This window comes from Durio zibethinus, chromosome 22 (assembly GCF_047325235.1).
Source record: "Durio zibethinus cultivar Kanyao isolate XHJ-2024 chromosome 22, ASM4732523v1, whole genome shotgun sequence".
Taxonomy (NCBI): Eukaryota; Viridiplantae; Streptophyta; class Magnoliopsida; order Malvales; family Malvaceae; genus Durio; species Durio zibethinus.
Window position 1 is genome coordinate 13,042,305 of NC_143183.1, and position 144,179 is coordinate 13,186,483.

The following is a 144,179-nucleotide window of genomic DNA, read 5'->3' on the forward strand; positions in this document are numbered from 1 at the left end:
GATAACCTCCATATTTGCTAACGAAACACTTCCACTCAGATTGAACCCATTCCGTTAGTAGCCTGTAATGGGTGAAGATCGGGGAGCCTTACTAGTCTATAACAGACGATGATGTAAGAAATAGTTGAGAACCTTTAGACACGTAAATCTTAACCCAGCATATAGTGAGCCGTAAGGTCCAACTTTAGGATAGAGCCATATTGTCCCTTCTATGAGAAAATTACCTAAATTAGGACATTATATATATTCTATTATGCTTGTTCATTCATTTACTCAGTTTTATTTATTCGTTTTATTTACATTATTGATTTATTTTATTGTCTTCAATTTTGTTGCATGCATCATATAGGTACCATATTTCTAGAGGGTATTGTTTTGGACCAATCTTTAGTAAGAAAAACTTTCAGAAAACCTAAAGGATGTCATCCATGTGTAAGAGCTACTTAGAGGTCAAGAGCCATTCAAAAAGTACTCAGAGAAAGGAAAGAGATTGCTTAGTAGATGGTTACATATCAGTGCTACCATAGTCAATGCATATGGATCTCAGTCAGAATAATATATCATAATTGGAAGCCATTTGGAAACAGTGGAGAACAGAGAGAAAAAAATCTTTTTCAAAAAAATACGGGGATGTGGCACTGCTTATGTCAGTGAAGGTTGATGAACAGTTGATGAGAGCCACAATACAGTTCTGGGATCCATCTTATCGATGCTTTATATTCAACCAAGAAAACTTGGCCCCCACGATCGAAGAATATTCTTTTTTACTCCGAATAGAGTTTACCAATCAAGTTAAAATCTATTGGAAAGAGCATAAGACTACCGGATATAGAAAGAAGTTAGCCAAGATCATGCAAGTGGAGGTTAAAGAGATAGACAAGCACAAGAAAGAAAAGAATGGGGTTGAGACCATTCTAGCAGCTTTTCTACTTAAGTACATTAGAAAGTATATTGATACTGATCAAAGGTTGGATGTGTTTGCTTTGGCCGTCTATGGATTGATGATATTCTCTAAGGTTTTATGACATATAAAAACATCAGTGATGGATTTCTTTGAGCAATTAGATAAAGGTATAAACTCTTTACCAACTATTTTGGCAGAGACTATTAGATCACTTAATTTTTGTAGAAGAAATGGTGAAAGACGATTTATAGGGTGTGCTCAATTACTTTTTGTTTGGCTCAGAAGCCATTTTTGAGAAAAAAAAGACATCATTTCGGCCATTTTCCATTCACTTCAGTCCTATCAAGGAGTTTATTGCTAAAAAATGGAGGAAAGATTGGATAAAAAGTCAATGGTTAGCATTTTTTCTGAAGCTCATTAGCAAGGATGTAACATCGAGGGCACCATGGAAGCTTTCGATGGCCATCTTATATAATTGTGGAGATGTGTCATGGGTACCTTTGTTAGGAATATGGAGGGCAGTGAGTTACGCGCCCCTTATGGTTCAAAGACAATATGACTCATGGCAGTTTATCCCTATGACTCATGGACTCAGTTCATTCGAGTTCAATTATGGGACACCCGATTACGTGAAAAAGGTTCGTGAAATCATCAAAGCATGGAAGCAAGTCAACCGAATGAGTCCAGCTAGATTTGTAGATAATGTTGCAGAAGGTTACCTTGCTTGAAAGATAAAAAAGGTTAACGAAATTAAACCTCTACCAGTCGATGTTTCAGAAAAGTTGCCAGCTCTTATTTCAGTACCAGTATTATCAACTTTTGAGATCACTCAATAGGAGTTTGAGATTGAAAAAAAAGGTTAGAGAAAGAAAAGATGGCTATGATGGATCAGGTCAACCAATTAAGATATGATTTGATGATGAGAGATGATGCAGTACAGAAGTTGACTAAAGAACGAAAAGTATTGAAAGAAGATCTACAAAATCTACCTCAAGAAAATAAGAAATTGAGATTGGATAATAGACCTTTGAAGGGATCTAAGAAATATGTGGAAGAATTACGAAATATGGTGGAATATTGAAAGAACAGAGCTCGAGAGAACAAAGAAATAATCTCCACACTCACTAAAGAATAGCATGAATGGAAAGAAAAACTTTCAAGAGCTTCTGAAAAGGTAGCAAGGCACCAAAGAGAAAGCGAAAAGCTAAAAGCTAAACTAAAAAGGGAATAAAGCAAGAACTTCGATTTGCAAAGTGAGAAAAAAGCCTTAGAGCATGAATTAATGAGCTTGGAACTTCAATTAACAAGCAATCAGAGTCACATAGACAAGATTTTAACTGAGTGGCAAAATAGAGAAGATTATTGGCCTCGCACTTGCAATATGAAGGTAGATGCTCGAGAGATGTAGAGAGCAGAAAGTTTAGGAAGGTAACAATACATCGAACATCTGACTACTCAAATCTACAAGGTTGTTCAAAAAGCAAGCAACATGGTTGAAAAGGCGAAAGCACTGGAACGAGAGATTGTACTAATCCAAGGCCACAGTCAAAGATTATTGCATTTTTTGTATGAAACTAGGAAGCAATATGCTCAAGTTAAATATTTTTATGGCTCTAATGCAAGAATGATCGGATGATGTATAAAGACTTCCATGGTTAATGAAAGTTTTTTTTTATTTCGATCGATCCAAGACAGTACCCTAATTTGCATTCCATTCATTTCATGCATTCATTTTCATACTAACAATAATATCAACGACATTATATCATGCGATCTAATTCATGGTTAATAAACTAAGGTTCAAGGATAGCAAAGCCAAAGAACCAAAATTCATCAATTTGCATAGATATAATACTGGTTCTCAAACTCGAGCCATGAAAAAAGAGAACACAGCTAGATTTGAAAGGGTCAAAAGGGCACAAGAGGAAATACAAGAAAGGGTGATGGAAATACAGCAAAGCATCGAAGCACAAATGACTGAATTAAGACAACTGTTGCTTGGTTCAATGAAAAGAAAAAGAGTCGCTGGCGCGTCAAGGACAAGAGATGAGGTTAATATAGAAGAGCCATTATACCCTCCGAAATTCACTCTGCCTCAGGTTCAGGTTCAGGTTCAGGTTCAAGTTTCTCAGGGTATACACATACAACCACCAAGTGCATAACCTTACCCTTATGTCAATCATTCTGCAAATCAACAACCGCCCCACTTGAATACCAATTCGGGACCCACCCCAGTCGATCCCATCATGGTACCAAATCTTGATGACCCTGTTGAATAAGAAAAGTCTCACAAAATGTCAGAACCTGTTATAAATTCAAAAATTCAAGATAAGTATGACCAACTCTAAGAGAGGCTCAAAGCGGTTGAAGGTAATGACTTTTATGGGGTTATTGATGCCAATGAGCTCAGCCTAGTGCCTGACTTGGTTATCCCACCAAAATTCAAAACCCTAAATTTTGAGAAATATGATGGGACAAAGTGTCCTTTTACTCATATCACTATGTTTTGTAGAAAGATGACAGGTCATACCCATAATAACAAACTATTGATACACTGTTTCTAAGATAGTTTGACTGGTTTAGCAGCTAAATGGTATGTGCAATTAGATCAAAGTAGGATCAATTCATAGAAAGACTTGGCCAAAGTTTTTCTTGCCCAGTATAAGCATGTCTTGGGTACAGCTCCTGATAGACTGTCATTGCAAAATATGGAGAAAAAATCGATGGAAACCTTCAAGAAATACGCACATCAATGGAGGGATGTAGCGACCCAGGTTCAACCGCCACTAACGAAAAAAGAGATAACCATGCTATTCATCAATACACTGAAGGCCCCGTATTATGATAGATTGATGGGGAATGCCACAAAAAACTTCTTCGACATGGTAATCTCAAGAGAGATGATAGAGAACGCTATCAAAAGTGGTAAAATTGAAGGGTCTGAAAAGAAGATAGCAACTTTAAAGAAGAAAGAGCAGGAGACACATGCTGTCACTCACAAAAATTTCTCACACCATCTTTTTGTCTCGTATAATCCATATCCCCCTTACTATCCTGCCACAAACCAAATCTTTTAACAACCATACCATTATCGAGCACCCTAACAATCGTTACCCAGACCAAATTTTATCCTTCAATCATCCAATTACACCTCTGCACCTCCAGCTCGACCATTTACCCGACCAACCTACCCAAACAGCAATCAAAGAAACTCACAAATAGTAATAATCGAGAAAGACCTCATTTTGACCCAATTCTCATGTCTTACACTGATTTGTACCTTCAATTAATGAGAGGCCACCTTGTCGCTCCTACTTATGCGAAACTATTGAGACCACTTTACCCAAGTTGGTATGACCATAATGTCAAGTACGATTATCATTACGGAGTTATAGGACACTCTACTGAAAATTACATGGCATTTAAACACAAGGTGCAAGGTTTGATAAATGATAGGCTTTTATCTTTTGATACTAAATTCAAGCCAAGTGTTAGTGGAAACCTTTTGCCAGATCACACCGAAGAAAAAGTCAATATGGTGGGTAAAAAAAAATATGTGAAGATCAAAAGATGCACGAATAAAGTAGAGACCTCTTTTGAACGGGTGTACGACTGTTTATATAAGACGGGCATGATTCAATCGTTATTTTTGGATGACAATGGAAGTCATGAAGACCCTGACCATTTTTGTAAATACCATGAGAAAACAACTGGACATTCGATCCAAAGTTATAAGGTCTTTAAGTAAACATTGCAGAGCTTGATGGATAAAGTCATCATTGAATTCTATGATGAATATGATGGAAATAGTGTGAATACAGTGGGTAACGAGCGTCCTAGCAAGTCTTTTATCCCTAAACCCCTCACTGTTTACTATGATGAAAAACCAGAGCCCCTAACTGAGAAAACTATCTTCTCTCCCAGAACACCAATAACCATTCATGTCCCTAGTCCATTCCCTTATCAGACCAACAAAGCAGCCCTATGGCGATATGATTATGATGTAGTGATATGAGGTCCTAATATGATCTCGAATAATCCAAGCGCGGAGAATACTGCCAACATAACGAGAATAGGAAGAATGACTCGAAATGGTTAAATTTACACTCTTGAAATGTCAGAAAGGGCTAAAAAAAGAAAAGGTAAGATAGGAGAAGAAGACACAAGGAAAAGCCAAGATTCTCAACCGGTGGTAAGCTTAAAAGTTTAAGTTAACAAACCGATATCAGAAAAAGAAGCTTGTGAGTTTCTAAAGATCATCAAACATAGTGAGTACAGTGTGATGGATCAGTTAAATAAACATCAACTCGTATTTCTTTACTGTCTCTATTAATAAATTTTGAGCTGTATAGGAATACTCTGTTGAAAGTGCTCAACCAAGCTTATGTTGAGCATAACATTTCTGTTGAGAAGGTAGATCACATGGTTAAGAATATTATAGCCTCAAATTTTATCACCTTCAATAATGATGAAATACCTCCGGAAGGACGTGGCAGTGTTAAGGTCTTACATGTTACTGTCAAGTGTAAGTCTCACACTATGGCCAAAGTGCTGATTGACAATGGATCATCTATCAATGTTATGCCTCTGACGACATTGTCAAAGCTTCCAGTGGATCCCTCTCACATGTGAAATAGCTATATGATTGTAAGAGCATTTGACGGGACACGAAAAGAGATAATTGGCGATATAGAGATCTCATTACAAATTGGTCTTTGTACCTTCAATGCCATATTTCAAGTAATGGATATAACTCCAGCATATAGTTGTCTACTTGAAAGACTTTGGATTCATATGATCAGAGTTGTACCTTTATTACTACATAAGAAGGTAAAATTCATCATAAAAGGAAAACAAGTCTGTGTGGATAGTGAGGATGACTTGTTGGTAATAAAGACCTTAACAACTCCCTACGTTAAGACAGCAAAAGAAGCAATTGAATGTTTTTTCAAAGCTTTTAAAATAGCAAATGCTACTTATATAAGAGAAGGGTCAAGGATACTGATCCCTCAATTGTCAAAAACTATCAATATGGTGATCAAGCAAACTGCTGGTAAGGGTTGGCGAGTCGAGCAAGGCTTAGAGAAAGCTTTACAAGAAATCACAAGAGCACCATGCTCGATTGAAAACAAAAAAAGATGGAGGTTAGGCTATAAGCCTATAGCTGCTGATAAAAAAATATAATACTGGAGAAAAAAGAAAAAAAATGGCACGCCTCAAAGGATAAAATTCAATTGATGGGAAAATGATGTTCCCTTATTTGTATGAAACCTTCCGTTCAGTCGGGTATATCTATCCTGGGTCGACAGGAATTGAACAAAGAAGACTGGTAATGGGATTAGAGGAAGCTTTCTCACGACTTTAAGTGGAAGCGGATGAAGGAGTCATGCAAGATGAAGAGATCTTTTTTCCTTTTTAGGAGACTCGAAGAATGGGGTACCATTTTTGTTGTCCTTGAACCTTTTAACTTGAAAATTCTAATTGCTTATGCCCAAAAGCATGCGGAGGTTAAGTGTATGGGCTTATTTTCATTATCTTAATAAAATGATGAATACAATGCATTTCACTTACACCATGTTCTCTATTTTTCATTTTTCTTTTCTTTCGTTACCATTCTTTATGCCATTACCAAGATCAATATATATTTCTTTATGATTATACCCATTTTCAGATTTTCTAATAATGAACATTATGGATGACCAAAGCAATAACACCGGGTTTGATTTTGAAAATTTGACTCACATTAGCGAGCTTGATAACGATGATGATTCAAAAGACTATGATTTATCTCATGATTTGCTAAAATGGATGGAACAAGAGAAAAAAATTATAGAACCCCACCAGGAATCAATTGACCCATTAAATTTGAGAGATGGTGACAATAAAAAAGAAGTTAAGATCGGTACTTCACTATCACTGATTGAGAAGTAAAAGTTAATGAATTTACTGCAAGAGTACATAGATGTAATTGCATGGTCTTACCAGGATATGCCAAGACTTAGCATAAAGGTAGTTGAACATAGGCTACCTTTAAAACCAGAATGTCGATCAGTACAACAGAAGTTGAGACGCATGAAGCCAAAAATATTGTTGAAGATAAAAGAAAAAGTAAAAAAGTAATTTGACGCTGGTTTTTTAGAAATAGCCAAGTACCCTGAATGGGTAGCCAATATAGTCCCAGTTCCTAAGAAAGATGGAAAAGTTAGAATGTGTGTGGACTATCGAGATTTAAATAAGGCTAGCCCAAAGGATAATTTTCCATTACCACATATTGATGCCTTTATGGATAACACTGCTAAGCATTCCATTTTTTCATTCATGGATGGGTTCTCTGGCTACAATAAGATCAAAATGGCTCGTGAAGATATGATGAAAACTACATTTGTGACAATATGGAGGGACATTTTGCTATAAAATTATGCCTTTTGGGTTAAAGAATGCTTGTGCCACATATCAAAGAGCGATGGTCACTCTTTTTCATGATATAATGCATAAGGAGATAGATGTATATGTTGATGACATGATAGCTAAGTCTCAAGAAGGGGAAGATCATGTTGTTAATATCAGAAAGCTTTTTGAAAGATTACGAAGATACCAGCTCAAGTTGAATCCAGCCAAATGCACCTTTGGTGTTAAATCTGAAAAATTGTTAAAGTTTATAGTCAGTGAAAGAGGTATAAAAGTAGACCCTGATAAAATTCGAGCCATTCAAAAATTATCAGCACCACACATGTAAAAAGAGGTGAGAGGCTTTTTGGGGTGATTGAATTATATTTCTCGCTTCAGATCCCAACTTACCTCGAAATATGATCCAATCTTTAGGTTGCTTCGTAAAAATAATCCTGGTGAATAGGATGAAAAATGCCAAAATGTATTTAAAAAGATTAAAGAGTATTTGATAAGCCCACCGATGTTGGTTCCACCAGTTGCAGGAAGACCGTTGATTTTATATCTAACGGTTCAAGAAAAATTGATGGGATGTGTATTGGGGTAAAAAGATGAAATTGGCAAAAAAGAGCATGTTATATACTATTTGAGTAAAAAGTTTACAGAGTACGAGACCAAGTACCCCCAAATAAAAAAAATATGTTGTGCCCTGGCTTGGACTACTCGTAGACTCAAACAATACATGCTCTACCATACGACGTGGCTAATATCAAAATTAGATCCTTTCAAGTACATTTTTGAAAAACCATCTTTATCAAACAAGCTAGCGAGATGGCAGATCATGCTCTCAGAATATGATATTGTGTACGTGACACAAAAATCCATAAAAGAGAGTGCAATTGCTGATTTTCTCGTTGATTGAACTACAAAAGATTATAAACCTATGAAGTTTGACTTTTTAGATGAAGATTTAATGGTAATCTTACAGAATGAAGATAAAGAGCCTATAAGAGAAGTATGGAAAATGTTTTTTGATGGGGCATTCAATATAATGGGGCATGGCATTGGAGCAGTGCTAATATCCCCAGAAAGAAATTATTACCCATGTACCACAAGGTTAGATTTCAATTGCACAAATAATATCGTCGAATATGAGGCATGTGTCATGGGGTTACAGATGGCCATTTAAAAGAAAATTGAAACACTAGAGGTATATGAGGATTCTGCCTTGATAATTTATCAACTAAAAGGTGAATGGGAGACCAGGGACTCGAAACTAGTGTTATACCAAAAACACATAGCTGGCTTGAGAAAATATTTTCAAAAGATTCAATTTCAGCATGTTTCTCGAGAAGAAAACCAGATTGCTGATGCCTTGGCCACTTTGGCAACGATGTTTAAGTTAAATAATGGTATGGGAATCCAGCCCATTAGAGTACAAATGAAAGTTTCACCAGCTCACTATTCAAATGTGAAAGAAAAGGTAGATCGACAACCATGGTACTATGACATTGTACAATATATCAAGTATCAAAACTATCCAGAGCAGACTTCAGAAAATGATAAGAGGATCATTAGAAGTTAGTAGCAAGTTTTGTGCTTGATGGAGAAATCCTGTATAAAAAGAGTCGAGATCAGATTTTGCTAAGGTGCATCGATGCTGTGGAAGCAAGAATGATACTTGAAGAAGTACACAAAAAGATTTGTGGAACACATGCTAATGGGCATATGATGGCCAAATAGATCATGAGAGCTGGTTATTACTGGTCTATAATGAAAAATGATTGCATCAGTTATGCTAAAAAGTGTCATAAATGTCAAATTTATGTAGATAAAATTCATTCCCCTTCAGTTCTGTTGCACGTCTTGGCACCATCATGGCCTTTCTTCATGTGGGGAATGGATGTAATCGGACCCATAACCCCTAAAGCTTCAAATAGGCATCGATTTATCTTTGTGGTAGTCGATTATTTTATAAAATCAGTGGAAGCAGTTTGTATACTAGTATTACGCGGTCAATGGTGTGTAAATTTATAAAAAGAGAGATAATATGTCGATATGGTAAGGATTATCTCAGATAATGCTAGCAATTTAAACAATAAAATGATGAAAGAATTGTGTGCACAGTTCAAGATCAAGCATCATCATTTAGCACCATATTGCCTAAAAATGAATGGTGCAATAGAAGCTGCGAATAAGAACATCAAGAGAATATTGGAAAAAATGACTGACACATATAAGGATTGGCATGAAAAATTACCTTTTGCTTTGCTTGCTTATAGAACATCAATCCGAACCTCTACAGGGGCCACCCCGTTTTCACTAGTGTATGAGATAGAAGCTGTACTACCAACTAAAGTAGAAATTCTTTCTCTGAGGGTGTTGATGGAGACAAAATTGGATGAGGCAGAATGGGTTCAAGATCGTTTCAAGCAGTTGAATCTTATTGAAGAGAAAAGGCTTTCAGCACTCAGTTATAGACAAATGTATCAAAGAAGAATCATGCGAGCACATGACAAAAAGATATGACCCCGATGCTTTCGTGAGGGCGAATTGGTTTTGAAAAGGATTTTGCCATATCAGCATGACAATAAAGGAAAATGGATGCCCAACTGGGAAGGTCTATATGTGGTAAAAAAAAGCTTTTTCTGGTGGGGCTCTGATCTTTACCAAAATGGACGGAGATGAATTGCCAAGTCCTGTAAATTCAGATATTGTCAAAAAAATATTTTGCTTAAAGAAAAAGAGAAAAATATATAAAAAAAAATTAAAAAAAGGAAAAAAATGGAAAAAAATGAAAAAAAATGAAAAAAGAAAAAAAATGAGAAAGGAAGTGATTTGGATTGAAAACTCGAAAAGGGCGGTTTGAGTCAAAAGGGGGTCATTTAAGCTAAAAACCTGTAAAAGTAGCTTGAATGAAGATGGAACTCAGAGAAATTTTTTTTCAGAGAACAAAGGAGTGGCACCAAATGGACAAATTGTCACCAGAATTAAAAGATATGACTTTTAGGAGGCAAGTTCTCATTATTCACAGATGTGGGGTAACGATTGGTCATATGAAATCACAGGTGATAAGATCACAAATGTAACGAGTTTTTGGGAAAAGACTTGGTCCGAGTAGGCCGAGGTCGTACAAATGTTCATTATTTAGAGAACTGATATTCGATTTTTGAAATACTTTTGAATAACTGTTCTTTATGTCTCGAAAAGCTTATCTTTCTAAACTCGAAATATCCTATTACTAATCATATTGCACACCCAACTTTGAACCTGAAATCATTGCATTTGTCATTGAAAATTAAGATATTATTAATAAAGTTCATAATAGACTAATGCATCGCTCGAAAAGAGAATGCAATATGAGGATGACAAAAATAGCAACACGAGGGCAAAAAGAATGAAAGGAAATCGATTGATTACTAACGATAAAGAGAAAAAAAAGATAAAGATAAAAAAAAAAAGAGAAAGGGATTTTAGAGCGACTAAAAGTCAGATGGGTTCGTCATGAGACAGAGATTTTTTATCAAAAATTGAAAGAGTCAAAAGGATGAGATTACTAAAAGCGACTTTTAAAGTTTGAAAGAATTGAACCAAAAGTTGAATTAACTTCGATGAAATGCATGATATAATTCGTTGACGACATCTTTATCTTTTCATTCATCACAATAATTACATGCATTACATGCCTCTCGATAAGTTGCGTAGAAGGTTTCTTTATGAGATATCAAGAAGAATCAACATTTTTCTTTCTCAAAACAAAGATGATGGCCTTGAAGATGGTATGTTAGCACAATTTTTAAAATTAAAACGTTTGGTCTATGAAGTACCTAATCTCTTATTTCTCAACTCACAGCTCAGTCTTATATAGTTTCCCAACTTGCGGTCGTCTCAGTCATCTTTATCTTTTAGCTCGTGGTTTAATCTCGATCATTTCATTAATTTCCTGACTTACGATTTAGTCCCAATCATCTTTAATCTTTAACTCGTGATTTAATCCCGATCATTTCATTAATTCTCTGACTTATGGTTCATTCCCAATCGTCTTTAATCTTTGAGTCGTGGTTTAATCTCGGTTATTTCATTCTCTGACTTGCGGTTCAATCCCAGTCATCTTTAATATTTGACTCGTGGTTTAATCTCAGACATTTCATTCTCTGACTTACGGTTCCATTCCAGTCATTTTAAATCTTTGACTCGTGGTTTAATTCTGATCATTTCATTAATTTCTTGACTTGCGTTTAGTCCCAATCATCTTTAATCTTTGGCTCGTGGTTTAATCCCGATCATTTCATTAATTCCCTCGACTTACGGTTCAGTCCTAGTCATCGTTAGTATTTGATTCGTGGTTTAATCCCGATCTTCTTATTCTCTGATTCGCGGTTCAATCCTGATCTCTTTAATTTAAAATTGTAGTTTAATCTCGATTGTTGTTGTTATCTTCTGACTTGTGGTTTAATCCCAGTCTTCTCATTTTTTACTTGTGATTCAACCCAAGTTCAATCCCAATCTTGTTATTCCTTGACTCGCAGTGTCATCCCGATCACTTTCTTTATTATTCGACTTTCGGTGTTGTCTTAATCGATTCTTTGTTTGTCAACACACAATGTCGTTTTCTTTATCACTTGACTTGACCAAAAAATTTTTTTTTTGGATTCTGGACAAAATTGTTGTCTTTATCTTTGCTCTATTACTGATATTATTGATTATCAGTAATGTGCAAAGAAGGACAGCCGTGGACATCAATTTTTGTAGCCGTGGACATCAATTTTTGTCCCAAAATAAAATAAAATAAAAACAAGAATATTACAAAATACGAAATACAAAAAAAATATACAAAATAATACAAAATACAAAACAAAAAAATACAAAAATACAAAAAAAAAGAACAAAAGACAAAAAAAATCAAGGATGGCAGTGGTGCCATCCCTGGCACCACTGTCACCAGACCCTACCCTCCACCCCTTTAATTACTCATTCCGTTAACAAACGTCAAATAAGACAGAAATGAATAAAAGAGGCATAGGGCTCGTGTTTACATCCCATGACCGAGCCCCATGCCCTTCCCTCCAAACACGTATGGCCGAAGCTCTATAAATAGAGCTCCTAGTGAAGCCAAAGGAGACAGAGAAGAAGGAAGGGGAGATTCTGTCAAAATAAAAAAAAAACCATAAAAAAAATCAAACAGTCCTCCCCGCAGGAGGGAACCCAGCGCCGAGAGCCCCTGCACAAAGAAAAATCAAAGTCATTTTCAAAAAAGAAAAAAAAGTCAGAATATAAAAAAAAAAGATCTGACCAAAACTTCACTAGCAGATCTAGGGAAGTGGGGACACTTTTTGGTGAAACGGACCTCAAATTTGAACTCAAGAGGTCGAGGGAACATTTTGATATTTTTTGAGAATTTTTCGATCACCGTCAACAGCGACCATGACCGACAGCGGAGGAACGGTTGGCCGGCCATCTGCGTTTGGTCGAAGAGAAAAAAAATGAGAGAAAAGAAGCTTTTTTTTTTTTTAAGAATAAAAGGAATGAAGAAAAATTTTTTTTTTAACTTTTATATAAACTGTCAATAGCCAAAACGACTTCGTTTCAATAAACGCCCCAAAACGACGTCGTTTAAACCAAGGAGGATCCGCGCGTTAACCCGAACCTGACCCGGGATTCGCGCAACTGACCCGCTAACCCAGCTTCTCTGCGGATCTGAACTGATTTGATCAGACCGAACCGAACTGCACCCTGGATCACCCTAAACTGCACCTCAATCGGCTCAACCGAACCACCGCTGAACCGAGCCTTTTTCGGTCCAACCAAACCGTCGTTGACCGGACCGTTGACCTGTCCGGTTCAGGTAAATAAAAATTTTTTTTTAATTTTTTTATATAATATTATTTTGTTATTTTAAGTATTTTTTTATATGTTTATGCATGATAAGTTTTAAATTTGTTAGGAGAAGTTTTTTTTTTAATTGTTTTAATAATAATAAAATGAAAGTAAGTAAGATAATAATTAAAAATACATATTAAAAATGCTAAAAAAAATTATTATTATTTTTCCTGCTTAGATGTTGGAGGGAATAAAAAATATTTTCTTAAAAAATAATTTCGCCTAGATGTTGGGGAATTATTATTAATAAATTTTCATAAAAAAAATATATAAGAAATTTTTAATTAATTTTCAAAAATTGTTAAAATCGAACTTGCTTCGAAAATCTGTCTAGATGTTGGGGATTTTCAGAGATGTTCATATTTTCTTAAAAAATGAAACCCCTAAAAATCCAAAATCCCTTAAATTCAAACCCCTTAAAATCCGAAACCCCAAAATCCAAAACCCCCAAAATCTGAAATCCTAAACCTTTAAACTCTTGAATCCAAATCTCCAAAATCCGAACACTTAAATTAAAACCCCAAACCTCAAATTTTAAATCGAAACCCCAAAATCTTCAAATTCTAAAATCAAAACCTTAAACCTCTCATATCCTAAAATTCAAGCCTTAAAACCCTCTAAACCTTAAAACCTAACCTTTAAAACCTCTACTCAAGCCTTTACTCAAAACATCCTAAAGATCTTAAGGACACGTGTGAAAATTTCATTTGAAGTAATTTGTTTCTGAATGCCGCCTAGATAATGGGGTATTTAAGAAATTTTACTTCGTTAAGTCTTTTCACACAATTTCTTAATTCGCATTAATAATAAGATTAATGAATAAAAAGTATAATAATAAAATTGGGATCTTAAATATAAACAGTCGCACCTAAGCTCTGCCAAGATGTTGGAAAGTCGGGGTGGTCTCATTATACTTAAGAATCCAACTCTTAAATTGCATTTCATTGTAAATGACATTCATTACCATTCATACGTTAGCATGTTATCATCGATAATTGATTGCATTATTCTCTCTTTAATTTGCTGTTCGATGATAAAATATTTTATAGTAAAAAAAAGGGAATAATACTTAAAAAAAAATCTTTTTGTGATATTATAAAATAAATTAAAAATAACATTCCAAAAGAAATAATTCTTGGTACTCTGCCTAGAAGTTGGAGAGTCACTAACAATTATTTTCTATAAAGATTGTAATTTCATTTTAAGGGTTATTGTGTTAAATCTTAGGCGGAAAGAGTTATTTTAAATTCTGCTTAGATGATGGAGAATTTTAAGATAATTCTTTAACTTAAAGGTTTTCTCAATAGTTCTAAATAAATATTTTAGCAAAATTTTATTTTTTTGAAATGAAAGGAATTAGTGTTAAATTTCAAATTGAAACCATTTTTATCCAACACCGAAAGTAATGCGTAATTAAATAGTACCAATTTTTGAGCGGTGTTGGGGTGCTAATCCTTCCCCATTCGTAACCGACTCCCGAACCCAACCCGTTTTTTTCGCAGACCAAAATTTATCTTTTTGATAAACTTTAAACTCATTTTTATAATTTTATTAAGAAGATAAACTTTTGGGTGGTCAATCACACCTTAACAAAGATTGGTGACGACTCCCTTCTTTTTGTTTCTCTCAATTTTAAAACTCGTTTTACGTCTGGTGGTCCCAAAACCGTTACAATACATGTATGTTTAATTTAATTTTCTGATATATCAAATTAAGATTTTCATGTTATTTCCCCGTAAATGTTTAGTTAAGCTTTTTCTATCAATCATTTCCCTATTATTTGATAGTAAACTATCTTTAAGTTTGTATGTATTTTTTTCACATCAAGCACTTTTTAGGTCCGTGTTCTTTTCATATTATTAATATTCTTTTGGTGTTTTATAAGTTGGTCTTAGATCTTTATTGTCTTGGTAAGTTTTTATTTATATTTATGTCTTTATATATTTTTAGATTTATTATTATTTTAATTTTATCATTATTTATTGATATATATATATATATATATAATTGCGGATCTAGGATTTCAAGTTAGGAGAGACCAAATTAAATAAAAATTGTAATTTGAAAATTTTAACTTAGCGTATAATATGTTATTATGTTATCAAAAGTTATAAAAATTTTAAATAAAATATAGCATTTCATAATGTAATCATAAATAAGATACATAAAAAAATTTACTTATTTAAATAAAAACTATATAACTATTTAAAATACAAAACACTCAAATAATATTAATTAAATTATGCATGACGGTCTTCCATAAAAAAAAAAAATCATTAGACTAAAAAGTTTTAGTAAATTTATTAAGATTTTCTGTCAATAAATATTAATAATTTTCTCATATTTAAAATTAAAAAAAAACTTATAATTTATTATTAATTAATGGTTTTAAAATCAAAAGACATAAATGCAGTGGTCTTATCATAGAAGAAGCTCTAATCATCTTTTGCACTGTCATTGTAATTGACTCTCTAAAAAACAAGAATACACATTTTTTTGCAATAACTATAGCGATTTGTGCTGGGTTCAAGCTTTTAGGAGATAAGATTTGTGTTTTTTTCTGTTCTATTAATCTTAACTTTTTCTTTTTTTTTTTTTTTTGTTAGACATTTTTTAATAATTTTGAAATTTTAACATGGACTATATTAACTAATACATTTATTTTTTTAATTATTTTATGAGAATTAAACTATAAATATTAATATTTTTTACAAATTAATTGGAATTTGATATTTGAATTTTTTTTGTCTTAAATTATTTTTTTAAATTACAAGAAAAAAATATGATTATAATCAAGTATTATACAATTGAACAATCAAACAAGTAAACTAATCAATAAATTAAAATAAAACTAGACAAATAGAACATCAAATTGAAATAAATTCATATATAATAAAGCTTGAACCTAAAATTTCAAAATTTTAAATATTTATAATCACAAAAAATAATTTTTTTATTTTTTAGGAGGCCATTTTTATTTTTTTTAAAGTACGTATAATTTATATACATGATATGCATATCTATCAAAGGGTTTGAAAAATTATGCCCCCCCCCCCCCCCCTCTTTAGGCTCTAACGTGGCTCTATCACCGTGTGTGTGTATATAATATTAAATTATTTTGGATTTGTTTTTAGTTGTATAAATCCAATGATTATAGGTCAGATATAGAGTCTACCACTTTCAATTGAAACTTAAAGGCAAGTTTTTTCTTTATATTTTTAAATAATCCTTCATTAGAAATTAAATAGCCTATCATTGACATTAACATTTATAGAAGAAATCGCCTTCATTGCAAAGCACATGAATTGTTTGTAGTATTTACTAACTGAATTATCATTTTTTTTTTAGTAATTTTTAATGAATTTGGAACAAGCAGTTAACACTGTTAAATTTACAACACAAATATTATTATCACTAGCATGTGCCTCGAATAGATGCAACACTATTCATATATATATATATATATAGTTAAAATTCCATGAGCTAATAAGATGAAACATCCTTCTTGAACTCAAGACACATAAACCAAGCACTTCAATTTTGAGTTAAAACTTACGAAACTTTTCTTTTCGAGGTTAAAATGCCTAAAATACTTCTCATGACTAATATGATAGAACTGTTTGCAAAGGTTTTTAGTGATAAACATGGTTATTTTAAGTTATAGTTTGCAAAAGTTTTGCCTTTATGTTGATTGTTTATATTTAAGTGGTGTTTGATTTAGGTGATGAGTGGAAGAAAGGAATTTTTTCTATATTTTATTTTGCTACTGCATTTTTTCCCTTTTTGGCAGATGTTTTGAAGTGAAATAGGGGTGTGCTTAGATGAGTAAATATGTTGTGAAAAGATAACATGGAAAAATATTTTAAGATTTATGTGAGTTTGCAGTTGACATAATCCTTATTTGGACATGAATCAACATTATCTTTGATTACATTTTACTTCCAACTTTTTTGTAGTTTACCTTGTAGCTTTGTGTAAATAAAATGATTAATTTAAAATTTTAAAAATTATTATTTATAATTAAAAAAATTCAATATTTTAAAATAATTAATTTGATTTAAATATTAAAAATATTAATTTATGTTAGTATTATTATTTATAATATTATTTAATTTATGAATTTTTAATAAATAATCATATATGTATTATATTACAACATACATAATTATCAAAAAAAAAATTATTGACGTGAACATTTACATGAATAATTTCATTTTTCAACATATATAAAAATTTTTAAAATTTCTCTTTATAATGGCACATAACATATTTTCTAATTTTAAATTATTTTTCAATAAAATATTTCATAAATTATTGAATTATCTAAAATTTTTAAAATTTAAAAGAAAAAACAATTTAAATTCCAATGAAATTCTCATTTCTCGTACATCGTCTTATCTCAATTTAAAATCAATTTTAATGTATTTTATTTTTTTCAATTTAACTGTAATTGAAAATGTTAAAGTAGTTTATCGAAATTTAAATGAAAATTTAATTTAAATTTAAAATAATTAAATAGATAAAATTATTTTTTTGTAAGATTTTATTTAAATGTATTTATGGATGAAATAAATGTATTTAAAAAATTATTGGTTATTCAAATCTTTTTAAGATATATTCAAATGAAAATTTTCTAATTATCCAAACTTTTAGATATATTATCATTCTGTATATCAATACTAAAAGACCTAAAGCTTGATTCTTTATCGATTTCCCATTCAACTTATTTCCAAAACTATATTCCATCACCTCAGAGACTTAATAAAATTAGCATTACTCTTTTGATTCCTCTTTCATTTAGGGTTTGGATTTATTTTTTATTTTCTATTTGGTTTAGGTAAGCTCTTTTAGTTTAACTTTGACTTTTTTTTTCATATATTATAATGTATAAAGCTATAAAAGCACATATATTCTTAGATTTTTATTGATATTGTCCGCAGGCCTTTTCTCTTTGCATGAAATAAGTTCCTACTCTATTTAGGTTTCAAGCACACATGAGAGCATGAGTTTATAACCACTTTTGACCGTGTAATTCCTGTTCTTATTGTAGTGCCATACCATCTCATCTTTTGCTCTAATACTACTTAACGGGATAGTTAAAATATCCTCTATTGTTTCTTTGTAAAACATCCTTTCTAACCTTTTTTCATTCCATTGTTGAGTGGTCTCGTTAAAGAGCTCTTTGACCAACCCATCTCTAGGTACCATATTGTCTCTCGGTCTGGAAAAAAAACGCACCCTCCTTTGGAATCCATGGGTCCTCCCAAATCTTGATTTCATTCCCCGATCCCACCCTCCATCTTATACCTTTCCTTAGACACTCACGCCCTATGTATAAGCTCTTTCAAATTTAAAATGGGTATCTACCCAAGTCAGCATCCATAAAGGTGGATTTAGGAAAATACCTCCCTTTTGGAACTTTATATGCTAGAGAGGATGTGTTTTTCACCATTTTCCAACTTCGCTTGGCAAGTAATGCTTACTGATATATCAAATTAAGTTTTTCATGTTATTTCCCCATAAATGTTTAGTTAAGCTTTTTCTATCAATCATTTCCCTATTATTTGATAGTAAACTATTTTAAAGTTTGTATATATATTTTTTTACATCTAGCCACTACAGGAGCTTAGGTCTTTAGTAGCATTTTTTTCAATGTTTAGCGGCGTTTATAAACACCATTAAAAGATTTGTTGCATTTGCAAAAAATGCTACTAAGAGTGTCGGCTATACATATGTCTAGGAAAATAATGGTATTTTTTTTATAAAATGTCACTTTTTAGCAGCGTTTATATCTAAAAAATGCAACTAATTTAATGACGTTTGTATCTGAAAAATGTCGTTAATATGGTGGCGTTTATATCACAAGACTCCACTAAATTAACGGCTTTTTTTTTATAAGAATGCCATTACTTCTAATGGTGTTTTATAGTACAAACATCACTAAATTTAAAATTTAACGACATTCTTGAACACGAATGCCATGAAATTAAGAAATTTACTTTTTTAAAAAAATTTCTTTTAATATTTATTATTTTCATTAACAAAAAATGTTAAAAGAAATAAAAAAAAAACTTAAATTCAGAAATTAAAAATTAATAAATACTTAATTCACATTCAAATATGCATGAAATTAACACAAAGTTTAATAATTAGTATAATAACATTCAAATTATTTTAGTACATTATCCAATAAATTTAAAATGCATAAAATTAATGACTGCATAAATTTGGAAGACTATCATTTGATGAAAGAATTTTTTTCACCTTGGTCACTAGCATACTCAAGAACCTACTGAATAATATCATGCAAGTTTTAACACTTAATAATAAGCTAATTTTTATATTAAAAAATATAAATATTTACTAAATATAATACCCGAGTTGGTGGATCACCGAGATTAGTTCCTGAAAATTGTTATTGCACAAAATTCATAAGATAATTGAATCGATCATGCAACTATTAAAATTTTGTACCCTCTTTGTCCATTCTAGCATGTTTGTTTTCAATTTTGGCACATTCATGTTCTCTTTCTGCTTTTAATTGCTAGAAATATTGTTGCATAGTTTGCAACTCCTTTTTTAATATAAAAGTATCTCGTGAAGATTGACTTGCTGAGAATGTAAGTTGCTAAGAGCTATGTCCATAGTAGGTAGATGGTGTTCGACCTAATCCAAGGCCTCAAACCCATCCATGCATTTATTTTTCAACAATTTCTATGAAAATATGATTTTTTAATTCTTGCATATTAACAAAACCATCAGATGCTACTTTAATCTTAATAGTCATTTTCTCTTTCATTTTTTTCTTTAAATTAATTAGATAAAATTATCAAGTTTAATGATTAATTCATAATATGTTAAAAAAATTAAATATTTACTTTCTATTAAAATATATGTTACAAATTATCACAATTTCTTGTGTTCGACATTCAGGTAAGATATGGTTTTTTTTTTTTTTGTGTTAAGCGAAAAAGTTTCTCACGTCTAATTTTACCACCCATCTCAATCTCCTATATAAAAACATATGTTATTATTAAATACATATCAACCGAAACTTATTCATGCATATTAAGCCTATCAATCAAGTTTAAAATTTTGAATAAGTTTAACATCATGTATTTAATCTATCTAAATTGTTAAAATAGAAATATAACCATAAAATTATATTTTGGCCCTTTAACAACACAAAAGTCTTAAATAAACGTAAACAATAAAAACATTTTGGCCTTTCACACATATCGATCATGGAAACCAAATTCAATTATTTGAAAAAGTTTAATATCATGGAATGAAGCCATCCAAACTGTTAGAATGCATCCAAAAGTTTAATTTGTATTTTTGCCATTAAAAGACAAAAATAGTCTTAAATAGATGTAAACGATAACTTTTTTATACATATCAATCGTAGAAACCAAGTTCAATCATTCGGATAAGTTTAATATCATGTATTGAAGCTATCCAAACCATTAAAATAGAACAATAACAACAATTTTGTATTTTTACCTATTAACGACACAAAAAAGTCCTAAATAGAAATAAACAATAACTTTTTCATATATATCAACCGTACAAACTAAGTTCAATACATTGGATAAGTTTAATATCATGTATTGAAACTATCAAAACTATTAAAACAGAACAATAACTGTTAATTTATATTTTTACCTTTTAACAACACAAAACGTTCATTCATTCAAATAAGTTTAAAATCATAAACTTACTATTTCTTTTTGCTTTCTTGCAAAACTTTTTGATCCATTTGTGTGGCTATATTTCTGTTGCTTTCTACTACCAATCTCAATTTGTTCCCTTTCTTATCATAAAAAATAATTACGTATATGGTAGAAATACAAATATTACCAACTTAAAGCATAAAACACTTTTATTATTTAAAACTAATATTAAAAGTTATAAATTAGTACATCTCCTTTCCTTGAGAACCAAAATCTAACTAATTGTTCATATTGCCAACTAATCACATTATGGGGTAGATTTTCCATTGTGGCCTCTACAATAGTATTTCGATCGAAATACTTGTTCTTCAAATTATGCTTATAGTTTTTCCATTTCTTTCCTAATGACTTAAGCACAAATGAAGTTGGTATTTCAAGTACAAATATTGATTGTAATAATACAATAAGAAAAGTTTGAATCAATAAACCAAATGTAAAATAACTATATTTTTATATGTAATTAATTATACTAATACCTCAATAAAGTTTAATCATCGACCTTAACTTCTGCTGGAATTTTATGCCATGTTTCATAATGAATAGGCAATTTCATTCCATTACGGGCAATCATGCCTAGAAATCCAACCAACAATTGAGCCTTCTCACCAATTGGTTGCCTATCAAAGTTTGTAAACACTACAATACACTTGTTCAAAGATAGTGCAAATAATTCCTTCAAAGCTGTCCGGCCTCTGATCTTTTATTGACGATTGTTATCAACTGTAAAAAATAAAAAGTCAATTTGTAAAACGCCAATACTTTAATCATTATAATCGAATTCTAAATATGGGGTATATGATACATGCATTCAAATTTAAAGCAAAATCAATTGATGGGATACTATCTAAACTTGGACCTCCCATATTGCCAGATCTAATAGCATTTGAAGGGTTAGAAGTGAGTGAGTTAGAATTGATAGTACATTCATTCCCTTCCAAAAGATTCAGTCCATAGCTAATATCAATAGGGCCGTAGATGTTTCTAAACTAATATCTCTTATATGTATTTCTTTCAATTTATTCCTCCCTATTGTAGCTTATCTCCATCATAAAAGCAAATATATAAAAGATATTAGTTTAGAACATATATAAAAACATTGAGAAGTTAAGAAATCATAACCAATGATATATAAAGAATATATTGATTTAATTAAATCAAAAGATAATGTATGATTTACAATACAATAAATATACTATAGCGAATACGATATTAATTACATACATGCATTTATTACATTAGATCTTAAACACTCAAATTACAAACTATAAATAATCCATCATGGTTCATAAATGTCTTCATTAACATCTTCACAGACCCAATGAACAGAAGTACTAAAGATATTTTCATCCAAGTTTTGTTCAAATAAAGGATAACATTCAGTTTCATGTTCAACATCATCTCTGGTATCTAACCTCATATCAAATAAGTCTCTAGGTGTGTTTTGAAGAACAACAAACCAACCCAATTTTTTAGGATCTTCAAAATAAAAAACTTGTTTGACTTGATATGAAAAAATATAAGGTTCATCAATGAGCTATTATCTAGTGTAAATTAATCGAGAAAAATTTGCAAGTGTAAATCCAAATTGATCTTCATAATACTCATCGCACTATTCACATCAGCCCAATCACATCGAAATAAGATAACTTTTCACTTACCATAATAATCCAACTCAATGATGTCATTAATCATACCATAATAGTCAACATTTTCTTTTAAAGGGTTTGTGTCCCTAGCACTAGCATAGCTAGTAGTTGATAGAGTAACAACAACTCTTGAATTTTGTGTACTTTTAAATTTCTCACGGGATTTAATATGAAATCTAAATCCATTGATGATGAAACCTAAATCCATTGATGATGAAACCTTTGTATCGTTTTACAATCATATTCAGACCTTGTGAAAGATACTTTACCTCTTCACTAATAACCCTTCCACTCCAAACCTATAAAGGTGGAATAAATATATATGTTATTAATGTTAGTTATACCGTAAGCATTCTATGTAGATTTCTCATAATGGAAAGCATGGCATTACTTACAGTTGCTTCTCACTATTCATGAAAGTTTTCAGTGAATAACTTATCAAGCTCTCAAGGGTTTGATCATCGATAATGTGCACGAGTTCTCAAATTATTTCTATACTCACTACAAAGCATCATGATAAAGTATTAACAATAACAAAAAAAAGTACAATAAATTATGCTCAATGGAATAAATTATTTCCTTATAAAAAATTTACTAGCGAAACGATTTAATTAAGTCATGATGTAAAAGAACATATCGTTGTGCTTGTGCCCAAGATTTATCATTTAACTCCACCATTTTAGCTTTGCTTATTGGTTGTCCAAAACTTTCAAAAAGATAATTATAGGCAAAATCAGTATGCTGCATACCAATATTTTTCGATGGTCTATTAAATCTTGTTTCAACATCTTTCAAATAATGATAACAAAATGTCATACACTATTTTGTTAAATATCCTTTAGCAATAGAACCTTTCAAATAGCGTTTGTTGTAACAATAAGATTTAACCTCTTTAAAAACCTATGGCATAAAACATTTGTCATATATCTTTTTAACTAGAATGATATGATCAACACTAACAACCTATTCAAGCTATAACAAATAATACCTTTTGATATGATACATCTATCGATAATAAATTAGTCCACTGACTTTTGCTTTATATGAAAGGTGGATAACCAAATGTATCATAATAGTGAAAAAGTTTGGAGGGAAAATCTTCTCTAAATGGCATAAAGTAATTACGGCTTGATCTTCAAGTTTGTCAAGCTCTTTCACATTCAGACATTTCTCACATAGAGCTTTAAATATGTTACTTGATTCAGTTACCAGAAAAGTGACTTGCTTTGACATTGATTAATGTAAAACAATATGAAGTCTTGCATCAAAATATGATAATCATGTGACTTCAATAAAAAAAGTTTTCACTTTTTAAGATTCACACATCTTGATATATTTGACGTATAGCCATTTGAAACTTTGACATTTTTCAAAACCTTGCAAAACACATCTTTCTTAGCTTTAGAAATCCTAAAATAGGCAGGAGGCAATCAATATTTACTATTAGAAAGTAACTTCGGATGAAAGTCAAGGTGAATCTCGATATTAACTAGGTCAAGCTGACTTTTTAAATCATCATTTGATCTTTTATTCACATTAAGAATTGTCCTGATAAAAGTTTTACAAACATTCTTCTCTATGTGCATCAAATCAAGGTTATGACTTAATAAATTATATTCCCAATAAAGCAACTAAAAAAAGATACTTTTTTTCACAACTTAGACTCATCAAGGTCATCTTTTTCATCATCTTCCTCATCACTTTGAACATCAAGATTACCAACTTGAGTATTAGTATCACCAACTTGCGTAATACGAGGCCAAACACTTTTAAATATGTTTCTCACTCATTTTTTTTATACAGTCATTTTTTCATAAATGAAATTGATATCTTTTAATTTTGAAAAGATATTAGACTCATTAATTGGTAAATGCAATCTTCTCAACTTTTTAGTTTCATCAAAGAGATATTTTTAAAATCTAAATCGATGATTATCATCTAACCATCGATGATGTGCCATATAATAGAAATTTCTACCATTAGGTAACCACTTCGAATACGTCTTTGCAGCACAACATAGACAAGCATGACAATCTTTTATACTCTAACCAGATAAATTTATATAAGTAGGAAAATCGTTGATAGTCTATTACAAAACAACACGTATATTGAAGTTCTCTTTTTTTGATGCATTATGGATCTCAACGCTTCCCATAATTGCTTTAACTCTTTAATAAAAGGTTATAAGTAAATGTCTATATTATTACCTGGACCTTCTTCCTTGAGAATTATCATAGATAAGATAAATTACTATTGCTTCATGATAATCCATGGTGGTAATTGTATGAAATTAATACAATTGGCCAAGTACTATAAGAAGTACTCATTATTTTGAATAGGTTGAATCCATCAGATGCTAGTCTAAACATAATATTTCAAGGATCATATGCAAAGTCTGAAAATCTAGAATAAAATGATTTTCATGCCGAAAAATTTACAGGAAGCCTCAATGATCCATCATCTGTTGCTTCTCATGATGCCACATCATTGAATCTATAATTTTGAAAGACATGAAGAGTCATTGAAGTCTTGGTATTAATGAAAAATAGAGTAAAACCTTAACATGCTTCTTTTTTATATAAACTTCATCACCATCCTCATTTAACCTTTCATTGAGATTTTTGTTCACCCAACAAGAAATACCACACAAATGACAAGATTCTTGATTTTTTCTATCACTCCAATACAACATGCAATCATTGGGACAACTATAAATTTTCTCATATCCGAAACCCAAATCCTTGATCATTTTCTTTGATTCCTTACAAGATTTAGGGATTTTTGTAAAAGGAAACATTTCTTTCATAAACTCTAATAATAAAGTCAAAAGAGTTTTTTATCCATCCACATAAGCATTTCAAGTGAAAAAGACAAACACAGAAAAATAACTTCGAATGTTTCAATCCCTCATAAAGTTCTTCATTTATATCCTCAAGCAACCTATAAAACTTTGATGCTTTTCTTTTAGGTTGTTGGGCACCTATACCTATCATATATTCACCAAATTCATTCATTTCAACATTAGACTAATTAAATCCATCATTTTGGGGATACGAATTATGAAAATGTTGGTTATGAATGTTAAAAGACTCTCACAATATGTCTTCAATATCATCTGCTATAAAAGGATCATGTTAGTGTTGGAAAGCCCTTGAAGTTGAAAAAACTCTAATGGAAGACTTTGACGACATAGACTCCCCATAAAAATACCAATTAACATATCCCAAGACAAATTTAATACAAATTAAATGTTCGAAAACAACTTCACGTATTTGCCAATTGATATTAGCACACTTCACATATGGGCATAATATCATATTATCTTCACTTGAATTCTCAAATGCAAAATTAAGAAAATTTTTCACTCCATCTTTGTATTCTTGACTTAATCTTGACTTTGGTATCCAACTTTTATCCATTTAGAACTTGCTACATTTTAGACCAAATTTGTATAAATAATTTATATGAAAACGAACATGTAAAATACTTAAGTTTACTATGTTTTAAACCAAAAATAATAACAAGATCAGTACTTACAAAAGATCATAACTTCTTGTTGTGAAGTATTTTTTTAGCTACCTGATATAAAGCATTTAAAACTCTACTGCTAACCTAAACATTACCCAAGAGTATTTGTAGTTAAGGTTAAAATAAGGTAAAACTGGCTTAGAGGAAACCCAAAAAATGAAGAAAATGAAAGGGAAAGGGAAGTGGATGATGGGTTCTAAATGGGTATTTAAAGATGGTGGGTTTTGAAGAAAAATTTTAAACTAAAAAGAATATTGCAAACTGCAAAAGCTAAAGAAATAGTATAATAAAATAAAAACTAAAGTAAATAACTAAGGAATAATCAAAATAAGGTTCTAAAATATAAAGCTCGAATACTAAAAGTTGAAAGAAAGGGAAAGTAAATTGTAGTTGGTCTGAAAAGAGAAATAGTAGATTAATGAAGATGAAGCTTGAAGTTGGGGATTGGATGCGCTAAGTTTGGGGATAAATTTATTGGAGTTTGTAAGACACACACGTATACATCTGACAAATAAAGGCATTTTCAACAAACAAATACCTTCAATAATCCCCATAATATTTTTAGACAGGATTATTGAAAGCATTTTTAGTATAAAACACCTCTAATAAATAATCTATTGAAAAAATAGACCAGATTATTGAAGGCATTTTCTAAGAAAAATACCTTTAATATTTTTCTCTTAAAATTTTTTTAGGATTATTAAAGGCCTTTTTTAGTAAAAATGCCTTTAATAATCTATTATTGAAGGCATTTCTGGTAGAAAAACACCTTCACTTATTTTTTATCAATGAAGGTAGTTTTTTACCAAAAACGCATTCAATACTCGTCATAAATTTTGCCTATGAGATTATTATTGGCATTTTTTACTACAAACTCCTTCACTAATTTCCTCTAATTTTCAATAACTTATTTATTGAAGGTATTTTTTTGCATAATACGACTTTAATAATCTCATCTTCAAAATTTTTTAAAAAAATTATTGGAGGTATTTTTTTATAAAACACATTTAATAGTCATCGTAATTTTTTTGGTTAGGACTATTGAAAACATTTTTGGCATAAAACACCTATAATAAATAAGGTATTGAAAAAAATAGACTGGATTATTGAAGGTGTTTTCAGAAAAAGCCTTCAATAAATTCCTTTTAAAAATTTTTTGAGATTATTAAAGGTTCTTTTATTAAAAAACACTCTCAATAATCTCGTAGTAAAATTTTAAGAGGATTATTGAAGATATTTTTTACTGCAAACGCCTTCGCTAATTTTTTAAAAATTTTTTAAAAAATTTATTAAAGGTATTTTTTACATAATATGCTTTCAATAATCCTTCCATTTTTATTAGAAAAATATCAGTTAAGGTGATTTTCTACCAAAAACACTTTCAATAATCTCTCTAATTTTTTAAAAAATTTTATTGAAGGCATTTTTTGTATAATAAACCTTCAATAATCCCCTTAAATTTTAACGAAAACATTTTTTAAGTTATTTTTGACTAACTACACCTTCAATAACTCCTCTTCAAAATTTTTAAAAGAAATTATTGGAGGCGTTTTTTTATAAAAGGCATTGAATAATTCTCGTAATATTTTTGGACAAGATTATTTAAGGTATTTTCTAAAAAAAAGCCTTCAATAATTTTCTTTTAAAAAATTTTTCTAGTGGTCCGTGATTTTTTTTCTCTACACTGGAGAGTTTTTTCACGTAAATCTTGGTGTGTGCTTTATTTTTCTTGCGTTTTTTATTATTGATTGTTGTTTATTATTTTTGTATTGTTGTGATTATTGCTTCTGGCGTAACAAGTGGTATTAGAGCTAGGTTTATTTTGAGACATCGATACAGAAGCAACCTAAAATAGAAGTAAATTATGTTTGAGATCATGAAAGGTGATACAGGTTCCATAATAAAATTGACAGCATCAAATTATTCAATTTGAAAGCCTATAATAGAGGATTATCTATATTGCAAAGATTTGTATGAGCCAGTATTGGGTGATTCGGCTAAACTAGCATATATGAAAGATGAAAGCTGGAAGAAGCTAGGTAGAAAGACGTTGGTTACAATAAAAAAATGGGTTAATATCAGCGTGTTCCATCATGTACATAGGAGTCAGATGCTCACATCGTTTGAGAAAAATTGACAGCATTGTATGAGAGAAAAACAAGTATGAATAAAGTTATGCTTGTTAAAAGGCTTGTAACTTTACAGTATAGTGATGGACGATCTGTTACAAAGTACTTTAGTGATTTTTAAGATATATTTAATCAGATGACTACTATGGAGCTTAAGATGGATGATAAAATGAAGGTGTTATTTATTTTGGGTTCATTGCCAGACAGCTGAAATACTCTAGTTGTGACTATTCTTAATTCAGCTCGTAATTATAATATGACATTGGAGATGGTAAATAATAGTATGCTTAATAAAGAAGCAAGGTGAAAAGATGTAGATCTTGAGAATCAAGCTCTGGTCATAGAGAACAGGATAGAAACATTGACAGAGGTTAAAACTCAAAAGGTCGTGGTAAGTCTAAACATAGATCCAAGTCTAGAGGTAAAGTGAAACGTTTCTATTGTGGTAAGACATGTCATATAAAATGAAACTGTAAAATCTTGAAGCAAGAGTGAAAGATGAGAAAGGCAAGAGTTCAAATGATGGCAATATTGCAGCAGTGAATTCAAATAGTGATTCAGTTACTTTGATTTGTACACATGGTGATTGTAATCATATTAATGATCTCGACATTGAGTGGATAGTTGACATAGTAACAGTATATCATTGTGTTCCTAAGAGAGAGTTGTTTACAACTTACAAAGCATGAGACTTTGGTTGTACCAAAATAGAAAACAAGAGTGTGTCACAGATTATTGGGATTGGTGATATTATTGTACAAACTAGTACATGCTGCATGTTGACTTTAAGGGATGTCAGACACATTTCAGATATGAGAATGAACTTACTTGCTATTAATGTCATTGATAAGGAAGGATATGAAAGTCGATAAAAGAATGGACAGTAGAAGCTTCTTAAATGATCTATGATAATTATAAGGGAAAAACTATGTTGCATAATGTATAAGATATAGATGCAATTGAACGGTAACCAGGTAAATGCCGTTGAAAATAATGTTTTAGCAAACTTGTGGCACAGGAAGCTGGCATACATGAGTGAAAAGGGGTTACAGATTTTGGCAAAGCAGTCTCTTATTCCATTGACTAAAGGTATGTCTCTCGATTCATGTGATTATTATTTGTTTGGTAAGCATCATAGAGTTTTTTTTTTCGTAAAAATTCTCAGAGAAAAGAAAATAGATTGGAATTAATTTATCCTAATGTATGTGATCCCATTGAGATTGAGTCATTAGGTGGTAGCAGATATTTTGTTACTTTAATTGATGATGCTTTACGTAAGACTTGGGTGTATATGTTGAAATACAAAAGTCAGGTACTGTAGTATTTTTAAAAATTTCATGCCATGGTTAAAAGGATGACAGGGTTACCCTTGAAGTGTATTCGAATTGATAATGATGGAGAATATACATCTAAAGGCTTTGAAGAGTATTGTTCAAAGCATAGGATCAGGCATGAGATGATAAAATCTAGAACACCATAGCATAATGATATAACTGAAAGAATGAATTGTACCATTATGAAAAAAGTTAGATGTATGTTGAAGATGGTAAAATTACTAAAGCCATTCTAGGGTGAAGCAGTTAACACAGTTTATTATTTACTTAATAGATCACCATCAGTTCTCTTGGGCTTTGATATTCCAGAAAGAGTGTGGATAGAAAAAGATACTTCATACTCTCACTTAAAAGTTTTTGGGTGTAAAACATTTATGCATGTACCAAAAAAGCAAAGATTAAAGCTTGACAATAAAGCTACACAGTGATGTTTATAGGATATGGTGATGAGAAATTTGATTACAGGGTATGGGATCCAATAAAGAAAAAGACAATCAAAAGTAGAGATATGGTCTTTCATGAAAAAGAAACCATAGTAGATCTTGAAAAAAAATGAAAAAACTACACGGGTCACTATTGAGTGTGATGTTTCAACACCAACAGAGATTCTATAAGAAAGAGTCACAAATGATAGAAATGAACAAAAAACAAAACTTCGGAATATGAATGAGCCAGTCACAGTTGGTTATGAGCCAGATGCAATTAATTTGAGTAGGAGGAGCAATTCTCTCTATCTGAGAGTGTTGAGTAGGGAGAGCTACCTTTGGCATCAAGTGATGTAGAGTCTCAACCTAGGAGATCTACTAGAGAGCGTAGGCTATCTATTAGGTATCCAAGTTCAGATTTTATTTTAGTTACCAATGAAAGGGAGTCAAAAAGCTTTCAAGATGTGTAGGCTACTTCGGATAGAGAGCACTGGTTAAAAGCAATGAAAGAAGAGATGAAGTCATTGCGAAAGAATGGTACTTATAATCTTGTTAAACTTTCAAAAAAGAAGAGGCCATTAAAGAATAAATGGATGTTCAAGTTGAAAAAAGATAGTGACAAACTAATGAGGTACAAAGCTTGATTGATAGTAAAAGATTTTTCTTAGAAACCAAACATCGATTTTGATGAGATTTTTACCCCAGTTGTAAAGATGAGTTCTATTCGAGTGGTACTGGATTAACAGCTAGTTTAAATCTTGAGATTAAGCAACTTGATGTTAAAACTGTATTTTTGCATGGTGATTTACAAGAAGACATTTATATGAATCAGCCTGAGGGTTTTGAAGTGAAAAAAAAAGAGCACTTAGTTTGCAAATTAAAGAAAAGCTTGTATGGCTTGAAACAAGCTTCGCGATAGTGGTACAAGAAGTTTGATTCTTTTATGATGAGTCATAGCTATAAAAAAACAGCAGCGAATTCTTATGTGTATGTTAAACAATTCCCTAATGGTAACTTCATTATCTTATTATTAAATGTTGATGATATGTTGATTGTAGGACAAGATGCTAGTATGATTTACAGGTTGAAGGAACAATTGTCTAAGTCTTTTGATATAAAAGATTTAGGTCCAGCAAAGCAGATTCTTGGTATGGACATTATCCAGGATAAGAGAGCTGAAAAGCTGTGGTTGTCACAGGGAAAGTATGTTGAACGAGTGCTTGGTAGATTCAACATGTAACATGCAACATGCTAAATCAATTAGCAGTCCACTTGCCAACCATTTTCATCTAAGTAAAAAATCTTGTCTAGTGTTTAAGAAAAAGCAGCTAGCTATGTCTAGTATTCCTTATTCTTCTACAGTCAGTTCTTTAATATATCTTATGGTCTGTAAAGACCTGACATTACTTATGCAGTTGGTGTAGTGAGCAGATTTTTTTCTAATTCGAGAAAAGTTCACTGGGAAACAGTGAAATGGATTTTTAGATATTTGAGGGGTACCTCAAAAATGTGCTTGACTTATGAAGTTTCACAACTAGTTCTAGAAGGGTTTACTGATGCTGACATGGCAGGCAATCTTGATGGTAGAAAATCTACTTTAGGGTATTTGTTCACTTTTACAGGAGGAGTTGTATCTTAGCAATCTAAGTTACAAAAGTGTATTGCTTTGTCAACTACAGAGGCTGAGTATATTGTAGCAACCGAAGCATGTAAAGAAATACTTTGGATGAAACGTTTTCTTCTTGAATTTGGTTGAATAAAAAAGAGTATGTGATATTTTGTGATAGTCAGAGTGCTTTAGATTTGAGTAAGAATGCCATGTACCATGCTAGAACAAAGCACATTGATGTTAGATATCATTGATTACATTTAGTGATTGAAGAATAGCAGATGCTGTTGAAGAAAGTCCTACTGATAAGAATGTAGCAGATATGTTACTAAGATACTTTCTAGGAAAAAGCTTGAGCTTTGCAATAACTTGGTCGAAATGAGTTCCCTGGCCAAGGTAAGTTTCAAATGAAACTGCTATGGTGATGAATCTCCTCCTAATGGGGCTGGAGGGAGAGATTGTTAGGAAAATGGGGTTTAGCCCCATGTAAGTGGTTTTGGACCAAGTAAAGGCCATGGGCCTTGATCTTTCATTTTACACAAAGCCCTAGCTACTTAATAAAAAAGATGTGGGGTTGTTTTAAGGGGGTGTCGAAAACCAAGCAGAGAAAGAAGAAAAGCCAAAACAAGCAGAGAGAAAAAAAAAAGTGAGAGTTTGTTGAACGAAAGTCAATCCATGGTTCGTTTGAGTCGAAACCTTGTCAGGAGGTTTATGATTTAGAGTTCTACATTCTGAACGGTGAAGATCAGATTTGAAGCTCTCTATGAACAAATCTAGGGTGTATTTGTTGAGTCACTTATTTGGTGAAATTTCTTCAATTGTTTCTCTAGTTGTTGATTAGCTCTAGTTTTAGCTAGAGAAGAACTTTGTATACCTATTATTTGATAGTGAAGATTTTTCTGGTGATCCGTGATTTTTTTCTTCTACACTAAAGGGTTTGTCCACGTAAATCTTGGTGTGTACTTTATTTTTCTTGCTTTTTTTATTATTGATTGTTGTCTATTGCTTCTATATTGTTGTGATTATTACTTCAGGCGCAACATCTCCAGCTTCACTTGGCAAGTAATGCTTGGTTGAAAAAGTACATTTTTTGGAACCCCATGCCTTTCTTATCCTTGCTCTTACACAGCTTCTTCCAAGTTAGCCAATGAATCCCTTTGCCATCGATATCTCGGCCCTACCAATATTTGCTCATTACCATATTTAAATCATGGCACAATCCTTTAGACAAGTAAAAGCAAGACATGCTATAGGTTGACATGGCTTGTAATACTAATTTGATGAACACCTCTTTGCCGCCATTTGAAATCCATTTTTGGCTCTAGTTTCGCACCTTCTTCCGTATCATAATCTCCCTAAAGGCCTTCTTTTTTTCTTTCCCTATAATCATTGGAAGACCTAAGTATTTTTCTAGACTGCTAGTGACTTGTAAGTGAAAAATATCCTTCACTATCTGTTGTTGGTGTATGTTGGTATTCCTGTTAAAGCAAAGGCCTAACTTATCATAGTTAATCTTTTGCCCGGATCCATCTTCATAGACCTTTAGCAAGCCTTCACCATCTCACCATCAACCCGATTTGCTTTAATAAACAAAAGGCTGTCATCGACGAAGAAAAGATGAGTGATCCTTTGTCCGGCAACACTAGCACTAACACCCCTCATGCCACTTTCCAACTGGTCGTTCGCTAGAAGTGCTAATAATCCTTCTGTACATATAAGGAACAGGTAAGGTGATAATGCATCACCTTATTGCAATCTTCTACCAAGCTTGAATAAATTAGTCACCTCCCCGTTGATGATTAAAGTGTAGTTAACAATCCTCATACAGTACATTACCAATGAAATCCATTTTGAACCAAAAACTAGCTTCCCCATAATAGCTTCTATAAAATCCCATTCCACCCTATCGTATGCCGTGCTCATATCCAACTTCAGTGCTCACCACTCAGTATTCCTTGTTCTCATCAATCTCAAAGTATGCAACAATTAATAAGCAACAATAAAATTATCAGTTATCAATGTTCCAAGCACAAATGTACTTTGGTTTTAGCTGATACAAGAGGGCAACACTTCTTTCATCCTATTTGTTAATGCCTTGGCAATTACCTTGTAAAGAACATTACACAAACTTATGGGTCTAAATTGGGTTATTTTTTGGGGATTAACTACTTTTGTTATAAGCACTATATGGGTGTCATTTATTCTTTCCAGACTATGGCCTCCATTCAAGACAGATAAACAAAATCAAACAACTTCCGTATCTATACGGTGCCAGAATTTGTGAAAGAATAAAGTCGGTATCCCATTTGGCCCTAGCGCCTTCATTTGGTGGATTTGCATTACAGCTTCACTATTCTTCCCCTCTATAAAGGTTGCTTGCAAAAAGTTGTTCATTTCCCCAGTTACTTTTAGACTTACGGCAGGTAGGATTTCACCCATATTTGTACACATGTGGGCTCGAAAGATCTCTTTAAAATAGTCTAAGGCTTGTAACTTCACGTGCTCATCTCCTTCCATCCATACTCCATTCTTATATTGCAATCCCATAATCTTATTATTTCTCCTCGTTTTTAAAGCCTGAGCATGGAAAAAACCAGTTTTCTTGTCTCCCTTCTTGAGCCAAATAACCTTGGATCTTTGTTTCCAAGAAATCTCCTTATTTTCCATCAAACTGTTGAGGCTTCTTTTTATCTTTTGTTCCCCCTAAAATTCTTCATCACTTACGCTCTTCCCTTGTATCATTTTAAGTTCTTTGTTTAACCTTTCCATCTCCACATGCATGTTTTTAAAACTCCCCGTGGCCTACCTCCTTAAGTCACCCATCACCAAATCCATCTTTTGTGTTATTCCAACATACATCTCTTGATCTCACCTTCCACCCATTATATTTAGACATTCGAGTCCCTTCAACCACATCGCCTCAAAACTCTTCTTCTTTCTCTTATTGTTGTTGCTTGTTGGTTTCACATATCTTCTAATGTTGACCAAAATTGGGCAATAGTCTGAAATGGTATGCGTCAGATGCTTCACTGTGTAAGTAGGAAACTTTTGCAACCAATCACTAATCGTCACAGCTCGATCCAGTTTCCCTTTAATTCTAGTTCTTTGCGTTTTCTCCTACTCCATGTAAATTGTGTTCCTGTGAAACCCAAATAAAACAGTCCAGCTTTCTCCAAAACACCATTTGCCATTCTGGTCTGGTTTTCCCTCCCTCCTTCTCCCATGCCTATAAAATCTCATTAAAATCTTCAATACAAAGCCATGCTCCTTGATTGGTTCTAGCCAGACTCCTCAACATGTTCCATGCAAACTTCTTTTCCATTGTTTCTGGCTCTCTATAGAAGCCAGCCATTCATCATTTGTCACCCTCAACAATTGTGATTAACGTATTTATATGGTACTTGCAGAGAGTTTGTAAATCCACCTTCGTGTCTTCCATCCACATCATTGCCAATCCTCCACTCCTTCCACTTGAATCAACCTCGATCATACCAAACATCCTACACTTCCAAAGTATTCTATCCAACTTGTTTACCAATGAAATGGTTTCATTGAGAAACACCACCTCAGGATCTTTTCTTTTCAGTATTTTTTAAAGAGCTCGAATTGCAAGTGGGTTCTCAAGCCCACAGTAGTTCCAAGCTAAGCATCTCATGGCTCTCGGCAGGACTAGGTACCAGTTGTCGCCGTTTGATTTGTGTTTGGTGCCAAAAGTTTAGCATGGTCCTGTTTGTGTCTCTTTTCTACGTTGTCAATATCCATCTCCATCATCTCATCCATCTACCATTTCCTTTTCCCATCACCTTATCTCTCCCTAGCAAACTTCTTCCATTTTGCCTTTTTCCCCAGACTTTGGCTACTGTTAGCCATGGTGCATAGAAAAGAGTCATTGTGTTTACTGCCTTCAATCACCTCCATTTTTTCTTCCATTCTTCTATGTACCACCAATTCAATTTTTGCATGGCCACTCTCCTTAGAGTTTGTGTCATTTATGGCTTGGGTCCCTTAAAAAGACATGGTCCACCCCTTGTTAATTACCTTGTTTGCTTCACGTAAGTTAGGTACCATCTTTTTTTTTTTTAAATTTTTTTCCCCAGACTTTGGCCACTGTTAGCCATGGTGCATAGAAAAGAGTCATTGTGTTTACTACCTTCGATCACCTCCATTTTTTCTTCCATTCTTCTATGTACCACCATTCAATTTTTGCGTGGCCACTCTCCCTAGAGTTTGTGTCATTCACGGCTTGGGTCCCTTAAAAAGACATGGTCCACCCCTTATTAATTACCCTGTTTGCTTCACGTAAGTTAGGTACCATTTTTTTTTTTTTTAATTTTGCATTACTTGTCGTCCCACAATCATTTCAATGTCACTTTTTACATTAGTAGTTAGACCCACATCTAAGCTTCTGATACCCAATAAATTCTTTTCCAACACATGCTATATGGGTTCTTTTACTGCTTATCATGCCCATGCCACCTTTTACTTCTTCACATGGTTGCAATCTCCCCTCCCCTCCCCTCCTATATTTGAAATCCTTATTTCTCGTCTAATATTACTTTCTTCTGTGCGATCTTCGCTAGATATTTTCCCTTTACCCCGCTTTTCACATTCCTTCTCTAGGCCTAACTCTTCTGCACAGTTCATCTGTAGCTTATGCGCCACCGTACGACCGCCGCTTGTGTCAGTGTCACTCTCCTTCTGGGCCCTATCTTTCCTGAAAAATTTTGGTTTTCCTAACGAGCCCCATCTGCCTTTCTCCCAAGCAGATTCTTTCTGTTTCAATGGTGATGCCCTAAGCCACGCTTCATATTATTTGTCAATCTCCTCTCCCGTTTCCTTCTACAAACTATCTTCGTAATCATCCCCTACATATCCCAGTTTACTGTAGATATAACAAAATTTGGGAGTCTCTCATAGCTCAATCTTTCACATATGGGATCTACACCTCCATCCGCTGCTATCAGAACGACCCACCATAGTGGTTTTGAGATATCAATATCAATTCGAAGTCTGATGAACCTAGACCATCCTCCTTTGTCTAACATAGGATTCATCTCTTTTACCACACCTATCTTCTATTCAATCCTCATAGCATATTCCTAATTTCTCATCCCCAATGGCAACCCGTACACCCTTACCCAAAACACAGCTTTGTTAAACTTGTAGTCTTCTAGCCTCAGCTTCCAATCATACTCTTTAAAGAGTATTAGTTGGTTATCGAACGTCCAGTGTGCACCTCCAAAACCTTATCCTTGTCCATTAATGTGGCAAATTTGAACAGAAACAAATCTCCTTCCAAATCAAGTATTTTTGCGTATATCACCAATCGCCATAACAACTTTAGCATTCCCTTCTGTTGAGCTAAGATTTACATGAAAAACCTTTTAGTGTAGAGAAAAAAAATTACGGATCACTAGAAAATCTTCATTATCAAATAATTTACAGATAAAGTTCTTCTTTAGTTAAAATTAAAATTAATCAACAATTAGAGAGACAATTAGAGAAATCTCATCAAATAGTTGATTCAATAAATACACATTGAATTTGTTCCTAAAGAGCTTTAAACATAATCTTTACTATTCAAAATATAGAACTTTGAATCATAAACGTGCTGATAAAATTTAAATTCAATTAGATCACATATCAATTTTTGTTCAACCAACTCTCCATTCTCCATTTTCTCTATATTTTTTTGGCATTTCTTTTCTTTCTATTTGATGCCACTCTTTACGCATATTATACAGCTCCTTTTTTTATTGTTTAAAGCTTTATTTTAGGTTAAAAATTAAGACCCCATGGCCTTTAATTGGCTAAAACCAATTACATGGGGCTGGACCCCATATATTCCTAACAACCTCCATTTCTAGCCCTAGTAGGAGGAGATTCATAACTATAATAGTTTCATTTGAAACTTACATTGGCCAACGAACTTATTCTGGCTAAGTTACTACAAAGCTTAAGCTTTTTCTTGAAAAGTGTCTTTGTCAACATATCATTGTATTCTCACTAGTATGAACTTTCTTTAACTACATCCATTGTTCTTCAATCACTGAACGTCACCAGTGATATCTAACATTAATGTACTTCATTTTAACATGGTAAATAACATTCTTACTCAAATCTAAAGCACTCTGACTATCAAAAAATATCATATATTCTTTTTTATTCAACCCCAATTTAAAAAAAAAATGTTTCATCCAAAGTATTTCTTTATCTACATTGGTTGCTATAATATACTCAGCCTTTATAGTTGATAAAGCAACACACTTCTATAACTTAGACTACCAAGACACAGCTTCTCTTATAAAAGTAAACAAATATCTTGAAGTAAATTTTTCACCATCAGAAATACCTGTCATGTCAGCATTAGTAAACCCTTTTAGAACTGATTGTGAAACTCTATAACTCGAGCACATTTTTGAGATACCTCTCAAATATTTGAAAATTTATTTTACTATTTCCCAATAAACTTTTCCTGGATTAGAAAAAAATTTGCTCATTACACCAACTATATAAGCAATGTCAGGCCGTGTGTAAATAATAAGATACATAAAATAACCAATTGCAGAAGAATAAAAAATACTAGACATAGCTAGTTACTTTTCTTTAGTCATTCAACAAAATTTATTACTCAAATCAAAATAATTGACAAGTGAACTGCTAACTGATTTAGCATGTTGCATGTTGAATCTACTAAGCACCCATTCAATATACATTTCTTGTGACAACCATAGCTTTGCAGCTCTCTTATCTTGGATAATATCCATACTAAGAATCTATTTTGCTAGACCTGAATCTTTCATGTCAAAGGACTTAAACAACTATTTTTTTTAACCTACAAACCATACCAACATCTTATCCTACAATCAACATATCATCAACATATAATAAGAAAATAATGAAGTTTCTATCAAAAAAATTTTTGACATACACATAAGGATCTGCTGTCGTTCTTTTATAGCTATAACTCACCATAAAAGAATCAAACTTTTTGTACTACTATCGCAGAGCTTGTTTCAAATCATACAAGTTTTTTTTCAATTTACAAACTAAGTTTTCTTTCCCTTTCACTTCAAAACCTTCAACTTGATTTATATAAATGTCATCCTACAAGTTACCATGCAAAAATGTAGTCTTGACATCAAGTTGCTCAAGCTCAAGATTCAAACTAGCTGTAAACCCAATACCTCTCAAATGAAACTCATATTCACAACTAGAAGGAAGATCTTATCAAAATTGATGCTAGGTTTCTGAGAAAAACCTTTCACCATAAATCAAGCTTTATACCTCACTAGTTTGTCATCATCTTTTTTCAACTTGAATACCTATTTATTCTTTAATAGCCTTCTCTTTTTTGGAAGTTTGGTTCTAGATTCACAAGGATTTTAAATTTTACATAGATTCTAAATTCACACGATTTCAGATTCACAAGGATTCCCAGTTTTGCAAAAATTCTAGATTCACAAGGTTCTCAATTTCGGAAAGGTTTTAGATTCGTAAAAATTTCAAATTTCACAAGGATTTCAAGTTTCACAAAAGTTTTAGATTCGTAAGGTTTTTAGTTTCATTGAAGTTTTAGATTCGTAAAGGCTTCAAGTTTTACAAAGATTTTCAAATTTGCAAAGATTTTCAAATTCATAAAGGTTCCAAGTTCACAAGAGATTTAAATTCACAAGATTTTTCATATTCGTAAAAATTTTTAAGTTCATAAGAACTTTAAAGATTCACAAGAGATTCATAAGAGTTTTAGATTTACGAGAATTGGAAAATTCATAAAAATTCATAAGAGTTTCAATTTCACAAGAATTGGAAGATTTGTAAAACTTTTAGATTTGCAAGAATTTCAATTCGCAAGAACTAAAAAATTTGCAAGAATTCATAAAAGTTTCAGATTTGCAAGAATTGGAAAATTCGTAAAACTTTTAGATTCCTAAGAATTGAAAATTCCTAAAATTTTGAGATAAAAGATTCACATTTAAAAGATTTTTGTTAGCAATTCACATCTACAATTTAAAGCTTTATATAAAAAAATTCATGGATTCACATCAAAGATTTCAAGGCTTACCCCTCAAAATTTAAAGATTCTCATTCAAAAATTTTAGAGATTTACACCTAAAGTTAAAAATTTTTATTCGAAAAATTTAAAGAATCACATCCAAAAATTTACATTAAAAAAAAAAAACTTTAATACTTTACAACCAAAATTTCAAAAATTCACATTTGAAAAATTTTAGAATTTCACATCCAAAATTACAAAAATTCTCATCCAAAAAAATTTCAGGCTTTCAACCAAAATTTCAAATATTCACATTTGAAAAATTTTAGAGATACACATCCAAAGTTTCGAAAGTTCTTATTCGAAAAATTCAAGATTTCATAGCCAAAATTTCAAAAAATTACATTAAAAGAATTAGAGATTTACATTTAAATTTTCAAAAATTTAAATTTGATAATTTTTGGAGATTCACATCCTAATTTTCAAAGATCAAAATTTCAAAGATTCTAATTAAAAAAAAAAGGCTCATTTAAACAAATGCTTTATAACTTTAAAGGTTCAAAAGTTTCCTTATCTAAAAAATCTCATCATGAAATATCTACCTCATTCGAGGATTCAAAAGTCAAGTTTTCTCCAATCAAAGTCAAATTCTTGTATGTAACAAATGTCATGCAAATGCTTTCTAAATTATACAAATGCAACTGCCCAGATTCTCACTAAATGATGCAAATGCATGTCTTAAACAATAATATAAATGCCACACTATGATTCAAATGTTCATTACATTATGTGAATACATGCCCTAACCATGATGCAAATGCAATGTTCAAACAATAATTTAGATACTCACCAAATAACAAAAATGCATGGTACAAACAAATAATGATATAAATGCAATATTCAAAACAATGGTTTAAATATTCACCAAATAATGTAGATGCATGGTCCAATCAACTATACAACTTAGAAATTCCCTAAATGATGCAAATGCATATCCAAATAATTCTATAGATGCAATTATCACAATAAGGACTTGTATATTTACCAAATAGTGCAAAAACAATTATCAAAACAAAACATTTTTGTTGTCTTATAAAAGTCACTCTTGTCATATTGATTTGAAAATCATTTTTCTCACATCCATCAAAATTCATATGCACAATACTTTAAATTTGAAGATTTTCAAAAACTGCCAAAAGAATGGCAATCAACTGCCTCAAAAATCACCCCATGTATCATTTTTTAATGACCAAAATATATCAACATGTGATATTTAAATCCCTTGAAAACTAGTTATTACTACCCATAATGTATTAGAAGGATCTTGGTCTTTCTAAAAGGATGAAATAGTTTGGCATATTAGGATTTTAACTATTAAAAAACACTTTGTCATTGAATAAAAAAGAAAATCAATTTTTCTTTATTTAGGCTCATAAAGGAAAGTTTAAATTTAAAAAATGAATTATTTTTTTAAAAGCACAATTCATTTTAACACTCTTTTAGATTCTTGAGATGAGGTTTTTTAACAAATGTTAAGACTGACTGTGATAGACTAAAAATTTTTGTGAGAGAAAAAAAGGCTCAAATTTCAAAACAAATCTTTAAAAAGGTTTTCATTGTTCATTGGTTCCTTCAAAATCACTTTCTCTAATAAACTTGTTTGAATTACTTTCAAACTTACTCTAGACTGTCTTTTTAGGTTTTCACCTTAGAGCTTTATTCAATCTTCTTCTTTTTTTTTTTACTTTTTCATCATGCATTTGAAAACTTAAAATTCATCCCAAATCCAAAAGTGATGGTGATTTTTCTAAGAAAATTTTTTCAATTTAAATACTCATACTTGATCAAAATGGACTTTTTAAAGAACGTAACGTCGGCCAAGGTTTAAGGTTTTGAAAGAAATGATAAATAGGCCCAAGAGGATCATTTCTCTTCTCAAGGACATTTGTCTTTTCCATTTCTCAAAACATGCATTTTCATTTTTTTTCTTTTTCTTCATGTTTTCACATCTTGACAAATTGCCCAAAATTTTGAAACTTGTCTTTTAACCATAGGCATTCTTTCCTTGTCTTTAATTTTGGATCTAATGCTTTCTCAAATAAATTTGCTTACATTCTTACCTCTCAGTATGAAAGGTGATCATTAGTTGGGGCTTCTTCAAAAAGAATTTAACAGGTTCAAAAAAGATAGCAAATGAATTTTTTTTTTGTGTAAAGAATATGAAAGATGGTCATTTATCACATCAAATATGAATACTTCTATTAAAAAACAATTCTCAGGAATAGGTATTTTTCTTTGATTTTGGAATCCTTTGAATATCATATATGCATGATGTTACAATCAATTCTTTTTACATTTATCTTTTGCTCTTTTTTTTTACAACTCTAACTCAAATTATCATCTTATTACATCAAATGAAGTCCTAATGTAACAATATACATTTTCACAATCTACAACAAGAGATAAAATTGATGATATCTAGAATAAAAGATAATGAAAAAATTGGATAATTTGGGTTTTTTGGTAAATTTACCCCAAAAAATAGGTAAAGGAAAATTTTAAGGTAATGAAAGAAAAAGAAAATGAATGTTGCATAAATCAAAAGGTCAAACGAGGATATTAAGAGGATATGATATTTTTAATAATTTTGCCCTAAGGAAAAAATTGGAAAGGTTTAGACTTTGTGAAGAAACATGGGTAGTGATGTATTTGGAATAGTTTTGACACTTATCAAATTGCCAAAATCTAGAATCTTTAAGAAAGAGCCTCATGTATTGGCTTACAAAGAATTTTTCGAACAAGAATTTTTGAACTTCATTGCTCATAGCCTTAATAAAGATCATTGATTGGCAATTTTTCTTTGTCAAGTGAAAATTAGGATCATAGGACTTGAAAAGTCAGGCTTTGAGTGGTGTGGTGTTTAACTAAATTGGAATATTAAATGGTAAGTGAAACAACTATGTATGTTTATTCTTGATAGTAATCACCAATTCTCTTAAGATTGTTTCCCCGAAATTTTTCTTTACAAAGAACATTTTTCAATCATAAAAAGAAATTATGTGGGTTTTTATTGTCAAAAAAAAATCAAATTGATGAAAAAAAAATACTTGCATGCAAATCATAATGAAAAACAAGAATTCATATTTATGTACCAAAGATTACCCAAACAAATGAAATAATATACATACAAAAATGTATATGTAAATACATATATGCAATACAAGTAATAGCAAGAATTCATATTTAAAACTATGTACAAAATTGAAACGACAAAGATTTTCCCAAACAAATGAACTAACGTACATACAAAGATTTTTACATGGATGTATATGCAAATACATGTATAAAATACATAAATAAAAAAAAATTCATATCCAAAACTATGTACAAAATTGAAAAAGCAAAGATTTTCCTAAACAAATAAAATAATGTATATACAAAGATGTTTACATACATGTATGTAATACATGCTAAGAATTCATATTCATAACTATATACAAAACAAGAAAGGCAAAGATTGCCCCAAACAAATGGAGTAATGTACATACAACGTTGTTTACATGGATGCATATATGCAATACATAGTAAAAACAAAAATTCTTATTCACAACTACGTAAAAAACTAAAAAAAAAAATATTACTCTTTAATTAAGCATTCACATCTTTTAATATATGGAAAAGTTAAATGAAATAATGCATGAATGAATGCATGTATGCATAAATAATGTAATAAAAAGGATTTAATGATGTAAATAAATGCATATATAGTAAAAGAAAATGGTTAGTAAACATGATATATACAAGAAATAATATAAAGAGTTAGTATGCAAATAATATATACAAAGAAAAATAAATTTACAAGTAGAATAAATGTCCCATCATATGTCTTATTTAGAATTTTCTAACATAAAGGAAGGCATGGCTCTAACTTAAGTTCAGACCCTTAGGGTATATTTATATGCTAGGTTTAAAGGTTTAACAGTCTAATGGTTCTCAAATTATTCCTTATATTATTGTCCATATAGGCTAGTAATGCACTCCAATCCTCACCCATTATAGGCCACAAGTGAAAAATGTTTAATTTGAGTGAGAGTTTTTCGCTAGCCCATGCGAAGACATGAAATCTCACAAAAGTGTAAGTATTTTACTCATTCCTGAAGGATAAAATTTGAGTATAGAGCTCATGTCATGCATGTGTATGTGAATGATAGATATATAAAATGAATAAATAAATAAATATAATACAAACAAGGAAAAAAATCTTAAATTTATTAGGTTAGGCTTGAATAACAAGAAATTATTTACTGACCTGACTTTCGATTTCCCCAATGGAGTCGTCAAATTATCATAACATATAGATCCGTAGACCTATCGTTAGATATGGATTAAAAGAGTCATCACCAATCTTTTTTGTTTAGGTATGATTGGCCACCTGACAGAATATGTCTCATTTAAAAAGGAGTCCTCATATTGACTTAGGTATCTTTAAATAGTAAATTCTAGTCCACGAAATCATATTTTAGGTTAGAGAATGTGATTACAAGTGAGAAAGGTTATAACACCCTTACAGTGTCCATCCAAATGATGGTACCAATTTAATTTAAAATTATCCAAGCCTTAAAATATTCTTATAATTTTATCAAATCATTTAATTATTGGAAACTAATCCTAAATTTACTTCAATAGTTTGGTAGCAATTTAAGATAATTTTCTCACCTTAAAAGTATTCATGGATACTAGTATCCTACTTTAAAAAGGCTCTATCATTGGGTTCATTAATATATTTTTATTCAAGAAAATAATTAATAACATCTTCCAATAATTTGATAAGATTTACTTTGATGCAAATCTCATAATAGTTTGATGAGATTTCTTTGTCAATTTATTTTCAAAAAATATATTAAATCTTCTAATAGTTTGATAAGATTTAATTTAAAATACAAACTCTCCAATAATTTGAAAGGATCAAAGCAAAATATTTTATTAGTAATAATTTTTTATAAAAATTGATTTATGAGATTCTCCAATAGTTTGGTAGAATTCATAAAAAATTTAAATTCATGAAAAAATTTCAATAGTTTGGTAAGATTCATGAATTTATTTTAGAAACATTTTTTTGTTATTATTTTTAAATAAATAAATAAGTAAAATGAAATTCATAAGGGCATTTTAAAAAAATAAATAATAAAATCTTCAATTTAAAGTAATGAGTAAAATAATAATTAAAGATGAAAATAATAATAATAATAAGTAAAAATCTAAAAATAAAATGTAAATAAAATAGAAAAAGTAAAATAAAATAAAATCAAAACAAAAAAATAGAATGAAAGAAACAAAAAAAAAAAAATCTACGATCGGATAAAGCTTGAAGAACGAATCTTCATGCAGGTCAATGGGTTCACACAAAAACTTCCAACTTCGACTAGAAAATTCATCCTAAACACAAAAAAACCCAAAAAGGTTTTTCAGATTCTTGAAAACCTAACAAAAATTTCAAAATCGAAAGCAAGCAGAAAACCTTAGTACAATCTCATAAACTCAACAGAATATAAAAACAAACTCATAAATTAAAATCCAAATTTAGTAATCTAAAAAATAAATCAAATCAAACTCAGAAAGAAATAAAATCACAGAACCTAAAGAAAAAAAATCATAAAATTTGCTTGAATGATTCCTCATCAAAATTTAAAAAAAAAATAGAAAACTAAGATCCCTAGAATTTTTTTTTCTTCCTCTTCTTTGTGTGTGGTTCCTGTTTATTTATATGAATTGAATCATTTTTAAATTTGAAAAATAAATCAAATTCATTATGATTTTATTGTGATTTTGTAATCTGTGATTTGATTTTGAGTTTTCCCTTTTACAAGATTTGCATGAATCAAGCTAAAATTCCTCATTTTTTTTTTTTTTTACTTTTGACTTTTTTTTAAATAAGTAAAATTAAAATAAATAAATAAAATTAAAATTAAAAAATTTTCTATTAGGTTTAAAGCTTCCTAATTGAGCCTAATTTTACAATTAAACCTGTTTTCGATTTCGAAAAAATTTTGGATAAAATGGGATGTCTACATGGCCTTTTTAGTTTTGACCTTTGTCAATACTTTTACCCTTGTTTTCTATGACAAAAACTTGATTCCTAAGGTCTAAATTTTTTCACCTTACTTCTTCATTAAACATACTATCTTTTGCCATCTCCAATATTACCTTGTAATCAAAAATTGAATTAAGAATAGTCACAACTAGAGAATTTCAGCCGTTTGGCAATGAACCTAAAAGAAATAACGCCTTCATTTCATCATTCATGTTAAACTCCATAATAGTCATTCGATTAAATATATCTTGAAAATCATTAAAAATTGATCGTCTATCTCTATACTATAAAGTTGCAAACTTTTTAACAAGCATAACATTATCTATGCTTATTTTTCTCTCATACAATGATTCTAATTTTTCTCAAACAGTGTGGACATTTGTCTCTTGTGCTACATAATAGAATATTTTGATATCAACCAATTTTTTGATTATAGCCAATGTCTTTCTGTCTAATTTTTTTTTGTTTTCATCTTTTGTATCTGTTAGTTTAGTCGAATCACCCAATACCAACTCATATAAATCTTTGTAGTATAAATGATCTTCCATCATAGGTTTTTAAATTGAATAATTTGATACTATCAATTTTATCATAGAACATGTATCATCCTTCATAATTTCAAATAGAATTTACTTTTGTCATGGATTACTTTGTGTCGATGTCTCAAAATAACCCTTGTTCTGATACCACTTAATAAGTCAAGATTTACATGAAAAACCTTTCAATGTAAAGAAAAAAAATCACAGATTACTAGAAAAATCTTCACCCAATACCAACTCATATAAATCTTTGCAGTATAAATGATCTTCCATCATAGGTTTCTAAATTGAATAATTTGATACTGTCAATTTTATCATAGAACATGTATCATCCTCCATAATTTCAAATAAAATTTACTTTTGTCATGAATTACTTTTATGTCGATGTCTCAAAATAACCCTTATTCTGATACCACTTAGTAAGTCAAGATTTACATGAAAAACCTTTCAATGTAAAGAAAAAAAAATCACAAATTACTAGAAAAATCTTCACTATCAAATAATAGATATACAAAATTTTTTTCTAACTAAAACTAGAGCTAATTAATAACTAGAAAGACTATTGAAGAAATTGTATCAAATAAGTGACTCAATAATATACTCTGGATTTGTTTTTAGAGAGTTTTAAACCGGATCTCCACCATTAAAAATGTAAAATTTTAAATCATAAACATATTAATAAAATTTTAACTCAATCAAATCACATCACGAATTAATTTTCATTCCACTAACTCTTATTTTTTCTTTTTCTTTTTTTTTTTTCAGTATTTCTTTTTTTTCTCTTCGGCACCACTTTTTATGCCTATCAAAGAGTCCGCCTTCTTTTATTGTTTAAGACTTTATTTTAGATTAAAAATCAAAAGCTCGTAACTTTTGATTGGCAAAACTCAATTACGCGAGGTTGGACCCATATATTCCTAACACTTTTATGGCCTCTTCGAAGTAAAAAGTTTCCCCAACGGCCACAATCCACCCTCTTCTGTACCCAAGCCATCTTTGTTGGATTCGCTAGTCACTTGAACTATTTAGTCCCTTCGTCAACTGCAGGTTTTTTCACTTCGTATCCAGTTCTTCCTCCATATTTGATCATTATTCTCCCATTACTAGATTTGTACTCTTTAAATAAACTAATAACTTCAATGTAACAAACAAATGAGAAAAGCGAAAAAACTAACAAGAACTACTACTTCTTCAAGGATGTACCTATACCTGGCCTTCCCGAGACTAACCTATCTTATATGAAACAAGACACTAATCTCCTATAACGAAACCCTAAAAAGTTGACTTATTTTAATTATTCTTAACTAATTTTTATGAACATCCGATTTAAAAAAAAAAAAACATCCATTAAAATTCGTCAACTTTTTAATTAAAAATTTTGCTTTTATTATGATTTAATATCTGAATTATATTATTTATATTTTACATATATTTTAAACATTTAATGATTCAATAATATAAATTTTTATTTTTATTTAAATATAAATAAAATAAAATAAAAATAATTTGTACGTTCCACAAATAACAAGCTAAAAAATCCCGCCCGAAGCAGGGGAATCATAAAAAAGCAGGGGATAATAGATTCACGGGTCAAATGCAGAAGGATTACGGCCGTTGTTTCTTTTTTACGGACGACAATTGCTGACCGTTTGATACATAGACATTTTATTTTCCGAACAAATGCCCCTCAAAACCCATAAAAGAAAAAAACTCCTCAAAACCCTTGTCAGAGGAAAGGAGCGGTGTAATTTCACTTTTTCACGTCCACAGCATACGACTCAGAAATGGGAAAGAAGAAGAAGAAAGTCGAAATAGAATCCGAAGCTGAAGCAGAAGCCGAGTCCAAATCAAACATCCATGAAAGCACCCAAATAGAAAGCCAAACAAATCTTAGTCTCCTCAACGGCGATTCTCACAAGAAAAAGAAGAAGAAAAAAATCAAAGCAGAGAAAGAATTGAACAGTGAAGCAAAAGCCGACGAAATTCCTACTGTAAGCATTGCTATCGCGGGTTCCATCATCGACAATGCTCAATCTCTGGAGCTCGCCACTCGAGTAAGCAACTTCTGTTTTCATTTACTAATTTTCTTTTCATCTTTTTGAAAATTTTATCTTATTTAGCTTTTCCCCTTTTTTTTTGTTTAATTTCAGTTGGCAGGTCAAATTGCTCGTGCTGCAACAATTTTTCGAATCGATGAGGTCTTTTACCTAATTTCCTATTACTACTTAGTTGTTAATTAGACTGATAAATTTGTGGTTTATATAAGCAGGTAGTAGTATTTGACAATAAGAGTAGGCCGGGGAATAGTGGTGCTTTTACTACACAAAATAATAAGTCAAATGAAAATGAAAGAGGAGCAGCTTTTCTTGTTAGGATCTTGCAGTATCTTGAGACGCCCCAATATCTAAGAAAAGCTCTTTTCCCTAAGCATAATACCCTAAGATTTGTGGTGCGTATTGTTCTTACAAATTTGCGGATTAGATGATATTCTTTTGCTGTTGTTGTTTTACTTTAATTGGAATCATATCAAAGTTGATTTTACTTTTGTTTGCATTTTACAGGGAATGTTACCTCCGCTTGATGCCCCACATCATCTGCGCAAGCATGAGTGGGCTCCTTATCGGGAAGGTAAGTTTTGGTTCCTGCCTTTAGATATATTCTCTGTTATACATCATATGATAGATGACACAATGAAAATGTGGGCTAAATGATTCATTTATTTTGATATGTTTTACCTTCAATTGTTCAGGTGTTGTCAAGTAACTTAACTCCTGAACAATCGTGTTTTGTCATTTGAAAACATCTGCAATGTTGTAGATTTCCTACTAGGTTTGTGTTTGTTGAAAGTGTATTGTAGGGCATATAAAATATGTTGTGATAAATTGATATTGTTTGTACATGTAAAGGATGGAAATGAGGTTACAGGCTTTTACAAAAATGTGGTAAGGTTAGGTTGCCAATTGTAAAGAACTTTATATGCAATTTCTTTGTGAATTTTTGCAGTCTCTTGCCTAACTGAAGATGTGTCTTGATCAATGGTGAGACTGAATTAAATCCTTTATCTGACTTCATTTATTGTGATAACTTTATAGGTGTCACGCTTAAGGAAAGAGCTACAAGCTCTGTGGGAACTTTGGTTGATGTAGGCTTAGATAAGGTATGTCCTTTCTTGTTGGAGTGTCTCTCACTTGAACCTGCTGCCTGTATAATTGGTTGATGTATGTTTAGATAAGGTATGCCCTTTCTTGTTGAAGTGTCTCACTTGAACCTGCTGCCTGTATAATTTCCTTTTTGTAATCAAATGTCAATTAACCCAGATTGACACAAGGAAAAGGGAGAGAGAGAAAGTCTACATATAAGATAACCTGTACACTAATACCAATAAAGTACTCAAGCTCTCTAATAAAAAAAACAAATGAAGATAGTATCCAACTTGTGTGATCACATAATGATCCTCATATGGCTGGCACTTTGGTGCATATCTTCTTGTTTGCTCCTTATAGTTGTTAATAGCAGCAGGTTTCTGCCTTTTTTTTTTGTCTTTCTTTGATCCTTTGGGCTAAAAATTCGTCAAACTGTATGCTTCTCTTGTTTCATTTGAACATAGGCGTTTTTTTTTTTTTTAAGAAATTAAATATCTTTGGCTGAACATTTTATTCTGCGTTGTTACTTGCCATTGATTTATTGGGATTACCTAGATTTTTTGTGCTATTGTTACCCACTACACATAGATTTGCAAATAAAAGCTGGCAATGAGAATAGATCATATTTGTTTCCACACTTGTGCTATACAAGGCTGTAATTTTGTTTTGTCTAATTTACATTCATAAAGCTCAATGATGACTTTACTTAAACTTACAATGTATTTTTTTCTCTCATTCAGATTAAACTGGTAACTATAAGTTCTTTAAATCAGGAGTGTGATACTGATATGCTAATTAATTTCTTTTCTTGTTACTGCATGGTTCTTTATGCAGAATGTTGTGGTTGATCACGTACTTGAACCTGGAATAAGAATCACTGTTGCAATGGGAACTAACCACAACTTGGATTCTGGTAATAAATTAATTCTGATCTAATTTTATGTTTCTGGAGTCATGTGATGGTTAATCTGAATTTGATCGATTGCATTGAGTGTCCGAAAATTTAAACCTAACTTGATATATAGGTATTGAGTTGATTTTTCTTTACCCTGCCTGTTACAAGACAATGCAAATTTAACATGCCTTTGCTGCATCCATAATGGGAGGATTGTTTTTGATTTGTTTTATTTTGCATTTAATGGATGTTTAATAATGAAACAGTGCTGGTCAGACTTGAATTATGCATGAAAGAATTTTTTTTCTTGATTTTGTTCCTGGATGAACCCTTTCTCTAAGCCTTATTCTAGAAATTTTGTTTCTTTTGGACTTAAAATGATGCAACATGTTTTAGTTTGAGTAAGGTTACAAGTACCACACTGGTGCAGATGAAATTAAGTTCATAAATTGTTTTTCTAGAATTACCATGCCAAGTTGTCTCATTTTCCAAGCCTAGGGAAGAAGCAGGAACATATTGGGGGTATAAAGTGCGGTATGCTTCCAATATTAGTTCAGTATTCACCGATTGCCCATACAAGGTATTCTTACTTTGATGATATAGTTTAAACTCACTGCCTCTTCCTTTCTAATTTCCATTTTTTTTGGATTACCACTAACAGAAGGATAGCTTCTAAAATGTTGTCGCAGGGTGGGTATGATCACTTGATTGGTACATCAGAGCATGGACTAATTGTTAGTTCATCACAGCTTAAATTACCTGCTTTTAGGTGCATTTTTGTTCATATTAGATCCTTTAATTATGACTTACTATTTGTTCATTATTTTTGTTTGTAAAACTTGTTATTTTATAAATTTATTAACTGTTTTGTCACTATTGCTTAATGTTGATTATACATAATTATAGAATAACTTCTAGATTGCAAGATCCAAGCCCAATTAAGGCACTGTTTCATGGATTGTTGGTATTAATGATATGATATTTAATAAATACTAATGATTTGATAACCGTGTTTAATATGCATCATCATCATCCTATTTTTTTCAGTGTGTCCCTTATAATGTGCTGAAGGCATATACATTAATACACTAGATTGCTCAAATGGTATGTTATGAACATCTTATCTGGGGAACACTAGATATAATAGAAATATAAGGACTAGATGATACTTGACAAATGAATACCTGGAGTATACGCGAGCAGGGCATGTATTCCACTTGAAATCTTTGTGTTGGTGAGTGATGATCTATGTTTAGAAGCATTTCAAGGACCTGCCTCGCTGTTATATATATTTGTAAAAGGATCCTGCCAATATGGGTGTAAAACAAGATTTCATAGCATACAACAGCGAGTCTCCAACTGGACATTTACTTTTTATTTATGTGCTTAAAATGCACTTACTTTCCCCTTAATTGGCTTTGCAATAATATTAATACTTTAAATTAATAGTGGTTGCTTCCCCAACTTGACACCCAGCCATTTAGAGGCCACTGTTGGAAGGCATTTTTCTGTTTCGGTGATTGGTTTGACAAATAACAAGCAATTAGTAACATCTGAGGGCCAGGCATATTTTTCCTTACCTCCTTGCATTGCTTTTTGTGTTGTAGTATTCCTGACATCTACATCTTTCCACCTTGAGCTAATATAATACAAAATTTTCATAGGTATGCAGTCGTGGAAATATTTGATCTTCCAAAAATAGAGTGGTTTCATGCCATGGTACTTCTTGACTTGATTGTATTATAATTTGGCAGGCATTTATTAATAGCTTTTGGTGGACTTTCTGGGTTAGAAAAGAGTGTAGAAGAAGATCTTAAGTTAAAGGTATGTGATTAGAGGAAGCTTAGTCTGAGTTTTGTCTCTCCAATACACATTACTGTTTCATATTTTCTCCAGATACAAGGAATTGGCCCGTGATGACGATTTGTGCTTGAGTCAAGATTTATGGCTGTGTTTTTTCAGCTTAAATAGCCAACCAATTGTGGCATATTTCTAGAGCTTTTTGGTACACAATAAGCTGAATTTTGTAGTGTATCAGCTGAGCCGGTTATTCTTTGGTTTTGTTGTTCTGTATTCTGTCAGGGAAAAAATGTCCGTGACATATTCAACTTGTATTTGAACACGTGTCCTCATCAAGGAAGTCGAACAATTCGGACAGAGGTATCCTTGATTTCTTTGTCTAAGTTTGTATTTGTAATTTAATTTATAGTCATATGATCAACATGTGAGTTAATATCTTTACCAAACAGGAAGCACTCCTTATATCACTCCAATATTTCCAAGAACCAATTACTCGAGCATTGCAAGGAGCTGTGAGCTGCTGATAACTTGGGACTCTCAAACGCATCGAACAATCAAGTTTTTTCATTGTGCCCTGATCGAAGAAAGCTTCGTCTAGGTGGACGTTTTCCAGATTTTGAGGCTGGTTGCTGCATGCTCATGCTCTGAAATGTATGGGGGCAAAAATGCCTATGCATTTTTCTATAGCCACTTTGTTTTTCTTCAAGTTCATCAAGTTATTAGGCTTTTCTCCTTTCCAATCAGGGCCCTTATTTGGGATGCCTGTCTATCTTGCCAATTGTTTTAGACTTATAAATGTAAACTTTAATCTATACCATACTATTAATTTGGGGTTTAGGGGGTCTAATTAGCCATTTCGAAATTCAACTGTCGTAATTTGCTGTCGTCAATTTTGGCAATTTGGGTTTAATTAAATTTTTAGTTTTTAGCTAAAAGATATAAAAAGCTCTTAAACTATAATTAAAAAATTATTTAAATTTTTATTTTTTATTATAATCAATCAATCTCTTCAATATTTTATTTGAATCTAATTAAATCTTTATTTTGATTAGAAAGTTAATATCATTAATTTTTTGCTAATTGAAATAAAATTTTATGCGATGTTAATAAAATAAATAAAATATTATCATGTGTTGTAATTAATATATAAAAAATTTTTAAAAAAATAATCTGTTTTCTTTCTCTATTTCTCTAAGATTCTTTTAAGTTCTTTTAGGGTTTATGTGATTGTAATTTAAGGATTAGTTAATTCAATTTTGTTATATGATTCAATTTTATCTAATTAAAATTATAACTGAATCGAAAAAAAAAATTAAAAGTTTGATTAAATAAAATAAATTTTAAATGCTTTAAATAATCTTTTAATTATAAGTCAAGGTATCTTTAACCTTTCAAAACTTTTTTTTTTTTTTTCCATCTGGTTCAAATTGTCTGCAACGGGTTAAACAGAAGCCCAAATTAATTTATTTCAACTTCTTTTAAAAAATGTAATCGGCTCACCATCTTCCCGTTGCAAGAACTCCCCTTCAAAGGGAAGATTGCAAAACCACCCATTTATCTTTTTATACCAGTTTTAAAGCAACCAAACCACCTTCTATCTTTGTCATATTGGAGGGAAAAAAAAAAAAAGATATGCAAGGGTTGGTAGTCAATAAACACTTGTCATATTCCACCGACGCTAGGGTTTGAATCGTGGAGATCGTAATCAGGTTTCAATTTTCTTTTCTTTTTACTTGTTACCCATTCCAAATCTAAGCACTTTCAGTAAAATACTCTTCATATACCATTCATGCCTCACTCAAGTTTTTTAATACAGTATTATAGGATTGAGGAGGAATTATTATTTTTTACAGGCGATAGGAAAATTTTGTTCATTGATAAGCCTTTTGAACGTTTATTTATGCTTCAAATCTTTAGAGGTTCAGAAATTACAGGTTTGTGATTATTATTTCTCATGAATCCAGATATTAGTGCTCAATTTTACCGAGAATGATGAATTTAATACGTGTAACAACTCTTTGAAAATCAATAGTCAACTTTTGATTGAATTGCGACTTCATTAACAAGCATTTTTCGTTTTGTGCCCATATTCATTATTTACTAGTTAAATTTATTGTTTTATTGGTACTCGTAATTTATGCTTACAGACCTTTCATCATCTTCTCTTGCCATCTTTTCATTCTTTCCACTGGGGCTTCTCTTGCTCGAAATCCTTATATTTTTGTAGAAAATTTACAAGCTTTTGACCGTCTTCTTGAACTAATCATTTGCACCTTATTGTACAATTGTCCTGTGAATAGCCAGAATGGTCGTCTCATGCTATGCTCTGCATATCTTATTGCCATGTTTCCCTTAAAGCCTTGGTTTCATTAAGGCTATGACTTGTGCCTACAACAGATGAATTTAAAAAAAAAAAAAAAAGAATTCAGTTCCAGATTTTGCATCTTTTATTTGTATATTTTAAACCAACATATTTTTATTTTATCTAATTGCTATATGACTATACGTGTTTGCATGAATGTTGATGTAATACACCTGTGAGGCTTAGTTTATAGATCATATTATTATAAGTGACTAAGCGTTAATATGCGAAAATTCCTTTATGGTAGGTTAACTGCTGCAACTGCCTGGGTATTCAAGCTTTCTGAGGTAAACAAACAATAATTTTCCTTAGCATGTCAAGAGACATTTGAAATTGTTTCCGTCTTCTGTTAGTACAAAAGAAATGTGATTGGTTTTCTGATTTAGCCTTCTTCAAGTTCTGTTTTAAATAGAAATATGGTGTATTGCCATTTATTGCTTTCTTGGTAGCAGTTCATTTGTTGCATTTTACCTCTGTCAATGAAAAATGACGTTTACAGACCTTTGAATACCTCCTCTAGCAACGTATCCTTTTTTCGCTGGGAAGGCTCTTGCTTGAAATGCTTTTAATTTTGTTTAAATTTCTTTAGATCATTTTGATAGCTTTCTTTAACTCAGGTTTGTAGCTTTTTCCATGATTGTGTCTATTAATAATGATTAAGGTTATGTTATCTTGTGTTTTTCTTATGCTATTTCCATGTATTCTATAAATACGTGGTTTTTTTTAAAGGAAAAGAAATATTTCTGTAGCAAATGAAATTGTTGAATGCTGCATTTGTCCAGTATGAACCAGAAATGTTGTACATTTATTAAAAAAAAAGCAACAAAAGAAACACATTGTAGAAACATCATGTCTTTATGTATGTTTGCATGATTGTTTATGCAATTTATCTATCACACCTAGGTGAAAGATCATGTTATAATTTTTCACTAGCCATTTTTATGAAAAAATTCCTTTATAGTAGGTAATGAACTGCTGCTGCATAGCAAGACTTCTAAGGTAAATAAACATCCATTTAGCTTTAGCATAAAAAGATCATTTGTATTTTGTTTTCTGTGTTGTGTTAGTATACAGGCATTGTACTTGGTTGTTTTCATATAGGTTTCTATAAGATCTAATTGACATAGAAATTTGTTTCTTCCTCAGTCAGTTTACTTTTATTTGTATAATATCTTAATTATTTGGCAATTTGTTGATAACTACAAATGCCATAAGATGAGAAATGACGACCAATAAAAAATAGGGTTAACATGCAAATTATTTGAATTCAAATAAATATATTTTACATTATGTGCATATCATTATAGATAAGGTTAGTCATGTTATCATGAATAGGCTTAGAAGGCTCAAAATGGTTAGATAAAAATGCAAAACAGAAAAAAAAAAATCGAATTGAAAGAACTAACAACATTTGCAATGAAGACGATTTCTGTCTATACACAGTGTCAAATGAAGCAAAATTCTCAAGGTCTAAGTCATAATGGAAATACATAAGGTCAGATCAATTGATTGGGAGTAAGCAAATATTCAATCCTTTTATTCATGAATGTTCAAGGCAACTTGAAGAAGACCAAAATGAAGCTGAAATGAGTAAAGCAATTCATGTTACTAATTCAGTGAGAGCAGTGTGATTAATGAATCATCCATGCTTCTTTTGGGATTAAACCAATATCTCTTCAGATAGGGCTATATTAATTCATAATTCTATCAGAAATAACCAGTTGTACTTTGATGCTTTTCCCGATCCTACGATGCTTGTGCTTTATACAGCATATGTCAGATCCCCTTACGAATTGGATTTGAAAGTTCAACCAAGCAGTGTTGAAATAAACTGTGGCTTTTGTTTAGATAAGGCCTCTATGAGTCGTGACTCATAACAAATATGCCAAGAAGATCATCCAGGTCAGCTCTAAACCGCTGTTTTAATGAAAAAAAAAAAAACAGTCAGTAATCATTACTAAGAAGGATCAAATGTATTGAGTGACCTTGGTTGAACAAATTTGCAGATGATAAACAAACATCTATAGCTTCAAATCAAGGAAGTAATTCAAGCCATTCTACTGGGTATGTTTAAGAAAAAAATTTTATCCATTGGTTTCTGCAATTTATTTTTAATATGACTATTAGTTTTTGTTAGCATGTTTTATTTTCTTTCAAAAAATGATTTAACATTGCTTTTGTAGGAAAGATTTATGAATCTTGTTCTTTTGGGGTCCAAATTGCATTTGTCCTTATTGTAAAGTATGGATGCGGTACAAGGATAGGACAGACATCTCAAAGGAATGTCCAAACCCAACATTTTCTCTCTGTTGTAGAGAAGGCGCAATCAGATCCTTTCATTTTAAACCAAGTCCTACTATTTTAGATTTGATGCTGAGTACATGGCAGGTTTGACTTCTCTCTTTTGCAACTCAGTTAACAAAAAACTATGAATGCATTTTATTAATGGTCATTTTACAAAAAAAAAAAAAAATCCAAGTCCACCAGGAATTAGCCACATTCTACAAGGCTTATTTCTAGAAGAATTACCTACAAAAGAGCTCACGTATGTTTGAAAAAAAAATCAAAGTTTGACCATTGTTTGCAGTTAACAAGATACTATTTACATTAAATTTTGACCTCTTATATGCAGGGCAAATCATATGAAGATAGAATAAAATTGTGTTTGTAATCTAACAAAATGAGGTGTATTGACGGTGTTTTTGGGTGTTCTAGCTGGGAGAGGATGAGGCAAGGCTGAAGGGGAGACAGCCCGAACCTGCAGTCAAAGAATACAGTCAGGGGGTGCCGAAGTTGTTGCTCTGGGATACAATCCGATGCTCAAGTTAGCGAGATATTCCAAGTAAAGTAAGGAGGGAAGGAAGAGGAAGGTGGTGAGGTGTGTGTGTGAAGCTTAAGGGAAGATAGGGTTAGGTATGAAGTATAAGAATGTCTTAGGTACCTAGATTGCCTTATGTATGGAATGATAGTTAGTTATAAGACCACGGTGGTTGATAATTGATGGGATACATACGTGAAATTCGAGAAGGATCAACATGGATTGATGTGAGTCGTATCTAATAATTCTAGGCAGGCGTGGGCTGTATTTAATGTCAGGTGGTCAGTTTTGAAATAATTGTCCTGACAGCATGTTAGTGGGACATTGGGCGAGTCTTTCTCGGCAAAAGGAGAGCCATTTCCTTGAGAGCAAGTGACATAACATTCTAGGCGTGCTTTACTTGAGCGATCCAAGGGTATGATTGTATTGGCCAAGCCTTGACCAAGTTGGTCGTTGACCAGGCAATTTAGGTGTAACAAGGTGCAAGTTGGTTTGATGCATGGGGAACTTTGGCCTTTACATAAACTATGCATGGACATATGAATATTTATGATTCATTGAGATGTTTGTAGTGTTCTTTAGTTACTAATCTTATCGAGAATCAATTATATTAAGGTTAGAGTTACATATACTGTTTGTATATTTTTAGTTATGATTGGAATTTATGACATGAAGAAACTATTTAGTATTCAAACAGACGTCAGCCTTAGATTAAAATTAGAAAGCAAGTACAGCTTTACAAAGATATTCCTTTATAATGCAAATCAGTTTGTATTTATTGTCTTACTTTTTTAAAAAAATTTAAAAAATTACATCAATAAAAAACATAGTTAACCTGCAGCGGAGCGTGAGCTTTCCTTCTAGTTCAAGTTTATTTTGGCGTTTCAAAGTTTCTTTGCAAACGTGGAGATTTTTTATTGTTTGGCCAGATTCAAACATGGAGATTAAATGAAGTAAGAAAAATGAAAATTAAGATATATGGGTGGATGAATTTTTCCAAATACTTTCGTTAAATGTCATGATGTTTTTTATTAGGTTAAATGCTCAATTTAGTTCAAAGAGTTAATTAAATCAAAGACCACAGCTAATTGTAACAAATAAGAACCTCAACTATAGAATGTAACAAATAAGAACTTCAACTACAGGATGTATCAAATAAAAATTTTTTGGTTCTATAATAAATAAAAACTTCAACGACAGTATGTAACAAAAAAGAATATAGGGATGTATTAAATAAGCTAAACAATAAATTTAAGATCTAATATTTGTGAGCTTTTTTAATTAAAGATATTATTTTTAATTTGACTCATTGTAGGATTAAACATTTTCAAACCTATTTAATAAGAGACTATATATGGTTGTGTGTTGCACGCGCAAGTTGCCGATAAAATAAAAGCATAAATGTATTTTAACATTAAAACTATAATTAGTCATTAAAAAATGTAACTAACAAATTTTAAAACACAAAAAATCAAAAACAAAGTAAAAAGGTATTTAGGGTTTTAAAAAAATGATTAATTAGAGAAATATTAAGAAGATTAAAAAGGGGAAAACAGATTTGTGATTCCTGAAAGCAAGATTATAAAGATATCAAGTGGTGTGATTTGTCAAACACTTAGGTATCTATTATTTTTAGGTGAGTTTTTTTTTTTTTCTTACAAGTTTTGACAAATGTATGATTTCAATTATGTTATTTTATTGTTTTTATTGATGTATGAAATTTATTTTTGAACATGAAGAGCTTTTTTGAAACAAATAGTCTATAGTTAATTTATTTAGAATGAATTGGTTTTAGGGTTTAACAATCTTTTTTTTTTTTTTTTTGGTTTTTGACATATATGAATTTTGAATTATTGACAATAAAATTTTGTTATTAAAGATAATTTGTTGGTGAAGGTCGAATTTGAGGTATATAAATGAAATAGTTGAAGACTTGACGTTTGGCCTTTACAAGGTTAGTTTTTATGAGTTACTAAGTGTTTATGAAGATGTTGGATTTATGAACATTAGGAGAATTTCTTACTTAAAGCCCGGTAAAACACTTGATGATGGACTTAGATTAGTTTGGGACGAGAAAACTACTCTTGATATGATATGATATATGTTAAATAATGGTATAGTATATATCTGTGTAGATTATGGTGTAGATAACTCTAAAATAGTTCTTGAGTATGGAGTTTACCATCAACAGAAGGGAATTGGGATGTTGTGATTGATGAACTAGCCAATGAGGTTCTTTTGGTGGTATGATTATTGAAAAGTAGTTGATTAACCACATAACGTAACTAATAATGTTGTTAATGATGAATCACCTAATAAGGTTCATAGTGAGGTAGAACTAGAATAAATTAATGATGAAAATGGACAATTGACAATGAAGCTAGACATCCTACTTATTCTATTCTTATTCAAGATTTGAGTGGCGATAAAGATGAAGAAATTGTTGTTGCTAAGATAAGAAAGGGAAAAGTAATGGACATGAGTGGGTGAGGGAGTGAACATTATTGTTAATGTGGTTAGGGTTGGATTTTAGGGTCTAAGAAAGTGCGAGATACTAAGCATGAAAAAGGACACCATAGTGAGTATTATTTCTTTTATGAATATGGTGACCTTATTAATGATGGAAAAAACATAATAAATAATGCTATAAAAGAAAAAAAAATAAGTTTCTAGTTTATAGTCCAACTATTGTCACGATATTTTGGGAAATGGGATAGTGATTCGTGCATCGAACAAATGGGGGATGAGAAAAATCAGGGAAGTTTAAAAATATTTTCAATAAAAAAAAATTCATTACCAATTTTTTATGATGTGATTAGCTACTCAAAATTTTTTTTCATTTTTTATAAAAACATTTAAAAAGATTTAAAGGTTTTATAAAAAAAATAAATTAAAGTTTGCAAAATTATATTTAAGGCTTAGAATCAGTTACGCGTAAGGAAGAATTAACTCCTTCACAGCGTCTGTTGAAAATAGTACAAATTGATTGCATACTATCTTTAAATTTTGGTAAGAATGGTCCTATCATAATATTTAGAAATTAATTCCTTTTTTCATTCCAAAAACTTGAATTTTCTTTTCGTTTTGAAAACAAATCAATCTTTTAAAAATAAAATATTTTATTTTTAGATCAAAGTAAAAACATTTTAAATATCAAAACACTTTATTCACTCACTTATATTTAGGTAGAGCTTTGAAAATATCTCTAATTTAAATATTTTCAAATTGCCCTACAAAGATTAAGATAACAACTCACGTAAATAATAACTATCGAGAGTCTCTTTATAGTTAACTAAGATCTTGATGACTTTAAAGCTTAGGTTTGGGGTTTAAGGTTGATTTCAGGTATATATTTTAGGGTTTAGGATTTAGGTTTTTAGGTTTAGGGTTTAGGTAAAATGTTGTTTTGGTAGCTTATTTTGGTAATTTTTATGAGTTTTCAAAGGAAAAAAATGGTGAAACATGTTTTCAAGTTTTGAAAAGTTTTAGTGTTTGATATATTTTTCACATGTTTTCACATCACATCTTGTTTGTAATTTAGTTTTATATATGCCTAAATTTGTAATTAATTTGTTCTCTTGTCATGCACATGTCACATGCATAAAATATTTATGTTTTTACCAATAGCATTGTTGTACTTTGTTTTTTATTATATCCATGATTTCATGAGCTAAGTATTTATAAATCAACTAACATTTAACTAAGAACAAAGATATAGGTTTTGGCCAAGCATGGAAATGGCTCAATCAAACCTTTCAAGGATTCTAACAAATATATTTTGAATCCTTTTCACTCAAGTATGCATTGAACATCACAATATTCATCACTTGAATGCATTTACATTATGAAAAAAGTTTTATCAAACATATAATGAACTAAGTAGTAAATAAATCATGAAGCCAAACATTCAAAGCCAAACAATATATATATATATGAACTTATAATTTAATCACCACAAAACAACTTTTAAAAGCAAGAAAAACATTGATAAAAGACCAAAAGAGGTTTGGCTATGGTGAAGCAAGGTTGGTCGAACCTCCAAAGGCCAAAAATGGTGGATTAATATATGAACTTATAATTTAATCACCACAAAACAACTTTTAAAAGTAAGAAAAACATCGATAAAAGACCAAAAGAGGTTTGGCCTTGGTGAAGCAAGGTTGGCCAAACCTCCAAAGGCAAAAAATGGTGGATTAAATTTTTTTTTTTTTGCTTGGTTTTTTAACTTCAAACCCAATTACGAACTAATTGGATGAAATTTGATCTAACTTTGATTGAAAAAGATGAAGAACTATAGGTTTCTAAAAAATAAAATTAAAAATTAAAAACTAGATGGCATGAAAGATGTGATGAACGTTAAGGAATGTAAATAAGAAGAACAAAAAAAAGAAAATAATTATACCTACTTCCAAGCTCTTTACAATTTTTATTTCTTTCTTTTTTTCACTTTTTTTCTTTTGCTTTTTTTTTTTTCCTTTCCTCTTCTGTAAAATATCTCTTCAATTTTCACCTAAGAAAATATATGAAAATATCTCCCACAATTGAATTTTAACCCTTAAGTCACAAATATACCAAATGATCTAAGTTGCTCCCTTGTTTTCTTTACAAAGAGTAAGTTTTTACCATTAGATCAAGCTTCCTAATGTCATCCTACGGTTTAGAATGCATACTACCAAAGATGAGATTTTTAATGCTAATGGAGTCAAATGAAAAGATTATTTTACCTTTATTACAAAATTTTCGGTTTCTAGGCTATTTTCTTAGAAAACAATGCTCCCTTATTCATTTTTATGATTTTAAAGTATCAAAAATCATAAAATAATATAAAATTAAGATTTAAAACTTTTTGTCAAAATCTTACCATAAAAAAATCAAATTACGAAATTACCCATAAAATGTATTTTTATAATTTCACACATTTTGAGGTACTGCTATAGTATTGAATGCACCAAAAATATCAAATATTTTAAAAGCATAACCTAAAAAGTTTTGAAAAAAAATCAACTTCGAGAAAGTCAAATTACAAAATACCTTTAGAGGGTATTTTAGTGATTTTACACATTTCGAGGTATGATCAAGGTTTTCAATGTTTTCAAAATTATAAAATAATATTAAATTATGATCTAAAATTTTTCGTGAAATAACAACCTTAGAATGATCAAATTATGAAAATATCTTTAAAAGTATTTTAGTAGTTTTGTACCTCTCAAGGTACAATCAAGAGTTTTAATACATCAACATCATAAAATAATATTCAATTATGATTTGAAAGTTTTCATAAAAATTCAACATTAAAAAGGTCAAATTATAAAAACACCTTTAAGGGCATTTTAATAATTTTATATTATTCGAAGTGCGATAAAACTTTTTAATGTTTTTTAAAAAAATCACAAATTGTAATTTAAAACAACATTCATTTTCAATTTGATTGTGAATTTTGAGAATTGACCTGAGTTTCCTCCATTTTAACTATTTTTAACCATTTTTTTATCAAGTTTGACTTTGTTTGACCTATTTTGACCTTGAGACATTTAAGTTAAATTGGTTCAAATATTTTTAAAACTTGTCAAAATTGAAGAAATATTGGATTTGAGCTGAGTTGAATTTTAAGAGCTTCATAAATAATTGAATTTTGCTTAGACAAAACTAAATGTCTAAAACTATAGGTATCCCTTATATAGAATTAGACATGTTTGAGAATTTAAAACATATTGTGTCATTATTAGCTATTCATACAAACATGGCTATAATTTGGACAAAAAATCGTAAGAAATTATATAAAAAGTAAGTATGTTGCACCTAATTGTCCTTGGCTGATGTTTGCATCTTTTGATAAAAAGCTGTAATCATTTCAAGCGAAGACTCACAATTGTAATCATGATTGCAATCCAACCCAATCTATTTTGGTTAAATTTATATTGAAAAGTTTATGAAGAATCTTTTTATGAAGAATTTAGAGATATATGAAAACTATTAAGAATGAATATAGAACATGTGTAAAATTGAGCATAGTAAAAAGAGCAAAAGAAAAGTATGGTTGATAAGGTGGTTAGCAACTTAAAAAAAAGTTTACACATTTGTGAGACTATGCAAACGTAATTGGAGAGACTAATCCTAGTAATACTATGAAGATAAAAGTATATAAGTAGATGTCAAATTTTTCACTTTTTTAAAAAGATATTATATATGTTACCCTTAAAAATGGTTTAGAGAATGGTTGTGGGCACTTTGTAAGGCTTGATAATTGTTTCCTAAAAAACTTGACAAAAGGTGAGTTGTTTTGTGCTTTTGGTAAAGATGGAAACAATCTAATGTTTCCAATGATTTAGCTATCAGTAGAAGTTTAATGCATAGTTTTCTGGAAGTGGTTTATGAAGCTTTTAAAGTTAGATATTAGGACTCTTGGAAATGGAATAGGCTGGACTATAATGATAAACCAGCAAAAATTAAATTATGTAACTTATATTTAATTATTTATTCTTTAACATAATGATTTTAATACTTTATTACAATGCAAGGCCTAGACAAGGCAATTAATAAGTTGCTTTCAGATGCTGAACATAGATATTGTGCTAAACATATATATATATATTAATTAGGTTAGTAATGATCATAGTGGTGAAGAAATGAAAAATGCTTTTGGAAGATTGCTAAGATGAATACAGTTGCAAGATTTAAAAACTATTTGAAGGAATTAGTTGGTAAGATATCAAAAGTAACTGAAAACATACTTAAAGTCTCACCTTAACAATGGTATAGAACATGTTTCAACATAAACTTCAAAATTAATTTTGTGGATAACAACTTATGTGAAGCTTTCAATGGGACATTATTAGATGCAAGAAAAATGTCAATTATTTCTTTATTTGAAGACATAAGAAGAGTCATAATACTAAGAATTGTGAGGGAAAAAAAAAAACAGCAAGTGGAGAGGCACCATTGGTCCCAATGTTTGGAAAATCATAAAGAAAAATTCAAAATTACATCTATGCATATTGTTAGATTTAATGGTGATCTTAGATATGGAATAGATTTATGAGAAGAAAAATTTATGGCTAATTTGAACCAAAAGACATGTTCTTATAGAAGATTTACACTTTTTGATATCTTATGTGCACATGCCATATATGCAATTAGAATGAGGGAAAATGTGAAAGATTACATCTCTAGTTGGTATTATAAGAAAATTTACATGTTGGTTTATGGTAATGCTTTACAGTTCATGCTTGGGATGAAATGTTGGCTTAAATCAATGACAGAAAAGCTAATTAACCCATTAAAGTATAGAAAGATACCAAGAAGGCCTAAAATCATTTGAAAAAAAAACTTTAATGGGCCAAACAAATAAAATAGTAAAACTTACAGTTTGTCAAAGTAAGGGAATGATTTGATATGCACATCTGTCATAAAGAAAGGTGTAACAAAAAAAACTATCTTATGAGGGGTAATGAGGTCATTCATACTATTTTGTCAAATTATGTAATAATTTATTTTATTTATAATTCATTTCACTTTTAGATGCACTAATTCAAACCTAACCCTTTATAGTAGTAACCATCTCAAGGACAAATAACTAGAGACAACATTGATATTGGTGGGTTTTGTGTAGAAAATGCAATTATGGTGTCAATTGAGTTGCAAGACCAAATAAACATAAAAAAGGTAATGCCTCTACCTTTATTTATGCCTTTACTTTTGCCTTTATTTTTGCCTTTACTTGTATTGTTTCTACTTTTGCTTTTTTTACATCTTTATTTGAGTTTGCTTTTAGGCATGCATTTACCTCTATTTTTGCCTTTAGGCATGTATTTGCATATACATATATATGTTTATACATAGTTATGGATTATCAAGAAAATCAGTCCTAATAAGTAGAATTAAAATCTATTGGTAGTGAAAATCAATCCCAAAGTCCAAATCTACTAGAGTTTTCGGAGAGATATTTGTAAACTTAGATGGAAGACTTTATGGCATGATGGTGGAAGAAGTAGAAGACTATTATACAGGCTAATTCTAGTTCAACCATTGTGGTAGAGAGTTATTTCAACCAACTTTATAGGAAGGGGAAGAATAATAGACCTTTAAGAATTTCTACCAAAATCAACAAAAAAGTGACTAAAAGGTATGGACTCTATACAAACTTTTAGGCTATGAGCTAAAATTTAAATGTAAGTGTTGTTCTAATGTTTTATACATTTTTATTTACTTAAGATTAAAAATGGTTGAAGTTTTTTTAATTTCTTTTTGATATAACTTGGGTTGTCAAATCAAAGCCAATATCAATTGGTGATCAATCAAATAAGATCAAGAGAAAGGTCGTTAATGATGTGGTTCATACTAAAGAGAGTCAACTTAAAGTTTCAAAAGAAAAAAAAATCATGAGAAAACAAAAGATGTGGAGGATATGATAGTTTATTTTAGTTTATGAGTTATATTTCTTATTTTCCATTAATATTAAGATGATTTAGTTATTTATGTATGAATGGTTTTAAATAAAATATGGAACATATTATGAATCATGTGACAATGTTATAATACTATAGGATTTTAAAAGAGCATTTTGGTTGTAGAATTTTTTTTATGCTCTTTAAATAATGTTTTAAGACCATAATATCAATGAAATGAAATAACTTAAATTATTGTGAAAATGCTCTGGACATGCAGGTGGGTTGCTGGAAGTGGCTTTTTTTTATATTATGCCTTTTGCTTCACTTTTTTAAAATAAAATTCATGTTTTCATATTGTAAGAAAATATTTTTTTTCATTCATTAAACCATCAATTGTGCATTTAACAACTTAAATCACGATTCATATCTCTAATCCTGATTTATATCTCTAAACCAAACATACAAATCATTCCTTCTTTTTTTTGTGCCATTGAAAATAAACAAACAAAATATAAAAGTAACAAATGTTGACAGAACCAATTTTCATCTCTTTTTATCATCTTTATCTTTTAGTTTCAACTTGAACATACTCAGTTCTTTTTTCAGATGAAAATTTTTTTTAATAACTTTAGCTTTAACACAATCCATATAATTTTCCTTCAATTTGACATTTCATTCTTCAATTTTTTGACTTTGTCATACAACAATCTTTCTCTCTTTTTTAGCTCATTAATGAAATCCCTTGCTTTATCACAAAATCTTGATCATGCCATAAATGAAAACCACAAACAATTTTTAGTAATCAAAATGAAAATTTTTCATCAACACATTTAGCCCATACAATAATATATTGTTTTTTCATACAAATATAAAAGATTATTATTAGGAATTATCGGCATCCCTGAAAATCTTCTCCTAGGGTTTGAAGTTGACCATGAAATTCACTTAGATGGTTTCAAATTACAATGACAAAAGATAGTTTCTCCTTCATAATAAAATTCAATAGGATAACTAGTTGTAATGAGATTATAAGATCTCAAATCCAAACACCCATCGCTTGAGCCACCCCTTGATGAACTAAAAGCATAAGAAATAAAAACATAAAAAACATTAGTCACCAGAAAAAGAAAGAAATCATTAACCCTAAACAAAATAATTGAAAAACTCTACAAAAGTATACTAATCTTGAAGAGAGAATGCTTGAAAAACTCATTTTCAAAATGATTTGGTTTTGGGAATTTTATTTTTAGAACGATTTGCTTGAAAAACAACTTTGTTTTTATTTTCCTCTATAATTTAAGAACCAATTTCATTTTTTATTAAAAGATGAAATTAATTTGATTTAACAACTAAATTAAACGAAAAGTAAACTTAATAGAGCATGTAACACATTACCACCACTAAGTTTTTTTTGAATAAAATCGAACACGTTTGATTCTACATTAAGCTAAATTCAAGATGACATCTTTAATTGAAAAAACTCGTAAAAGTTAGATCCTAAATTGAATATTTGACCTAATAAATAAGAGGTTTTTTTTTTTTTTATTCTATAACAAATAAAAATTGATGAGTGTATTACACATGTATTTAAATAAGGTGAAATAATATTTTATTTGTATGATGTAATATTGACTAATATAATATTTAAGATTTTTGGGCACATAGCATAAACTAAAATGACATAACATTTTAAAAAACTTTAAAATTTGAATAAGGTGACATGGAATTTTTTGCCATGTCTGTTTGTCTTTTTTTTTTTTTTCTCATTTCTTTTTACAAAATTAAAAAAAAACTTAAAAAAAAATGCTGCCATGTTTATTAGATCTAGTGGCTGTCGATCCAATCAATTTAGGTTTAAATTATTTTTTGTTTCGATTAATTAAGTATGAATTATTGATCTTTTTTATTAAATTAGATTTGATTAAGTTCAAATTTAGGTGGATTTTTATGAACTTTTATGGTTAAGATACTTTGACCACTATACAAATAATAATATTTTACTTGACTTACTATATGAAAGCATCATAGTTAGAGATGTTAACTTTACTCATACCTAATTGGAAACCCAATATTTTATGCAAATGGAGATGTAAATGGGTATTATATTATGAGGATGAGGATGAATATGATTTGAAATTTTTATTAGGTATGGGTATGAGGATGAAGATAGGTAATATAACGCATATCCTATATCCGTACCTTATATATATTTATATATATTTAGTATATAAATTTTTTATTAAATAATATAAATTATTTTTTATATTAATTAAAAATAATATATTTTTATTGAAAAAATATATTAATATATATTTATAAAAAAAAACTTAAATATACAAGATAAAAATAAAAAAAGTTAAAAAAATTTAGTTTTTAGTTTTTTTTAAAGCTATGGGTATGGAGATTACACATACCTATTAAATACTTACGGCGATAGGGATATAGATAAATTTAAAATACTCATTGAATATGGGTATAAGAATTGACATAATATAAAAATTCAGGGATAAAGAATATCTTACCCCTACCCATACCTATCCATTGACATTGCTAATCATAGTTGACATCCTACATGATAATATAATTAACCATATGTCATTTTTAATTAATTTAATTGCACATGTATTACACCCTTATAATTATAAGTTTTATTCTCCTCTTAGAAAAAAATATACAACATAAGAACCAAGAAAGCAGCACCTAATATACACTTGGCAAGCCATGAATTTCTATTTTATTAAATCTTAAAAAAATAAAACCATTTCTTAACCCTTAATATCTCTCTCTTTTTGTTACATGTTCTTTTTTTAGCAGTGCATATATTTTCACTTTTTAGTCTTTTTGTCTAAAACTTGTTCAAAATTTGAGGCAAATATATTTTTTATCGTGGTCATACTCTTTGACCAAAATATTAAAAAGTCAAAAGAACCGACCTAAACGGTGGATTTGCATGGCCATCTAATTACTTACAAGGGGTAGTTTTGTCATTACGAAAGCATAAGAGCCTTGTTTGGTTGTACCATAAAAAAACTAGGGCAGGCACCCAAATCCTTCCCCCTTATGTAAACGAGAAAGAAAACGGCCGAACCAACAAGAGGAGAGAGGAGAGGGCTTTCGACAAAGAGAAAGAAAAGAAATAAAAGGAAAAGTGTTTTGGTTATCTCCTTTACTAACAAAAACAAGAGATAAAAATTTTTCGTTTCTTTTATTTTTTGCCTTTCAAAATAAAAACCCCCCCCTCTCTCGTTTTTAAATTATTAAAAAAAAGAAAAAGAAAAATTAACCGTTGTGCAAAAAATTGATTCCCGCCATGGGGGCTCAGCTAGAGCACCAACAGCAGCAGGAGGAACCTTGTTTAGACAATTTGCAGAAGGCAAAGTCTTTGATCTGTGCCCTTAACTTTGTCTCCAGAAACCTCCCTCTCCCTCCTGACTTATTCGACGTCGTTTCCTCTATTTGTTTTGATGAACAAGAGGGGCTTCCAGAGGCCCTTCATGATGGGACCCATGTTCAGGCTGGATCTGATCCCGCTGGAGCTTCCCGGACGAGTTCGGTGAGTCTTTTTGGAAATCCCCATTTGATTTTTAGCTTTTTATTCTTTGGCAATTGTTGCGAATTTGAGGGTTTTTTTAGTTTGTTTTGTGTGGAATTATCTGAAAATTTGTTTATTTTTTTTGTGTGTGTGTAAATTTGTGTTTTTTATGCTTTTTTTTAGATACCCTTTTGTTCATTTTGTTTGGTTTCCGAGAACTTATTTGAATTTAAAATTTTTCCAAGAAATTTGTGCTTTTTTCTTTGAATTTTGGTTTTTTTTTTTTTCCCATAGTTACTCTCTTATTAGTTTGATATGGTGTGAGGAATTGCTCTGAATTTGGGGCACATTCTTTTAATTTTAAGATGGTGAATTCTTGTTTCGTGTTTTTATTTTTGTTTTTTGTTTCTCATTATTTTTATGTTTTTGAAGGAGAAATAATAAGTTTAGATTTTGGATTGAATTCTGTTATTATAACTTCTGGGTTTTGGTCCGGTATAGGGAGTAATAATACCCTCTTCTTGTTTTTCTATTTTGTTGTTGAAAAATTTGAAGTTTTGGAGGACAGGAGTTTGGGAATTCTGTTTCAGTATTTTTGGCTCTTTTGTTTTGCTTGATCTTCATATTACCCCCCCCCCCCCTTTTTTTTTTTTGCTCAAATGGACTGAATTTGAATTTTATAGATAATTTTTAAAGGGGGTTTAGACTTGCAAAATTAATGTGTCAAAAGTTGGGCTGTCATTGCAGTGTGCATTTGGACTTACAATTATTGCAGTACTTGAAATTGTAGCAACAGCATATAATAATTTCACTTCTAGTTCATGAGATGTTAATTTATAGTTTATGTGGCAGGATGATCCTTCTAATTCTAAGAAGGATGATTTATTGCTTGAACTTGATGATGCCCTATCACAACAACGCTCAAAATGCATGTCTGGCTTTGGCTTAGCAGAATCAAAGGAAAATAGTTATCAGAGCCACATTCGTCATCGGTTGAATGAGCTTGAAGGTTATTGTTTTCTACAAAGGATCTTTACCAAATTTTTCATAATTATTTTTGCACATAGTCACCATAGGTAAAAATTTAAGTGATTGAAAATCTTCTGTGTTTGCATGGGGTTGCATGTAACTTTATGTTACTATTTGTGACATCTGTGAGTTTTAAGAGTAGCAACATTCAATTCCAAGTTGTAGTTTAGACGACCATTTTCAAAGGATTATTTATGTGTTTATGTCTTGAATCAGATTTGCCTTCGAGCAGAGGGGAGGACCTGCAGACAAAGTGCTTACTTGAACTCTATGGACTAAAGGTAAAGTAGTGTGCCAAAGTTGCTGATACACACATTCACCCATATTTCTCAAGTGCTACTTGAACTCCATATTAATACAGAAAATGCAATCATCAGTTCTACTGGTTGATCAGCTGTTGATCTGCCATGAAGTTATTTCTGCCCCCATAGACAGTTTGGATATGGAACAGTTTATTTTCATAAACTTGCTATCTGTTGTTACTATTCTGTTAAGGACTTTCAAAATTCTGTGAAGTATGAGCAACTGCAGCCTATATAACGTGTGAGATATCATAGCACTATAATTCTTGTTGCCATTTTATCCCTTTATCTAATTAAAGCATGCAGCCGAAGAAGTTCTTAGATTGATGATGATGAATAATTTTTATATCTCCTGCTTTTATATTGCTATTGGCGGATGATGTGAGTTATGTCCTTGTGGCCAATGAACTTTTTCCTGGCAGCTAGGAGAGTTACAAAGCAAGATACGTTCTTATATAAGTTCTGAGTATTGGCTTCATGTCAACTGTTCATTTCCTGACAAGCAATTGTTTGACTGGGGCATGACACGATTACCTTTTCCTTCATATGGCATTTTCGTTCCATTCACTACAGAAGCTGATGATCAAGCAAGAAAGAAACGGGATAATGAGGTCATTTGCTTTTTCTTTTAGTCATTTTAATTTAGTCTTGCTCAAGAAAGTGGGTGTTGAAATCTTGGTCTATTGATTTTGAATTGATAACTGAAGTTCAACCTAATGGAATGATGTTATGCTATGAAATTTATGTTTTCCATTTAGTATTTACCTATCAAATCCTCTTCCTTAGAGATCTCATGCTCACCGGATGTTACTAAAACTCTACTTTAGCTGTCAAAAGCTCTTCCTTTATTTGGGTTTGAGACAGACTATGTAAAAGATATAGCAATTAACATGTTCAGAGATTTTATAGAGGATATATGAGAAAGGATAAAATTGCTAAATGTGTTCACTGGGTTGATTTGTGGTATGCTAGAATCATGGAAAGCCCTTCAACGAGTAATTCGAACCATTTTATTCAAAGAAGCAGAGATGATGGGTAAATCTTTTTGAATACAACATCACCATATGCTCTATCTAAAAGGAAAAGAAAACACATAATGTGTCAAAAGGAGATTGAAATTTCTAATAGACTGTTGAAATGATTTTTTTTTAATTTAATTTAATTTAATTTTTTGTGCAGAGGCTATCACGATTGAGAGAGGAGGAAAGGAACCATTTGGAGAATAGAAAGAAGAAATTTTTTTCAGAAATAGTTAACGCATTCCGTGACTTCCAATTACAAATTCAAGCTACTCTAAAGCGTCGAAAACAAAGGAATGATGGTGTTCAGGTACAATTCTTTCTCTCTGTGTTATACTTTTTTAGTGTTTTATTATTCATCTTGTAGGGATAGAGGGATGCTAAATCATGCTGTACTTATTGAATGGGAAGTGTATATGGAAAATTTTGTGGTTGTCTTGAGCCAAATGTTGATCAAACTAATGGGAGCCATTTACATGGTGCATTGAGAAATGAAATATAGATGCTAGATAGGTAATAGATAAAACAACAGTTCAAGACATGGAGTGCCTTCTAGCTTTTTGATATCTATCTAAATCATGCATTAAACTCTTTATATGAACACTCACTTGCATTCTAATTAATTCATACTGTAATTGGTATAATTATGATATTGCAAGTACTGCAACAAAATTTTCATTATTTTCCTGTAACTATTAGATTGCATTATCATAGCTTATTATATGCAGAGTCTCCCTAACTCTCCATCTCTCTTTTCTCTATGTTTTACTCTTTGTCTTCAATCTAACATCATTTTCAGGTAAAAACAAATGAAAATCTAAGCATTTCCTCCATTAGTCTGGGGAATTCCAGTATTTGTACCTTCAATCAAGCATTTTTGAGTGTGTAGATGTTTCCTGACTATTGAAACATCCTCAGTTAATATTATGCTGTTGTTTATTCATATGTCATAAAAACATATTTCCACTCTGATCCAAATAGGAAAAAATTTTGGTACTTCTGCAATTTGAATATGTATATGTACTGTGCTTTTAGTTGAAACCACACTATGGTTATAGTGTTTAGATATTGAGTATATTTTGGCAGAAGTGCAAGTACTCATTTGATACTAAAGGAAAACATCGAAAAACAAGTTACCCGGTTAATCATCTTTTGTAATTCTAAACAATGATCTATGGTTCTTTTATTGGATTTAGCATCAATTACAAATAGCTATAGTTATCATAACATGTGGTATAAGTTGTAAGAGCCTATATTTGGTATTTTAACAGGCTTGGCATGGAAGGCAAAGACAACGTGCTACAAGAGCAGAGAAATTGAGGTTCCAGGCCCTCAAGGCTGATGATCAAGAAGCATATATGAGAATGGTAAAGGAGAGCAAGAATGAACGATTAACTATGCTTCTTTCTGAAACAAATAAGCTCCTTGTTAATTTAGGAGCTGCTGTTCAACGGCAGAAAGATGCTAAACATTCAGATGGTATTGAAGATTTGAAAGATTTAGATTCTGATTCACCTGAGTTGGATGCTTCAAAGGATGGAACTCCTCGAGATTCACCTCCTGAAGAAGATATAGATGCGACTGATTCAGATCAGAATGATGAATCTGGTGATCTACTTGAAGGTCAGCGGCAGTACAACTCTGCTATTCACTCGATTCAAGAGAAGGTAAGACTATAAACCCTATCTGTATCCTTGTTACTACTCTATTTTCATTTTAATTTTTCATCCTAGACCATTGAGATTTTTTGGGCCAGAGGACGATTAAGATTTGATTATTACAGAATTCAATTGCACTGTGAAAAGTTGGAACAATATGTATGTCTACTTGCTTCACATTAATGATGATAAAAGCCGCTTAAATGTTTTAGTTTGCTTTCTTTTACCTATAGGAAGGATTTCCTCGGTGTATTTTCAATATGTTCATGCATTTTTGCAATCTCTTAGTCATGGATTCCATCTTATTGAACATATGTAGATTATTCTTGTGTTTTTTATGGTCATTATATTTGTGGCTAATTTGTTGCATGGGAGTACACTATAATCAATAAAATAATATACAGGTCCAGGTGGATGCTTGTGAATTATTGGTCCTCTATCAATGGTCAATGTTACTTCTTGGTTCATCCACCTAATTGCTTTCATATGATCTCTTCTTAAGCATAGTCTATTTGCACTGTTAACCATCCATGTTTGCAATATTTTTTTATGTTTTAATCTCTGTTTAACTTTTGGTTTTACTTCCTGGTTTATCCACCTAATTGCTTTCATATGATCTCTTCTTAAGCATATTCTATTTGCATTGTAAACCATTCATGTTTGCAATATTTTTGATGTTTTAATCTCTGTTTAACTTTTGGGAAGAAGCTACTAAATTTATGTTCTGTAAACAGGTAACGGAGCAACCATCCATGCTTCAAGGTGGAGAGTTAAGATCATACCAGTTAGAAGGGCTTCAATGGATGCTTTCTTTGTTTAACAACAACCTTAATGGAATTTTAGCTGATGAGATGGGGTTGGGAAAAACAATACAGACTATTTCCTTAATTGCATATCTCATGGAATACAAAGGGGTGACTGGGCCCCACTTGATAGTGGCTCCAAAAGCTGTACTACCAAATTGGATCCATGAATTCTCTACCTGGGCTCCTAGGTACATAAGTAGTCCTTGAAAACATCTCTTTCTCTCTCTCTCTCTCTCTCATGCATGCGTACATCCACACATGCACACATTTATTCACATGGATGCATTTACTTTTGTGCATTTAATCTATAATTTGAAATTTCTTATGCATTTTCTTCTTATTCAGCATTTATGCAGTCCTGTATGATGGTCGTTTGGATGAGAGGAAGGCGATGAGGGAAGAAATATCAAGAGATGGAAAATTTAATGTGTTGATCACACATTATGATCTTATTATGAGAGATAAAGCATTCTTGAAGAAGATACACTGGTACTACATGATTGTCGATGAAGGGCATCGGTTAAAGAATCATGAGTGTGCTCTTGCACGGACCCTCATCTCAGGGTATGATAATAAACTTTATGTTTGTTCCTTATGCCAGATTATCATGTTTTATTGGAAGGTTATGCACCCACTTTTTCATACCATTGCCTTTTTGTATGGGTGTTCTTGATCCTGAAGGCCTCTCTTCTACATTTTTCTTTGCATCAAGGTTCAGGTTTAGTTTAGTTCATCTACTAAAACAATTGACTAGGAAGTGACTTTACTAGCTATCAGGGTTTTAAATAGCATGTGACTTGTAGTGACTAGTGTGCTTTATGTAGAAACATGACAGAAGAGAGAAAATTAAGGATTCAGACAGGGAATTTCTTATGTCTTTCATAATGATTGTTGTATGGTGTTCCTACTTTTTCATCTTTTTTTCTCTTTTTAATCTACAACACCAACCAACCCTTTTCCCCCTTTGAAGGTCACCCATTACACCACTGATTTCAATATATATTTTGAATATCTCTTATTTTTCTATGGCCCAACAGAGGTGGGGAAGGGGTGATGAGAGTTGAAGGGGGCTGGAGGCACAATCTATTATTTAATGCAGTGTGTTGCCTGGAAAATCTATTCAATTTCAGATATAAATTAACTGAAACTACTACTTTGGCTTGAATGTTAATATATGATTCTTCAGAATTCTAGATTAGAAGGCATGCTCTTCTATTTTTCTACCTTTCTCACCGCCCTTTTCATCCTTCCTTTTGAAGGTCAGTGGAATACTTTCCATCTTTATAGTTTGTTTTGAAAACAAACAGTTTATGGTTGCATTAAAATAAATTGCAAATATGAATACTGTCTGGAATTTGACCCTTGTGCAACATAATTTAAGTCTAAAGTATTTCACTGCATTTGGTGTTTTATGAAAGATATGTTATTTCTCATATAACTATCATTATGAGTTTTTTTTTTTTTTCTGCCATTTCTGGAGAAGTGAGGATGTCATGTTATATTTTAGATTAGGTCAGCACAAAAAAATTGGAAAAGCTGTTCTAATTGAATTTTCACCTGTGTGCAGCTATCAGATCCAGCGTAGACTTCTCTTAACTGGGACTCCAATACAAAATAGTTTACAAGAATTGTGGTCCCTCCTTAACTTTCTACTCCCAAACATTTTCAATTCAGTTCAGAATTTTGGGGAGTGGTTTAATGCCCCCTTTGCGGATCGCGGCGATGTTTCTCTTACAGATGAAGAACAACTCTTGATTATTCGTCGTCTCCATCATGTAGGTCTTCATATAGTTTCAAACTGTCTTACCATCCTTGGATTTCTTAATCTTTGATAAAATTCCTTATTTTTCAGGTTATAAGGCCATTCATCTTAAGGAGAAAAAAAGATGAGGTGGAGAAATACCTTCCTGGAAAATCCCAGGTTATACTCAAATGTGATCTGTCAGCATGGCAGAAAGCATACTATCAGCAAGTAACAGAAAAAGGCAGGGTCGGGCTAGACAATGGTTTGTAGTTTCTACTTTCATGTGATCAGTTGGCTACTTTTGATGGTGTCTCACTTAATCTTTTTGTCAAAAAACCATACATGCCATCTTTTAATCATATTGTTTTGGCTGGTATTTTCGTGGTGCAGTTGTGCTTTTGGTACCAAGTATAGCTTCTCTTTTAATATCTTTAAGGGGATTGAAATTGTTTTAGCAATGCTAGGCAACTAGTTTCTAGTTATTAACTCTTTCCTCTAAAATGAGGAGGGGTAGGTTTTGTACTTTGAGAGATGCCGAATAACAACCACAACCTTGTCAAAGGGAGCTGAGTTGTAGTCATATGCTTCTTATGGCTTATTCTGTGAACAAAGTTTGCCAGTTGTTTACTAAGAAGTTTAAAATTTTTGCAGGGTCTGGGAAATCAAAGAGCCTCCAAAACTTGACAATGCAATTGAGGAAGTGTTGTAACCATCCATACCTCTTTGTGCCTAACTACAATATGTGGCAAAGAGATGAGATTATCAGAGCATCAGGGAAATTTGAGCTCCTTGATCGGTTACTCCCAAAGCTTCAGAGAACTGGCCATCGAGTCCTGCTTTTCTCCCAAATGACTCATCTGATGGACATTCTTGAAATATATCTGAGACTCAATAATTTCATGTATCTTAGACTTGATGGCTCAACAAAAACCGAGGAAAGAGGTGCTTTGCTGAAGAAGTTCAATGCTCCAGACTCTCCTTATTTTATGTTTCTTTTAAGCACTCGTGCTGGAGGTCTTGGGCTGAACTTGCAGACAGCAGACACTGTAATAATTTTTGATAGTGACTGGAACCCCCAAATGGACCAACAGGCAGAGGATCGAGCCCATCGTATAGGCCAGAAGAAGGAAGTTAGGGTTTTTGTGCTGGTTAGTGTTGGATCAATTGAAGAGGTCATTTTAGAGCGTGCAAAGCAGAAGATGGGTATTGACGCCAAGGTCATCCAGGCTGGACTGTTTAATACAACTTCCACAGGTTTGTTGTGCTTGAATTAATTATTATCTGTGTAATGCATGCAACATAAAAATCAGCATGGATGAAATAGAATTAGGAATATTTCCACAGTTCTGTCATGTTATATTTGATAATCAGCAGTTGCAGGATGCACAAGGTATTGGTGGATATACATACATACATACATACATACATACATACGTACGTACGTACGTACATACATACGTACATATGAGAGTGTGTGTGCATGGTATGTATGGTTTTGCAGGATGCAGTTAGTTACTCAAAGATAAATTAATAGGACAGTAAAATGAGGAGAAAGTTGATGCAAATCCTACCGTACACTTTTCTTTTTCTTTTAAGAAAGGGAAAATTTAAATGACTTTTGACACAATTTAATTAGATTTCATCACGTCATACATTTTGTTACCATCGGATCTTCTTTGAATACCACTAAAAATTGCTGTCTTTCCCCCCTCAATCATGTCCTAACTTTTCTGATTTAGCAGCATATAGTTCCTTACATTTTCCTTTTCCAGAAATTGAAAAGTGTGTTAGATATGTGTGCATTTTTGCCATATTATTGATAAGAGAACAGTAAGTGCTACTCTGTGCACCAGCTCGGATTTGTTTTAGAACAATTTTTTTTTATTCTTTTATATGGTAAAGATGTCTTTTGTTTTCATGTGATACACTGGATGCTTAAAGGTCCATTTGAACTGGCTGGAGCTTGTTTGTGTCCAAGCAATTGTTATTTTTATCTATCACATGGAAACAACTCTTCTCTTCTAGTGCATGTTTTGGTTGCATTCATGTTTGAGTAAATTCAATGCCATGCTCATGTGATCATCTTCACTTATGCAGCCCAGGACAGAAAAGAAATGCTGGAAGAAATCATGCGTAGAGGAACAAGCTCACTTGGAACAGACGTTCCAAGTGAAAGAGAAATCAATAGACTTGCAGCTCGTTCGGATGAGGAGTTCCGTCTGTTTGAGCAAATGGATGAGGAAAGAAGACTAAAGGAGAACTATAGGTCTCGTCTCATGGAAGATCGCGAGGTACCTGAGTGGGTATATGAACTTAATAATGATGAAAGGAAAGCCAAAGGTTTAGAAAATAGCAATAATGTCGAATTAGGGAAGCGAAAAAGAAAGGGAGGGAACTATTATCCTGATACAATGAGTGACTTACAGTTTATGAGGGCTGTGGAAAACGCAGAAGACGTGATGAAATTATCAAGTAAAAAGAAGAGAAAAGACCATCTGCCTCCTGAGGGTAATGAATCAGCTGGTAATAATGTAGGAGTAGAGAAAAAGGTAGTCGAATTTAGGAATGAGAATATGCCAGCTTTAAGCGAGGGAACAAGTGAAGATACCTACGGTTCAGGTCCAAAGAGACCCAAGTCCAATGGGGAAATGGCAGAGAATCCCAGATATCATGCTGTTGGAGGAAGCTCGTGGAATGACGGAATAATTACATGGTATACTCACAAGAAGAAGAGGTCAAGCTATGTTGTCCCAACTTCATCATCGGATTCTAGAGGGCAGAATTCCAGCGGAAGAGGAAATGGATGGGTTTGATATAAATTTCCTGAGCTCAGTATGATTTATCCCATGAAATTACTCTGCTACTATTATGTATCTACTGTACAAGTTTATGAGAAGTTTTAATTTTGCCCTCACTAAATTCAGTTAAAAAAAATATTATCATCGTCCCAAATTGTCAATTTTTATGGAGTTTAAATTAAATAAATTTTAATATATTTAATATATATTTTTTATAAAATTAAAGTTTTATAATTTTTAATGTCAAAAAATTAAAAAATGATTTTAAAATATAAAAAAATAACAGTTTAAAGTATTAACAAATAATAATAAAAAAAAGAACACAATTTTGAGATATTTCAAAAATAAAAGAGAAAAAAAGGACGGGGCACATAACTAGCATGCTTTTTATAAAAATTTTACTTCACCAACTAGGTCTAATATGGTATTTTCCTTTTATGGTAAAAACAAATTTTCTTGAATGGTAATGCCTTCTTTACCCAATTAATAATAAATTTCATTTAAATCAAAAGCAAGAAAGCGAGAATAAAAACCAGCAGCTTTGAATTGAACAGATCTCATCTCAAGCATCATTAGCAATGCTCGAGGAAAATATATAAACAAGAAAGATTGGCCAACAGCTATCAAAATAAAAGACTCCACGTTTAGAAGTTCCAATTCCAAACATGCCCTAACGAAATAAATAGATAAGAACAATGCCACAGAAGGTAATCTGCTGCTATTTGCTAGTAGTAGCCACCGCCCTGCTTGGTAAAATTCAGCTGAGCAATGAATTCTGCAAATTATTAATGTTCTGAAGATTTCTAAAGCAGCAGAGGCTAAGGAATTTTATAAAATGAAGAGTAAGAGAGAAATTTATTCTTCTAGGCTAACTTCAAGATTCTTCATTTTAGATTCCAATTCATCCTCATTAGCTTCACCCTCTCCAGATTCTTCATCATCATCAACTCCTTCAGGATCATTCTCATCCAAGGAACCAAGCATGTCAGGAGACTTCTTGAATATTTCCTTCACCTCATCGATACCATCATCAGAGATGATATTTCCATTGATGTTTAACAACGTAAAACCAGGTTTCCAAAAAACTACCTGAGCCAAATTTCGAGCACCAGCCCTTCTTATGAAATTGGTGCTCATATCAACTTCTCTTAAAAGGGTATGGCCTTCTTCCAAAGCCTTACTTATTTGGATAGTACCTTCATCCTTGAGTTCATTCTCAGCCAAGTTCAACTTCGTAAGATGCTGCTTTGCTGCTATACAAGCAGCTATACTAGGAGCAGCATCAGCTGTTATGTCATTTCCAGCCATTTCCAGAACTTCAAGAGAAGGGGCCGATTCCTTTAGAGCATTGACTACCGCAATTGCACCCTCATCTTCCAAGTTGAGATAACTCAAGTAAACCTCAACTAGATTCAAATGCTTTGAAAGTGCTTTGCTCAGGGCAACTCCGGCTTCTACACCAAACATGTTGTCTCGCAGGTCAAGCTTCTTTATACGGGTACAAGACTTGAGTGCTTCTGATAAGGCAACTCCTCCTTTTGAACCAACCCTTGTAGAGGAGCATCGAAAATCCTCCAATAAAGGAGAGCGCTTCACAACATCAGAAATTGCAAATGCACCCTCATTTCCTGTCATATTATTATGAAAGTGAAGGACCTTCAAGTTCTTTGTAGAGGGAATCAATTCACAGACAGCTCTGGCAGCTTCCTCTGAAATACCATCATTCATTAAATAGAGCTCCTCTAGGCAATTCTGTGATTTAAAAAGAGAACCAAAAGCCCTAACACCCTTCTCACCTAAGGCATTGTTTGAGAGGTTAAGAGACTTCAAAACACTACCCTCCAAAGCAGCTGAGAATATATTCATAATTTCAAGGGCTTCTGCCTCTGGTCTTCCGGCAATAAAGTCGGACAAATCAGCTTCTTTCAACTGATTCTTGAGGGAAACCAAAATTGGCTCAGCAACATGAGCTGCTCCCAAACCAAAGCTTCTATTACTAAAACAAATCTTGGTGTAACAATTCCCAGGTTCCTTTAATGGCCTTAGAAGATTCTCAGCCTCCTCTGCCTCAATAAAAGCCCGTTGGCCTTTAGATATATCAAAGAAAGTTTCGGATGAAGCATCTTTCTCAAATGTCAACTCCTCCTTCTCCTTTCCTGCAGGGCCTCTTTTAAGAACTTCCAGCAAAAGTTTACTACATTCCTTGGCATAAAGCTGCACTGCAGCACCTCCATCACCATCAGGCTCCCTATCATACTGTTCATTCGCTGTGTTAAAAGCTACATCCTCAATTTTCTTAGCATTCTCCTCAGCTTCTTCTTTGTTAAGAGAACCATACTTCTGGGTAAAGACAGAATTGCTGGTGAGATTGTTTCTCAGTCGTTGAACGAGTGCCAGCCGAGTGCTTTCGCTAGGAGGCCATAGTTTAATGGAAAATGGCCTACGTTGCGAATTTGTAGTGGAATCCATTACAAAACCTAAGGAATTGGGCTGCAAAAACTTAATAGCCTCAGTAAATATTGAAATAAAGATATGAGAAAACATTAATGCGAAGAAATTAAAAACAAGAAAACATGAGTGGATTCTAAGTTTCACATAGTTCGATTAATTCCCAAAAAGAAAACTGCCACATTGATCAGAAACTTCCTCAAAAACTGGAAATGCTATGTCCAATAAGGATATAAGACCTCATTTGCAATCAGCAAAAGAAACCCATTGTCAATTTCTTCGTTACAAACAACAAAGAAAAAAAAAAAAAGGCTAAATAGAATCAGAAAATACATAATCCCATCAATTTGTAGTTCAATGCTAGATGTTCATCATTTACAAAAAATAATAATAATAATAATAATTTCCTCTTTTTTTAATACTTAAAAGCTGCCAAAGATTTTAACCCTAGTACCGGAACTAAAAATTCAGCACTCTACCAATAGGCCAGCGGCTGTTTGGCAAACCTATTTCGTCTCCAGGGGAGTTTTGAGTTTAAAATAAATCTTTGCCATAAATTCATTAATATTACATATATAAAATATTAAAAGAAAAAACCATATGCTATTTCTCTTCCAACTATTTACTTTAAAAAGAAAAGCAAAGAAAATCTTTAAAAAAAAAAAAAAGAGAGGTTTACAAGAATAAATAAATAAATAAATAATACAATAAATAGAAAATACTAATTATAAAGAAAACATAAGATCTAAGGTAATAAAGAAAATTTTTACTTTTAATATTAAACATATAAATATGATTAAAAGAAGAAAGATTTTTAGCATGAAAATCTGCATAACAGCTTAAATATTCCCTTTAATGTAGCAGATCTTAAGGGAAAAAAAATAGAACATAAAAAAAAAAAGGAAAACATATAGAAGAGAGATTAGATTGGTATTGAAAGCCGCCAAAGGATTTTTGAAGACAGAAAAAGTTAGAAGAGGGAAGTTAACAGTATCGGAACCCGAGAAATATCAAAAGTAAGAAATAATGCAAAAGAAATAATTTTGAAAACACAAAATTAAAATAAAAGAGAAAGAAAGAAAGAGTTACCTGCTTTAATTATTGAACCGAAGAATAGAATGAGAGTGTGAGCGTGAAGGGAAATGGGAAACGATGAAATGAAAGCCCAAGCGAAAGTGAGAAAGCGTTACAACTTTTTAGGGTTTTTTTTTTTTTTTAATATTTTTTTTATTAATTTGGCCATTATTACTTAAAAAACTTTTTTCCCTTTTTTTATTACTTTGTATGCTTCTGTTTGTACCACTCTTTTTCTTTGTATTTTTTATTTTTTTTTCAAAATTATCTCTCAATAAAATTATTTTGTTATTCATTTTAAAATTTTTTGAGTTTGTGACTTCGAAAATTTTTAAAAAATTTTGTATGTTTAGAAGCTTGTAAAAGTTTTTGACTCTCCTAAAAAATTTCATTTAAGTAATTTAAAAATTTTATTATGAATATCAATCGTCTCTTTTCTCATATCATTGAAATAAAAAAAAAAATTTATAAACTCACGTATTGTAATCAAATACTGTATAATTTTTATCTATCAATTTATAAATAAAATTATAATTATTTAAAATAAATCATGTTTTTCTTTACATTATTGTGAAAAATTTTCAAGATACAAATTTTTTCTTTCCTCAATTGAATTTTTTGATTTAAGACTTAAAATTTAAGGTTTTCAAATTAAAAATTTATAAGTTTTTTTAAAATTTAAATAACTTATCACATAAAAATTTGATAAATTATATAACTTAACAAATAAGCATATATATCCGATAAATTATATAATTTATCAAACACACATATCTAAAATATTTTAAAGTAAAAGAGATAATTAAATAATTTTATTCAAAGATAATTTTAATAAAAAATAAAAGGGATATAGAAACAAAAAACATGGGTGCATCTAGAAGCAACCTATTACTTTTTGTTCTTAACCATAAAATGGATTAAGAATTCATTGGGAAATAAACATACCTGTGGTGAGGCGTGATTAAAGGGTTTCATCGCGCCATTTCAATGTTTGGATACTCTATGTGCAGCACGATTGGGCATTCTTAACGTGACCTATCTCCAGCTGAATACTAGGCTATCATAAGTCCGGTGAAAAATTGCAAGTTTGAATCCGAGCTTTTTGTGACTTTTAACCTTTTCTTTCTTTTGATTTTTTTAATACTTGTTCTTTTTTTTTTCATTTTAGTTTTACTTTAAAATTTTTAAATAATTTATTCTTTTCTTACAAGATTAAATAATTAATTTTTAATTATTTGTTAACAACATTATTATTTGATATAAAATATAATTTAATAATTTTAAATTATTTATTAATTTTATAAATATTAAATAATTTAAAATTTTCTTTATATATAATTTTTAATATAATATATTTAATAGTAATTTTCTCTTCTTATTAACATTTATCTTACCATCATCTTATTTTTGCATCTAAACATATATTTCACTATTAATTTTAATTTTATCGTTATAGTAATTAATCTCATAACTATAATAACAAATCTCATTTTCACTGCTGTTTTTAATCTCACTGCTCATCCAAATAAATTTTAAGTTAATATTAAAGTTCAATTTAGATGGATCGTGAATTTGGCTCTAGTAAGATTGAAAACAGTAGTGATGGTAAGATTAATAACTGTAGTAGTGAAATTGATTACTATAACGATGAGATTAAGATTGATGATGGATTATGTATTTGGATGCAAATGTGACATTCACTGTAAGATAAAATTTAATAAGAAGAAAAAATGATCATTAAATATATTAAATTATGATTTGTATAAAATGAAATTTTAAATTAAGTAATATTTAAGAAATTAATAGATAATTCAAAATTATTAACATTACTTTTATATTAAATAAAAATTGTATTGATAAATAATTAAAAATTAATAAAAATAACAATAAAATATCAAATATATATTTTTTAAATTGATAATAATATTTTTGGACAAATTAGCAATAATTTTAAAAATAATAATTATTTCTTATTTAGAATAAAGTTTAAAAAATAAAAAAATGAAAAAATGTCAAGGATAAAAAAGAAAACAAAAACTAAAACAAAGGCTTTTATGGAAAAGAAAAAAGAGCTATGATTTGGCTTCTAATAAACAGTGATGTTCTAGAAATTTTTTAAAAAAAGTTTTAGAATTTATAAAACTCTTTTTGAATTTTAAAATTTTTTTATAGAATTTTTTAAGAACTTTTTTCCCATTTTTCAAAAATTGAGTTTTCAAAATTAAAAAATTTTTTTTTTTAAAATTTTTGAAAATTTTAAAGTTTTTTGAATTTTTTAAAATTGTGTATAATTTTTTTTAGAAAATTTCTACTATTTTAGAATTTTAAAACAAATTTAAAATTTAAAATTTTTTATTTTAAAATTTAAAATTTAAAATTTTAAATTTTAAATTTTTCAAAAATTTGCAGAATTTTTTAGAAAATTTAAAAATTTTTTAAAAATCTGTTAGATATTTTAAAATATTTTTTGAAATATTTTAAAAAATTTTTAAAATAATTTTAAAGTTTTTTTAAAAGTTTCTTTTTATCGCATCGTAACATTAATGTTATGATATTGATTAAATTTTTTTTACACATATCAACATTTTATTACACATCATGTTTTGTGATTAACAATGATAAATATCAAAATGATTTAATACACAAAAATATAATTTAAATATCAGATTAAAAATTTTTTTGTTTAAGCACCACATTAAAGAAAATGTAATAATTCGAATGCCAAATGAAAAATTATCCCATTGGAAATTAATATAATACTTTTTTAAAAATTGAAAATAAATATTTTATTACAAACATCTATTTTATTCTAAATAATTAAAATATCACTGACATAATATGCATACATTAATAATTTTATTATTATATTTTAATTAAATAAAATCAAATTAATTGAAAAAAACTCAAATAAAAAATAAACTAAAATAATTAAATTAATTTCTACTTTTATAAAATAACAGTTTCTCACGCATGATGAGGTTTTTGCATGTCAAATTGAGCTTTGATTTATGATGACATTTTTATGACACTACATACTAATTATTGAGGACAAAAGTAAAATAAATTTTATATTCTACTTCTTGATGCTGTTAGTAATCTTAAAAGTCTCGTGAATCACATTTCATGAACCAAACATGAAAATTACCTCAATGAAAGAATCTCAAAATCCTCGAAGCAAAGCCCCCTTAAAGCACTCCCAACTTTTAGCACAAGAAAATCATGCATATTCATGGCACACGTGTGAGAGGAACATGAAGAAATTTGTTACTGCTCAAAAATCACAATAACTTTGAATGAATGTCAGAATACATTTAAATCTAATAACCAACACAATCCATGAACATGAAAAGTGGAGGCCATATTCTCAAACATCTAAAGACGATCGATCAAAGAAGAAACTAAACTACTTTTTCCTACATGCAACATAAACTCTGGCATCATGATATGATTATGAACAAAGAACCAATTACAACTCCACCACATCAACACGATTTGCTACTTTCTGTACAACGTATCTAGTTAGAGATGAGGAGTTAAAAACCAGTCTTCTATAGCCGCAGGTTATGTGGGTTAGGTTTTGTAAGTGCTTTGGCAAAGTAATTGCGGATCTCTGGAATTGTGCGCTGGATTAGTTGCAAGTGCCTGCAATGTTTGGAAATTTTCAGCAAGGTTTTAATCCTGCAACTAATAATATTGATAAAGAAGAAACATAAGCATTTGACAAATGCTACTTTGAAGAGCCCAAAGACATTTTATCATTCCAAAATTATTCCATTTTCCAGGCACTGTTTGCTACTTGGAAGATCCTTATATATACCCTTGTCACCAAACTCAACACTGGCATAAATTATAAGGTTTCCACATGGCCAACAAAAAGCATGAAATTCTTCTAACAGTCTCTAAGATGCAACTCTCCAGCTTCAAAGTCTGAAAACATTCCAGCCAACATCCTAAAAATTCGACATCCCCCAGGCCCCAACACTACTACCCTGACCAAAAGCATTCATCAATGAAATACCACAAAGATCTTCGGAAAATTGCAACCAGATCACTGAGATATCAAGGATTTCAAACAACTTCATAGTTCGATACAAGTAGCACATGGACAACTAAAGAGCATAGACAAAGCAACAAAAATGCAATGCTAAATACTAGATGATGTTTGACATACAGTTAAATTCCTAAAGAGCAGCGATATGGCAAGTTGATTGAAGTACATACCCGGGTCTTGCGCTCAATTTATCGAAATGCTCCAAGATAAACAAAATGCAAGTGTGCCTCAATGATATAGCATGAAAAGCTTCAGAGAGCTCATACATGCTTGAAACATTTTCCAGCGATATATCCTTCAATGAAAACATAGAAATAATCAGATGCCAATTCCTAATTTTAAAGCAGAAAAACGATTCAAAATATCTAAAAGACAACCTTTTCAGCCCACCTGTGCAATAGTATACTCACAGAGTCGCTTAAGTCCCTCTAAAAGATATTGATCAGCTGCTCTGAGCAGATCTTGTGCAATATCCAACATAACATCTACTGATCCCGTGTATATAAATCTGTACAAAGAACGAAATCAAATAAATAAATGATGCTCAAAAAGAACAAAATGAAGTAAACCCCATGTATATACATCTGGATCAAAGATTTTATAACACCTCATCATCAACTCAAAAACCTCCCATCTGATGTTTGGAATTGCAATATCCCTTGCATCTTTTTCCTGCAACACAGGCCAAGAGGAATTTAAAAATGAAAACCATGTAGTATGAAAACATTGTTTCTATCCTGTAATGATTGCTAGAGGTTTAAGTTTAAAGCTAAAAATAAGGCTACCAGATAAAAGTGAAAAAGCTCAAGTTTGAAAATAAGGCTACCAAGAGTGAAGGGAATCCTGAGCCCCCCTTGGGAAAAGGAGGGAGGACCAACTGGAACATTAAAATGATGCAAAAGGAAACTCACCCGATAACCACCATCAAACATAGCACGAAATGCATCTGAAGAAGCAAGCAGGCAGATTCTGTGAGCATAGAACCGTCTACCTGCAAGAGAAAAGAAAGAGAGGATCTTAATTACAACAAAAGCTATTTTTTGACCCATCACCAAATGTTTCTCCATGGCAAGTATCAGAGCTTCAAGTAGGCAGATCACATAGCAACCTTCAACTAGGAAGGTAACATCAGATAATGTAGCATTGTTCACATATTGCTCCCCCAAATAAACCTGCATTAAAATTGTATGTTATAATACTAACTTAATATAGAACTTTCAGAAGTATAAACTATTCTCCTACTTCTGAACCAATTATGAGAATGTAGTCAATCTACTCTTGCAATTTGAAATGACTACATGAACACACATATGCACATATATAAAGACTCTAAAGCAAAAATAAGAATATCTGTATATAATCTCTTATAATCTAGATTATAGGCTTTTCATTTGGTACCTTAATACATTTGGAAATGCATAACAAAAACATGAAAGAAAGTTGACATTTCCTCATTTTCCTTGTTCTTTCCATTAATCTCTCTAAAACTAGAAAAATAATTGCTTTTGTCTTGCCAAACTTTCTCTTTCTTTCTTTTTCTTTTTTTTTTTTTTTGGTTTAGAAATTTGCCTAATTTCCAATTTGATTTTAATTCCAAGATCTTCAAATTAAACAAAAAAATTAAATAAGACGTTCTAGCAAAATCGTCAGTTTTCTTTTATTGTCGAATACTTGGTTGGGATGCAACATCCACAAAGGAAAACCAATAACCCTAGCCCAATGTTACACCCAACTTTAGATTATGATATTAAATCAAAACCGATCATAGCTCTGGCCTTTCAATAATCATGGCACATGATATGGCCATACACAACACCATGCTACTTGGAATAACATTACTTTCGGATTTAGGATTTCAGGCAATAGAAATACATGGAACTAGATTACCCAACTTTTACAAACTCACCTGTGGTGTTGGAGAAGGGGGAGCTGCATCCATAGGAGAAAGAGTCATAGCTTTGTTGGCCAACTTGAAAAGAGCTACAGCACCATCAAGTTGCTGTTTAGGGCTTGTAGAACCAAGAAGCCCAAGAAGCAGCTCAAGTCCTGCATGAAAATAAAGCACAATCAGCCTCTCAAAGCAGCAAAAAGAAGTGTGCTCCATTAATGCAATTTGCTAATTTAAATTGCACAGAATTAAGAATATGACAGATTTTGGGATAACTGAAGGGGCAAAGAATATGACCGTTATTATCTATGAATATAGTTCTCTGATCATTGAGGGAACAAAGATGTGCTAGAGCCAAAGCCACTAGTCTTTGAACTGGCTTCTCTGCCACACGCATCAGATACAGCAAATGGTTCAAAACCTGCAAAAGATAATTAAAACCAAAATCTCAGAAATTATACACACAAATTTAATGAGACCTAAACATAAAGAGCATCGAGGAGCTAGGTCTTTCTGTAATCCAAGAAAAAATATGATAAATAAATATATAACAGTAAGTGGTAGTTAAAGGAATGAAAATGCTTACCCGCCCATGAATCTTCTCCTCTAGTCTTTTCAATGTCTTGGATACACAGTCTTTTGTTGCCTGAAGTACCATTACCAATGTTAAATCAGTTAAGGAAAAAAAATCAAAACACAGCAATGAGCTAGCAAAGTTTTGAGTCATGCAGCAATTAAGAAACTAGTAGCGTGAAAACTAAGAGAGAAGAGGTAACATCTCAAAGGACTGACATACTTGGACAATAAACTCTCCATCTTGCAGCCGCTGGACACCACCCACCCTAATAAAATCGGATACATTATCCTATGGGAGAGAAGAATATATTAATATATTAACAGTGTTACATGACCCCAAAAAAATAAATTCAAGCACTTTCCCACATTGACAACTATCACATGCTACCAAACCTCGTTATCTGCAAGACCATAAAGAGCAAATGCAGCATTGTGTTGCAAAGATCCATTCTTCGAATCTAGAAGCTTCAACAAAGGCAGTAAACCACCAATATGCGCAATACCAGCTTGATTGTGTGTGTCCTGAAATCAAAATTATTTTTTAGTGACATAGAGCTATCAACCAGTTCCAGCTTATGAAGACAAGAAACTTAGTTGAGAGTATTAAGTTTCTCAGCTGCAAAGGACAACAATTACTGGAAATTTGATAACTACACATCTAGAAAATGCAACTAGAAAAGACCTCTTTAAATGTAACAGAAACCTCCTAAACAAGAAAAATCAAAGAGAAATACAAATAGATTGAGTCCTTTCCAGTCAATGCTGAGAAGCAAAGTTTTCTTAAGATATCATGCAGAAAATTTGATATGCAAACATACATGTTGAATATTTTGAGAGTAAGGATAATTAAAAGAGTGGAAAAGAAGTGATATGGATTGGCTACATTCCTACAAAGCCATGATAATCGCATGACTTGTAACAATTGCAAAATCAAGAGGACAAGCAGTTAGATTGATGGAACAAATTTTGTGTGGCAGAAATTCATGAACTAAAATTTTAACGTCAAGTTTTTTTTAAAAAAATGTAAATATCTAAAGAAGAGATAAGTAAACTCATTATTATCTCAGAAAAAAGGACAAGCGTCAGCAAGATATGAAGAGAAAACCCATTATGCATCGTTCACAGAATAAATAAAAGCCTGAAATGGTACAACTAAGACAATAACAATAATAACCTGTGCCAACCTCCCCAAAGCAAAGGCTGACATCTCTTTCAGCTGTACATCAGGAGAGTGAAGCATTTCAATCAAGGGTCTGACAGCACCCCTTTGTACGATATGAACCTGCAACCCGAAGCAGCATATCTCAAAAAGAAGAAACAATGAAAAATCAAGGAAAATGATAAGTACAGCATAGAGATCAGTGCTCATCTTAATCACTACAAGGACAAAGGAAATGATATGTAAAGCTAAATTCATTCAAATATTAGGATAGTAATTTCAGAGCCAATGATGGTTTTTTTTCTTCCTGTGTCCCCTAAATAGACAAATAGACCCACAAAGAAGTATCTTAAGCCTAGTGAAGTATAAAGAGAAAAGACAGTCTTCACCTTGCAATCAGAATCAGTTGCGGCAAATTGTCCAAGTAATAAAGCTGCCTCCCTTTGGCTCTCTGAGCAGCAGGAGCTGTTTTCCAATAAAACAAATTAATTAACAAAAAGAACCCTGAATAAATTGCAATTCAAAAGAACAGCTCACAAGTAACAAATAAGAACTCATGCTAAAACAAGTAAAAGAAACATCAAAGCAAATTGAAGCATACGTAAGCAAACCAATGACAGGTTGCAAAGCCCCTGCAGCGAGAACTTCTTTTTTTATGTTTGGTGATGAATGCACCAGATTGCCAATCACACCAACCTACAAGGCATTGGGGAAAAAAATTTGATGCTACAGCTCGTATAAACACTAAAACCCAGTGGAATTTAACAAAAATCATCTTGTGCAACAATAAAATCCTACCGCTTCATAGTGTATAGCAGCATCTTCTGATCTTAGCATTAAGATCAGAGTAGGAAGAGCATTGCATTCAACAATCTGCAAAGCCATAGTATCCCATCCATTATCTAGAATTGAAGGCACTTTTATCCAATCCAACTTCCAAAGGCAGGTCTATTACCTGATTCTTGTTTTCATCATTTTTGAATGCTAGGGTTCGTAATGCCCCAGCAGCTGCTCTTTGCACCTTTGTATCAGTAAATTCAAGCAACTCTACAAGAGGTGGAATCCCACCTTCCATTCTGTCAAACCAATCAAGATAGTTATTACAATAAACATAGTGATAAACAACTAACTTGTGTTAAAAAGTGTATAATTTTAGCAACCTGACACGGGTTTTAATGCTGCTATTCTCATGAGCAAGGTTGGTGATAGCATCAGCTGCTCTTCTAATGACACTGTTCACAGCACGAGTAGAATTATCCTTGTGCCGCCTCAATATATTCACAAGATGCGACAAGGCCCCAGAATCAACTATAAGTTGCTGATGTTCTGGCTGTTATCAGCAAAAATAATACAGAATTTAGCAGATTCAGTGATTAAACATAGTAAATACCAAACATATTTGCATTAATATTGGGAACATAAATCATGCAAAAACAAAGAAAATTAACAAACTGAATACTTAGCCAAGCTTTAGTGGCTTAGCAATGAAATCAACCACCTAATTCTCTATAGTACTTTTGCTTAAAGATAATATGAACGAAAGATATCTCTATCCACCAGAATCTTTCCTTTTTCTATAACCGCCAATATTAGCAGGTTATGGCTCCTCAAACTTCCTGGAAGTTCAACTTCTGATATCTATGGTAGAATTGATATTAAATAATCATCATATGTAACATAATTTAAATGAATAAATAAATTTATATAAAGCTTCAAATATTTCTTAATGCTACTTAAAAGAAATTAAAAAAACAAAAAATCATGCACGGCACAAACATGTGAACTTCCGACAAATAATTTAAAACTAAAATTACAATAAATACTAAAAAATTCAGAAATAAAAGCATGATAGTAAAAAATAAAAATAAAAATACTCAGTAAAATCACCTTTACGGCGAGAAGTCCTAGAGCAAAAGCACTTCCTTTTTCAACCTCGTGCTCGAAAGGCTTCGTGCTTCGATCGCCATCCTCACATGGAGGCGCTTGCAGATGCTTCACTAGAGCCGGAACCGCACCACCTTCAACGATCACATTAACAACTTCCTCTGGCAAAAAAAAAAATTATGACAGTTAATCCTGAAATTCAAAAACAGTAAAAACACAACATAAAGAATGGCAAGAGGTGTAAATAAGAATGAGATCGGAGGTTGGAGACTTTAAAATTTTACCGTTCTTGGCGAGCTCGGCGAGCACGTGAGTCGCACGCTTGGCAGCTGCTCGATCAGATTCGCGCCAAGAGAAGGCGGAGTCGAGGACGTTAACCTGAGCGGTAACTTCGGCCAAAAGAGCGCGGCGGGCGTCGCCGGTAGGAACAGAAATTTCGTGGTCCTCTTTGGTTTCTTCCTCCAGTTTCCGTTTTTGCCCCTTTCGTTCTGAGAGCCCCTGGTCCTCGCGCCTCTGAAGCTCCATCGAGAAGGAACAAAGAAGGGAATAGTGAAAGAGAGCAGATTTAATCGGAAAGGAGAATCGTGATTTGAAAAAGGAGATATTGGATGAGGGGTATTTTGGAGAATTACTAAAAGAAAAAGCTTTTTCTATTTTATATATATAATTAATGTCGGGTTTAAACCGGCCGGCCCCGATTTCTGGCCCGTATTTGACCTTCTAGATTTGATGATTTAAATTTGGAAATGCCTGTTGAGCCCATTTTTTCTTCCTTTGATTCGTGAAATATTGTATTTTAAAGGAAAATGTGATATTTAAAAAAAAAAATTGTTTTTATATTTTGTATTTAGTTAGGGAGAATTTGTATTTATTAAATTATGTATTTTGATTATAACATTCTCGATAATTTTGTAAAAAACTTTTTATTTTGTTTTTAAAAAATAAACCTGACAAATGATATTTTTATTATCAAATGAATGAAAGATTTTATATATTTTTATAAAATTAAAATTGTATCAATTATTGTATTTATATAAAAAAATGCAATCATTGCTATGAAATTAAAAAAAATTATACTCAATTACGACATTAAATTAAAAGAAAAGTCATAATTATTTTCGTTTAAAATTTTAAAATATTCAATTATGATGTTTAATTAAAAGAAACACCATAATTGTCTAGTTTTAAATATTAACATTGCTTAATTAAGGCGTTTAATAAAAAGAAATGCCGTAATTACCTCTTTTTTTAAAATTATTCTTCACTCAACTATTGCATTTCATTTAAATAAACAATGTAATTGAGTCTCTTTTAAACTATAAACTTTTTTACTTTCCACTCTATTTATTGTATACCTAAATGGCTAAAACTCGTCAACCAGCAAATGAAATGCTTGAACTACAAAACCCTTACTCACATTATCCAACCGCCATTGTCGCTAGGTCTCCCTCATCATTGCCAAGTCTAAACCGTCACCACCGTTGCCTAACCTAACTCTAGTAAGTGGTTTTTTTTTTTTTTTCCTTTTTCTCTTTTTATTCGTGGTTGGATGTGCTATCATATGGAATATATGTTATGTATTTGCTACATTAAATTTTTTTTGGATTATGTGGTTGGATGATTTGGTGCTAGTTTTCTATTGTTTGGATTATGTCGTTAGACGCTTTATTCCCTTCCTTATTTGTAATTTGCGTTCTCAACATGAAGTTTTTTTTTTTTTTTTAGGTTCCATAAATATATGTTTTACATATAAAATATATTTGTTGATTTGGTTTGTTACTGTGCCTTATGTTTAGCTACTTATTAAAACGTCTATCTTCATCAATATTAGATCTTTGTTCCCTATATTTTGTTGTTTGGATTTCATGGTTGGATGTTTTGTTCCTTATTAGGAACATGTATTCGTAGTATGCGTGAACCTTTTTGTTCCATAGATATATGTTTTACCTGTGAAATATATTTGTTGATTTGGTTTGTTTGTTACATCTAATACAATTATGATCAAAATCGTAGGGCAGTATGGCTTCAGAAGAACATATGTCTCTTTTTATTGAACATAAAGAATAAGTCTCAATTGACATATCCATTTTAAAAAAGAGAAAATCTAGGGGACGTGGTAAATTACTTAAAGCTAGTGGGAAGAAAATTCATGTTGAGTTTAATCAAGATAGGCAACTTGTGTTAAGTGGAGATGCAAAGTTGGCTAGCCACATTGAATGTGTCATCTGACAGACTATATCCATTAACTACCTTAGTTGAAAAAAAGTTCCAAATGATAAGAGGGATAGTGTATAGGATTCAATTATGGTAAGTTTTTTTAATGAAATCTAAACTAATTCATCTTTATCATTCATTATTTATGGAATGCAATTACAATGTTGAGTTAATTTAATTTAATCTTTTTTATAGGAACTGTTTGACATCCCATTCGAGTATAAAAAGCTTATGTTACAATCTATTAGGTTAAAATTCAGAGACTTTAAGAGCAAATTGACAACCAAATATATTTTACCATTTGTTGATAATTTTGAATTATTGTCTCATCTTTCAATGACATATTCAGATGTTATCAGAAAAGTAGAGTGGTCACAATTTGTTCAAGATTACCTACTGTTGAATTCTTCATATGCATACCAATCTTCTTTTGCTTTTATAATATATTGTTCAATCTAATTGTATATTAATATGTCATTGATTTTATTTTATTTTTTTTAGAAAATAAAAAAACAATAAAGAACATAGGGCCCAACAAGTGTGTCACCATCGAATATTGAAAAAGGATTATATAAATATGAAGCATGATCTTGTAAGTATTCAAATGCTTTTATTATATTCATGGTTGAAGATTATGAACTTCATTTAATGAAAATTAGAAACTTATACTAATTTATGGTTTCAAAAAACATTCAGCTCGGATACTGAAATACCAAGATTAAATGTTTGGAAAAAAAACATATGCATAAAGATGAAAAGTATGGGAATGAAGCAACTGAACAAATAGCTAAGAAGATTGTAAGCTTGTTTTGTTTTTATATCATATATGTTGAATGTACTTTTATGCATGGATAAATATTATATTTAGTTACTCATCATCATGTTGTGTTTCAGGATGAATTTGCTACGAGATATAAATCTGATGAGCTACGAACTGACTATGGTGAAGATCATTTATCTTTAACTTTAGGATCAAAAGATAGACCTGGTTATATTCAGGAGGTTAGGAGATTTGTCTTTCCAACACAATACATCAACAATCAACTGAAACCTGGCACAACAAAGAATGCTAAATATGAAGCCATAATAAAGCAGCAACAATAACAACTTGATAAGTAAGAATAATGGCTTAATAAGCAATAGTAACGACTTGTAACATGAGAGGCAATGTTGGCAACAATGCAACTTAAAATGGCTTGAGGTTAGTTTATTACCCACATCCAGCTCGAAAATGAATTCGTGGATCAAGTCTTATAGCAAACCCTTTCTCTAGTAATCATCATTGTGGTTATTTTTATGAATTGAGTTATTTTTTAATTTGATTTATGTTTTTTGAATTTTGTTAAAAGGAATAATATTTTATATTTATTCATAATAGGATGTTCAACCTCAGATCATCACACTTGCGTAGTCTACCATGAATGTGCTATCCACTTATGCACATGAGCGTTTATTAAGAGGAGACTACATTACCATGGAGGTCAAGTATTGATTATTTGATTATCCATTGAATACATTCATAGGGCAGCCAGAGATTGACACATTTTGCAAGATGAAGGAGATATCGGCTGTTGAACTTATTGCATATATGAGGTAGTTTATAATTTAATTTAAATATATTTTATGAAAATATTTTCTTATATTGTGTATAACAGTATGATACTGTTAATTTTCATTATGCAACTTCATGTACAAAAGGTTGAAGGATAGATAATTGACTGATACATACAGATTCATTGACCTAAACTTTATTAGTTATAATTTTAGGTCTCTCATTAGTCATGCTCATATGTTAGTTAAACATTGCAAAAATAGTCTAAATATTATCTGGCACCAAGTAAGTTCATTTCATAGTAATAATTGGATAATGTTTGATATCAGGCTTCTATAGTTTTTACATGTAATATATTTTAACATTATTATATATATCATTTTGCAGGGGTCATTGGTAGCATGTTGTCATTGATATGAATAAGTTTACTCCTTACCTATTAAACCCTATAGAAAAAGGGTCGATGCTTAAACTTGAGCTTGCCAATATAATAAAGAGGTATTACATTTACTTATAAGTGATCATTTTATTAAGATGTGTTTTTGTATAATTACTAGTATTTATGTTTATAAGTTCGTTTGTGCCAATTCAAGGGAATGGGTACAGTTTATAAAAACAAAAAGTTCAAATGGGTGATATTATCGATAAGTGTAAAATATATTTTTTTGTACTGAATTTGTTTAAAAAGATGTTTGACTACTGACTTAATTTCATTTTTGAGTTCTTCATCAACCAAGAGTTGTAGAATGTGGATATTATATCATCAATTTCATGAGAGAGATTGTTATGCATGATCTAATGAGAATACCATACAAGGTTAGTTTAAATACCATCTACTTACTAATATATTTCTGTTAAACATATATATAAAATGCAAATTGATTGATATTGAGTACTTATATCTTGTTAATAGTGAGGAAAAAGGAAAACTTCATGCAAGATGAAATTGATGAAGTCCGTAAAGAATGGTGTAACTACATATCTACATTTGCACATTGAGGATTGGGAACAACCAATCAGTTGTAAATTTATACAATAGTTCCAAATTCTTTATACTTCACTTAAATGTATAGTTATTAATTTTTATAAAATCATAATTGTTTCAATTAATACCAATCTCAAATGCTTTAATTAAACACTATCACGATCATTTTTTTATATATAGTTATTCAATCAGAAATTGTATTATTCATATAAGTACTATTTTTGTTATATTAATACAAATATGAAAATAGTCATATATACAAGATTAAATATTAAATTCAATTTAAAATAATGAATTTATAACATGTTAATCTATTTGTAATAACCCTAAACCTCTTTATACTACTTAAATGAATATCAACAATACATAATATATAAAAACTGACAATATGTATTGCATTTTACATGTTTCCAAGAAGAGAAAAATCAAAGGATGGGCAATAGGTATTACATTCATTTAACTATTTTCGTATGCAGCCTTTTCTAAATACATGTGACAATGCAAAGAAAAATTTTACTTTGTGATTTTTTTCAATATATACTCACTAGCAATAAGCATTTCATCAGTTGAAAAATTGTTGAGTTACATAATTTCATTGAAAAGTGACATTTTTCTATCTTTACTCTCGGTTTCTTTCTTGAAGAAAGCTCAAACACCCTCAATTTGGCTCATAGCCTTATCGTATAAGCTCTTAGATTACTTATGTGCTCAACTAATTCAGCAATTGATCCATCCTCGCTCCTATTACACTTTTTGCTTGATAATATCCTAGTGGACGTCGGAGTAGTTGAACTAATTTCTACTTCTTCTTCTACTCTTTTCTATATTTTCTTTATGACGAGAATCAAATTTTGGAGAGAAGCAAGCATCATTAGCTGCATTCATTGCTTCAATGTCATTAGTTGCTATTTTAGCTTTTTGGACTTGTTGCTCTATCAATTCCAAAAATCACTTTAAATTTATCAAATAAAGGAAAAAGGTTTATTTTTTAGCCCTTTAGCGTTTGGATGAGTTTACCAAAACTTAAAGTAAATATAAATCAAATATAATGAATAGAAAAAAAAGTAAGTTAAGCGATACTTTAATCTTAAATAACTTATTCGAACCCACTTATCAAAATTTGGTTTCTCAGCTGTGATACATTTATCTTGATCATTCCACCAAAATCTATTTGTATTTTTCATATCACAAATACCTTGTTATTTTTTTTTAATAGCTTAACCCTTGACTCAATGTGGGGGTGGCATTAAGTTGGGAATTAAGAATGAGTTACTCTAACATTCTTTCAAGATACCTTAAGTATCCAACACATAATGTTCCATTATTCGCTCTCCATTTTGGATTAATGAATGTAGGCATTGAACGAGATATAAATCCTCCTTCCTTGTCCATAAATGGTTACTTATCCCCAAGCTTTCTATTATTCTTCTAGATGAGCCTCTTATAGATTGAGAAGGATTAGCATAAGATAAAGACATGTTAATTTCTTAATTACATGGTTAGACATCACACAACAATATCAATATAGCAAATCAAAAACTAAATAAGAGTATAATGTCTATATTAGGCCATGAAGTAAACCAATGGACATAAAAAGAAAACAAATATTATTAAAAACAATTGTCATATACATTGTACACTTAACAATAAGAAAAATGCCAAATAAATATATATTTAACAAAGGTAGAAAATGAATTGTACACTCAACCATATGTTACACAAATCAATTAAACCAAGTAAACATGATAAGAAATAAAAAAAAAAATCTATAATGTCCTTATCCCTAGGATTACAACCAATTTGTGAATATCTCTTGTGCCAGATTGTCTCTAAATTGAGTCCAAAAATTTGTTGGCTCACATGCATAATCAAATCTTGATGTTTAAATCCATCTAATTGGCTACTACTTCTTTCAGTATTATCATTTTTAATAGGGTCAATTACCATTTCATACCTAATAAAATTATAGAGAAAGTAGCAAGTAGAAATGATTCTACATTGTCTTTATTGAATAAAATAACTTTTCCCTTAAAATTGTCCATCTAGCTTTTAATATACCAAAACATCTCTCAAAACAATTTCTTGCTTGAGGGTGTTTTATATTGAAGTATTCCTACGAGATCTGTGGTTGGAGTCTCGGTCTCTAATATTAAAATGGTATTTTTTATCTCTATAAGATATAAAAAAATCTTCCCCATTTGTGTATCCAACATTACATAAATAGTAATTACCTCTTAATTAGGAAAAAGTCTGTAAATGCATAGGCCGTTCAAGTAATAATAAAGACTATAAAAGTCTAGATGTCGATCCCATGAGAATTAGCTAAAAAAATTTCTAAACTAAGTACCTTTTATCTTCATATCCTTCTAAAGTTAGTTCAATAAAAAAATAAGTATTAAAAATTAACCAAACAAAATTAACAAGTAAACAAAAACTAAAATGTAAAAATTAAAATTCTACTAAAAAAAATCAAGTAATCTACTAGAACCAAATAAAAAATAAAGACATGAAAAAAATGAACAAAATGAAAAAAAAATATAATTAATCATAAACTATAAGAACAAATGAAAACTAAAAGAAAATGCATAGTTGAAAGTCAAACATGGAATACATGGATAAAAGTGATGTAAAAATGAAAAAACCAAAAATAATACATGAAGCTGAAATTGACACCATGTAGAGATTGAAATTGATGTATAGTATGATCAAGAAATGAAAGCTAAATGTTATACTTGTAACTAAAGCTTAGCATGAAAAGATTTTTGAATATGAACCATATTCAAACCAAACACTAAATAACTTACACAAAAACATGATTTAAAGAGTAAGCAATGGATAGAATGTAAAAAACAAGTCATCCAAATAGAAAGGTAAAAATAAGAAATGGTAAGACAAATGCAAGTTGTAAATGAAATTTTTTTATGTCATAGTTGGGACTTCTAATGGCTCAACTAGAACTACTTTTAATCTGGAGTTTGAATGAAAGATTAAAGGACTAAATGGAAAAGAAAATTGCAGTAAAAAAATTGAAGGAAAAAATAACAAACAGTGAGAAGACACTAAAATTGAACCTAGCAGTGCACTATGAACACATAAAATTACAAAAAAAAAATTTAATCTGTTACCGTATATTGAAAATGAACTTTAGTTAAGCTATGAACATACCTATCAACAAGAATTCTATAAGATTCGATAGAAAAATTACTGAAATTAACAAGAAAACATGATCAATAAACTCAATTTCAAAGCATGTGTAGAATTTGTAAAAACAAAACATCAATAAGAAAATTAACCAAACAGTAATGAAAAGCATGAAATAAATCACACAAAATTAAACTAAACAAGGTAACAAGTAGAAAAAAGATATAAAGGAGAAAAGAATACAAACAAATCACCAAAGTAGAGAAAAGTCCACGCCAAACTTGCTAGATCAAAATTGGAATTGCATTGTCACTACATTTAGCCATATTTTCCAAGCTTGATTTGGAATGCCTTAGTGTGAGTTTAAAGTTGAATTTTTAATATGTGGTGTGAGACATAGGATTAGAGAAAAAAAGTGAATAATAAAGCATTCAGTACAAAAAAACAGTGCCTTACTTGATTCCTCCAAATAAGGAGAAAGATGTTTGGGAAATGTGCAATTCTAAAGTGAAAAGATATGCTTTTCCTAATTTCAATCTTGTAGGAAGGGAGCTTTTCATAGATATGGCCTTAGATATCAAGTTAGCTAGCTTTCTTTCTTTTTTTAGGGCCACTAGCTTGATCCAGAGAGTCTTGCTTCTTATTTAGCTACGATTCTCTCTCAATGCCCATACTTGAGTTTAGTCACTAGTTGATTTGCACCTTTCATTTGCTAATTGACCTTAAGCCTAAGCTATAGACACTTCTCGATCTTTGTGCTGTTTGGTGATTCTTTTTTTACTCATTACTTTAAAACATGGTTAAGAAAGAGATGAAAAAAAGGTATTTTCTCTAACCTTTTGTCAGGTTAGGACTTATGCTGATAACAAGTCCTAAAATAACCTCTTAAGCTTTCGTGTCCTATACCCATATGAAAATGCTTCAGTTCATTTCTCTATTTCTGAGGCCTAGATCTTGATTCCTAGTTTTCACTCATCTTGTTTTGATTCTTAAACAACTTACGCTCTAAATGGACTAGCTTGTTACTTGATTTATGCTACTCATTACTTTAATGAGCTAACTGAACAAGTTTAGTTCTCCTCTTTACAATCATGTCATATCGCTTTGACTTAAAGAGCTTTCATAAGAAAAACAAGGAAGGAGTGAGAAAATATTCATGCTTACTTCAGCCAAAACCTTAGGGACCTACTTTTATTATTTTTCATTGATTTAATAAGAGTTCTAGCATAAATAGAAAGGGACTCAAAATCTACCTTTATTCTAACTACTAGGTCTCGAGTAAGCTCTTGACCTTGAAGATCAAATATTTGAAAGGAGGGAAAGCCCTGTAGGAGTTGAAAGAGGGGTTGGGAGTTTCATATTTGACTTAACTTGAAAAGGCTTAAAGTATAGGCTAAGGTAAAATGGGATAATAAGAAAAAGAAAAGGCTATTTGAATGATAGAGTCAACCCAGAGTTAGAGTACAAAGAATCTTTTGAATCCCTTGTTAGAGTAAGCAAAATAGCTAATCCAAGTGCTAGAGTATGGAATCCTAATTAAGGGGGAGCAAGCATGCTAGTTTTAGTGGTAGAGAAAGAGTAAGAGCGTGATATTAAGTTAACTTGCCAACCAACTAATCTATTAACAAACAATTAGCCATTGGCTAGCTCTATTTATAGGTAAAGAGAAGGAGTCTAAGGTTTAAAAAAAATTCAAATAGTTTTTCCTTTGCTGGTGTATTTGAAGCCTTCTTCTTTTTCAGTGCTATAGCACTAATATATGCTGGTCTAGTTGTTTGGCCATTTTTTCAACACTTTGCTAGTTGCATTCACTTGTAATGGTTGGTTTAATGAGTCGAAGTAAAGATCAATCATAACTCTTGAAATTGCCATATCATCTCTTATCTTAGATGCACTTGAACCCACCTTGCAATGCCTTGAAGTTTTGGTGTTTTAGCCATGGACTTCCATGCACCTTCATGCACCAACGTCATTGTATCTTTTTCTTTTCACAAAATATTTCAAACATTTTATGAATATTTTAACCTAAAATTTACCAAAAAAATGAAAATAATATTAAAAATGTGTTAGAAAAGTAAAAAAAACTTGCTAAGTGTTAATGTTGCATATTAACACCAGTTTAGACCTTTTACATAAATTGTATAAAAAATCCTCTAAATTGGTATAAAAATATTTAAAATTTTTTAATGCCAATATTTGTACCTATACATGAGATAAATGTGCATTTAAGAATAATTTTGCCAAAAATCCTAAAGAGCAAGCCAAAATATATGAAAAATTACATTAAAAATAAGCATAAAAAGCTAAAATTTTAGTGCAATCACCTATTACAATGGAACAACATTAATACACAAAAAAGGTGTTCTATTATAAACTAAACCAAAATACTAAAGCTAATATCTTATAGGATTCTTAACCCATTCTTGTGTGTAATAAATAGCATCCTTTAGCATTCTGTCATCTATTGTAGAACCTTTCAATCTTAGTAAAACATATATGAATTGTATAGTTAAGGTGTAAACACCAAGGATATTAAAGCAATTTTATTTTTCCTAATCCTGTATCTAGGCCTGTTAACTATGTCTACATTAACCATGATGTATGTCCCATCTAAGGTGTCTAAACAACTCTTGAATCATTTTTATTTATTATTTATTGAATTCTCTGGTATCAATTTAAGTTTTTTAAATAATAAGGTATGTAGTCTCAAAATAGAATTCAACATAGAATGGAATTGCTTACTAATTACCTTTTCAGGACTAGCTACTTGATGCTTCATAACCCTATTTTTTATATGATGGGTAATGATTCAGAGGAAGTTAATAACTAGTTCTTCTATTAACATATATCTAGGTGCTTGTAATCCCTATTCTATTTGAAGTAAATGATATAATTTTGTAAAAGATCTCCTATTTATTTTAGTATTATCTACATACTATCTATCGCTCTAAAAAACTATTACATTTAAATTTAACTCTCTAATATGTAGCCTATCATAAGAGGTTCCAACATAAGATATTCTATGTCATTTTCTAAGTTTTATTGTAATTAAACTCATAGCAACAATAATTAACACATGCAACAAAGTCTCCATTTGGTTCAAATACAACATAAACATTGTAACTAATTGCATAATTTTTTTTAGTGATAAATAAGTCATACCTGTTTAGAAGAAAGATTCTCGTTAATGTTAAAAAATATAATTGGAAAGCAAATATTTATAAATGGTAGATGGAATCTATCAAACATCCAAAAACAAAATATAAATCAATAACAAAACATTTGTGGATGAAGCAGCTAAAATCATAATGAATAACACATTTGATATATCAACATATTTTCAACCAAGATCTAAACAAGATCTAAAAAAATTAAAAAATAAACATTTGAATGTAGCAAATAATGCAAAACAAATAATTAGGTAATAGATAGTAGATATACCATATATTGAAAAAAATACAAATAAATTTAACAGTATGAAGACTAAATGATGAACATTGAAGCTGATGTTGGTTGAAACATAAAATTATTTGCTTAGAGCTTTGCTATGTTGAAATAAAAATCAGAAAGTGATCGTTGTTATTGAAATATGATAGACACCAATTATGATGTTTCTTATATAGAAACTTTGTAATGGTTATTAAAAAGATGTTCTTTTGAACTTCATTAGACATTACAACATTCGTAATGTTAAAAACAAGATTTTCGAGAGAAAAACTTTTTAAAATATTCAATTACAACATTTTAAATAAAGAAATGCAGTAATTACATAACTCAATTATGCCATTTCTATGTGGTAAACGCCGTAATAGCCAGATTCCAAATGCAACACATACATTACGCAATTACTGCATTAAGAAAAATTGTGTAATAACAACTAATAGGATATATGGAATTACAAAAAAATATATATTAGTTACTGCATTTTCTTCAAAAGAAATGCCTTAAAAAAATTAATTTGAGTTCCAAGCTTGCTTTTTTAAAAGGGTAATATAAATAAAAGAAAATTTTTATTTAGGTCAAATGTGGAACTTAAACAATTTTTTGTTCAAAATCCTAAAACACTATAGGAAGATATTGGTTTTTTATTTTTGAACTTTAGGTACTTTTAGGAATCTAACATTTTCCCTAGGAATAGGATAACCTTGAACCAAATATGGGAATCATATACTTACAATCAAGATTTCAGGGAAATATTTTTTAATTTTCTCAAACCAAATGACCTCTTATGGTTAAAAATAAATTTTAATAATTTTCTTCATTCTTTTATGGTTAAAGATAAATTTTAAGTGTTAAAAGTTACTATTGGTAGTTTAGAATATTGGTGGGATTTTTTTCATAATAAATAAAAGCTTTAATTATTAAAAATAGATTTAATTTTTTTAAAATTTATTCTAAATAATTATATTGAACATAAAAGTTTGTAATAGTTTATAACAAATAAGTTATAAAATATTTAAATATGTTTAAACATAAACATATGTAATAGCTAATAACAAATGAGTTTTAACTATAAAAATATGTTTAAACACTAGCGTTTGTATTGGTTATTAATGAAAAAGTTATAACTATTTACAATAATAATTATGCTTGATAGAAATATTTTGTTTGAAATAGTTAATAACAAAAAAGTTATAACTATTTTAAACAAATGACATAGTTATTCGTAAAAAATAACATAAATTTTCAATCAATATAAAAAGGGTTTTATGCATAACTATTTTCACCACTTTTGCTTAGAGAGTTTTGAGACTTTTTGTATCCTAAAAGCATAATTATTTTTAAGAAAATATTCTTCACATGTCAAAGTCAAAATTTATTTCTATTACTTCTATTATCTTAATTCTTTTTCTAATAATTTAAAGGCAATTATGATGGCAACCACATCTACTGTTGCCTTTGTTACAATTGATTTAAAATCGAGTATGAAAGTCCATTTTCAAAATTAAGACATAATTAAACTTGATCATTTCAATGGATCAAATTAAAGGCAAATTGTACATCAATATCAAAGTAATAGTAGCGAAATTTTAAAAATTTTCAACTCTCCAAAGTCAAGATCAATTAAGAAGACTATGCAAACATGAGAAGTAATTTCAGCTAGGAGCAAATTTTAAAAATTTTCAACTCCCTAAAACCAAGATCAATCAACAAGATCATGCAAACATGAAAAGTAGTTTCAGCTAGGAGCATATTACCTCTTATGTTGATTTCTTAACACCAAGCAAGAGCTTACTAAGTCTGTTTATAGTAAGCCAAAAGTTGTCCAAACGTTTAACATGTCATGATTACCCACATGAAGAATTATGAAAGAACCTTTTCAAGGGATAGGAGAAACAAAACTGATACTCTAGCTGGTGAGTATTATGAAAATCTCATTTTACTTTTATCTCAAAGTTGTTCTTAACACGTGAAATGAAAGTATGTGTTCTCTTTTTCTTTCAAGAGTGATGGCTAATGTTCCTTGTATAGAAGATGGTTAAGCTATTTTAGGGTTAGCATAAAATAAATTAATTCTCAATTAGTTCTTATGCCAATTACTATAATAAAGAGACATTGGGTTCCATGTTAGTTTCTCTACCTTTAGGTTTAACCCAATCCAAATTAAATCTAACTTATATTTGTCTCAATTTTAATTTTTAATGATTATCTTATTGTGCGTGAACCATTAGGTTCCTTCACATATTGGTAATAAACACAAGTATTGTAATCCTTATGTTCAGACTTAGATATATTAAACTTTTTAATTTCATCACTAATTTTTTAATTAGCCAATCTTATGTTTATAGATCATGATCATTGTCATGAACCCTAATCGCTAAAGAAAGTTAATGTGGCTTGACAACCCATCCGTGCATGGTCTTAATGTATAATTAATATCTTTTCATTATTAAGCATCTTAATTTAACAGTGAGTATGCTTTAATGTCTACACAATCTTGTTTAATCATATTAAGTCTTGTTATTAACATTAACTCACAAATACATTTTAAAACAATTCTAAGCTCTTATTTCGCTTTAACCAAACATTTATTGAGTTAATTTAATCAAGACTAATTGTGATACTTTTTTGATCACATAAGGTGATGAATTCTATCTTAATTACTACATGCATCTTCATATGCTTCATGTTACACCCAACTATACCTGAGTAAAGAATTTATGATTAAAACCATAAGTAAAGTTAAAGTATAATCTTCATTATATAAGATCATAAGTAATCTCAAGTCAGAGGACCATTTATACAACCATCACATGAGAGTATAACTGTAGACACTATATGAACTATCATATAGCATTCTTATCTCAGGTCATATACAGTGAACTTATTTTTATAACAAGCACCCACATGTTAGGCCAAGTTTAACCAAATTTCAACCTATGAAAATAGTTGCTTGCTTTATAAGCAAGAGTATAACCATTTGCTAGTCTCAAAGGCTTTTGTCAATGTCCTTTTATTAATAAAGCATCAACTAGAAACTTTTAACAATATAGCTTTTATGTAATGAGGATCTCATGTAATTCCTTTACAAAGCTTTGTTTATATTTCGAGGATTTTATCATGTAAGCATCAATAACAAATATAAGCTTCATAAAAAAAATCAAGACCTTTATAAGATATCAAATATCATAATATGACAATGTTTTCACCAAAAATTGATTTAGTTTGTAAGGCATATATACCAACATAAACTATAATAGATGGAAGGACAAAATGGTTTTCCTGTTGACTGCATTAAATATGTTTTATGTGCTTGATCCAAATTTGGAATCAATTTTAAAACCAATTCCTAAAGATTTTAATGTTATTGAGGTAACGGAAAACAAACAAGAAAAAGATGAATTAGTCTATCGAGGTTACATTTTGAATTTCCTATATGATTGTCTATATGATTTATATAAAAATATGAAATTATCAAAAAAAATATTTGGATTGCTCTTGAGAATAAGTACATGAACGAAAAGAGTGGTATTGATAAATTTTTAACCTTAAAATATTTTGAATTGACCATAACTAATGACAAACTAATTGTGGATCATGTGTATGAATTACAAATTTTGTCTTCCAAGTTAAGTGAGTAAGAAATTAAGATTTTTGATTCATTTCAACTGGGAGCAATTTTGTCAAAACTTCCTTCTTAGGATGGATATAGGGAAAAGATTCTACATTCAAGAGAAACTTTCACTATTGAAAACTTTCAAAACTAACTTGCAAAGTAAAGCAAAAATCATCCATGTGATGCATTTTTTCTTGAAAGTTCCAATGTGAACTACGTGGGTGGATAAAATTCTAGAAAAACTCACCAATCTTATGAAAAGTAGAATAATTTTAAAGTTAAGTAAAAGTGATTCAAGAAATCAAAATTTAACAAAAATAAAATGTGTTTCCATTGTGGAACGAAATCAAAATTTTATTGAAGATTGTTAATTCAAATATGTTGGAATCAAAATTGATTCTAGCTTTGAAAACATGGGAAATTTGATTGAACAAGAAGTCAAAAACTTGTTGCAATGGTCACCAATATGCAAATTGGAATGATCATTAAGGTTCATATGCCTACGACAAATAAGTTATCTAATTGTGATTAAAAATTTGTAAGTGCATAGAATCGTATCAAGTAATAAAGTGATAAGTAGAGTTTGTTCCCATGGAGACTTTAATAGAAAGAATTAAGTACCAAAATTGAACACCTTTAACTATATTTAGAAAACCAAAAATAAAAGTAGTTGCTAAACTAATATGCAAAACCAAAATAAGCAAACTAAATCAAAATTAAATAACTTAAATCTAATGCAGAATTGTTTAAGGAAACTAATGCAGTAGCTATAATTTAAGTGTTGAATAATTTTTAAAAGTGCTAAAATAGAAAATTAAGCCTAAATTATTGGAAAAAATTTAAACAATACAGAAAAATTAATGTAGTAGCTAAAATAGTGAAAAAGAATTAACTACAATTCAAAATAATGAAATTAAACAACCCTAAATTAATTCTAAGATATGTAGTAGCTAACACAAGAATTAATGCAGTAAAATTAGACCTAAACAATGAACCAAAAACTAAAATTATCAAAGAACTATAATGCAAGAATCTTAATCTAAACTGAAACTACTAAGGAACATTAAATTGCAATCCTAAAACAATTTAGATTAAACCAAAACTCAAACAAAACTTAAGTTGCATGAACACAAATTAAAAGAGCTTGAATAAGAATTAAAACAAACGTGAAATTAAATTGCAATAAAGTAAAAGCACAAGAACCAAAACTATTTAAAGAAAGTTTAAAGAATTTGGAAAACTTAAAATACTAAAAGAACAAGAAAGCTAAGGAACACTAAAGATAGGTTGGTTTGTCACCACTACCATTACATATCCTTTCCCTAAACAAAATATCACTATTTATAGATAAAAAATTCTAATGGTTGTAGTCTTGATAGATAACCGAATGCTTATTCAATTTGGAGTAGAGTTCTTGAATGAAAATTTCTTAAAGAGTTCTTGCTGATTTTAGTCTCTTAGGTCAAAATAGAATTTTAATTCTGTTTTGCAATCTTGTGATATCCTATGTATTTTAACTTTAAAATCTAGCTAAATTGCCTTAAAATTCATCTTTTCTATTTTTTAAAACTTTTCCTACACATGCACAAATTAAACAAATTAAGGAGGGAAATTAAATTATTTTATTAAGAACTAAGCAAAATTCATAAAATTAAGCCTAAAAAAAACTATTTTTTAAAGTTATTAGATTGGTAGCTGGATTCTAAAGCAATAATTCATGTTTGTAACAACAAAGAGCAATTTAAAACCTATGAAAAATGCAAGGAACTAGAAAATATCCTTATGGGAAATCATGTTCTTGCAAAGTAATTGGAAAAGGAATGATTGAACTGAAATTCACTTTAGGACATAAATTAATGTTACTTAATGTGTTTCATGTGCTTGAAATTAGAAAGAATCTTGTATTTGCAAATCTCTTATGTAAGAAAGGCTTTAAGATTACAATAAAGTTTGAAAAAGTTATAGTGTCCAAGAATGGCATATTCACTGGAAAAGGATATTTCAATGATGGTTGTTGCGACATCTTGGGACTCGGGGGTGGGTGACCCAAAAACTGAAAGAATGGGGAAAATTGGAAAATAGGGCTAAAAATATTTTTGATAAAAAAACAAAACAAGTAGTCACCACCAAGGTTTTTTAAAGTGTGATTAGTCACATAAAAGTTTTATCTTTTTAATAAAACATTTAAAGCAAATTTAAAAGTTTTATAACAATAACAAATTTTTAGTAAGCGAAATCAGAGTTCAGGTTCGAAAGTCGATTACATGTAGGAAAAGATTAGCATCCATACAGTGCTCGTTAAAGACAGTACCAATTAATTGCAAGTTATCCTTTAATTTTGGTAAAAAGGTCTAATTTTTTAAAATGTTTAAAATTAGTTTCTTTTCCCTTTTTTTTCTCTTTTTCTTCTAAAAAAATAAAAATATAAAAAGCAAAACTTTTTTTTTTTTAGTTTTGGATCAAGATGAAAACTCTTTAAATATTGAAACATCTTTTTCACTCTTTTATAATTAGGTAGAGCTTCAAAAATATTTTTAATTTAAGGATTTTCAAATTGCTCCACTAAAACTAGATAACACCTCATATAAATGATAATCACTGAGAGTCATTCTATAGTTAAGCTAGATCTTGATGATTATAGTTAATTAAAATATTATCTTATTTAAAACATTTTTCTTTTGAAAATCAATTTCTAAAAACAAATGCATGAGATCCATGAACATAATAAAATATGATGAATGTATGACAATATTGACATGAATGACAAAGTATAAATGCATGACAATATAAAAATGCATGTGATGACAAGGTAAAATGAAGTGCAAATGCATGATTAGTTTTAGGCTCTGAAGGTTGGTTTTAGAGTTTGGGTTGGTTTAAGGTTTAGGGTTTAATATTAAGGTTTAAGGTTTAAGGTTAGGGTTTAGGGTTTAAGGTTAAAGGTTTAATTTAGGATTTAAGATTTGAGGTTTAAGGTTTCGGGTTTCATCAAATTTAAGGTTTCATTGAAATGGACATGTGACAAAAGCAAATTACAAAAATATTATTAATGAATGCACATGATAAAAACATGTTATTGAAAAATAATTACAAACTAAGATATTTACAAAATTAAATTACAAACATGTTGTGAATGAAAATTCAAGAAAAAAATATCAAACATGAAAAAAGAAAAAACTTTGAATTTGGTTTGAATGTTCCACCACTTTTTCTTAAAAAAAAAAAAAACCAACCAAACAACATATAAAATCATCAAAATCAAACATCAAAACAACCTTTTCATCCATTGGAAATTTAACTTAGCACATGAAACATTGAAAATCAACACAAAAACATACTTCAATATATGGAATCAAACAACAAACATCTACCAAAGAAAGATCAAGGTTTGTCCAACCAAAAGGCCACTATGGCCAAACCTTCATGGCATTTCCTTACTCCAATTTTTGTGTCATTTCATCCAAATAAAGCAATAATCACTTAGAACTTACCTCATGAAAGGATTTATAGCATTAAAAGAACTTTAGCAAACATGTAATGATCCAAAAATAGCAAGGGATTCATGTGAACAAAAATATCAACCAAACTAAAACAACTACATATTTATCCAACGATTCAAAATCATACAAAATACCAAAAAATTCAACATGTTTATATTATAAGCAACATTTAAAGGCAAGGAAAACATTAGAATAGCAAGTGAAGGTTTGGCTAACAAGAGGGACACCATGGCTGAACCTCTAACTTGGTTTTTCTATGCTGGATTTGATTTTTGTTACTTGAATTTTAACTTCAATTCAACTATTACTTAATTGGATGGAGATGATTCAAACTTTGAACAAATAAAAATGAACTAAAAGCTTTAAGAAAACAAAGAAAATGGGAAGAAACAATATGAAAAATGCTATGGAAAAAGTGATGAGAGTGCAAAAAAAATGCAAGATATGAAATGGAGAAATTATACCTTCAAACTAGTAAACTACCAAGATTTTTTTTTCTTTCTTTTCTTTCTTTTTTTTTTTCCTTATCTTTTCTTTCCTCTATTTTCTATTTCCCTTTCTTTTCTCTCCTCTATTTTCTATCTTTCCAGCCTTCAATATGCAAAAATGTGACTCCCTCTTGAAAAAGATAATGGAGAAATATCTCTTTAAAATTGAATTATAACCATTAGATCACTTATTCATCCAAAGGTCCAAAATTCACCTACTTTTTTTGTTTCAAGGAGCCAACCTTAGTCATTGGATAAAAATTCCTAATGTAATCCAATGGTACAAATTGTACACTGCAAAGGTTGAATTTTTACAATCATTAAAAATGAGTGAAAATATTATTTTATCATTGATATTAAGTTTTTGGTCATTAAGCCATTTTCGTGGAAATTAATATTCTCATGGTCATTTTTGTGATTTTAAAGCACAAAAAATCATGAAATATTATAACATTAAGATAAAAAATTTTTGCGAAAATTCGATCTCGAGAAAGCCAAATTATGAAATTATCTTAAAGGGTATTTTAGTAATTTTATATCTCTTAAGGCACTGCAATAGTTTTGATGCACCAAAAATCATCAAATATTATAAAAACATGATTTAGAAAGTTTTGTGCAAAACCAACATCAAGAAGGTCATATTATGAAATTATCCTTAAAGGGTATTTTGATAATTTCACACCTTTCAAGGTACAAGCAAGTTTTTTTTTTTTAAATTCAAAAAATCATGAAATAAGATCAAACCATGATCTAGAGCGTTTTGCGAAATTTTGACCTTGGGAATATCAAATTATGAAAATACCCATAAAGATATTTTTGTAATTTCATATTTTTCTAAGTGTGATATGGGCTTTCAATTCGTCAAAAATCGTTAAAAGTATTCAATTATAATCTAAAAGTTTTCATGAAAATCCAACTTTGAAAATACTGAATTATGAAAATATCTTTTGGGGTATTTTAGTAATTTTATACTTTTTGAAGTACAATTAAACTTTTTTAGTGCTTTAAAAAAACACAAACATCAATTTTGAACCACGTTGATTCGAATTAGATTATGAATTTTAAGGGTTGACCTAGATTCTATCCATTGTGACTAAGTTTGACCAATTTTGACTTTATTTGACCAAGTTTGGCTAGATTTGATCAAGTTGACTTTAAGGCATTTGGTTTAAATTGGTATCAAATTTTGATTTTAAAAACATGTTAAAATTAAAGAAATACTGAATTTGAATCGGTCAAAATTTAAAACACTTCATAAATAGCTAGATTTTGCTTGGACAAAACTAGGTGTCTACAACTGTTTCCTTTTGCATATTTTTGAGAATAAAAAATAATGCAAAAACCAAAGACACCAATTTTGTTTGGCACCAAGGGATGGGTGGGTTATATTTGCATGTGATTGTTTATTTTCATGTTTGAGGATGTTTTTTTTTTTTTGTTTTTAGTGACTTTTTTTTTTTAAAAGGGTTTCTATAAAGAAAGGTAATGAGCTTTGAAAATCTCTTTATAGAAAAGGCTCTTATAAAGATAGGCAACGAACTTTAAAAATCTTTTTCTATAAAGGGGTTAAATGAAAATAGATAATGAACTTTAAAAATCTTTTTTTGTGCTAGCTAATCTAGGTTTAATTTTCCTTTATGCTAGGTAGATTGGGCTTAATTTTTTTTTGTGTTAGCTAGATTGAGCTTAAATCTTTATAGCTGCCAGCTAAACTAGACTTAATTCTTCTTAGTGCCAGCTAAACTAAGTTTAAATCTCTTTTATGCTAGCTAAATTGGGCTTATTTCTCTTTTGTGTTTGTTAGATTGGGCTTAATTCTCCTCAGTGCCAATTAAACTAGGCTTAATTCTTTTTTGTGCCAGCAAAACTAGGTTTAATTCTCCATAGGTGCTAGCTAGACTAGCTTAAATTTTCATAGGTACAGTAAATCTGGGCTTAAGTCTTTCTAGGTGTCAGTTAATCTGGATTTAATTCTTATTTCTTTCAAAATTTCTTAACATCATTCTTTCTTAAAACTCAACTTGTTATCATATCTCATCTTTTCATTCATTTTTTTTAGCAACCCCTCTTCTTTTATAGATTTTTTTTTCAACTCTTCAAACTTATCTGTCACTTTTGTCTTTATTCAAACTATTTTTACACTTTTTCTTATTTTTCCCATTTTCCCATAGCATTCTCTTTTCTTTTTTTTTTCCTTTTTTTTTCTTTTTTTGACACTTTTCCTCTATCCTATTTTTTTCCCTTTTCCCTTCTCCCTTTTTTTTTTTTTTGGTTTTTCTTCTTTGACATATTTTTTCCTCTTTTTTCATTTTTTTGTTTTGTTTTGTTTTTAAACCTTTTTCTTTCACCTTCTTTACCTTTTATAGCTTAAAGTGTATTTTTTTTCTTTTTTCTTTTTTTTTTTTTCATTTTTTATTTTGTTTTGTTTTGTTTTTCTTTTTACAAAGTTGACAAATGCAACCATGACACAAATGTTAACTTATAACAAATGTTGTGAATGCAAATGTGTTTAAGCAAATGCAAGCATCCATGATAGGACTTTTTCATTATGCAAATACTAAAGCAAATGCAATTGAATTTCATGATATAGATGCCAATGCAAATGTTGATGCTTATTCATGATATAGATGCCCTAAAGAGATATATATGCAAAATTTGCAAGTCCAGTTGTTTTGTTGTTGTTGTCTTTTTGTTTTCATTTTTGTTTTTTTTTTTTTTTATGTCTCTGCCAATGCAAAATTTCATTTAAAAAATGCCAATGCTCATGTAAATGCAAAAACTTCATGATATGTGTGCCCTGACTTAGGCACAAACACTAATAACACTTTTTTCCCAAAGAAAATTCTTTTCCAATTCTGCTTATCTCATATTTATCCAATCAAATCTTTAACTTTTTCTTAAAATAATCTCAACTTTCCATTCTCTTACTTTTTCACCTATTTCACCTTGTTTCTTTACCAGTATTCACCTTCAACTTTGATTTTCGTTTTATTTCCAACATGATCTCCTTTTTCGTCACTATTTTAATTTTTTTAGTGTCAAAAAAATTGTCATAACAGAATGAGCTATTATGACAACATAATTTAGTCACATATTCTAATACTTCTTGTATCAAAATTTGTGTCACAAAAAAAGTGCTATTGTGGTGACTTAATAAATATCGTCAATAATACAATAGTGATGGAGTTGTTTGTGATGACAAGTAGCAACTCTAAAATTGGTTACTATAAATTTTACTGACTAAATTTTATATTTTTAGTGACAATTTTTTTCACCACTAAAAATACTATTTTTTGTAGTGAATAACTCCATTATTTTCATTATGAATTTTGCCACCAATACCCATAATTTTCCCTTTTTTATCCCATCCTTAATTCTACCATGGTGAATAGTAAGTCTATAAACTTTGAAGAAGAATTCTCGATCAACCTATCATAATAAAGAGAAAAAAAGGCAACCACAAATAGGGAATTCAACTACCTATTAGTAAAAGGTGGTTGCGCTTGTGATGCTACCTTTTTCCATCCAGTGGCATATTCTTTGTAACTCTTATTGAGACTCTTTTTTATGTTTTGAAGGGCTAATCGATTTAAGGTTATCTCTAACATGTGTTGGTATCGCTTTAAGAATGTCTAAGATAAATCACTCTAAGCATGAATCTAGCTGCTTTTCAAACTATAATATCAATTAGTTGTTGTCCCAGTCAAACTTTCTTGAAAAACATGAATAAGCAAATTTTCATCATGGACATACCCAACCATTTTTTGACAATATTGAACCAAATGGGTTTAGGGCATCCAGATCCATCATACTTCTCAAATACTGAAACTTTGAATTTGGGAAAAATGACTAAATTAGGCACTAAACTTAATTCACTGGCAATGACACTCCTATTCATGTCATACCCATCTATTATCTTTTTCCTCTTTTATAGCAAGTTGTACTTATTCTTCATCTTTGTATCCTTTACCAACTCTGGTGCCTTTTGAAACTTTTTTCATTCTTTTGGATCATCCAGATTGAACATATTGATAAGCATAAAAGGAATAGGCTTGGGATTAACATTTATATGAACCGGGGATAACTTGGCAAATGTGCCAGTATAAAGTTGATGGGTTACTGGGGACACTTATGGCATATAGGGGTCTTGAATATATGGATATGTGAACCTAAATGGATACAATTGTTCCTTAACAGCTGTTTCCTCCTTTGCCTTATGTGTTTCAACAATCTTTTTTTCTTTCATAAGTCCTGTTAGTATCTATTTTAATTTTATGAACTGCCTATCCATGTTTTATTGCATCTCCCTAATTATTTTCCTTGTTTCTTCTTGTGCCCTTTCTACCCTTCTAATCTAGTTAGCATGCTCATTTTTCATGGTTCTTAGGATGCATTATCCTTAAACCTTTTATTAATTACCCAAAGTCAGAAGCGTAGGATATGAATTTTATTATTTGTTTTAAAAGATAATTCTTAAAAATCCTTTAATATTTAGGCAAGATTTTTAAAGATATCTTTTTCTTCAAAGGTTTGATGAAAGTGTATTTACAACCACCATTCTTTGTTTTTAGTTGGCATGAAAAACAATGTTCAAACAAATGATGCATGACATGCAAGTCTAATTTTATTATTGTTTTTGTTGAAAAAGTGCTTAAATTCCTTCATACATTTAGGATGGATTATTTAAAGACATTCATTCCACCTCAAAATGTTTGAAGAAAGTATATTTAAAACCATTGCCCTTTTTCATAAACACCTTTAAGCATATTGGTATTAAAAAATGTAAAAAGAGACATTCATTTATAGATAACTCAACTTAAGAGAAATTTTTATTCATTGTAAGAAGCCCAAGTCTATACATCATTAACCATCATAGGACTAAGGCCATAAAAGTGCCAGACTTACTTATGCTGCCATTTTACCTCATCTAGGAAATCCAAAAAAAGTTGACCATGGTTGTTGGTGGGTCAACCTTTTCCCTTAGGGCTTTTGCCTTTCAATCATTACCTTGGTAACTGCTTTAGGGATTTGAGTATTTAGGTGGCCAACATATGTTTACTTTTTTTGGCTCTTAGCCTTCTATTACTTTCGGACTTCTATTAACCAAAGGACCTTTTTGTGAATCTTGAAATGCCATGAAAATTTCTCTTGGTAAATTATCTAAAATGGATATCTCCAATGCTTTATGTAAAAAATAATGCATGAAACAAGTAAAGCAGAAAGAAGTACAAAAACATGGAAAAACCAATAAAAGGAAAACTTTAAAAGGCACATGTAATGAAAAAAAAGTGAGTTGGTGTTTCCAAGCAATTTCCAAATTTTCTTTTCTCTTTTTCTTTCTTTTTCATTACTTTTTTTTAAACATAAAGGTTGTTATTCCTAATGACTTGCTCTCCCTTTTTATTTATTAAAAGCAATAAAAGTAAACTATTAAATTATTAGAGAAGAAAATAAGAAAGACAAAGGGAGGGTGGGGTATGTTCACATGAAATGCAATGCATATTTTATGAAACCCTGCCATTTATGAATCCACATACATGAAATACACCGACATATTATATGCATAAGATATGTCTACATGGAATGTAATGCATATGTTATGCCAACCCAATGAAATTGACACTATCATTAAGATATGCAATGTGATGAAATACATGTACTATCTATTAAGTTGTGCATGAAATAGAATACATATATTATCTATTAAGATATGTATGAGATGGAATGCACATATTATCTATCAAGATGTGCATGAATGGAATGCTCATACTATCTATCAAGATATGCATGAGAGAGAGTGCATATATGTATCTTATTAAGATGTACATGACATAGAGGCATGTACCATTCATTAAGAGGCGTAGCTCTTCTAAATAGAGGCTCACAAACTTTGAAAAATAAATAAGGCTCCTCTAAACAGAGGTTTAATGACTTTTGAAAAATAAATAATGCTCCTCTAAGTAGAGACTCATGACTTTAAAAAATAAATAAAGCTCATCGACAATCATGTCTAGAGGTCTTATAAATCAAGAGAAAAAATTATAGGAGATTATGCTCAGAGGTCTTACAAATCATTCTTAAAATAGAAGAATGCTCCTTTGAGAAAAGGCTTTACAACTTTTATAACTGTTTTTCTTATAACATCTTATTTTAAGGATCAAAATTTACCTCAAATGTCTTTTTTTTTTTCAAATGAGAATTTGAAATTCTTTCATTGGAAAGTTTTCATATCTATCTTCTCTATGTGGGATCTTAAAATAACCTTGCTTTCTAAATTCACACACTAGACATTCTTAAATGCAATGCATACTATGTACTAAACATTCAGAAATACAATGCAAGCTATACAAATGTCAATTAATCAATTTTTTTTCAATTATGGTACTCAAGTTTCTCAAGCTCTTTTCTTGGATCTCAAACTCTTCAATCTTTAGGTACTAAGACCAAATCGATGTAATTCTTAATCATTCCTCTCATTTAACTCCCACATTCTCTTCTTAAAGAAATCTTTATTCTCTAAATTCAATGTTTGTACTAGGAACTAAACATTTCATATTTGCTTTTATCACTCTCTACCTTTCCAAGGCAATGTAGAAATCTTTCATGCTATTATTCATTTATCAATCACTATTTCAATTTCAAAAAGTAAAAATGCAACCACACATTTCTTCCATTGCAAGGTATTAAAGGAAAAAGCCAAATGATGGCTTAAGAATAAATGGGAAATAGTCATTTAAAGAGAGACATAAGGAATGAAGTGAAATATCTCTTATTAAAAAATGGTAGCACAACTTTGGCCGTTGAACAGTGTAAAAAAGAAAAAGAGTTACAAATATGAGTATGGGGTAACAATGTCTAAAATAAACAATTAGATAATCATGATAACATATCTTAAAGTCTTTTCTGAAAATTAAACCACCTGATGCACTTAACAACTTAGAACTCATCAGAATATGCTAGTTTTCATGCTAGTGGATTCATAAATTTGATGCTGTATCATTCCCATCTAAATCACCTTTCTAGGTTTTCAACTTAGATGAACCCCTTTTGACTCAAATTGCCATTTTGAGTTTTCAATTTGAGTCTTTTTTATTTATTTATTTTTTCTTTTTTTTTCACTTTTTTTAAGCATACTATTTCTTCACAACATCAAAATTTATAAGATAAGACAAATCATCTCCATCACCTTAGCTAATATCAATGTTCTACTCGAGAAAACTTATTTCACTACATATTGCCCTTCATAATTTGGACTCCACATTCCTCTTTTATCATGCTAGCTTAGGACAATTCTTTTCAAAACTAACTCTCATTCTCGAAAGCAACAAGGTCAAACTTTTTTATCATGAGCTCTTATCATTCTTCTTTGATATAATTGACAATGACATAGCATTGTCAATCTCTTTTCTTCAATGAAATTCAACTGCTCATAGTGCTTTCAAACCCATTCAGCCTTTTCCAATTTAATCTCCCTTCAAACTCTCAAAGATGGGATTTTTACTTCCACTGGCAATACAACTTCCATCCTAAAAACCAAAGAAAATGGTGTTACCCCAGTAAAGGTACACACTGATGTCCGATAAGCATGAAATGCAAATGGCAACTTTTCATGCTATTCTTTATAAGTTTTGGTCATTTTTTCGAGGATTCTTTTTATATTTTTGTTTGTCACCTCAACTGCTTCATTCATTTTATGATGGTATGGTGTCGAATGATGATGATTGATCGTATATTGAGCATATATTTCCTACATTATCTTATTGTTCAGATTTTTAGCATTATCTAAAATAATTTTTTTTGAAAGTTTATATCTACAAATGATCTCTCTTTATGAACTTGTAGACCATAGATGGTGTCATACTTCCAAATGATGCTACTTTCACCCATTTCGTGAAATAATCTACCATTATGAAAATAAACCTATGCCCATTAGAAGCCTTTAGGGTAATAGGACCAATGACATCCATGCTTCACATAGAGAATGGCCAAAGTGGTGCCAAAATGTGTAAAGCAATTAGTAGAGCATGGATCTTATCAGCATAGATCTAGCACTTGTGACATTTTTGAGCATAGTCAATGCAGTTACTCTTCATTGTCAACCAATAGTACCCAGCTCTTATGGTCTATCTTGCCATTATATGTCTATTTGCATGTGCCCTATATATCCCATCATGCACCTCCTTAATAATATTTCTAGCCTCAGCCACATTTACATATCTTAATAACACTTGATCACGGCTCTTTTTATGTAAAACATCACTATTTAAGAAGAAACTCATAGCTAGTCTCCGTTTAACTCTTTTATCATTCTCAGTTGCTTAGTTCGAGTATTGCTAATTCTTAATGTACTACAAGATATCATAATACCATAGTTTCCCATTTTCATTTTCTTTTGTATTAAAATAATGAATTGGCATCTTTTTGACATCTAGCTTGATAGGTTGAATGTCAATATTATCATTAATTTAGATCTTTGCTGTCAAAGTAGCTAAGGCATAGTCAATTAGATTTTCTTCCTAAAGTAAATGATCGAACTAAATATCTTCAAACTGCTTGACCAACTCTAAAATATACTTACGATATAGAATGAGTTTCGAATCTCTCGTCTCCTATTCTCCTTTCAACTGATATATAACTAGAGCTGAGTCTCTAAATACTTTTAATGCTTTAACTTTTCTGTCTATAGCAGCCTGTAAACCCATGACATAAGCTTCATATTCAGCGATGTTATTTATGTAATTGAAATTCAACCTTGCTATTATTAGATAATACTGTTCTTCTAGAGAAATTAAAATTACTCCAATTTCATGTCCCAAGGCATTAACAGCTTCATCAAAGTACATTCTCCAACACTTCTCATCATGCTTTTCCTTTCCAAGTCGAGAAATAGCCATCAAATCTTCATCAGAAAACTCTAACCTTATTGGTTCATAATCTTTAATAGCATGATCTATGAGAAACTCGGTTATAACACTTTTTTTTATTACCTTCTGGCTCACATACACTATATCATATTTTGATAGCATTACTTGCCATCAAACAATTCTTCTAAATAACGAGGGCTTTTCAAAGATATATTTAATTGGATACAGTTTTACTATAAGCTAGGTAGTATGATAGAGCATGTACTGTATAAATCTTTTGGTAGTCCAAGCTAATGCATAACACATTTTCTCTAAAGAAGAATACTTAAACTCATATTCTATGAACTTTTTACTTAGGTAGTAATAGCTTTCTTTTTTTTTTTGCTAAACTCATTTTGTTGCCTCATTACACGTCCCATTGAATTTTTGCACACTATCAAGTATAAGATCAAAGGTATCCTCGAAAGAGGTAGCATCAACACTAAAGAATTAGATAAGTACTGCTTAATTTTATTAAAAGCTTCTTGACATTCCTCATTCCATTCTCCAAGATTATTTTTATGAAGAAGCTTAAAAATAAGATCACACTTATAGGTAAGTTAAAAAATAAATCGAGAAATATAGTTTAATCTACCAAAAAAATCTCAAACTTCTTTCAGTGTACTTGGAGGCGACAAATTTTGAATAGCTCATATTTTGTTTGGATCAACTTCAATCCCTCTTTCACTAATCACAAAGTCGAGCAATTATTTTGACTTAGCCCCGAAGGTGCACTTGGCAGGGTTTAGGCTAAGTTGGAATTTTTTTAACCTTTCAAACAACTTTTTGAGGTTAATGACAAAATTTTCATCTTTATGAGATTTTGCAATCATATCATCCACATATACCTCAATCTCTTTGTGCATCAAGTTATGAAATAGCATCACCATGGCTCTTTGATATGTTGCTTTAGCATTCTTTAAACCAAATGGTATAACCTTATAGCAAAATATACCCTACATAGTCATGAAAGTGGTCTTTTCCATGTCATCTTAAGTCATTTTTATCTAATTATACCTCGAGAACCCATCCGTGAAGGAAAACATATAATGCCTAGCTATATTATCCACTAATGTGTCAATATGAAGCAAAGAAAAGTTATCTTTTGGGCTAGCCTTATTCAATTCATGACAATCTACACACAATTGCACATTCTCATCCTTCTTAGGGATTGGTACTATGTTGGTTACCCATGTCAGATACTTGATCACTTGTAGGAAACCTACATCGAACTACTGTTTCACATCTTCTTTAATCTTTAATAGCATTTCAGGCTTCATTCACCTCAATTTTTGTTGGACTAGTTTACATTCTGGCTTCAGGGGTAATTTATGTTCCACTATTTCTATGATAAGTCCAGACATATTTTGATAAGATCAAATAAATACATCTATGAATTCTCAGAATAAGTCTTCCAATTTTTACTTGTCTAAAAGTGAAATGCCAATTCTAATCTTTTTTTTATTCTCTTCATCTCTTAAGTTCACTAATTTAGTTATCTCTTGATAAAGCTCAATTGGTTTGTTTTTTTGCTCAATTAATCTCATTAAATCCGAAGGCATGACATATTCCTCAAAATCATCTTCGTTATCAAGTTCATCAGTGTTAATTGAATTTTCAAAATTAACCCCTTGATCATTATCATGATTATCTTCATGTTCATTTAAGGATTTGAAATTGAATGAAATGGGATATGTTGGCAAAATGTGTAGAGAAAATAGAAAATGAGAGCAACAGAAGAAATGAAGGAGAATGCATCGTTTTTAAGCTTTAATGAAATAATAATAGATAAATGGCCCATACATAAAAGGTCATCCTAATGTTTTTAAGTGTAAGCTATTAGAATGTACAATTACATTGAATCGATTTCAAGGATAGTAGGTATTTCAATGATGCTCTAATTGTTCAGCTCATAACTTGGTGGACAAAGGTGAACCCATATTTCTTGTTGATGTCTTTTCTCATCTCCAATTGCATGAATAAATAACTCAGTGAATGCTTCTTCTATACTCAGTTTAAAATCTTTCTTAGCATCTGGGTACATGAACCTTTTAGGCTTGAAAGTATCATAGAGGTGTGGGATGATCATTAAACTTGCCATCATTTTTTTCCTACTTGCTTGCTTGTTTTCTTTTTATAACTCATTCTTCTACCTCATAGCCAAGGTCTAGCCCCTCGTTGATGTCAATTATTGCTAAGGGCTCTCTTATTCCTTATAGATTTATGTTTAACCCTATTTCAAGATACCAACCCTTGTTGATGATCTAACTTACCACTATCTTTGAAAATTATTGGCTTTTAGGTCCTTCGTGCATAGAATTGACCAATTTAAAAGATCGGTAAGAACATTCTAGCACATCTTCAATAGTTTCCACATATGAGGTATTCAATGGCTAAGTCACCAACATATCTTCCTCTCTATACACTATCACCAATTGACCTTTCACATTAAACTTGATCTTTTGGTGCAAAATAAAGGGAACAACACCTGTCATGTGAATCCATGGCTTTCCTAATAGACAGTTATAAGATGAAAAAATATCCATCACTTGAAATTTTACATTCAATATGCAGGGCCCAATTTGCAAGGGCATCTCTATATCTCCCATAACTTCATGCCTAGTCTTTTTGAAAGTTTGGATGACCATATGGCTACCTTTTGTATACGAGTAATCAATAGGTAACCTTGCCAAAATTGACATAGGCATGACATTAATAGCAGAGCTATTATCGAAAAAGACCTTGACTATAATATAGCTTTTACATTCGAGAGTAATATACAAAGCTTTGGTGTTGCCCCTTCTTTCTAGAGGAATCTCATCATCACTAAATGCTATATAATTTGGCATTACTAGGTTTCCACTTTAAGTGATTCACATACTCAACAGACATATTGTATGTCACATACGTCTAGTTCAACACCTTTAATAATATATTTTACTGTGGTTTAGAATTCAATAAAGTGATAGTAATCAGATTCGTGCTGAAATCTTATTTAATTGTTCAACCACAGAATATTCATTGTGCTTCATTAGCTTCAAGAATTCACAAACCTTTTTTTATATTGGTTTTTGACATTTTTCTTTAGGCGCCATTTTTAGATTATTTTGTTCTTCACCTACCTTGGCCTTTTTTTTCTAGTCCTCTCCAGCATTTTTGGAGTATAGCATCTTTCACTTTAGGTGATGCCTCTTACATCAGTTATATTGGCAGCATCAAACTTGGGTGCATTTTTCTTTTACCCTTAAACTACCATATCATAGCCATATTTCCATTGCACAACTTTATCATCCTTATAAGGGAATGGAGTAAGGATTTTAAAAGTTACCAACCTGGGGATGAGCTTGTCTATGATTGACTTTAATTTATCCCTACAGTAAATTGTTACTAATTTTGAAAATTATTTCAATGGCTTGTCGATCATAAACACTTCAGCACTTTTTGAAATCTTTCTTTCTTCATAAAGCTCAATCTGGTAAAAATCTATGAGCTCTTTACCTCATGATGGAATTATTCATAGGTTTCAATAGAGTGGTTAGATGCTCATTTATGATATTTACAATTGCTATATGATATATATCTTTTATGATAATTATGTGGACTCACTGGCTGTATCATGTCAGCTTTGTACAAAACATCAAATAGTTTACTAAGAGGTATCTTAATCTTTTTCACTTTTTTTTTTCACATGACGCTCTTGATCTTCACTTAGAGCATTCACATTATGATTAGGCAAAGGATTGCCACTAACATTAGGTGTTGCTACCCCTCATGTATCAAAGTTTATCATTCCATCCTTGATCAATCATTGCACTTTATGCTTTAAAATAGTATAATTTTTTATAGAATGACCAACGATTCCATAGTGGTAGTTATAATGAGTATAAGATCATACCGCTTGGAATATGGTGGTTTAACTGGCTTCAAATGGTTGAGGGTAATCAAGTGATTGTTATAGATCTCTTGGTATAGTTCTATATAAGTCATAGGAATTGGATCAAATATGGGTTTTCTTGGGTAGTTTGTAGCTTTCATGAACCACTTGCTAGGCTAGCAGGACGGGTTTAAGGTCTTGTAAGAGGTTGAGTGTTAGGATTGTACATGGCAGTTTCAGGTCTAAAAGAGAGCTGATATGTTGGAAGGTAGGATGGCTATGGGGTAAGCTAATATGGATAGGGTAAGGTATTATTCACTGCAAGATAATATAGAGAATAACCTTATGGTGGATAAAGTTGATAACCCCTAAACTATTGTATTTCAAAGCTCAAAGTTTGAGCTTTAGCCTCTTTTTTCTTTGGGGTTTTCTTAGTAGAAGTTTCTTCTTCTTTCAGCTTACCATTCTTAATGGCATTCTTAATGATTTTGCTTGAGATCACTATGTCAGTGAAATTTTTTGTTGTATTCCTTATCATTTTTTCATAATAGAAAGATTTTAAAATGCTGACAAACAACATTATGATTTTTTTCTCAGTTAGAGAAGGTTGAACTTGAATAGCTATGTCCCTTTACTTTTTAGCATACTCCTTGAATGATTTAGTTACCTTTTTTCTCCATATTTTGCAAAGACATACGAGCAAGGATTAGATTTATGATACGTTGATACTGGCTAATAAAGTCACATGCTATATCATTCCAGGACTAAATACGAGTCTTATCCAATTAGACATGCTACCTAGCAGCAGAACCAGTAAAGTTATCTTAGAATATGTGCATTAACAACTTCCATTATTAGCATAGGTAGCCATTTTTTCACAGTACATGGTAATGTGAGTCTTTGGACACTTTGTACTAGTATATTTCTCAAACTTCAGAACCTTGAACTTCAGAGGAATAACAACATCCAAGATTAAACAAAGTCCAATAGCATCTACAAAATCATAAAAACCAATTCCCTTAACCGTTCGTAACCTTTTTTTCAGCATACCTAGTTTTCTATCAGCTATTGAGTCCCCCAGTGACTCGATCCCTTTCGGTTTTAATTTCTCTTTTTCTTTTAAATGATCTAGATCAGGGGCTTGGATTGGTTATACTATCTTTTTAGTAAAGACATAATTTATATAGCTCTGGTAATGCCTTAGATTTGAAGCTGATGGCATTCAGGGGAATGTATACCCTACAGGGTTTGTGAACTGCTATAGTGGTGCATCCTGTATGAATTGGGCTTGATGTGGCCTAAAACTAGAAGGATATAGAGGGTTAGTCACCTCTTGTGATGGATGGTCTTGTTGCTTAGTATTTTCTTCCATACATTTCCCTTTATTTAACTTGTTCAAAGCCTCTAGAATCTTATTTAACTCCCCTTTAAGCTTTTTTTGAGCTCTCTCTATCTTCTCAAGATGATTGAAATTTTTTTATTCCATTTGTCTAGCTTAAGCTCTTGTATTGTATTGGTGAGTTGATCATGTGGGCTTCTTATTTGATAGAGCTATCCTTGAACATTGAGTACCATTATTGCATCATTATTAGAAATGCTATAATTTATATGTGATATTTTAATGCATGAATGTAATGTACATTTCCATGGATGAGATCTAATATGCATAATTTTAAATATGACAATGAAAATGATGCATGATATGATAATGAAATTATGCAAATGCCCAGTTAAACAAACAAAATAGTTAGATCACAAATTGTTCCTTCTTGTGTCCTAATTTTGGGGTACATTTATCAACGAGTATGAAGGTTTCTATCTTAGGGTTGGCCTCTTAATCAGAACAAGGTTCTAGTCTACTAAACAGAACAAGGGTCTAGTCTACTAATCAGAACAAGGGCTGGCCTCCAAAAGAATAGGTTCTAGTCTACTAATCAGAACAAGGTTTGAGAGTTCGGTTACATATAAAAAATGTTATAGTACCCTCACATGCCCATCCAGAGGATGGTGCCATTTTATTTTAAATTATCCTAAGGTCTTGATTCTAATGGTCTTAAATTTTAATGTTGAATATTGAAAATAACTTTTAAAATTCTGCATCAATTTGGTAGAATTCTTAAAAATATTTTCTTACCTTAAAAGTATTCAAGAATCTCATTTGTTTTCTTGAATAGGCTCTGTCGTTGAAAAATGTTTAGTTTTTTTTATTGAAAATATATCTAATTCATCCACCATTTGGGTTAAAATTAGAAATATCTTTTCATCTGTAAATTTCTTAGATAATCAACCATTTGCGATTGCTAAGAATTTCATCATTGGAATTTATTTTTATAATTTCTAAATTTTCCTTAGGCCAATTTAAAATTTTTTTTTTATTTCTAAACTTTTTACCATTGAGGTTTATTTAAAACTTTTTTTTTATTTTTTTATCTTTGAAAAGAAAATAATATGACAATTATTTTTTTTAAAGTTCCATTTAAATTCTTCCACCATTAGGGATAATTTTAAATAAATTTCTTACATAAAGATTTCTTAGGAAATTTACCATTTGAAATTTCTAAGAATATCATCATTGGATAATTGTCAAATATTTTTAACAAAAAGATTTTGTTTGGAAAAGAATACAATTACTTTTATTGAAATTTCATCTAAATTATTATGCTATTTGGGATAAATTTAAAGAAATTTCTCACCTAGATATTTCTTAGAGAATTTAACATTCAAAATTTCTAAAAATCTCATATTTGAGTAATTAGTATTTAATTTCAAAATTTTTATTAAATTTTATTTTTTATTTTTTTAAATTGAAAATAAGTATTAATTATTATTATTGAAACTTTATCTAAATTATTCCACCATTTGAGACAAATTTAGAAAAAATTTCTCACCTAGTAATTTTATAGGAATTTACCATTTGAAATATATAAAAATTTCATCATTGGATAATTAGTATTTATTCCCCAAATTTTTTTTATTATGTTTTATATATTTTTATTTTTTCCTAAATTTTAATCATGCCAAAAATACTTTAAAAATAAATAAACAAATAAAATAAAAAACCCAAAACAGGAAGCGACTTGGCTTGAAAACTATGGCTCGGCTCAAGTGCAGAGAAAAGAAACAGCTGGAATGACTTAACTGACAGCTCGACTTAAAGCTTGGTTTGTCTCGAGCAAAGGACAAGGAGGTGGGTCAAAGTGGGCCAAGTGCTTGGGTTGGACCTCCGCTTGCAAAACGTGCGGATCCTTGGTTAACTAAAACTTCAAAACGACATCATTTTGATGGGGTATAAATAGGCTAAAACTTTTTTTCCTTAGATTTCTCTTTCCTTCTCTCTCTTCTCTTATCTTTTCTTTTCTTTTCTCTCTAGAAAATGATGAACACAAGTTGAATCTTCACTAGATTCTGAAAAATCTCATCAGAATCTGGGTTGGTTCATCGGACATTCATAAGAAGTTCACAAGTTTTGAAAAATTGATGCCCAAAAATTGGAAAACTCACCAAAAACTAAAAATCTCATTGGAATCTTTAAAGGTCACTGAAAAATTCAATCGAAAATTGAAAATTTTCCAAAAAAAATCTTTTTTTTCAAACAAAAAATATCGCTAATAATTTTTGTATTTTCTGGCTTCTTTTGTGTGCTTTTTTCTTTGATCTATATATGTATTTTTTTTCTTGTTGTGTGTCCCTTTTAAGGCTAGATTAGGGTTTGTATTTATAGGGTTTTGTTCCAAAGAACCTTTTATCCTTAAAGGATTTTGATTCCCTTTAAACATTCCCTTCAAATTTTAGGTCCAACTCAACCTTTCCAATTCACACACACAGTTCCACATAAATTTAACCTGCCAAATTTTCTTTTTTCTATTTTTTATTATTTTTTATTAACAAAATCAAAATCAAATAAAACCCTAGATAGGTGGGGTGTCTATGCTATGCTTTTACTTTCAATACAAGCTCCACCATTTTCTTTCGATCATTTAAATATAAAGCTAGAAAGAAGCGTTTTGGTACTTGGTTTCATATCTAAAACATAATCCTTAAGGGAATGATAACTCTACTTCATCACTTTATTACTTAGATGTGACTTGTGCATTTGTAGGCTAAAAAGTAGTAATCAAAAGAGGTGTGATTAGTTAGCATCCAAGAAACAAACTTGTATCTCATATTTAACAATAGAATCTAAATTTATAGCTTTAGCTATAATAGGTAAGGAAGCAGAATGGTTGAGGAATTTATTAATGGATATAGAGTTGTGGCCATAACTGATGATAGCCATTTTCTTATATTTGATACTAAAGCTACATTGTCTATAGTTTATAGTGAAATTTCTAATGGAAACTCTAAACATATTAGTTTAAGACATGACTATATTGGAGATTTGATTAAAAATAGGGTGATTATCCTAATATCCGTTAAATCTCCAAATAATTTGGCAAATCTTTTTACCAAGGCATTATAAAAAATTTGGCAAGAAGCACCATAAGTGGAATGGATTTTAAAATCTTTTTAGATACCAATAATGGGAACCTAACTTTGAATTAGCAAACTCTAATTACTAAATTTAATAGGTAAAAACAAGTTATTGTTATGTGTCTGTTAAACATTAGTAAAATCCATTCAAATCGTAAAGCTAGTGTGATCCATTGTGTAAGAATGATGAGTTTTATACTCTTAAGGGAGTTTATTATATAAATGTTTAAGCAATTGAGACATCAAGCAAACTCTACCTATATAAATATAAAAGTAGTGCCGTTTTAACAAAAAGAATTAGGATCTCTCTCTTGTAAATGTTTACTAATAGGATAAGCACATGACAATAATAATGCTAAAGCGATTATAAATCTTTGATAGAAAATTAAGTAAATATTATATGTGTTATATCTTTAATTCTAACAATAGAAGTTGAAGTTTAATCTGCAGATACCATCAACTTTATTTGCATTCTAAGGTATATACACTAATTGAAATTTTAAATTGCAAGATACCTTCTTGTATTCATAATATTTTTTTATGTGAAAGGTTAAAGATTAAGCACCAACATTCCAAACTAGTGGGGGATTGTTAGTAGTTTAGAACATTGGTGGGATTTTTCTTCACATTGAACAAAAGACTTAATTGTTAGAGAATAGATTTAATTTTTGTATTAAATTTATTTTGAATAATTATAAAGAAATAAAAGCATTTATAATTGTTTATAAAGAATGAATTATAGACTATTTAAATATCTTTAAGCATAAACATATGTAATAGTTAATAACAAACGAGCTATAGCTATAAAAATATGTTTAAACAGTAACGTTTGTAGTTGTTATTAATGAAAAAGTTATAACTATTTACATGAATAATTACGCTTGATAGAAATGTTTTGTTTAGAGTAGTTAAAAACAAAAAAGTTACAACTATTTTAAATAAATTGTCATAGTTATTTGTAAAATAGGATATGACTATTCAATCAATATAAAAAGTTCTTTATGCATAACTATTTTCATTATTTCTGTTTAGAGAATTTTGAAGCTTTGTTATATTCTAGAGGTATAATTTCCTTCAAAAAAATATTCTTTACATCTCAAAGCCAAAACTTATTTCTCTTAATGCTTTTTCTAACATATACAAATAGGCTTTAAACTATAGTGAAATATTTTAACATAATACTTGAATTTTGAAAATCTCTAATATAATACTTGAATTATAAATATATTAATTAATATGGTACTTATCATAACATAATTAGCTCTAAATGATAATATGCGACAGATAAACAGTCCAAGTATTACTTTTTTCATATTTATAGTTCAAGTATCACATTCAAGATTTTTAAAGTTTATATATAATATTAAATATTTTACTATAATCCAAGAATTAAGATTTAAACAAAAATAGTTATTTGTAACATTAACTCTTTTGAAAATGGCATAATAACTACTTCGAAATGAATTAATTAAATTTTAACATCTTTTGTCTTATAGATTTAGGTACCTATAATTATATAAAAAAAATTATCTAATGTATAGAATTTTTAAATTTAATTAATGTTGAACTTTTAATTAATTAGTAACAAAAATGTGATTTTTAGCAATTTCAAATGCTAAAAAAATTGTCATGTAATATTTAGGATATATTTTTTATCGAAATTTTTAAGATATATTAGGAAAAATAAAAAAAATTATATAATAATAAAATTACACATGATAATTTTTTAATTCAACATGTGAAGTTTAAAAATAAAATTTCACTAATAATAAATGAAATAATAATCATAAATTATATATTACTTATTAAAAATTCATAGTTTGAGTTTCATATAAAACTTAAAGTATTCGCCCCTTTTATTTATTGAGAATTTTTTTTTTCATAATTTGAAGTTAAATATGACAATGAAGTTTATGAAAAATCATGCCATGAAATAAATAATTACTAGAAGAGAATAAGTTGTGTAAGTAATTACTAAATGAATTTTTTTTTTTTTTTTACATTTTCACATTTAATGATTTCATGAAAATAAAATTTAGTGATAACTTCCGTTAGTCCTATTTATGTTGAATTATTTTAGAATGGGTTAATGTTAATTTATAATAAAATGTTAAAAATGGTACTTGAATTTTAAAAAGTTTTAATATAGTATTTGAATTATGAATTTGTTAACTAATGTACACTTACCACTAATATGAATAGTTTTAAATGATGACACATTATGGACAAATAACTTTCTAAGTATCACATTAATTAATAAATTTATAATTTAAATATCACATTAGATATTTTAAAGTTCAAGTATCACATTAAATATTTCATTATAATTTAAAGATTATTTATGATATTAACTTTTTTAAAACTTAGGTACTTTTTTTATTGCATAGGTGATACTCGCTTCATCGTTTATTCTTATATAAATAATGTGTTAATTTTACTTTTTACAGTTAAATTATTTTTAATTTAACCATTGATATTTTAATATTAAATTATATTTGAAAACCTCTTTGCTCAAAATTTTTGAAAAGTATTTATCATATTTTAACTAATAATATATTTTAAAATAAAATAAAGTTAAAATTAAAATATTTTATCATATAAAATTAAACTAAAACAATATTTATGAAACAAAAGGATCATATTTTATTCATGCACTTTCATACTGAAATTAAGTATTGACATCAATAAATAAGTAAAACTAATTAAATAGAGTTTTGCTAGTAATAAATAATATTTTAAAATTACTATAATAATTTTATTTTTTAAAATTACTATAATAAATAATATTTTCATTCAGTACATCAAAAACCATCAAATTAACTGCATTTAATACCAAAATATTATTATAAATAATATTTGAACTAAACTTAAAAAGTGATCTTAAGTATTTGTTAGTAAAATTCAACTTAACAAATTAAATAGATTACATTTCAAAGTGTATGTAGAAATTTAGGTTTCTGAAAACTCATTGTATGTTAATATATTAAGGTCATAAATAAGTTACTTTGATTCATTAGTTAAGCATTTGTCAGTCAAAATGAGTGTTGTCTTTTCTTTCCACTTGATATAAGAGTAAAAAATAGTTAACTATTACTTGTTGATAAAATTCTAACTTTAGGGATCAGTTTTATGGAGAATGAGATTAGTTATGCTGAAATCGAAAACAACGGTAGTAGTGAGATTAAAATCAATGATGAGATATATGTTTGGATAATAAAATAACAATAATAGTGAAGTGAAAAGTGACCATTAAGTACTTTAATTTAAAAGTGTATTGATAAATTATTTATATATATATTTTAATATTTTTATACTAAGTATTTATTATATAATAAAATTTATTTATTATATTAAATTAATAAAGTTATTTTAAATTTTTTAAATAAAAATAATTAAAGATTAAGTAACATGAAAATCTCTATAACTTTAAGGGCAAAAGGGAAAAAAACAAAAAAAAAATCATAGGTAAATTAAGATAAAAGGTGCTGTGGGAATCTAACAATTTTAATTAGAGCTCTTGTCTCTTGTGGGTAATTAGAGGCTACCATGCCTCAATGATGTTATCTAAACAATGTATTAGTGTGTTTGGCACAATATTTCATGTTAAATAGAGCTCTATTAGAGGTATGTTGGCATCCAAATCACTTATTAATTAGTAATATGCAAAATAAAGAAATGAAAATTTTAGATATCTAATAAATATTTAATTTCTTATAATTTTATATTCAAGTTAGGCTACTCCATTTTATAGCTAATTGGTTTTAAGTAAGATGCTTAATTTGATATAAAAACCAAGAATTTCTTTTGTTGCCCTTTTAAATTTGCTAAGTGATAAGCTTCTTTAATCTCTTCCAACACATGATAGGGGTTTTTTAAAATAATGTTAGCCCACATCTAATAATAATCTAATTTCTTATATTCTTATATACAAGTTAGGTCATTCCACTTACTATCAATTGATTTTCAATTAAATGTTTAACATGGTATCAGAGCCAATATATTTTTGTGTTACATTCTAAATTTGTCATGTGATAAGCTTATTCCATCTCTTCTTACACGTGATGAAGGCTTGTTAAAATAGTGTTATCATACTTCTAATAAATATCTAATTTTTTGTAGTCTTATATTCAAGTTAGGTCTCTACACTTACTACTAATTGGTTTTAGGTTGGATGTTTAATATGGTATTAGAGCTAAGATTGCCTTCCTGTTGCCCTTTTCAAATTTGTCACGTGATAGGTTTTCTTCATCTCCACCTACACGCGAGGGGGGCCTGCGAAAGTGGTAATATCCACATATAATAAATATCTAATTTTCAATAGTCTTATATTTAAGTTAGGCCCCTTTACTTAGCCAATAGGTTTTAGGTTGGATGCTTAATATGATATTAGAGCTAGGATTTCCTTTTGTTACATTTTCCAAATTTGTCTCATGATAAGCTTTTTTCACCTCTACTTACACGTGATATGGGTACGTTAAAAGGGTGCTATTCCACATCTAATAATTATCTAATTTTTTCTAATCTTATATGAAAATTGGGCCATTCAACTTACTACCAATTATTTTTAAATTGGATGCTTAACAAAAAAAAATGACAATGGTAAATATAGATATGAAAACATTGTAAGTTTATTAATGTTTTTTGCTAAATTATACAATATATATAGATATATTCTCTCAAATATTTATTTGAATTTGAAATCTATTTTTTGTCCACTGTTTATGTATATTTTGACTATTTTTTATCATAATAATAATATATAAGAGGCTAGTAATAAATAACAAAAACCTATCATTAACTTGTTGTAGGGTGTGCTATGTATAGTTGAATAGTTAAAGGATGGATACAAGGAGAACAAAAGAAAACAAATTTTAATGTGTGTTTGGTAATGAATGAAAAAAATTGACAAATGATAATTTTCATATTTATTCGCAAAACAAATTCAATGTTGTCAGAATAGGACTTGATCATTTGATTGAATCAATTAGATCAAAAATCATTTAAAAAATAATTTGAATTTTAAATATATAAAAACCCAATGGGAGTTGAATCAAGTATGAAATATTAAAAAAACAAAAAAAATCATTAACTTGAAAATTTTAAATTAAAACATTTAAATTCAGAATTTAAAAGTGCTTAGAATTCTTAAAATATATTAATGCTTAAACCAAAATAGAGAACTACTAGCCCAAATCCAAGGTGCAAATAGCCTAAAATGTTTTTTTTTTTTATTGTGCTATATTATGTGTATGTTATGTTGATTACTTGAGTTTTTTATACCTAAATTGTGTTTTAAGTTTTTTTTTTACATATATATAAAAGATGTCACAATTTGAGAATAGGGAAATAGGATTCAGTGTTGGAATTTGAATCTTATACTTGCTAAATACTATTTTTTAAGAATGATTACATGAATTAACTAAGCTTAATTTTGAGGTTTTTAAATATGTTTTTAAAATGAAAAGAGGTTTCAATGCTGAAATTTGAATCTCATACTTGCTAAATGCTATTTCTTAAGAATGATTATATGAACTATGCTGAGCTCCAAGTTTTTTAAACATGTTTTTTTAAGGAAACATGAATTTCATTGCTTAACTATTATTACATTTAGACTCAATAATAGGTTGAATCATGGGTGGCATTCTTCACCCAGTACAAGTCTAATCTAGATATAAGAGCATGTTTAGCTAGCTTATGGGCTACTTCATTGGTTTTGGGCTTGGCATGCTTAACTTTGATAGATCGAAAACTCTGTTAAAAGTTGCAAGCTTCATCCAGGATGTGGCCAACATAAGACAAATCTTTCCTCACTCATTCAGTGCTTTAGTTATTCATTAAGCATCACCTTTTAATATGACTATTTGGAGTCCCAAGTCTTTGGCTAGCTCCAATACCCTTACTGCTACATATACTTCTGTTACAAGAGGATTTTTAACTCTATCTAATATGGTGGATAAGGCTCCAACTAAAGCACCAACATTGTCTCACATCACTACCCTTAAACCTTCTATTCCATCTGTCACGTTCAATGCACCATCAAAATTAGTTTTAAATATATCTACTGGAGGAGAAACCCATTTCTCAGTGTCATTCGATGTCGTACGTGAAGCACTTTCTTATGTTTTTCTAAACTTTTCTATTTATTTGATATCAAACTTTACAGTAGCTTGTAGGGTGTTTCTTTCATTATTTTTTACCAACTTTCTACTATGCCAAATAGCCCAGTAAACCATCATACCCTTATCGAAGTTATCATGGTCCACCATATCTTTTATTTTGGCAAGCCACCCCTTGTTTGCGTTACAAGCCATCTTAGTCCATTTTCTATCAACTTTGGCCGTTTCTCATGTTTGCTTTACTTTTCCACAGTCTTGATTACATGCAATGTGGACTCATCTTGCTATTTACACTACAAGAAAATGAAAAATTTGTGACAGTTTCTTAATGACATTTCACTTAAAAATGCCACTAGCTTTCATGTTTTTATAAAACTTATGACATTTTTTTTATCAAAATGCCATTAAATATTCAAATAGTGACATTTGGAGTTATAAATGCCACTAAAGATAAAAATTTAAGGGCATTATTGAAGGCGTTTTTATCTTGAAACGCCTTTAATAATCCTGTCATAAAAAAATGGAAGGGATTATTAAAGGCATTTGCTGCCAAAAATGCTTTCAATAATCCTCAATACTTTTTATTGAAGGCATTTTCTATGCTAAAATGCCTTCAATAATCCCCTAATTAAAAATGAAGTGGATTATTGAAGGTGTGTTTTGGTAGAAAATGCTTTCAATAATCCCTTATAAAAAAAGTATTGAGGATTATTAAAGGTGTTTTTGGCAAAAATACCTTAAAATAATCTTAGAGCGGATTATTGAAGGTTTTTTTGATAAAAAATGCCTTCAATAATCTCCTTATCAAAATTTAAAGAGATTATTGAATGTGTTTTTTACCTGAAACACCATCAATAATCCCCTCATAAAAATGGAAGGGATTATTGAATGCGTTTTTTTGTAGAAAACACTTTCAATAATCCTCTCATAAAAAATGAAGGGGATTTTTTAAGGCTTTTTTTTTTTTTTTTTTTACAAAAAAGGCCTTCAATAATCTTTTTTAAAAAATTGAAGGAGATTATTGAAGGTATTTTTTATCAAAAATACCTTCAATAATCTCTTCATCAAAATTTAAGGGGATTATTAAAGGTTTTTTTTGCCTGAAATACCTTCAATAATCCTCTCATAAAAAATGAATGGGATTATTGAATGCGTTTGTTGCAGAAAATACATTTAATAATCCCTTCTAAAAAATTGAAGGGGATTATTGAATGTGTTTTTAGCCTGAAACACCTTCAATAATCCTTTTTTGTAAATAGTGACCTTTTTTTTTAAGTAAACACCATTATTGTGAAGAAATGGCCTGGTTAAAATTTTTCCCCAAAATTAAAACCCCCTTTTTCTTCTTTGTAATTTCCTTTCTTTCCCTACCTTTTTTCTTGAAAGAGAATGGTGAGAAAGAAAATTCAAATCAAGAAGATTGCCAATGTAGCAACAAGGTAGGTGACTTTCTCAAATAGGAGATGAGGACTTTTCAAGAAAGCTCATGAGCTTTTCACTCTTTACGATGCTGAGATAGCTCTTCTAGTCTTTTCAGCCACTAGAAAGCTCTTTGAGTACTCCAGCACAAAGTTGCTTTCACTTATCTCATATATATATATATGTGTGAATGCTTTGCTTTGATTCTTACTCTATCTCTGCTAGTTTAATATAGAAATCTTTGCTTGTTGTTCGATTTAATGTGTTGAATATGCTTAGGTGAGTGCGAGAGGAAGTGAGAAACGTAATTGTTTTGAAAAAAGATCTTTCGGATCAAGAGAACTATATAAAAGTATAAATTCATGATAACTGAATATACTTGAATCTTGTATATTATTACAAAAAGAACTTATTTTAAAAATTTATCAAAAGTTGAGGGGTTTTAGGGTGGGAGGCCATGGTTTCACATGAATGTCTGTATGATATTTATTGATGCTTGTTCGTACTTTTTTGAACCTTGTTTAAACCATATTTTATGACTAATCAGCTGTCTTATAAGAAGTTTATGTTTTCCATTTATTTTTGCTGGTGAAACTTGGTGCACAACACTGATATTTTACCTTTTATTTTTTTGTCAGAACCTAATCTGTTGTCATTTTCATTTTCTCTTCAACCAAACAACTTTTAATTTCAGTTTTCTTAATTGAATCTTGTTACAATTTTAGGTTTTCTACACTTTTTTTTGAATGTTCTTTAAGGTTTTCATAATGAAATTTACAAATTCTCATGATTTCCTTTTCAAATTCTATAAAATTCACATTAAACTCAAATTTGGTTTCAAAACCATGTGCCTAACCTATCTTCATTCTTTTGATCAAAACTTAGTGAATTCTAGCTTGATTTACTTCAAATATTTTTTCCTAGATTCCTCGTTCACAGAGCTATAATCCAGTAAAAATTCAGCCTCAAATTTTATCTATAAAAGTACAGTTAATTCTTCAAATTTAACACTGAATCTAGAAGGCAAAAATGATCCATGCATGAGAACTTGATGAATGATGATCCTCTCTCCTTCTAGGTGTTCGATTTGATTCTCTCATACTTTACATTCTTAGTTTTACATGTTTACTTGTTTTTTTAATTTATTGTATTTATTTTCATGAATTCATTTTGTGTTTGGATAGATTTAGTTGTTAATGCTCTGTTTTTCTCTATTTTGAGTATCACTTGAGTTGCTAGTTCATTAAGCTAGTTTTTCTCGATTTTGCTGCCATTTTCTTGTTGACTTTTGTAGCAAACTTGATTGATGAATTGTTTCTTAGCTCATTTCAAGTTCATTTTCATTATAAGCTTCTAGACCTAATTTTTTCTTTCATCAACTTAGTGAGTTTCGGTTGAAATTTCACTTTACATTTTAGTTGGTTCTAGTTAATTCTTGTATTTTCTTGCATTTTTTGTTCTTCAAATCAGTTTTCCTTTTGCTTCCTTAATTGATCTTTTCAATTCCAGTTTATGATCACTTGTTTTAGCATCCATTAGATGTAGATCAATTAATTCATGTTTGGTTACAAGTTAGTTGTTAGTTGCAATTTTGTGTTCTTTCATTACATTGTGCGATATTTCTTCAACTTTTGCTTTTCAAATTGATTTCTCATTTTTTTTTTTATAGATCTTTGAAATTCCAGCTTGTTTTGAAGAAAATTTAAAGGAACAAAAATGAAAATTCAGATTTAATATACTGGTTTTGAGATGTGTTTTATTTCAATTATATGTGTGTGTTTAGGGTTGGAGTTGGATTTAGATTTGTTTTGAACCAATTGCTTTAAAGTTTGGGCTACTGCACTTACAATGTTGATAATTTATATCTAGAAGAATTTTCTTTATTTAATGTATCCTAAGTTGATATGTGTTAAAATACTCTTACTTGTTTATTTGAATGACGATCTAAATGTGGCCAAAGGGTTATTTTATCCCAAAAGTCAAGGAATTTGGGTTTTTTCCATAAATTGTTATGATTGAAAAAGGTAAAAAAAGGATGTTCTGGCTTCAAGCTTTTAATGTTGAAACAAGAAATTAAGTTAATTGTTTTAGTATGACCCATTATAAAAAATTTAGTTTTAAAGTTCAGTCTAACTATTTTGTTACACCTATAGATTGCAGTCATTTTGCTATTAACTATTGAGTTTTGGAGTTATATGCAACGTGCCCTTTGTGTTTATATCTCTTTCAATTAGAAACTTTTTTGTTGATGTCATTCCTTTGAATCTTATTCTTCTTCTGCTTTTGTATCATAAAACAGCATGGCTAGCAATATTTTACATGTGTATGCCAATTGGATATGCACTCGGATGTGTTTACAATGGAATAGTAAGTTTTCTTTTCTAGCTTTTTTATAGGTATTTTTTAAACTTGTCTCCTTAATTCCTTCCTAGTTTAAGAATAAAAGAACCATCCTTATTTCAAATATGCCAAGTTTTGCTACTGTCCATATTTTATGATGCTCTATGCTCTGCCTATATGTTAATCTGAGATAAGTAGCTAACAGGTTGGCAGTCATTTAAATTGGCATTTTGCATTTTGGGTGGAAACCATTGTGATGCTTCCATTGGCTATTTTGAGTTTTATTATGAAGCCTTTATAGTTGAAAAGTGCATACTATAGACTTATCAACTTGGATTGGTCCTTTACACTTTTTCTAATTACTTTTTGATGATTCCATAATACAATTTTTACTGCTGTTAAGTCTTAAAAAGCATTGATATCTATAGACACAATTGTAACATTATTTCAAGGTGTAGTATAGTTGATTTATCCATTACACAATTTGCATTTCCTTTTTGAAACTCTGTTGTGTGGTCATTTTATTTTGAAAGATTGGTTTATTTGTCTCTTGAAGCATTTGAATCCATTTATTTCTATGAATTTATTTACGAGCTGAAAATATGATTTGAAATGTTTTATCTTATAAACTTCATGGAATCAAATAATCTTTATTTTTTTCCAATGCAATCAAACATGAACTTGATTGAAGATATATCTCTTAGCCTTTCGTATATTCTCCTTCCCTCAAATTATATGGCATTGCATTTCAAGTCTAGCAATTTCATAATGAAATATGCAAAATGGAAGAACTATGATTATGAAAGGCATTTTCGTGAAATGCACTCAGAGAGGGAGTGTATATCCTTTTGCCTTGTGCATTTATCTTGATCATTGGCTAAAAAATATATCTTAGTTTGTTGCTTTGGTTTGTTTCTCTGTTATTTTTGCATGTATGTAACAATGAGATCTTGTATATCTTCCCTGATTTTATCTTGCATTACAAATTTTATGGTACTTTTTATAGCTTACCTAGTGACATTTTTCAATTAGGATGAAACATTAAGTTGTGGAGAAGATAAATGAAATGTACTGTGATACATTTCTAACAGCACATTTTAAGGTTCATAGAGAAATGTTTTCTTTAGCAATGGAAGCCGAGATGAGGAATGAGCATTGTAAGCTCCACTCAAAGTAAGTGCAACTCCTTCCATAGAGTCTGTTGATGGGCAAAAGGAAAACAAATGCAAAGTGGAATGTTATTGTATGTATTAAACTTTGTGTTACATGTATATTGGAACAAATTATGTATTTAGATATTTAAATATTTATAATATTCAGTTTATGAATTTAAATTCATTTTTATTTCTTTTAACAATTTTTATTTAATTATAATAATAAATATTAAAAAAATTAAAAAAAATAAAAATTTTTATTTAGCGGCGTTTGTATTTAAAAATGGCACTAAATGTTGAATTTAGTGACATTTATATAGAAAAATATCGTTAAATTTAGTGGCGTTTTTACTACAAACGCTGCTATTTTTAGCATTTAACGGTGTTTTTAAACACAAACGCCATTAAATTTAGCTACACTTTTTTGATACAAATGTCACTAAATTCATAATTTAACAGCGTTTTTAAACACAAATATCGCTAAATTTAGTGACGTTTGTAACAGAAAATGTCGCTAAATTTAGCAACATTTGTGCTTAAAAACGCCGCTAAGTTAGCATTGCTGAGAAAGCTTTGGTATACACCATTTTTCCATCCTTCGCTTTGGTATCTAGTAAGCATTGCTGAGAAAGCTTCTGTACATATCAAAAATAGATATGGTGGGTCTCTTTGTCTAAGACCTCTCCCTAGACTGAAATTTTTTACTCATAGAGCCATCAAAAACAACAGAAAATGAGACTAAGCATATATTTCATGATTAAACTAATCCGTCAATTATGAAAACCAAGTTTTCCCATCATGGCTTCTGAAAAAAAAAACCATTCCACCCTACGTAGGCTTTGCTCATGTCTAGTTTAATGGCAACATGGCTGTCATTTCCTCTCCTTTTCATCTTTAGGGTATGAAGTAACTCATAGGCTATTAGAATGTTACTAAAAATCAGCCTACTCGGTACAAAAGCACTCTAATGTTCACTAGTACAGAAAGGTAGAGCATGTTTAAACCTATTTACAGGAACTTTGGCTATTATCTTGTAGAGGACATTACACAGGCTTATAGATCGAAAGTTGGCCATCAAGGGTTTCTAATTTTTGGGATGAGGACAGTGTTTGTTTTGTTTACACTACTGGTCTCCCCTTCATAATTCAGACAGGATAAACAAAAATCTACCACATCCTCCTCTATTATGTGCCAATATTTTCGGTAAAAGATAGCAGACATACCATCTGTTCCTGGAGCTTTCATTGGCTGTATTTGTTTAATGGCCTTCCTGATCTCTTCCAGTCTAAAATCTGCAAGGAGAAAAGTGTTCATCTCGTTTGTGACTCGAGTATCGACTGTCTGTAGGATATCATCAAAATATGATGGTTTCTGAGATTTAAACAATTGTTGGAAATAGTTCAATACTATCTCCTGCATTTTCTTTTCACTTTCACATGATCCCCTTTCTTTCTTCAACCCTTTAATCAAATTTTTTCATTTCTTACTTGATACATGTGCATGAAAGAAAGTTGTGTTTTCGTCCTCTTCCCGTAACCATGATACCCTTGATCGTTGCATGCAATAGATTTCCTCCTTTCCTAGTATATCATTAAGCTCTTTTTATATTGCTCTTTCTTTGTTGATCACTTCTAAGTTTGGCGTCAAACACATTATTGCCTTCTGCTCTTTAGCTAGTTCTTCAATTCAACGTTGGATCCTTCTAAAAGTGGTGTGGTCCCAATGACTTAGCTGTCTACCGACCCTTTCAATCTTATCTTTTACATCGACCCTTTCTCTACTCATCCATTCATCCTTGATAACGGCTTCACATGCATCTTTCTTTACCCAAATGGCCTAAAAAAAGAATCGTTTCTTCCTTTGTCCTCTCTTAAACTTCCTTCTACATCCATCGGTGTCTACAAGGATCGGACTATGATCTGATATTGAACCCACCAAATTCGACATTGAGAACATCTAGAACATACTTTTCCACTGTGTACAGCCTATTGCCCTATCCAATCATTCTCGGACTATGTCTTGAACTTCCTTTCCTTTTTCCCACGTGGACCATTGCCCTTTACATCCCAAATCTACTAAACCCACATCTTCAATTACATCTCTGAAATCTTGCATTTGCCATTCTAGTCTCGAACCCTCTCTAAACTTCTTTGTGTCCAATAAGATTTCATTGAAATCACCCAGACATAGCCATGGTCTTATAAAAGCACTAGCAATGTTTCTCAGCATGTTCCAAGCTTCATGTCTTAAATTTGTGTTCAGCTCCCCATAGAAACCAGTCTATCTCCATTCCTTATCTTGATTGTAATTTACTTCCATGTCAATGTGATATTTTAAGTAGCTGAGCAAGTTAAGTTCAACACATCTTTTCCACATCATTGCAAACCTTTTACTTCGTCCAAAAGCACTGACATCTAGAACTGAATCCATTTTACATTCTCCTAATTTTGTCCAGCGCCGATACATGTAAGATTGTTTTACTAAAAAAAACAACCTCAGGATGTTCTCTCTTCAATATTCTTTGACGAGCTCAAACTATCCGCGGGTTCCCAAGCCCACGACAGTTCCAAGCTAAGCGTTTCATGGCTTTCGGCAGGACTGTTTACCAATCCCCGCCGATTGATTACTTGAGTTACAGACAACAATGTCTTCCTTACTTTTCTTCGATTAAATTTCAATCCCCATTGGATAGTTTTCATATTCATTTCAGCAAACCTCTTTTTACCCAAACCTTCCATACTTTTTTGGTTTGGGCCATTCCTTCTTGCAAGTATTTTCCATTCACTCCTACTCATGTCAAATGCCCGGGTATTCTACTTTGTATGGTTTGTGTTTGGTCTCTCTTCAGTGCCTTGCACCTCACATACTATTCGTCATGGGCTCTAACTACCGGCACACCATTCCTCCTTTCCACGTCAGCTACCTTTTTGCAAGAAGCCTCCACTCTAGCCTCTTGAAAGCTGGTAATGTTTTTCCTTCTTTATTTGCATTTGGATCAAGAACACCAGCCCGGTTGTTGTCGCTAAATCCGCTCCCTGCCACCTTATCCATGTTTATTATCAGATCTTGAAAACCATCCTCATATTGCACGTGATCAATATCATGCAGTTTCCTTGTGACCTCTGCCTCTTTTTGTTCAACTGAATATGCTCCCCTAAAAACCCGTTTATTCTTTCCTTTTCATGCAGGTCTCTTTGATTTTCCCCTTCCATCCGAGATTTGCTCCATTTTCCTTGTTCATCCATGACACCCATTCGTTTCTCTAGATTTTTTGGGATGTTTTGATTCACGTGATCTTCACAGGCCAGGACTATTCACCCTGTGATTCCCTTGCCGCAGATGAGAACTCCACTTCACATCGGCTTATCTTTAGCTTGGGAATGACCTGCCCTCCCACCATAGTTTTTCTTTCTCAGGGGTGAAGCTCTGAGCCATTCACCGTATTGGTTTGTTGTTGTATTCACATTCTGTGTCACTATCCCCTCGCCTTCCACACTTGTAACAGAATGTTGGCATACGTTCATACCAGATTCTTCCCCAGACCTCTTTGCTCCCCTTGCCATTTCTTATTAGTATTGCCCTTCTAAGTGGCTTGGCAATATCCATCACTACTCGGATCCTTAGAAACTGCACCCATCCGCCCATATCTAGGCTGGCATCCATCGTCATAAGCTTACCTACCTTCGTCCTATTAGACTTGGCTATTTCTTTAGATCTCATGCCCAAAGGAAGACCGTAAATTTTGATCCAAAATGGAGAGTTGCAGAACTCACATTGATTCAGTCGCAGACTGATTTTGTATGGCTCCATCATCAACAATTGCTTATCAAAAGACCACGGGGCTCCATTAAGAACCCTAGTCTTATCAGCCACCGTCACAAACTTAAAGAGGAATAAGTTCTCTTCAAGCGCTAGCATCTCTATGTCCTTGGCTAGCCTCCATTCAACTTTAAATGTGCTCGTTAATGCGTCCTTATTGAAAGGTTGAGTGTTGCTCTTTCTCGTCTGCCACATTTGTCTCTTCCTCCTTTGCAACTACACCATCTAGTTCCTCCTCTATCAACTTTAGCGGACCCCACAGATCCTCCAACTCCACTGCCATTCTAACACGTACTGATGACGACTGATCAACGGCTACTCTATACTGCACCAATTACAGAACCGGCAAAGACCAATCTGATGACGATCCAAAGGAATGTGAAACTCTCGCATCAAACAAGACTACAAACTCCCTCCCACAGAGTTTGAGCGTGAAGAGACTTTTTTTTTTTTTTTAATATGTTTTTTTAGTTATTTTTAGGTTATATCTTTGTTTTATATCTTTGTTATTTTTCTTATTTTTTTTCAAAATTTTCAAAATTTCTATTTTTTGAACCTTTTGAAAATACAAAAATCCCTACCATGTTATATGGATCGATTAAACTGGTTGAATCTGAAACCATACACAAAATTGGTTTGACCTTTTGTCGGGTTATTAAAACATTAAATAAATTATTTCAAATTAAAAGGATACGAGTAAATAACAAGGAGATATGAATAAAATATACTTATTTACAAGCATGTTCATATTTTTAAAAATTTTTTATCCTAAATTAAAAAAATTATAGTTAAAAAATATAAATAATATATTTTTAATACACTGTGAAATTTAAAAGTTGAAAAAAAAACCGTAAACACAAAGTCGTTTAATAAACTTTTTATTAAAAAAACCAATGGCTCTAAAAGTTTAAAGCCTTTGAAACATGCGATTAATTAACCTGTGCTGACTTTTTTCACTTTACAATTAAAAATTAAATGCGCTATATTCCAATTATATTTTATATAAATATAATTTATAATTTATATAAATATATAAGAGTTAAAATTTTTGATAAAAAATTTATATGAATAATTTAATATTTTGACATGTGTATAACCTTTTAATTTAACTTGATTTAAATTTTAAAATATTTCATATCATAATAAATTATATTTATCTTACTTTTACATTTTTAATTGACTAATCTTTTATGTAGATGTGAGCAAATAAAAGATTAATTTTCCTTTTAGAATTCTTGCAAAAAAAAAAAGATTAATTTTCTTTCCATATCTTGCAAAGATATTAATTAAAAGTTTAGAACTTATATCTTTTTCTTTTTATATTTTTGAAATACGTATTACATTTTGCAAACCCTAAAAAATATAGTTTTCTACTCTAATTAATTTTATGATCAATTTAAAGCCATTTAAATTGAATATTTAAAAATATAGCTAGGAGTGTTCATTCAATTGATTGAATTAATTTTTAATCGAATTATTCAAAATTGAGTTAACTGAATTACATTATTTTGTTTTCGTTAATCAAACTGAATTTATGAATTTTGAAAATTAACCAATCAAATTTAATTCTGTC

General features: G+C 30.4%; 5 protein-coding genes and 1 long non-coding RNA gene across 17 annotated transcripts; 3 read left to right on the forward strand and 3 right to left on the reverse strand.

Moving 5' to 3' along the window:
• Positions 1-47,875: 47,875 nt before the first annotated feature.
• LOC111307942 (uncharacterized) lies at positions 47,876-52,901 on the forward strand. 5 transcript variants are annotated; one of them, XR_016332050.1, is made up of 12 exons: positions 47,877-48,255; positions 48,352-48,399; positions 48,471-48,650; positions 48,763-48,829; positions 49,294-49,358; positions 50,179-50,257; positions 50,701-50,819; positions 50,929-51,008; positions 51,847-51,903; positions 51,994-52,063; positions 52,322-52,399; positions 52,489-52,901. XR_016332050.1 is itself a non-coding variant. In XM_022906297.2 (11 exons), the coding sequence occupies exons 1-11, from the start codon at positions 47,986-47,988 to the stop codon at positions 52,561-52,563; spliced, it is 1,131 nt and encodes a 376-aa protein (XP_022762032.1). In that variant the 5' UTR covers positions 47,883-47,985; the 3' UTR covers positions 52,564-52,901. The 5 variants fall into 5 exon arrangements, 4 of the variants coding, with proteins under 4 accessions (XP_022762033.1, XP_022762036.1, XP_022762035.1 ...); XM_022906297.2 differs by lacking the exon at positions 51,847-51,903 and having other exon boundaries at positions 47,883-48,255; XM_022906298.2 differs by lacking the exons at positions 51,847-51,903; positions 52,322-52,399; positions 52,489-52,901 and adding an exon at positions 52,136-52,315 and having other exon boundaries at positions 47,876-48,255.
• Positions 52,902-53,509: 608 nt separating this feature from the next.
• LOC111307943 (uncharacterized) lies at positions 53,510-57,913 on the forward strand. Of its 2 annotated transcripts, XR_002692244.2 has the most exons (7): positions 53,510-53,748; positions 53,893-53,973; positions 54,649-54,688; positions 56,172-56,303; positions 56,408-56,465; positions 56,590-56,789; positions 57,034-57,913. It is a non-coding gene; the product is annotated as an uncharacterized LOC111307943 (long non-coding RNA). The 2 variants fall into 2 exon arrangements; XR_002692243.2 differs by lacking the exons at positions 53,510-53,748; positions 53,893-53,973; positions 54,649-54,688 and having other exon boundaries at positions 54,896-56,303; positions 56,585-56,789.
• A 10,864-nt stretch (positions 57,914-68,777) lies between these two features.
• LOC111307944 (putative ATP-dependent DNA helicase CHR12) lies at positions 68,778-78,646 on the forward strand. Of its 2 annotated transcripts, XM_022906303.2 has the most exons (12): positions 68,778-69,159; positions 69,991-70,147; positions 70,384-70,448; positions 70,892-71,080; positions 71,649-71,798; positions 72,760-73,155; positions 73,881-74,140; positions 74,298-74,516; positions 75,520-75,727; positions 75,805-75,958; positions 76,348-76,950; positions 77,794-78,646. In XM_022906303.2, the coding sequence occupies exons 1-12, from the start codon at positions 68,917-68,919 to the stop codon at positions 78,507-78,509; spliced, it is 3,360 nt and encodes a 1,119-aa protein (XP_022762038.1). In that variant the 5' UTR covers positions 68,778-68,916; the 3' UTR covers positions 78,510-78,646. The 2 variants fall into 2 exon arrangements, with proteins under 2 accessions (XP_022762038.1, XP_022762039.1); XM_022906304.2 differs by lacking the exon at positions 70,892-71,080.
• Positions 78,647-79,016: 370 nt separating this feature from the next.
• Positions 79,017-82,109, reverse strand: LOC111307945 (RAN GTPase-activating protein 2-like). 2 transcript variants are annotated; one of them, XM_022906305.2, is made up of 2 exons: positions 82,032-82,109; positions 79,017-80,984 (listed from the first exon to the last, which is right to left on the reverse strand). In XM_022906305.2, exon 2 carries the CDS (start codon positions 80,961-80,963, stop codon positions 79,350-79,352), a length of 1,614 nt encoding a protein of 537 aa, XP_022762040.1. In that variant the 5' UTR covers positions 80,964-80,984; positions 82,032-82,109; the 3' UTR covers positions 79,017-79,349. The 2 variants fall into 2 exon arrangements, with proteins under 2 accessions (XP_022762040.1, XP_022762041.1); XM_022906306.2 differs by lacking the exon at positions 82,032-82,109 and adding an exon at positions 81,422-81,439.
• Positions 82,110-85,161: 3,052 nt separating this feature from the next.
• On the reverse strand, positions 85,162-92,135 carry LOC111307946 (ARM REPEAT PROTEIN INTERACTING WITH ABF2-like). Of its 5 annotated transcripts, none has more exons than XR_016331983.1 (19): positions 91,859-92,135; positions 91,578-91,735; positions 90,851-91,020; positions 90,646-90,766; positions 90,489-90,563; positions 90,292-90,386; positions 90,080-90,155; positions 89,706-89,813; positions 88,925-89,053; positions 88,752-88,820; positions 88,542-88,601; positions 88,253-88,376; positions 87,974-88,113; positions 87,176-87,239; positions 86,979-87,058; positions 86,675-86,739; positions 86,478-86,575; positions 86,238-86,362; positions 85,305-85,658 (listed from the first exon to the last, which is right to left on the reverse strand). XR_016331983.1 is itself a non-coding variant. In XM_022906309.2 (19 exons), exons 1-19 carry the CDS (start codon positions 92,097-92,099, stop codon positions 85,565-85,567), a joined length of 2,112 nt encoding a protein of 703 aa, XP_022762044.1. In that variant the 5' UTR covers positions 92,100-92,135; the 3' UTR covers positions 85,305-85,564. The 5 variants fall into 5 exon arrangements, 3 of the variants coding, with proteins under 3 accessions (XP_022762043.1, XP_022762044.1, XP_022762042.1); XM_022906309.2 differs by having other exon boundaries at positions 86,458-86,575; XM_022906308.2 differs by lacking the exon at positions 85,305-85,658 and adding an exon at positions 85,162-85,283 and having other exon boundaries at positions 86,458-86,575; positions 86,979-87,239.
• Positions 92,136-142,222: 50,087 nt separating this feature from the next.
• Positions 142,223-142,705, reverse strand: LOC149512619 (uncharacterized protein At4g02000-like). The gene has a single exon (XM_089751467.1). The coding sequence runs from the start codon at positions 142,703-142,705 to the stop codon at positions 142,223-142,225; it is 483 nt and encodes a 160-aa protein (XP_089607593.1).
• Between the last annotated feature and the right edge of the window lie 1,474 nt (positions 142,706-144,179).

What these genes read in the sequence shown, in the direction of transcription:
- LOC111307945 (XM_022906305.2), bottom strand. Translation starts at nt 80,963, where the DNA reads ATGGATTCCACTACAAATTCGCAACGTAGGCCATTTTCCATTAAACTA.
- LOC111307944 (XM_022906303.2), top strand. Translation starts at nt 68,917, where the DNA reads ATGGGGGCTCAGCTAGAGCACCAACAGCAGCAGGAGGAACCTTGTTTA. An exon ending in AAAGGAATGATGGTGTTCAG is followed by an intron (nt 71,799 to 72,759) that starts GTACAATTCTTT and finishes GTATTTTAACAG; the next exon opens with GCTTGGCATGGAAGGCAAAG. An exon ending in TTATTCGTCGTCTCCATCAT is followed by an intron (nt 75,728 to 75,804) that starts GTAGGTCTTCAT and finishes CTTATTTTTCAG; the next exon opens with GTTATAAGGCCATTCATCTT.
- LOC111307946 (XM_022906307.2), bottom strand. Translation starts at nt 92,099, where the DNA reads ATGGAGCTTCAGAGGCGCGAGGACCAGGGGCTCTCAGAACGAAAGGGG. An exon ending in ATGGAGAGTTTATTGTCCAA is followed by an intron (nt 88,602 to 88,751) that starts GTATGTCAGTCC and finishes ATGGTACTTCAG; the next exon opens with GCAACAAAAGACTGTGTATC. An exon ending in AGGAGAAGATTCATGGGCGG is followed by an intron (nt 88,377 to 88,541) that starts GTAAGCATTTTC and finishes TATCTTTTGCAG; the next exon opens with GTTTTGAACCATTTGCTGTA.
- LOC149512619 (XM_089751467.1), bottom strand. Translation starts at nt 142,705, where the DNA reads ATGCTAGCGCTTGAAGAGAACTTATTCCTCTTTAAGTTTGTGACGGTG.
- LOC111307942 (XM_022906297.2), top strand. Translation starts at nt 47,986, where the DNA reads ATGGGAAAGAAGAAGAAGAAAGTCGAAATAGAATCCGAAGCTGAAGCA. An exon ending in ATAATACCCTAAGATTTGTG is followed by an intron (nt 48,651 to 48,762) that starts GTGCGTATTGTT and finishes TGCATTTTACAG; the next exon opens with GGAATGTTACCTCCGCTTGA. An exon ending in TCACCGATTGCCCATACAAG is followed by an intron (nt 50,820 to 50,928) that starts GTATTCTTACTT and finishes ATGTTGTCGCAG; the next exon opens with GGTGGGTATGATCACTTGAT.